The 144,179-nt window shown below is 35.3% G+C and overlaps 1 protein-coding gene across 2 annotated transcripts; it reads left to right on the top strand.

Annotated features, from left to right (window-relative positions):
* Positions 1-72,619: 72,619 nt before the first annotated feature.
* LOC149562475 (NADH dehydrogenase [ubiquinone] 1 alpha subcomplex subunit 8-A-like) lies at positions 72,620-138,857 on the top strand. Of its 2 annotated transcripts, XM_089825957.1 has the most exons (3): positions 72,620-73,011; positions 138,273-138,390; positions 138,591-138,800. In XM_089825957.1, exons 1-3 carry the CDS (start codon positions 72,827-72,829, stop codon positions 138,663-138,665), a joined length of 378 nt encoding a protein of 125 aa, XP_089682083.1. In that variant the 5' UTR covers positions 72,620-72,826; the 3' UTR covers positions 138,666-138,800. The 2 variants fall into 2 exon arrangements, with proteins under 2 accessions (XP_089682083.1, XP_089682084.1); XM_089825958.1 differs by lacking the exon at positions 138,273-138,390 and having other exon boundaries at positions 72,622-73,011; positions 138,591-138,857.
* Positions 138,858-144,179: the final 5,322 nt, after the last annotated feature.

The raw sequence follows: 144,179 nt of genomic DNA, 5'->3' as shown, positions 1-144,179 counted from the left end.
GTAAAACATCTTTCTAGGTCAAAAATTCAAGTTGTTTTCTATTAACCCCCCTTTATTTCCATATAACTTAGGTATTTTCAACCTGAGTAAATATTCCATCTAGGTGGAAACATGTGTTTCATGTCCTTTTATAATCCTTCTCCTAGGGATCCTTTCACATTATTATGACCACCAATATGGGAATGATTAGCTTCTTCCCAATTCATCGTATTATTTTCCATTTGATCTAAATCTTTGCATCGTTTGTTTCATAAACCTCCTAAGTTGTAATGCTTCATTATCATCTCTCTGACTCCCTATCTCTTCATGCCTACTAGATTCTGCTTGCTCATGTTCAAATCTTGGGGTGAATTGTTTACTCTACCCTTTCCCACTCTTTATGTCTTGGGAGTCATCTTGAAGTTCAAAATTACATAGGCCAAGTGAGAAATGTTTTATCTTCCTTAACTTAAGTCTTCCTAACATAGTAATCCTTGGAGCTCCCAATGTAGAAACCTAGGGCTCTGATACCAAATGCAATGTCCTTGCTAGGGAACTTGATATGTCATACAAGCAGGGTTAGAGATCCATAAAGTCCATAATCCACATATGAAAGCATATAAATTACATCATAAGAATTGTATATCTAACCACATAATGTAATCTAACATATCTCTTATCACTATTATAAGCATAAATCTAGTATCTCAGATCATGTAGCTAGGGTGGCATTACATTGTGCACCTCCTAAAAAGTCCATAAGGTCTTAAATTCTAGGTATTGTAAATTTGTATCGTAAACTAATCCTATTGATTTATCTTGAATCAATTCATAATATCCATGTTCCCCCTTCTTAGGTGCCAAAACTATGGGCAATACACAAGGACTTATACTCTTTTTAATTAGGCCACTATCGAACATTTATTGCACTTGTCTAGCCACTTCCTCATTTTATTGAGGTGTCATCTTATAGGTTTCTTTATTTGGAAAGGAAGACCCTGGTATGGAATTAATTTGAATGACAATAGCTTTTTGAGGAGATAATGTGGTATGTGTCATATTAATGAGTATATCATTAAAATTATCCAACAAAGTTCTCACCTCTGTAGAAATATTTGTTTCCTTCTTCTTTCCTTTCTCTTCCCTGGGATTCACCACTAGGGAAAATCCTACCCCATCTCCCTCTTTAAAGATGTTTAGAAACACTTTATCTCCTACTAGTAATACACTAGGACCAATGGGTTTAGGTTCTTATCCATCTATTATAAACTAGATTGTATAGGTGACACCATCCTTTTGAAATGAGTAAGAGATTTTCTCACCGCCATGGATTGCTCTTTTATCATATTTCCATGGCCTACCTAACAATAGGTGGAATGCATCCATGAGAAACACATCACAAAGTATCTTGTCCTTGTACCCACATCTGGTAAACTCTACCTATGTTTTTCCATTCACCAATACATATTGCCATTTATTCAACCCGATCACTTTATATGGGTTACTATGTGGAATCTTACTTAATTTTTGCTTTTTAACTACTTGTTTAGATACAATATTTTCAATTTAACCAAAGTTAAAATCTTCTCTAGTTAGCCTCCTCTTTGACTGGTTCCTTGAGTAATACTATTCTTACCATGAGGTTCTCTCCAATGTCTAAGTCCAATCGAACTTCTAGAGAGTTCCCACTAGCAACATCTTCTTAAAAATAATTGACTCTCCTATCCCCTCCTTGGGATGTTGAAGCCTTATCAGGGCACCTAAAGGCAAGATGTCCTATTTGGTTGCAACTCTAATATTTCATAGTTGAGAAGTAGGATTCTCTCCCTAATCCTTAAAACCTTCCTCCATTGTTGTTAGATTCCCTACCTCTATATCTTCTTCTACTATTGGAGTTCCCACTCTACTCTAGTAGTTTATATTCCCCTTAGGACCTTTTTCCTACACTTCTCCCTCCATAGCCACCTTTGTGACCTCTATTTTCTTTGTCTCTTCCTCTATGGATTTTCGTCTGGTTCTTATTTTTTTCCTCTACCTTATGTTCCAACCAATAGAACATTTTCATTTTGGTGGGACTTAAGAGACTGATATCCTCTTGAATATGCCACTTTAGCCCATATAAATGTCTAGTTACCTTTATGCCTTCATCTTCCACCACACTAGACCTCACACATAACCTTTTAAACTCTATGTATAGGAACTAGTATCAAGGTCTTTCTACCCCAAGTTTTGCATTTTATTGTGCAATTATATTTCATAATCCTATGGCACATATGTTTCACAAACTTTGGAAACCATACCCTTTCATGTGGATATTGCATTCTTGCCTTCTTTCTGTCTCTCTTCTTGAACAAACTTCCACCAAGTTAGGGAAACTCCCCTTAACCTAGACTTAGCTACCCTTACTTTTTGTGCTTCATTGATACCTTCACATTCAAATTTATTCTCAAGTCCTTCAATCCACTTTATCACCAAGTGTCGTTACATATTACTACTAAAGAGGAGTATCCCTTCCAAGGCTTTTCCACCCATAACTTTAATATCTTTAAGGAATGGTTCTTTAGATAGCACTGGATCAAGCTCAAGAACCCCATCCTCCTTTGTAGTTTATTTCTTCTTTTCCTCTTTCTTAGTGACCTTCATAGTCACCTTTTATGTCTTGGTCTTAACTTCTCAATATTACTTTCCAACAAATATAGTTTTTATTTGAGCAACCTATTCTCTTCCTCTTTCTCTTGTACTTTCTTGGCCAACTATGCATTAGTCACCATACTTCTCACCAATTGACTCTCTAGCTAACAGAAAACTTTACACTTACCCAAATCTTTAGGTTCTCATACCACTTTAATAGGGTGGATCTAGGATTCAATGTGTGTATGCCTTTCTTTGCTAGGCCTTCACATTATTTTTTATTTAATTTGGACCATAATCATGCATCTTCAAGTTTCAAGGTGGAAACTTACCCATTTAGACTCAATCCTACAAATTCCCAATCAATTAGGTAAGATCACTTTGCTCTCCAAGCCACACTTTCCACACATCCATAAAACTTACTCAAAGATAATCATGACTCAACCAGGAGTGGATTGACTCTAAGAATGTGTTTTCACACTTCTTTCAACTCAATTTAATAGGTCTTCTAACCCAAAGCTCACTAATTGAAAAGATGGGTAAAATATACTTACTAGGACAAAGCCCCCAATTGGGTCTATATTTTTGGTTTTTGGATCTTAACTCTAAAATTTGCTAAATGACCTTCAAAACCAATGAACATATCAAATAATTATTTTTAACACCTTAATAAATCTATGGGTTTTAGGGCTCCAACCTTTGTGTAATGCCCTACTCCAAAATTGGGCCTAATTTGCTTAAAAAATATAAAGAGTTGAAGTTTATTGCAAACTAGTAAAAAGATGGATTTAATGGATTATTTTGTCCACATAAATTTCTTCGTCTAACCTTATTCATCATTTCTTCATCATTCCTTAATTAGTTCAATCCACTCATCCATTTGATTCAAATTATTATGCCAAAACCTAGTTAGACTCACTATTAGCTTGCCTAGGGCTTGATGTCAAAATTTACCAAAGTGACTTTTCCACAATTTACAACTAGAAAATATATAACATTTCCCTTACTAGAAGTTACCCAATGGCATTAATTCTACATGGTGGAATATGGAGTTAGGGGTTTATTTTACAACCAAACACTCGCTCTACGAGTGACAAGGCACTTTTCAATGAAAATTTTACTTAGAAACTCCAAACTTTGCACAAACAAAAACAATGTGTAGAAAAAAGAAGTTAATCAAATCTACCTAAATGCACCAAAAATAACTTCAAATTAATCCAACCTACTACAGTTACACGTGTTTCAAAGGAACTATACAAGAATTATAGAAAAAGTATCACTTGCTTGTATTGCAAAAATGTAAAAAAATGCATTCCAACCTCCATACAATCATTTTTAGAGTCTTACATAGACCTCCTATTCATATTTCAGCTACTCGTAGGATTACCCAACTATTTTTGTTTGAGATGTAAAAATTTGCAAAATGTTGCATGAGCAACATTTTCAAAATTGCAAAGTTGCAATGCAACTTTTGTTCTAGCTATCAATTATTCTTTCTTTTTGATACAAAATAGAGTATTTTGACACCTCGCACCTTCTCATGATCCACCATTGACTTAACAACCCCAGGTACACCAAATTTCACAATGGGCACCCTAAAGGAAAACTTGACAATATTTTTCCAAAATTGATTCAACTAGACTTGAATGACATCAAACTTGAAACCAAAAACCTAATATATCGGTTCTCAACTACCCTTATTATATTCAAGGACCCATTCAAGGGACTTTGAGAAAAAATTCAAGGATTTCCTTGTCCAAACACTAGGTGTTCCTATACCATAATTTATTTGAGAAATAATTTCAACTTGTAGGTGTAATAGCCACATTAATTGATAAAGTCAATCTTATTATATTTCAATGACTTATTGGCCTCGAGGACCATCAAATTTTATCCAAATATGGGGTGAAGATCTTTGATGGATCTTGATATCTAAAAGTTCTCTTCAATTGGTTTATTGATTTAGAGACATGATTTCTATGCAATGAGATCCTTGATGGTGACACTATTTCACTTGCAAAATTGAAGGTCCTTAGTTTGCTAAGGTTTTGTTCAATAATTGATAATGTGCTCTTAATCTAGTTACCATATGGAACCAACTCGTCATAGTTTAAAGGTTACATTCTATCCTTCTAACTATAAGAAATGTTTACACATAAAGTAACTTTACCTACAACAAGGACAAAACTTTTTGGTGCCAAATTTTATCTAGAATTTAAATCAACTAAGGATACAACCCCAAGTACAAGATCTAGGTCTTGATTTTTAATCCTAAAATTTTAGGAGTGAATTACAAGAAAACTTATTTATGGAGTTGAAAATAATAATCTTTTCAGACTACATGATTTACTTAACCAAGCATAATTGGTATTAAAAAAAAAATTGTCAGCATACATAAGAAGAAGGGGAAGAAACGATAATGCATGAAATTATCTACCTTTCCCTAGTGTACAATAACAACAAGATGTCTCTATAGGCTTAAGTACAACTTAATCTCTAAGTGAGTTAATTATTCCTTGTTTATTATAATTAAAATGAGATGGATTTAAGGGGAAATGATAGAAAAATGCAAATTGAAGGCAAAATAAGAAAAATGACAAGATTCAGGAAATATAGACTAACAAAAAATAAATATAAAAATTAATGACTTGAAGTGGAAACAAAAAAAATTGTACCAACATGCAAATTAAATTTGAAGTGATTTTGCAGTGTACACATCAAATTGGATGTTCCATTCTTGGGAATAGTTTGTAGATTTTTGCTATGCTCCTCGTGATTTTTTTTTTAAACTTTCATAGTTGATCCAAGAAGTCCAATACTTTTTTATTAGTCCTGAAAACTACAATACTTGTTCTTGTATATTAAAAATGGGGAAAAGGTAATGGAAATGGGGTTTCCTTCATCACATCCCTATTTAGGAATCAAACTTGAAAAATAAATTAATTTGCATAAAGAAAATTGAATATAAATATAAATATTAGATCTACCTTGTGAGTAACTTTATGAATGGATATTGAGTTCATACTTATTAATGAATAAATTTATGTGTGTATCGTCATAAAATGGAAGAACCCATTATTTAATACCATTTTATCTCCCACCCTTTAATGACCTCATGGACCATGGATGGATTTGTGCTCAGTCAACTCTTTCTCCTATTTTGTCTCATTTGTTACATTTTCATTTATGTAGTTTATAAGACCTCAAGGTTAGCTTCTTTTGAGCCAAATATTGAATAGGTTGACCTATTCCTTGAGGACTTTAGGTCCAAGGGAAAGTTTAGTTTCAAGGTTGCAAATTTGAAAATTGGGTGACCCCATCAACTTTATTTACTTTTGTGCCCAAAAACTAATATAAAAGGAAGCCTAGGAGCCTCATTTTCACAACACTAGACATCCAGAGAGATCCACTTTAAATCTAAGAATTTCAAGGTATTTATAAGCTTTCAAGCACCTAGATTTTTTATCAAGCATTCAAGAATTTCAAGATTCAAGGATTCTTTGTGAGCATTTCGTCTTTAAGACCTAGTATTTGTCGGCCATCAAGGGATGACATCTGCAATTCATTTTAGCATTCACCATATTCTTCATTGATAAACATTTACATGCATGGCTCCATAATTTTTTTTTTGTAGATCCATTACATATGTAGAGATTTCCTACATCCTTCATTGCAAATTCAAGATTTATAGCACACAAGCATTGCAAGATCATTATTGACAAGGACTTCGTTAAGCAAGGTGAATATTTATATTTTTCTTACTTACTTTCATGTTTTATATCTCAATTTCAATGTTGGTTCCTTAATCTAGGGCTTGACCAAGGCAAGCCCTCATCAAACAAAAACAAAAACCAAGTTTTACTATGTGCAGGAACAAGATATCCAAATTATGGTTATATATCCAAAAAATTCTCGCTAAGACCTTTCCAAAGAAGTTGGGTCAACTTCACTACAATGTCCTAGTAACATGTCGATTTCCCCATAAGGTATCCAAAAAATTTACCACCAAGTTGATCTGTTCTTGAAGGTCTTAGAAAAATAGAGTTTTTTTTTTTTTGTGATCAAAGATTCATAGTCAAAAATTTAACCATAGGTTTAGATCCACTATTTTTGGAGAAAAAGGCATCTTCCCTCACACATCTCAAGGGAAGTCTTATATCATTAATTTCACCTTTTAACATAGACTTATTTTTATATTTTAGTTGGGATAATTGCATATATTTAATGCCTACATCTATCTTACACTTTTCCTTAAATCAATTAGTGCAATTTTGCATTTACATTGCATATCTAAATAAATTTACATTGTGTGAAAGAGGAATTGCTTGCATACTTCCTTGATATAATTTGAGTTTAGTATATGCATCCATTTATCCCTTTGCATTTTTCTAATCTAACTTTTTTTAATATTAAGAGTTATGTTTGGAAGCCCCTCTTTCTCTTCTATTTAATGTTTAATGTGTGGAATTAGTTTGTTAATGAATTTACTTCACATAGTTTACATCATTAAAATTGAACCCCATCACCATATTTTCCACCCTCAAACAATAGGTTTCTTGAAATTTAGTTATTGAACCTTAGACTTTAGGAAGGAATCAAAGATCCCCTCACAAATGCATGGATATATGAATTCAACACCTAGATATTAAATGTAAAAATGTTTGATAAACACTTTCCATGAAGAAATAATGCATGTAAATGGATAAAAGGATCTTCGTTCTTGATTGAGAACTCCTCTATCTAGCCATCATGGGTTAGAAGGTTGATAAAATGGAGATGCATTCATTCAAAATGTATTGGATTCTTAGAGAAATACTAGAGCTTGAATGTTTTCCTTCAAATCTTGAACTTGATTACATGATCAAAAATTTCCTTATTGATATTAATGGATATCAGAATGAGGAGAAATATGTCACTTATATACCTATCACAATGTTTTAGGATTAAAAAATGGAGGAGGTCAATGTGGGATCTAATTTTCCACTAAACAAAAAAATGTGGCCTCAAATTAAATTTGAGGCCAAACATGGGGTAACACAATGTCTTGGGAATTGTGTTCCTAAAAACCTAACACTTATGGCCTTATACCAAGGAGAAAACACCAAAATTGAAATGGGAGATTAAAAGATAAGGTAGATGCCAAATTAAGGGGAGATAGATAGTTGGATCAAGCATAATGGACATGAAAACTCTAAATCACCAAAATGAAGCCTAAGGGTGGGGTCCCACGAGGAGGATTAAGCTTCGATTTCAACGAAGAAGAGGTGATCTCATTGAGAAGAAAATAAATAGCTACCATTATTTAGAGCCTTGATATTTTCGGGTTGCATATTTAAATTCTTCTAAAAAATAAAAATGACACCCAAACAAAAGTTTAGCAAGAAAATCAAATTTATCAATTTTAAAACATTTTATATCTTAAATTCATTACTATTGTAGTTTTATTCATAAGTTATTTATATTTATTGATGTCTATTGTAAAATATTTTATAATGGTTTCTTCATTTAATTGTATTTTGTGGCTTTTTCTTAATAATTTAAAAAATATAAATACAATAATATGTTAAGAATATTTATTACTTTAATTTGAGCTTTCATATTGGGTAGATTGAGCGTTGTTTATATTTTTTTGCTATCAAAATTTTGACTTAAATTTCACACCTATTTGTATTAGAAGCTTCCTTGAGTTTTAAAGCTTAAAAGTTTAAGTGAAGATACATAGAAATTTCAGGTGACCACCATGTTTAAAATATTCATTGCTCCTTAATTCATTTATAAGGCCACATGTGCTAAGACACCTAGTACTATTTTTTTTTATACTAGAAAATCCTTATGAATATGATAGAAAATATTCTTGTGATGCTTTAGTAATGCATATACATTGCAATGAGATAATAAAATAAAATTAAGCAAGTTCACTAGGAACACCACATATCTAATGCTCAATTGAAAAATGTTAGAGTAATAGGGTGTTTTCTTATTAACTCTATCTTACTTAAGCTAAAATTTAGGCATGGAACAATTAATTATTATCAAGCAACCTAGGTTTTAACTTTTAGGGATTTGATGTCCTTTATAAGGACTTATCTCTCTTTGTAAGTAACAAATTTTGATTGAATAGCAATTTATGTTTTTGCTCATCAAGAATGTCTCCTCTCTTTTGGATTTGTGAATTCATGCCTCCATAACTTTACTCCTCTCTTTTTGTGATAGGTGTTTTCATGCAGTGATTCTTGGAAATTGTGGGTTGAGCTTTCCTCAACTTTAACATGGTATCAAAGCTTTAGAGTTTCATGCCCCTATTCTCTTCATTAGAGATTCGGCCTTGGTTTTTAGATCTAGTTTTTATAGAAGATTTTGTATTAGATCCAATGGGAATCTTCATTTTAGGTAACTTTGAGCCCAAACAGACATCGCGGTCGAGCTCAGAGCACTCCAAAATCCCTATTTCCATATAAAATTTGTTCATTTGGACAAAGTTACAATCAGAGGCAAAAAAGTTACATCGAGGTCATACGGCCTATGCATGCATTCCAAGGTGGCAATGTTTAAAAAAATAATTTAGTACTTTACCAAGCACTATTTTTTATTTTGTTTCAAAATAATCAAAGCAAAAAATTCCATATGCTTTGAATGATTAAAAGAGGCGTTGATTTCTAAAGAAAAGAAGGGAAATTTTTATGGACCCTACACCTGCCCTCTATACCTATGTGTACAAGTACCATCCTTGGCCTTCATTTGGCAGTCCTTGTAGGTGCATAATGACTTAGGCCTTGTCACGTTAGCCCCTTTACATATTTTTTCACATGCATGCTTTCCTAAGCTCAAGCTCCATGAGTTTTGATTGGAAGTTCAAAGCTTGGCCCCCACCATTTTTAGGTCCAATTTAGAAATTCTTTGGGAAGATTTTTGGGGAAAACTATTAGGCCCCATCTTTCTCAATGTAGGCTCTTTTTTAGGACATGAAGTCCTACGTGTGTTGACTAATGGTTACTTAGGCCTTTAATGGCATTTCTTTTCAACCCTCTAGCTTTTGGAAGAATTTTTTTTGTGCCTTGGCATTTTATTTGGAGCACAACTCCTTTAGAACGAGTGTTGAACCTCGTGAGTGGTCCCACCTAGCTGACATCAGTAGATCTACACGTAGAGGGTTGGTGACTTTATAACATTTTTTGTGTGATGTCAAATTATTCCACCATGGGTGGCATCTTTTTTTGTGGGCCAATATGGAGGGCAACAGCTACCCAGCCAATTCGTTCAACATGGTTGGGTATGTCACATGGATGCCATATACATACCTTAAAGTATTGCTGACAAAAAAAGTACATTGTACCATTTATAAATTAATTACTAAACAAGGGTGTGAGAAAATGTACTATTTGGAAAATAATAATAGTTTCAAACACAAGACTCCATTAAAAATTTAAACTTCGACGTTTATCTACTTACGTCAATATATTTTCAATGCTTTTAAATATTTGATTTTTTCTTTCTTATTTATTAGTTTATAAAACTTTAAATAATAAACATATTCAAAGTTAAATGTATATTCACAATTTTTCATAAAGTATATGATAAATAATAATATTATATCTCATATTATATATATATATATACATATACACATACACATACACATACACATACACATATACATATATATATATATATCTATACATATATATACATGTATATATATGTATAGATATATGTGTATGTGTATGTGTATGTGTATGTGTATGTGTATATGTATATGTATATATGTATATGTATATGTATATGTATATATGTATAGATATATATATATATATATATATATATATATATATATATATATATATATATGTGTGTGTGTGTGTGTGTGTGTGTGTGTGTGTGTGTGTGTGTGTGTGTATGTGTATGTGTATGTGTATGCGTATGTGTATGTGTATGTGTATATGAATATATGTGTATGTGTATGTGTATGTGTATATGTATATGTATATATGTATATGTATATGTATATGTATATATATATAATTATTTTTATTAAAAATAATTATTTTTTAAAATTAAAATTAAAATTTTTTAAAATTTTTTTTTAACATATAATCTACAATTCAAAATATTTAAATGTATAATCAAAATTAGTGTATTTGTTAAGTATATTATTTTTTTATCAATATAACTAATTTTAAAATTTACATGACATTATTATTTTTTCCAATAATAATTTTTTTAAATTAGTAATTTATACAGTATATATTTGAATATAATAATTATTAAAATAAATTAAAGTTGATAAAATATTCGTATAATTTAAACACATAACATTGTTTAATAAGTTAAATATATAATTTTATATGATATGTTATATTTTTAGTTTCCTAATTAAAAGATGGATTAAAATAAAATATTTTTGAAAAACAATGATAGTATAAAAAAAAATCATTGCATAAAAGTCTAATCTAATAAAAATTCTAGTTTAAAATTGTATAAAAATGAATACTAAATCAATAATGAATCTATTTTATTAAATGATAAATATATAATTTCTTTAAAGGAATTAATTACAAATTGTACAAATTTGATATAAATAATTTATTAATAATGATGTGTATTTTTAAAGAAAACCTAAAGTTCGGAACCTTTCTTGGGGGATTTGAAACACAGGGTTTAGGCTAGTAAGAATGTTGTAGGATAATAGAATGTTGAAAGTCACTCTATATTAATCATCATTTATTTTTGTAAAATCCATTATATATTTCTTGGTAAATAGTGTTTAGATTTAATATGTCATATATTATTAACATTGTAAATGTGCATTAAACTTTTACTATATTTATTTTTGATCAAGTACAATTATTTGAATCAATTACAATTTATTAAATTATCTCCATCATTTGAATGAATCACAAATATTATTATTAAAATTTGATTTAAAAAATACTTCCACTACTTTGTTATTTTACTAACTATTGCAAGATATTAAAAATTAGAATAATTAAAATATTTAATAAATATATCTATATAAAATGTTTAAAGTAAAATTTTTTATATTAAATTATCTCAAAATATCTTTAATAATTTTAAATTTAAATAATTTAATGTATAGTTTACGAAAATTGATGAATATATATTTACCTATCAATTGTTTATTAATTATAGTTTTATAGTCTAATAAATAAGAAACAAAACATTAAATAAAGATAAATTATTTAAAACAATGAAAAACATATTGACTTAAGTGCAAAATGTGCATTAATTCTAAGTATAAAATGTATAAATTTTTAAGAAACTAATGTTATACAGTCATTTGGAAAAAATAACTTTATGTTACGATTTCTTCAATAGTAATTTTTTTTTGAGTGCAAAACAATACAATTTACAACGTACATTTTATGTCAACTATGCTTTATGGGACATGTATATAGGGGCATGCATGGGGCATACCTAGCCATGTCAAACGAACTGGCTGGGTACCCATTGGCAATATGGAGAAGCACACCTTTTTGTGGAGCGCTCTCAAAGTCAATGTAGGCAGGGTACCCCTTTTTGGCTGCACAAAATATTATTTTCAGTTCTAATCGGCTCATGTGCCTACCAAGACCCCTGAGCATGATTTCTTGGAGACCAACAATTTTTTTTTTATACATGTGGTGCCCTTTTAGGGTGCTACACATGGCGCTCACTCTGCCAACCCTTCCTCTTTTATTCCTTGGTTTGTGCCTCTTACACCAATTTAGAAGAAGAGGCACAATTTTATTTGGTGAAGATAATTTTTGGCATATATGTATTTGTAGTCCCAACACCTTTTCAGGTGGATTGTTTGGCAATTTTTCATGGGACAATGAGCATTAATTTGGTCACTAGATATTCCTAGCTTTGGCTTTCTTTTTTTCCAACGTGATGATTCTTTTTTTGGGCACTATTTACCAATGATTGCTTGTTTTCTATCACATGTATATTTTACCCCATGTATATGGCCATAATTTTTTTTTTCGACACTAACCCCATTTTTTTTGGCATGGGTATTTTTTTGACATGTTGGTCTTTTTTCAGCAAGAAGGAGACTTGTTTTGGCATTAGGGTTATTTTTAAGGTATTTTTTTGCCTTAATGGCCATTTGACCATCAAATTTGGGCTTGTCACTTGCCTATGTCAACACCTGCATCATCACTCTCGCTACCCCTTCTAGCTCTATTTGGACTTACCTTCACTTTTTTGCTCATATCTCAAGCATGCAAACTTCACTTTCTGCAAATGAGATAGCACCAGAAAGCTAATTCTGAGTCCATTGTGATGGTATAGGTATTTTTTTAGTTTTGGTAGATTTTTTTGGTGTCCAAGTTAGGTGTTCATTTTTGCATTCTAGGAGACATATCTTGAGCATATGATCTCCAATTTGGGAATTCTTTATATCATTGGAAAGGTGTTTTTGTACTCTTTCTAGTGATGCTTGTTATTTTTCCAGAGTTTTCTTTAGACATATTCTATTCAATTTTTATTTTTTATTTTTGTGTTCTAGTGGATATCTTGGTTGTTTCAGGTCTGGGGATCGATTTCATTGCTTCAAATGATTTGTCGAGGGTTTTACTATTTGTTGTATCAACCTTATGTCTCTTCTAGTCTTTGTAGACATCTATTATATGCATTTTTGCAAACACATTAAGATAAAGTACCATAATCCTTCTATATTTTTGTTTCAATTATTTTCCCTTGTTTTTCCTTCTGATCCAAGTAGTCTCATGTGAGGATACTCATGCAAATTACTCTATTCTTGGGATTCACCATATCTTGTGCCTTATTGTACATGTTCTGTTCTAAATAAATTGTCATGGGGGGTTGATTTTTTTTCTTTGTTTTCCATCTACATTTGTCCAATCAGTGTTCCTTTTGTGACATCAGCCTCATGATATGTCTAAGATTGATCACCTCAGTACACTATTATGTATTTATCTATGTATCTTTACCATGGGTTCTTGACATGTAGTTCTATTGGCCCACTTTCTAGTTTCTTGTCACCTCACCCTTGTCTACATTAAGGGGGATTCCTCTGTTGGTTCTTAAGCTTCCTTGGTTCGATGGAGTGAGCTATGTATTCAATATTTGTTCTTATGTACTAGGCGGATGTAATGGCTGGGTACCTATACATTTCAGTGAGATGGATCATTTACCATATAGACACTATCCTTTTCATTCCTACTTTGGATGCAACCTTCCATGTTCAATTGATCAACTCTTTAGGCTTTGGTGTTTTATGCCATTTGTATCTATGAGTTCAGTTGTTTTCCTTTGTGTAGCTCCTGATTCGAGCAGTGTCTTCTGAGGGCACTCAAGCTAATTATAGTCTTCTCTACCTATTTAGGTTTTATTTTAGTGGAGGTTCTTGAGATCAACATTTAATTTTTACAGAGCTTTGTAGCTTCTATATGATTCAGTGGTGTTCTTCACAATCATCCTTTTGTTTCTATCTCCTGAGATATTCTCTAGTTTGGAGGCTTATCCAGTCCTTCACTAATTATTTCAACATTATTTCCATCACTTCTTGTAGTAGGGTTTTTCCCATATGGTTTTCTCTATTTTTCCTCTTTACAAAGATTTGGTTGTGCTTGCGTACCTCATTAGACCTTGTTGTTGAAACCCAAATTTACTTTCAGTAGTAGTTTCTAGGTTTTTAGCTACTCCCTAAGTTTATCGTAAGGGGGGTGTTATAGCAATAAGGTATTTTCTTATTAACTCTATTTTACTTAAGCTAAACATTAGACAACAAATAATTAATTCTTTTATTAATTATTATCATGCAACCTAGGTTTTACTTTTTAGGGTTTGAGCTCCTTTATAAGGATTAATCTCTCTTTGTAATTAAAACTTTTTGATTGAATAGAAATTCCTACTCTTGCTAACCATGAATGCCCTCTCTCTTTTGGATCTATGAATTCCAACTTGCATAGCTTTGCTCCTCTCTTACTGTGATAGGTTTTTGCATGCAGTGATTCTTGGGAGCTATGGGTTGAGCTTTCCTCAACCTCAAAATAAAACATGTATGAAAAGTTACCAATCAAGCACAAGTCATTGCATTACTTTTTATAAGGCTAAAATATGTTAATTCCAAAGAAAATATTTGTATATCCAAACCACATAAGTTACTCTTTGAAAATTTATTTCAAGAATTTTATGTGGTTTAGATTCAAAGACACTTCCCCTAGAACAATACATCAATCATACTATTGGTATATTCATTTCCATATCTCTTCTAAGAGCTATGTTGTATCAACAATCAATTATTCAAATCATTAAATTCAAAAGGAAAATTTAGGATTTGTTGTCCAATAGTTTCATAAACCTAGTGTATGATCTAGTACATCACCATTTTTTCTTGTTCTCAACAAGGATGCAACTTGGCATTTTTTGATTAAATTTTTAAAATTAAATAAGATTGCCATCAAAAAATTGATATCCACTTCCACACATTAATGATTTTTATGGATAAACTTTAAGGTGCCAAATTCTTCTCAAAAAAAAAATCTAACAATGGGTAATAATTAGGTTATATTTCAGTCCAACAATACATGAAAGACAACTTTAAACACCAAAATGGGTCTTCTTGAGTGTCTTATGTTTCCATTTGGTCTCACTAATACTTGTTCCACTTTCACACAATTGATGCATGAGATCAATAGTAAATTTTGAGAAATTTTTTTTATCATCTACTTGGATGATATTATTGCCTTTTTGAATAGTTTTAAACTCCATCTTTAGCATCTAGAACATGTTCTTTGTATTATTTGATATAATTTTTTTTTTTGCCAACTTTTGTAAGTATTCTTTTAGTTAGAGATCCATATCCTACCTTGGAATTTTTATTAATACATGTGGAATTTAGGTAAATCTAATGAAAGTTAAAGTTCTTTTCAAGTGGTCCACTCCAAAAAATCTCACTAAATTAAGGATTCTTCTTGGTCTCTCCAACTTTCACGACAAGTTCATCCTACCTTACCTAGATGTTGTTGAACCTTTGCACTTGTTGGTAGCGACCAATGCTAGATTTAGATGGGTAGAAATCACTCTCACACTTTTAATATATATTGAAAGAAAACCTATGTTTTACACATATTCTTTCTCTACTAGATATCTCACAACCTTCTAAGGTTGAAATAAATGCTTCACAATATGCACTTGGAGCCATTCTCAAGAAAAAATGGTCATTGTAGGGCCTATTATTTAATTTTTTAATATTACCAAAGGGAACCACTCCACACATAACAAAAAATATACTAATTAGTCCAATCTATCAATTATTTGAGAAATTATAATTTTGGAAAAGAAATAACTGCTCATACTAATTACTTGCCTCTGTAATTTATTCAATTTTAGAACAAATTAAAGAAGCCAATCATAGACAATAGACTTATGTTTACAAAAATTTTACTTGGTCATCAAGTATAACAAGATGTTTAACAATAATGTTGTAGATTATTTAATTTTTCATCCAACACTGATGTAGGATCATCTTGGGTCTTTGAGCAATCTTACATCAACCAAACATATTTCAGGTTTTATGTATGATTATGTTGTTCACAAAGTAGTCATTGTTGTTTTTTTTTTCATGTTATGAGCAGTTGTTATCACATTGAGGACCTTTCTAGATCCTTTTCCTAAGTGCCCAAATTCTCATATTCTATATTTTTAAAGTTCTGTATCATTCTTTGCGGCCTTGTTTTCCTATTGTTTCCATCTTGCTTAGCGTGTTGTTTTAATTGGCATAATTTCCATTGATTATGTGGTAGCTTGTGTAGTTAGGATTCAACTCCTAACACACGTATGGACCTACCTTCAAGTGTGCATCATCTCATATTGTCACTTGCACAGATTTTGGTTTACTCTTCCAAGTATGGACCTATATTGTAATTAATGCCTAACTAGCCAAGTTGTGGCTTAGCTAGCTATAAAAGAGTCTTAGTTAGAGGTAGGAAAGGGAAATATGCTAGGAGAAGAGAATATAGAAGATGCAAGCTAAGGCTTTGAGATTGTATATTTCTTATTTTGTATAAGGCCACAACCTAAAAGGCCTCATAGCTGGGTATGTAGGGGTTTCTTTATATGCAAATTTAAGTAATTACACTTCAAAATATGTTGAATATGGCCTTGTGTTTTTCATGATTTTTATTAATCAATGTGTAGCTTGTGTGTGCATCTCTAAGTAGGGAGTGTTGGATGGTTGAACTTGATTTTATTCCACATGTGGTTCTTCAATTGCCTTACCTCCCTACACCAGGTGGTCTCATAGCTAGGTTTTTTTCTTGAGGATTATCATGGAGAACTTTGTTGAATTTAGTTGTAGGGTGGTAGATCTAAAATTTGACCTATAACTTGTAGAAGGTTATGATCTTGTAGGAACTATTGCCAAGATGGTTTGTGGTAGAGGAAATGTTGATAATGTCATTATGGACATGTTGAAGAAGATTGTAGAAAGACTTAAAGTTATGGAGAAAATATAGAGAAGAGGTGTACATCTTGAAGATGTTAGTGATGATGAAGAGGCAACCCTAAATCCTAACCCTGAACCTAAGGTTGAATAAGATGAGGAAAGGCTTCTGAGATTTTTGTTTAGGGTTAATGCTAGACCTGTTATTGAAGTTGCTTGCTATGATGGATGACTTGAGACTAATGTTGCATTAGATTGGATTATTGAGATAGTTAAAATACTTTGAGTATGAAGGTGCTCCTGATAATAAGAAGGTTACAACAATAGTCACAAAGTTGAAGGGTCATGCTTCACTTTGGTGAGATCATTTGAAAATTGCGAGGTAGAAAAGGGGAAAATAAAATATTAAGACATGGGTGAAGATGATTGGAAAGATGAAGAAAATTTTTCTTCCTACTAGTTATCAAGTTAATTTGTTGAGAAGGATCCAAAATTTAAGACAAAAGGAAATAAGTGTGAAGGAATATATTAAGGAATTATATAGAATGGATATCAAATATGGGAATGTAGATGATGAAGTTGAGAAGGTGGCAAGATTCTTGAATAGTTGAAGGACATCAATTAAAGATGAGATTAATTACGTTAAGATGGATAGTATGGAGGAAACATATCAATATGCTTTAAAGGTTGAAGAAATATTCGCAAATAAACATGATCAATGACAAAGAGGAAGAGGTGGAAAATTTTAGAGAAGTAAAGGTAGAACATATGGAGAAGGTAGTAGATCTTACAATGCAAACCAAGATAAAGGAAAATCATAATAGAAGGAAGAACCCAATGGCAGAAGAGGTAACTACACTAGAGGTAGATATAAAAGTTACACTAGGAATAATAATAGTGAAAAAGAGGAAGAAAGAATTTGGTTTAAAGGTGCTTGTTACAAATGTAGAAAAGAAGGACATAGAGCTTTTGAATTTACTAACTCTAGGAAGAAGATTGGAGGTAACAACTTAAGCACTTTGGCTTATGAGGAAGTTGTTGAAATGCCTAATGAACTTGAAAATGGTGAGAACCTGATGTTAAGGAGAATCTTGTTGAATGAAAAAGTTGATGGAGAACCTATTTTGAGAAGAAGTTTGTTCAAAACTAGATGTAGGATAGCTGGAAAATTCTACAAGCTAATCATTGATAGTGAAGGTTATGATAACCTAGCATCTGGGGAACTGGTTAACAAATTGTAGTTGTAGAGATTGATATGTCCTAAGACTTATCATGTTGCTTTGATCTAAAAGGAGCATAAATTACTTGTAAGTGAGAAATGTCTTGTTAAATTAAAAATTAGGAATTATTATGATGAAGTCTGTCATGTCCCCTTTTCAAATAATTAAAAAATAATAATCTTTGCTAAGGCAGGCAGGCCCAAGAAAGTGAAGTTTCGGAAAAAGGGGGTTAATCTTTGGAAACCGTTGGACTAATAAATGAAAATTATTATTAAAATATGTTTCATTAACCTCTCTTGGACGTGATTTACAGTTATGCCCTCTTTTAAGGGTTTTGGAGGCATTTTGGGTGGATGGGAGAACTTGATTTTTGCTCATTCTTTGTTATTCTTCAGAGGCTGCCAAACCTGTAGAGAAGGAGACCCAAGAACGAGAGTTTGCAGGTTTCCAGGGAGACCCAAGAATGGGAGTTTGCAGGTTTCTAGGAAGGCTAAGGATGGGAGTTTGAAGCCATTCCATGTGCATGCTCATACAGAGTTTGCCTTTGTGCTGAACAGTGTAGATTTGTGAGTTTTTGGGTGTGTTTTTTGCATGAGTTTGGTGTTTTCAATTGAGCATTTCATATCAGTTTTGGTTGCTACTGTATTTCAGAATTTAAACTGTTAAAATAGAACTGAATATATGTATTGGGATGTGATTAAACTTCTGAGATAGTTTATTAGTGTTGTGTGGTGTTTTCGGGCATTTTTGTGTTAATTTCGGGAGCCCGATGAGCATAGTTTTTGTCCTACATTTGAGAACTGTTGTGTAAAGGTTATATGGATCTAGAAATGTCATTTTGTAGGCTGTTATGCTGCTGAAATTTCTGTAAAAATTTCCACTTTCAGATTTATTAATAATTGGTGAAGCTGTGAAGCTTTTGGCACAATTTCTGGCATACCCGATTTGGGGTTTCTTGAGAAATTTGGAGGATCTTTGTGATATTAGTTGTTTGATCTTAAAGATCTGATTAAAGGTTGGAAATATCATGTAAAATCAGAAAAGGGACATTACAGTGGTATCAGAGCCATGATCTTGCCAGCCTGAGGGTTTGTAGAAGTTTTCATGTCAGTTTTGACAACTACCCAGATCTTGCATGTCAGTTTTGACAACTACCCAGATCTTGCATGTCATAATTTATGGTTGCATGTTGCTTCTAATCAGCTGTATGTCAAAATTTATGGTTCCATTCTACTTCTAATCATTTTCATGTTAGTTCTTGGTGAATTTGGTGGTTATAGAAGTTTGCATGTCAGTTTTGACAACTACCCAAATCTTGCATGTCAGTTTTGACAACTACCCAGATCTTGCATGTCAGTTTTGATAACTACCCAAATCTTACATGTCAAAATTTATGGTTGCATTCTACTTCTAATCATTTGCATGTTATTTCTTGGTGAATTTGGTGGTTGCATGTTGCTTCTAATCAACTGCATGTCAAAATTTATGGTTGCATGCAACTAAGTGAAAGAGAAAAAAGATATTTGCAGCGAGAAAAGAATAAATTTTTTTTTTGATCAAACCTCGAATTGAAAGTAAAAGTACAAAATCCAAGGAAGGGAAATGTATGGCTGATCCAGATGAGATGGCAAAGAAATTCTTTCAAGACATCCAAAATACTCAGAAGCAAACAGTGGATAGTTTGGCAGAAACTAGAGAGGCTTTGCGAATATTGACAGAAAAACTACAAGGAGTTGCATCTATTAATGAGAAAGGGAGCACTTCAGAGGAGCCAAGAAATCTGAAATCCACACCATCTAAATCAACCAAAACTATTTTCTTGCCTGCAAATGAGCCACCAGTACCAAATCTAGCCATTAATCCTATGGAAGAGGTTACAGGTAACTTGATTACATTAAGAGCTACTTATAATGGCTTAGATGATGACTTTCATAGTTCGGTTCCTTTTATAGAATATGTGGATATGATGAACACTTTGATGCCCAAGAAAGAGTACAGAAGGGAGCATGACATAAGTGGAAGAGAGCTCAAAAATAAAATAAGCAAGTTTATAGCACCTACTTTTGATGGAACAAATAAAATTTCAGCTAGAGCATGGCTACAAAAATTACAGACCTTCTTCACACTTAACCCCATGAAGGAGAGTGATGTTGTTCAAATTGCAAGTCTACACTTGGAAGATGCAGCCTATGATTGGTGGTATCATGGAATGACTACTCAAGGTCATGATCAGGTAACTACATTTGATGATTTTAGTCAAAGAGTGATAGATAGATTTGACCCCAAGGATGATGATTATGAGGATGTTGTTGTGCATGATGGTGAGATACCTGGTGTAGATGAGCAGACATTGAGCATTCATGACTTTTCTGAGAGAGAGTACCAGGCACAGTTAGATGCTTCGTCACATGAGGTTGAGGCTAGTAGTACTTCACATGATTTATCCCGCCAGCTAAAGGTGAGTGAAGACAGTATTGTCACTACATTATCTCATCATGACAGGTATGTGGAGTTAGTTGGTATTGGTCATATTACTCAAGTGAGGATTTTTCTTGAGTTACCAACTGATTCTAGTTTACAGATATGGACTCGAGATTGTTATATTGGCATTTGGGGTTCAGTTGACTATAAATCTTTAACACTTTTTGGTAGCAGTGATTGTTTGGGTGCTACCATGGATTTGATTAGCAGATTGCACGGTGTTATCTTTTCTTGTGCCAGGAGCTTATCCGATGTTGGTATTAGTTTTTATACATCGGTGTTGGGCTTTGTTCCTATATCCAGTCGACCATACTTGCTGGAATGTGTTGATGATATTTCATATTTGGCAGTGTGTACAGATGAGTCTCAGGATCATATTGGCATTGATGACATCCAGGAGGATGTAGTGGGCAGTTTTGAAGACTTAGTTTCCTTGGGTATAGAGGAGTTGGACAGCAGTGCTAATGTTTTTGATACTCTATATGTTGATATGAGCTTTAGATTTGATTCACAAGGTATGGATTGTAATACTCTAGAGACTAGTGACTTTGAGGATACTCCTTTAGACAGCGCATCAGAGGAGGTTTGTAGGAGATAGTCAAGCCAGTGCCATCATGTGTCTAATCAGTTAAGAGTTAGTGACCGAGACATTGCTATCACTTGCCAGCATTTTGATGCTGCTTGTCAGTTATTAGCAGTTTATGGACGGGGTTCTCCTACTAGTGATGAACAGGAAGGCAGTTATCTTTCCTTGACAGAGATCCACTATTTATGGGAGGCTATTTGGATTTTGAGACAAAATTATATGCAGTTGGTAGCTGATAGAGATTATCTTATGGAGTGGAGCGGTACAACATATGATGCATTGTTGGCCAAGGAAGATGAGGTGAGTGAGCTTACTGAGCAGCTTGAGGTGACTTCTGAGATTCTTGAGAGTACACAGTTGGCTTTCAAGGAGTCACAGTTTCATTTGGCTAAGGTGACCATGGAGTTAGAGCGGCTATAGTCTTTACCTGATTCTATACAGTCACAAGTTATGGTGTTTGGTGATCCGAGGATGTCCATGGCCGAGATTGTCAGAGACAGTGGAGATGGGGATGCATCCATCCTTGATACTAACATTGGCATATCAGGTTCATTCCCACTAGAGTCAGGTTCAGTTGAGTTGGGTTTCATAGCAGATTATTGTATGTCTGACATGGTGGTGGCCTCTAGTACTGATGGCACAGAGACTAGAGATGTATTAAAGGGCATGTGTGATTTTGGTGAGTCGACAGTTGGCATGGTTCCTGCTAGTAAAACTACTCCCTTGGTGATATCTTCAGAGGTAGTAGTCAGTTCCAACATGGTTAATGATCAATTGCAGTTAGTTTCATCTGGATTACAGTCTAAGCCACTAACTGAGATTGGCGCATTCTATCGACATTACACTGTGAGGTACACTCATCAATTTACCTTTGATGACCATGTTGATGAGATTATGATACAGAGATGTACTTTGGTTCCTAGTGCTTATCATCAGTTATGGAATAGTTTGATGCCTTGGGATGAGAGTTGTGATGGGCATGACATGGCAATAGGTCCTGCAGTTGATAGCTTGATAATACATAACTTAGAGCAGGAGTTTTGGAGTGATGCTTCAGCAGGGTATGTACATCAGTTAGCATTTGATCCTTGTGTTGAGGAGTTGATGGCAGGAAGATTTGGTTTGGGTTCCAATTCTTGCTATTTATCTTGTGATGGATTTTCACCATTAGGGGTGCATGGTAGTTATGGTTATGAGATAGTGGTCGGTGATTTGCAAAGTTGTGTTGACTGCAGGAGTTGTACAGTGTGTGGATTCTCCATACTTGGTACAGTTTCATTCGAGAGCATTCACCATTGTTGCAGAGTTGGATTGTGCATTCCGTATAGGCCAGTGGGATGCGTTGATGGTATTTACTATGTTGGTAGTTTGATTTGTCCACTTTGCTTGGGTTCTGATGTTCTAAGAGTTTGTGCCTCATGGGTTTTTAATTGTGGTAGTGGTGATTTCGGAGTTTGGTTGAGCTATAATTATCAGTTTGATTATGGATTCCTCTTGGTCATATTGCAGAGGATATTGCAGGAGCCTGTGTTAATTGGTAGTAGTATAGTTCATGACTACATTTGGGATCCAGGTGGATTGATTGGTTTATTGTTCAACCATTGCTTGAGGACAAGCAATGTTTGGGAGGGGAGGACTTGTCATGTCCCCTTTTCAAATAATTAAAAAATAATAATCTTTGCTAAGGCAGGCAGGCCCAAGAAAGTGAAGTTTCGGAAAAAGGGGGTTAATCTTTGGAAACCGTTGGACTAATAAATGAAAATTATTATTAAAATATGGTTCATTAACCTCTCTTGGAAGTGAGTTACATTTATGCCCTCTTTTAAGGGGTTTGGAGGCATTTTGGGTGGATGGGAGAACTTGATTTTTGCTCATTCTTTGTTATTCTTCAGAGGTTGCCAAACTTGTGGAGAAGGAGACCCAAGAACGGGAGTTTGCAGGTTTCCAGGGAGACCCAAGAACGGGAGTTTGTAGGTTTTCAGGAAGGCTAAGGATGGGATTTTGAAGCCATTCCATGTGCATGCTCATACAGAGTTTTCCTTTGTGCTGAACAGTGTAGATTTGTGGGTTTTTGGGTGTGTTTTTTGCATGAGTTTGGTGTTTTCAGTTGAGCATTTCATATCAATTTTGGTTGCTTCTGTATTTCAGACTTTAAGTTGTTAAAATAGAGCTGAATATATGTATTGGGATGTGATTAAACTTCTGAGATAGTTTATTAGTGTTGTGTGGTGTTTTCGGGCATTTTTGTGTTAATTTCGGGAGCCCGATGAGCATAGTTTTTGTCCTACATTTGAGAACTGTTGTGTAAAGGTTATATGGATCTAGAAATGTAATTTTGTAGGCTTTTATGCTGTTGAAATTTCTGTAAAAATTTCCACTTTCAGATTTATTAATAATTGGTGAAGCTGTGAAGCTTTTGGCACAATTTCTGGCATACCCGATTTGGGGTTTCTTGAGAAATTTGGAGGATCTTTGTGATATTAGTTGTTTGATCTTAAAGATTTAATTAAAGGTTGGAAATATCATGTAAAATCAGAAAAGGGACATTACAAAGTCTTGTGTGATATTATGTCTATGGATTGTTGTCATATTCTTTGGGTAGACCTCGGAAATATGATAGACAAGCTTTGCATGATGGCATATTGAATTAGTATACTATTTGGATAGATGGAAAGAGACAAATATTGTTTTCCTTGGTAGAGAAACCTAAGGAAAATCACTATACCATAGTTAGAGTGTGTCTAGTTGAAGGTAATCAATTTTCTAGAGATACGAAGGAACATAATGTTTGTTTTGCTTTGGTTCCTAGAAATACTAAGAAACAAGATGAGTTAGAGCATGCGCCTAAGATTGAATCCTTATCAAAAAAGTTTAAAGACATTATTTATGATAATGTACCTGATGATTTACCACCTATGAGAAGTATAAGTCATTGTATACATTTGATACCTTGAGCTATTTTGCCTAACAAAGCACCACATAGATTGACACCTAATGAAAAGGATAAATTAAATAGACAAGTGCAAGAGTTTCTTGAGAAGGGTTCGATTAGAGAAAGTTTGAGTCCTTGTGCAGTAATTATTGTGTTAGCACCTAAGAAGAATGTTGAATGGAGAATGTGCACTGAGTCTAGATCTATAAACAAGATAATAGTTAAATATAGATTTTATTTGCCTAGGATGGATGACATAATGGATAGTTTGAGTAGAGAGAAGTATTTTACCAAGGTTGTTTTGAAAAGTGGCTATCATCATATAAGAATTAGAGAAGGGGATGAATGGAAAACTACTTTTAAAACTAATAAAGGTTTGTATGAATGGTTAGTTGTACCTTTTGGTCTTACTAATGCACCAAGTACTTTTATGAAGTTGACATATTGAAAAGATTCTTGGGAAAATTTGTGATTGTATATTTGGATGACATTTTTATATTCCAAAGACTAAGGAAGAACATATTGAACATGTTAGACAAATATTGTAGAGATTGAAAGAGGGGAAATTATTGATTAACCTAAAGAAATGTTCATTTATGAAGGAATAAATTGTGTATCTTGTTTTGTTTATTTCAGTTGATGGTCTGAAGATGGATCCTAAAATGGTGACAGTTATTCTTGATTGGTCTACACCTGAGAATGTTGGAGAGGTAAGATCATTTAGTGGATTGACAAATTTTGATAGGAAGTTCATAAAAAATTTCAATTCTATTTGTAATGCTATGACTAAAACTATGAGAAGAGATAAAAGGGATTTCAAGTGAACACATGGAGCACAAAAGAGTTTTGAAACATTGAAACAAAAGATTGCATAATTGCATACACTTACTTTGCCTAATTTCAGCAAAGTTTTTCAATTTGAATGTGATGCTAGTAGAAGTGCTAATGGAAGTTCCATTGGAGCTATTTTAAGTCAAGAAGGAATACCTACAATTTTTTTAGTGAGAAATTGTATGACGCTAAGTGAAAATATTCAATTTATGATCAATAATTGTATGCTATTTTTCAAGCTTTGAAGAAATGGATACATTATTTGATGTAAGGATTTTGTGTTGTATACTGACCATACAACTTTACAGTATTTGGGAAGTCAAGATAAGTTGAATCAAAGACATCTTAAGTGGGTTGAGTTTTTGTAGAACTTTTTCTTTTCTTTGAAACATAAGAGTGGATAGTCAAACAAGGTTGTTGATGCTTTGAGTTGAAGAAGGAATTTGCTGACAAAAATGAGAATCAAGGTACATTGTTTTAATGATTTGATGTATTTGTATGAAATTGATCTTGATTTTGTAGAACCTTGGTAAGCTTGTAAGAAATAAATGGTTAGGGACAAAGTGAAATGATTATTTCATTCAGGAAGACATGTTGTTTAAGGGAATTCAACTTTGCATACCTAGAAGATCTATGAGAGAAAACATCATAAAATAAAAGCATAGTGGTGGACTTGTTGGACATTTTGGGATTGATAACATATTGAAGTTGACTTCAAATAGGTACTTTTAGCCATAGATATATAAGGATGTGCAAAAGATGGTAAAAAATTGCATAATTTTTCGAACAACAAAAGGATCTTGTCAAAATTTGGGATTATATTCATCATTACCTATACCTAATAAGCCTTGGGAAGATATAAGTATAGATTTTTTTCTTGGTTTTCCTAGAACTTAGAGAGGTAATAATTCTATTTTGGTGGTATTTGATAGATCTTCAAAGATGGCTTATTTATACCTTGTAAGAAGACATATGGTGTTGTACATTTAGCTAAATTATTCTTTAAAGAAGTGGTGAGATTGCATGGATTTCCTAAAACTATTGTTTCAAATAGAGCTACTAAATTCACTTTTTATTTTTGGAGAACACTTTGGAAGAAGGTGAATACAAAGTTGAAGTTTAGTTCTACATTTCACCCACAAAAAGATGGACAATCTAAAATTATGAACAAAAGTTTGGGTAAGCTATTGATATGTTTGGTTGGAGATAAGCCTACTAATTAAGACTTGATTTCTACAAAAACTAAGTTTTCATACAATAATTATGTGAATAGGAGCATGTCATGTCCCCTTTTCAAATAATTAAAAATAATAATCTTTGCTAAGGCAAGCAGGCCCAAAAAGGTGAAGTTTCGGAAAAAAGGGATAATATTTGGAAGCTAATGGACTAATAAATTAAAATTATTAGTAAAATATGTTTTATTAACCCCTCTTAGACGTGAGTTAGGGTTATGCCCTCTTTTAAGGGGTTTGGAGGCATTTTGGGCTCATTCCAGAACTTGATTTTTGCTCATTTTCTTTGTTATTCTTCAGAGGCTGCCAAACCTATGGAGAAGGAGACCCAAGAACGGGAGTTTGCAAGTTTCTAGGAAGGCTAAGGATGGAACTTTGAAGCCATTCCATGTGCATGCTCATGCAGAGTTTGCCTTTGTGCTGAACAGTGCAGATTTGTGAGTTTTCGAGTGTGTTTTTGTAAGAGTTTGGTGTTTCCGGTTGAGTATTTCATATCAGTTTGGGTTTCTGCTGTATATCAGAATTTTAAATGTTAAAATAGAGCTGAATATATTTATTTGGATATGATTATACTTCTATGATAGATTATTAAGTTTTTGTGGTGATTCCGAGCTATTTTGTGCTATTTTGGTGAGCCCGATGAGCATTGTTTTTGTCCTCCGTTTGGAAGCTATTGTGTGCATGTTATACAGATCTGGAAATATCATTTTATAGGCTGTCATGCTACTCAAATTTCTATAAAAATTTCCACTTTCAGATTTATTAATAATAGGTGAAGCTGTGAAGCTTTTGGCACTATTTCTGGCATACCCGATTTGGGGTTTATTGAAAAATTTGGTGGATCTTTGTGATATTGGTTGTTTGATATTGAAAATCTGATTAGAGGCATGAAATATCATATAAAATCAGAAAAGGGACATTTCAGTGGTATCAGAGCCATGATCTTGCCAGCCTGAGGGTTTGTAGAAGTTTGCATGTCAGTTTTGACAACTACCCAGATCTTGCATGTCATAATTTATGTTTGCATGTTGCTTCTAATCAGTTGCATGTCAAAATCTATGGTTGCATGCTACTTCTAATCATTTTCATGTTAGTTCTTGGTGAATTTGGTGGTTGCATGTTGCTTCTAATCAGCTGCATGTCAAAATCTATGGTTGCATGCTACTTCTAATCAATTGCATGTTAGTTCTTGGTGTTTGAAGAAGTTATAACCTATTGAGGTTACACTCTACTTTATCCAAAATGGACAGGTATAGTACAGAGTCTCAGAGGACACGATCTTGGACAATTGATATCCAGAGTCAGAACAGTAGAAAGGATGGTTATTTAGACATTCGAGATAAACTTAGGAAAATAAGCCATGACATGTGTAAACAGTTGGTTGAGCACCACCGTATAATGAATGACATGTTGTTCGACCCAGCTAAGGTGGATAAGTTGACTGGATTTCTATTTGGTAGATTTTCTCACAGGGCAGATGACACAATTACCAAGAACTTGCATGAGGAGTTTGAGAAACTAGCTTATAGCCAGGCTGAGCTCTTAGATTCTACTCCACCACAAGAGGTAGTGAGAAAGGATATTACGCAGATTGATAGTAATGGTCAACTTGATACTCAAATTGAGACAATTGTATACAGGTTGTCAAAGGGTGATGTCACAGGTATTCAGGATGGTATAGTTACAACAGCTAGTGACTACAACGTAGTGGGTTCAGATGATGATTATGAGGATGTTGTTGTGCATGATGGTGAGATACCTGGTAGAGATGAGCAGACATTGAGCATTCATAACTTTGCTGAGAAAGAGTACTAGACATAGTTAGATGCTTCGAAACATGAGGTTGAGGCTGGTAGTACTTCACATGATTTGTCCAGCCAGCTGAAAGTGGACAAAGACAGTATTGTGACTTCATTATCTCATCATGACAGGTATATGGAGTTAGTTGGTATTGGTCATATTACTCAAGTGAGGAGTTTTCTTGAGTTACCAGCTGATTCTAGTTTACAGATATGGACTCGAGATTGTTATATTGGCGTTTGGGATTCAGTTGACTGGAGATCTTTAACACACTTTTTAGTAGCAGTGTTTGTTTGGGTGCTATCATGGATTTGATTAGTAGATTGCAGGGTGTTGTCTTTTCTTGTGCCAGCAGCTTGTCCGATGCTGGTATTAGTTTTTATACACTGGTGTTGGGTTTTGTTCATATATCCAGTTGACCATACTTGCTAGAATGTGTTGACGATCTTTCATATTTGGCAATGTGTACAGATGAGTCCCAGGATCATATTGGCATTGATGACATCCAGGAGGATGCAGTGGGTAGTTTTGAAGACTTAGTTTCCTCAGCAGTTTCTTTTGGTACAGAGGAGTTAGACATCAGTGCTATAGTTTTTGATACTCCATATGTTGATATGAGCTTTAGAGTTGACTCACAGGATATGGATGGTAATACTCTAGAGATTAGTAACTTTGAGGATACTCCTTTAGATAGTGCATCAGAGGAGGTTTGTAGGAGACAGTCTAGCCAGTGCCATCATTTGTCTAATTAGTTGAGAGTTAGTGAGTGAGACATTGCTATTGCTTGCCAGCATTTTGATGCTGCTCGTCAGTTTATAGCAGTTTATGGATGGGGTTCTCCTACTAGTGATGAGCAGGGAGGTAGTTATATTTCCTTGATAGAGGTCCACTCTTTATGGGAGGCTATCTAGATTCTGAGACAGGATTATATGCAGTTGGTAGCTGATAGAGATTATCTTATGGAGTGGGGCAGTACAACATACGATGCATTGTTGGCCAAGGAAGATGAGGTGAGTTAGCTTACTCAACAACTTGAGGTGACTTTTGAGATTCTTGAGAGTACACAGTTGGCTTTCAAGGAGTCACAGTTTCATTTGGCTAAGGTGACCATGGAGTTAAAGCAACTACAATCTTTACCAGATTCTATACAGTCACAACCTATGGTGTTTGGTGATCCGAGGATGTCCATGGTCGAGATTGTCAAAGACAGTGGAGATGGGGATGCATCGATCCTTGATACTAACATTGGCATATCGGGTTTGTCTCCACTAGAGTCAGGTTCAGTTGAGTTGGGTGCTGCAACAGATTGTTGTGGTATGCCTAACATGGTGGTGAGCTCTAGTACTAATGGCACAAAGACTAGAGATGATGTATCAAAGACCATGTGTGATGTTGGTGAGCCGACAGTTGGCATGGTTCCTGCTGGTAATACTACTCCCTTGGCGATGTCTTCAGAGGTAGTAGTCAGTTCCAACTTGGTTAGTGATCAATTGCAGTTAGTTACATCTGGATTGCAGTCTAAGCCACTGACTGAGATTGGCGCATTCTATCGACATTACATTGTGAGGTATGCTCATCAAGTCACCTTTGATGACCATGTTGATGAGATGATGATACAGAGATGTACTTTGGTTCCTAGTGCTTATCATCAGTTATGGGATAGTTTGATGCCTCGAGATGAGAGTTGTGATGGGCATGACATGGCAATAGGTCCTGCAGTTGATAGCTTGATAATACATGACTTAGAGCAGGAGTTTTGGAGTGATGCTTCAACGGGTGTTGTTATTGATTCTACTCCTTTGGCTATGACATCTCTTGACTTAGCTGGTGATCAGTCACAGTGGGTTGTATCACTTGTTCATGGTGAGCTGTTGACTGAGGTTGGTTTTTTTTATCAACATTATATTGTAGGGTATGTACATCAGTTAGCATTTGATCCTTGTGTTGAGGAGTTGATGGCAGACAAACTTGGTTTGGGTTCCATTTCTTGTTGTTTATCTTGTGATGGCTTTTCACCATCAGGGGTGCATGGGAGTTATGGTTATGAGATAGTGGCCGGTGATCTGTAGAGTTGTGTTGACTGCAGGAGTTGTACAGTGTGTGGATTCTCCATACTTGGTATAGTTTCATTCGGGAGCATTCACCATTGTTGCAGATTTGGATTGTACATTTCGTATAGGCTAGTGGGATGCGTTGATGGTATTTACTATGTTGGCAATTTGATTTGTCCACTTTACTTGAGTTTTGATGTTCTAAGAGTTTGTGTCTCATGGGTTTCTGACTATGGAAGTTGTGACTTTGGAGTTTGGTTGAGCAGTAATTGTCAGTTTGATTATGGATTCCTCTTGTTTATATTGCAGAGGATATTGCAGGAGCCTGTGTTAATTGACAATAGTATAGTTCATGACTACATTTGGGATCCAGGTGGATTGATTGGTCTATTGTTCAGCCATTGCTTGAGGACAAGCAATATTTGGAAGGGGAGGACTTGTCATGTCCCCTTTTCAAATAAATAAAAATAATAATCTTTGCTAAGGCAGGCAGGCCCAAAAAGGTGAAGTTTCAAAAAAAAGGGATAATCTTTGGAAGCTAATGGACTAATAAATTAAAATTATTATTAAAATATGTTTTATTAACCCCTCTTGGACGTGAGTTAGGGTTATGCCCTCTTTTAAGGGGTTTGGAGGCATTTTGGGCTCATTCCAAAACTTGAATTTTGCTCATTTTCTTTGTTATTCTTCAGAGGCTGCCAAACCTGTGGAGAAAGAGACCCAAGAACAAGATTTTTCAGGTTTCTAGGAAGGCTAAGTATGAGAGTTTGAATCCATTCCATGTGCATGCTCATGCAGAGTTTGCCTTTGTGCTGAACAGTGCAGATTTGTGAGTTTTCGAGTGTGTTTTTGTAAGAGTTTGGTGTTTCCGGTTGAGTATTTCATATCAGTTTGGTTTGCTGCTGTATATCAGACTTTTAAATGTTAAAATAGAGCTGAATATATGTATTTGGATATTATTATACTTCTATGATAGATTATTAAGTTTTTGTGGTGATTCCGAGCTATTTTGTGCTATTTTGGTGAGCCCGATGAGCATTGTTTTTGTCCTCCGTTTGGAAGCTATTGTGTGCATGTTATACAGATATGGAAATATCATTTTATAGGCTGTTATGCTGCTCACATTTCTGTAAAAATTTCCACTTTCAGATTTATTAATAATAGGTGAAGCTGTGAAGCTTTTGGCACTATTTTTGGCATACCCGATTTGGGGTTTATTGAGAAATTTGGTGGATCTTTGTGATATTGGTTGTTTGATTTTGAAAATCTGATTAGAGGCATGAAATATCATATAAAATCAGAAAAGGGACATTTCAATGGTATCAGAGCCATGAATCCTAAAGGAACTACTAAATTGAGAAATATGAACCTTGAGAAAAAAAAAAGTGTTGAAGTTGAAGAATTTGCAAATTTCATGAAGGCTTTACGATAAGAAGTTAAGATGAAGTTGGAAGACATTAATCTAGAATACAAACAAAGAGAAAATAAAAGGAGACATAATTATTTTGAACTTGGTGATGAGGTAATTATTTACTTGAAGTAAAATATATTTTTAGTTGGTACTTATAGTAAGCTAAAGATGAAAAAGTTTGGTCCTTGTAAGATTTTGAGGAAATTTGATAGTGGAAATGCTTTTGAAGTTGAAATACTGGAAGACATGGATATTTTGCCTATATTCAACATCAAAGATATCTTTGAGTATTTTGAATCAGATGATAAGATGAAAGGTAACTTAGATTATCCTAAGAAGAAAATAGATGGCATTGAGAAGATCTTGAGTAGTCAAATAAGTAAAAGAACAAGAGGAAATGACTACAAGGAATACTTAGTTCAATGGAAGGAAAAACTAGCTGAAGACAATTTGTGCACTATGCAAGCTGAGTTGGATCTCTATGATTCAAGTTAGAATATCACTCGTGCTTGATGTGGACATCGATTATTTATTAACCTCAGGTGTTTGATGTAGGAGAATCTTGGGTCTTTGAGAAATTTTGCACGAACCAAAAATATTTCTAGTTTTATGTATCGGTCTATTGCTTACAAAGTAGTTGTCGTTGCTTTTATTTTCATGTTATGTGCAGTTGTCATCATGTTGAGGACCTATTCTATATCCTTTTCCTAAGTGCATAAATTCTCATATACTATATTTCTTGAGTTCTATACTGTTCTTTGTGACCTTGGTTTCATATTGTTTTTGTCCTACCTAGCGTGTTGTTCTAATTTGCATAATTGCTACTGATTATGTGGCATCGTGCATAGTTAGGATCCCAACTCCCAACACATTTATGGACCTAACTTCAAGTGTCCATTATCTCATATTGTCATTGCATACCAAAAAGTACACACACTTCTATAAAACCTTATTCTTGAGAATGCCCATGAAAGAGAGCATCTTAAGAGGTGACTTATAGCTTCCTATCTATGATATGAAGGAGCTATGAGATGGTGGCTATCAAATTAACCTAGCTTATGCAAATCCTTTCAAGGTTCACCATAGAATGGAAGATTCAAAGAGTAGAGGCAAGAGTGTCAATATCCAAGAATCTCAATGAGAATGCAATGCAAGATGAATGCTAAACTAAGAGATGCAAATAAAAGCTAAACTAATGACATGAGAGTGTTACAAATCCTTCCTACTTAATCTATGTGAGCTATTTTAAAGCATAAAATAAATCTAAGTTATATACATGCAAGACATGATGCAAGAATGAGAATGAAAGAATGCTCCACATGTTCAAAGTTCCAAAATCACCTAGAAATCCTACAACATAATGTTAGTACAAAGCAAAAGGGATATAGAATGAGGAGAGAGCCCTCCTTTATAAATAAAAATGGATGGTTGAAATTAAGAAGCAAGAGAGACTTAATCAAGGGTGGAGGATGCATCCTTATTGATCTATGTGCACAAGCATCTCATCTGATCAAGATCAATGGTGGAGTTCAAAAAGGTGAGAGATGTGTAGAGGAGAATGAAGATTCCACCCACCTTGGAAAGTGTGCACCTCATGTGAGACAAAATTCCTTTTATTTTATTTTTAAAAGAGGAATAATACTTTATGTGTGCACACTTAGGATAAGTGGGACTTGTGAATTTTATTTAATTAAAAGGGAGAAAGTTCTTTCAATTAAATAAAAGACTTGGGATAAGGTGGTCAAACCATAGGTTATAATCAAATAAATGGATTAGTGAGGATTTGATCAAAGATAGGTAATGAAAAATTAACTAAAAATACTAGAAAGGGGGATTATAGTCTAGATGAACATTTTTGGGTAATTAAATTTGCCCCTATTTGACTAATTTGTGATCAATTTGGGAATACATTATGTCAAAGAATGAAGATAACAATCAAGCAACATATAGATAAATTTTTCTTTGAAGAATGAAGCATAGAGAGATAGAAAATCCTAAATGCACGATCTATTAGCAATGAAATTGAGTATTAGGAGAGAGAAATAGACAATAACAGTACCCAAGATGAGTACTAATATGTCAAGAAAAGAAAGCACATAGATCAAGAGAAAATGGAAAGGTCAAGCATATGCTCCTGAGAAATAGATAGCCATAATAATAATAAAATGCAACAATGATGGGATATTCCTGCCCCCTTGCGATTGAAATCAAAATAAGATAGAGGATATGAAGAAATGAGCTAGATTTGATCAAATCAAGATAAAGAAAGGTCCATGATGACATATAAGTGATCAAGATCAATGGATGACCACTAAGTAATGAAGATATGCCCCAGTTTGATGGAATTTAACCAACAAGATAGAGCATCAAAAATAGGTCAAAACTAGAAGAAAGGTGAAATGAAATAGAATAAAATGAATAAGAAGAGTGGAAGAGAGTATAAATGATAAAGAAATGATGATTTCCCCAGCAAGATTTAAAAATTAAGCCTTTAAAGGGTTGGCCAACTACATACAAGAAGGAAGAAATTTAAAATACAATTTTTTTTTGATGAATACTTATATAGGGGGCCCAAAAGGGTAGATAGATGTAATCATAAGACTAACCCTTCACAATGTCAGGACAACAAAGAGGTGAGTAAAATCAAAGAGGAGATGACAAGGTATGACCGAGAAGAAATGAGAGAATATGAATGCAGTTAGCTGACATGCCCATAAAAGATAAATAAAACTCTCTCAACATTCAAATACAAAGCTAAGCTAAAAAATGAACCTTAGAATTCAAATTAGTATTCAAAGGTGCAATTGCAAGGGTTATATAGGTAGGTCCTAGTTTTTATCATCAAACCTTATTAGGGAGATCAAAGGATCATAAAATTGTCACTAGCATAAACTATGAGGATATGAATATGATATATATCATATATATATGTGGGAACCCAACCTATGCATGAAAGACATAAGGGTCAAGATGACGGGGTAGTTAGATTCCCTCGGTTTGATGTAGCAAGGTTATACTTGCATTGAGACACAAAATGTCTATATGGCCATAAGCACACACTTGTAGAATAGTCAAGGATGATACCATAAAGATCCTAAGTGTCAAGTGGGATAGCAAGATGCTCAAGACACCTAAGATCGACAAGGTATATCCATAGGCAGAAAGAAAAAGTAAACATGCCCTATGCCCTGTGCCCTCAGTCCCCTAGTTCATGACATCCTCAAGAGACTATTAGGGAGGGAACACTCAACAAAGAAGTCATCATAGATAGCCCACAAAGAAAAATAAGCCAACAAGTCTCAACCAATTTTTAGTGTTTAAGTGCATGTTAGAAGTCACATGACTATCTCCTTAGGACTCAAGTATGCCAATGAGAAGTATTGCAACATCCTAGACTATAGCTAATGTATCTGATAAGTGTTAAGAAACACTTGATGTCCCACTTATCTTTGAAAGCAAATCAACATTTTCCTCAAAAAATTTCAAATCCTTCCATTCCACCTTATTCCAAAAGTTTTCTACCATCTCATATATCAAAACCTTAAGCTATTTTATCCATTATTCCTACATATTCCACCACCCTTCAAGGTGTGTGTTGATGTTGATCTTTCCCTCTTTTCCACCTGCACCTGTGCAATCCTTTTGATCCTATACTTACCTACTATCCATATTCCTTCTATCGTTCCAAACCATGAACTTTTATTCCCCATATACTTTTCCTATTATCACCTTCCTTCCATCACCATTTCAGAATCTATGAGCATACCTTTCGATGGTCTTGGCTTATCATGACTTATCTTTCAAAAGTGAGCACTATGTAATTTTAAAAAAAATTAACTATTTCTAAAAAATAAAATAAATGAAGAAAAAGGAAAAAAAAGTGTCTAGGTGAAAACTTGGTAAACAAGCAGCTTGGTATAAAAAGTAAAGATAAATAAATCTATCTTGTAGTGAAAACCACTTCTTGTGGTGCCTTGGATAATTACCATGATGAAAACTTGGAAAACATGTATCATACATAGTTCTTCCATCATCCATCTATTCCTTCTTCCCTCTTTGATCTTGACAATGTTGAGTTGTCATTGCGTATTGGCTATCTTATTGATTAACCTCCCTATTGTGCTTGTTCATTCATTCATAGACTTCATATATACATTTACTCTTATTTCTTTATCCTATCACTATCCTATCTCACCTCATAATTTACCCCTTGTTCTTGATCACACAAATAAAAACATGGTTACCATAGGCCTCTTGACTTGTCTACTCTTTTAGACTACATGCTTTCATGCTATCTTGCTTATTGACTTACAATGCTTATCTTATATGTTATCTTTCTTAGTAGCTTCAACTACTTATCCTATATGTTATCTCACTTATCAGCATCCACTGCTTATCCTACATATTATCTTGCTTATTGACTTTAACTGCTTATCCTACATGCTATCACTTTTCTTGGCTTTCTTCACTTATACAAAACATGCTTCAAATGGCTATTTCACCATTTTCCCTAGCTTGCGTACTCTTGAGGAGTTAGTCCTTGAGGATCAATTTCACTTACTTATTTCATTCTTTTTTATTCATATTATCTATCATCTTGCTACTTCATCATACCCTTCACCTTACCTGACACTAGAACAAAATGATGTCATCTTGCTTAAGAGCTAGTAAATCCTGCTAAGAACTGACAACCTGGAAATAGGTACTACTTGAGACCCTTGCACCTATATCTACCAACATTTTACTTTGCACTCATGATCCATTCATCTCATATTTATTTTTTCTTTCCTAGCTTGGAACTGACTCTCATCTAGGTCTAGGGGGGCACAAAGTGTGTAGCTCATAAGGGTTTCCTTGTTGCATTGGTGTTTCTTTGGTAGCTCATTCAACAATATTTTTTAACACTCCCACTTGACATCAAGTTTTTTTCAACACTTACTAAATACTTTAGCTACAATCTAGGATGTCATAATGCTCCTCATTAGTAGACGTAAGTTCTAAAGAGACACTCATGTGACTTTCACAGACACACTTAAACACTAAAATTGGTTGAGACTTGTTGACTTATTTTATTTTTAGTGTTGTCTATGATAATTTTGTTACTAATTTTTCCCTCCCTAATAGTCTCTCAAGGATATAATGAACTAAAAGACTGGGAGCATGGGGCATGTTTTCTTTTTCTTTCTTCATGTGGGTATATCTTGTTGATCTTAGGTGCCTTGAGAATCTTGCTTGTCCCACTTGACACTTAAGATCTTCAAGGTATCATCCTTGACTATTTTTTGCAAGACTGTGCGTATGACCATCTCAACATTTTGTATCTCAATTCGAACATGATCTTGCTATATTAAACCTAGGGAATCTAACTGCACTAATCATCTTGACCTATATGTCTTTGATACATAGGTTGGGTTCCCACACTCCTATCTGATATATATCATATTCATATCATCATAGTTATAGTAGTGATTATTGTATGATCTTCTAATGTCCCTAATAAGGCTTAATGAATAAAACTAGGACCTACCTATATAACCCTTGCAATTGCACCTTTGCATACTAGCTTGCATTCTAGGGTTCATTTTTACCTTATATTTGCATTTGGATGTTGAGAGAGTCCTCTTCATGTTTTATGGACATATCAGCTAACTGCGTTCATCTTCTCTTGCTTCTTCTTGATCATATCTTGTCATCTCCTTTTGACTTTCTCTCACCTCTTTGCTATCCTGTCATCACAAAGGGTTAATCTTATCATCACATTTATCTATTTTTTTGGACCTCTTATATTACATTTTGACTCCTCAAATTTTCACAAAAAATGCACTCTAACTTAAACTCGACGTCCTGGATCCATTTTCAAGATCAAAATCAAAATTAAAATTTGGGTTCACCTTGCTGGTCAAAATTATTCCTTCTTCTATACAATTGGATGACCTTTTGAGGCTTAATCTTTCAATCTTGCTAGGTCCTTCTTCATTTCTTCATCATTTCCACTCTCTTCACTACTCTTCTCATTCATTTCATTTCACCTTTCTTCCCATTTTGATATTGTTGGTGTATTCACTAATTACACTTACTTAAGCTTACTTAGGATAATGCATTGCATAGTATTTTGTGATTGAGACAATTGGGAGTTTGCACCTCAATTAAACACATGGTGTAGGAGAATTCCACTTTGGGTGGTCATAGTTGTTATCTCATTCCACCTTTACTGTACTTATCACATTATCATCCTCATCATTGCACATACTTCATTGCATAATGGAGGATGATCCACCTTTGGTGGACCTGTGATTCCACCTTGTATGGGTGATAGCTTATCTTCTCCTTATCATTGTCTCTTATCACCTCTCCTATATAAGGAGGCCTATTATGTACATTTTAAATCAATCCATTGGATTTCAATCAAGTCCATTATCAATAATAGCATTCTTGCATCTTCATGCAATTGTCTTGCCAATCTCTTTTGGAAGTTATCTTGGTCTTTCATTTGATCCTGGGGGTGTTGTAGAGTCATCTAAAACTCTAACATGGTATCAGAGCTCTCATGGTGTGAAGACTTCTTCTCAAGAAGTGCAATCTTGGCTTGACTTATTGTTGGTGCAACATTGATAATTGGGACATCAAAATTTGGAGGAGATTTCAAGAGTCCTATTTTGTGACCTTCTATTCTAGGTGAAAATTTGGAGCTTGTCGGTGCAAATCTGAGGTTGGCATCATATATAGAAGGTCCAAAAACCCCTAAATTGAATTTTGTTTCATCCAAATTGGACATCTAAGGCCAAATCTACAGCCATTTGATTTTTGAAGGTGCAGCGGCGGTGATTAAGAAAAAATAGTTTTAGAGGCGATTTTCAAACAACGATATCTCCCTCATATGAAATCCTTTTTCTAAGCATTTTTTTTGTTTTGGGGTAGAATTTCATAATCTACACAGTGGTGTAGGTGATTTTGGATCTCTATCTCTGAATTTTTTTGAAAATCACAAATCCCATTTTCTGCAACTTTCAAGGCTTTATCTGGGCACATTCGATAACATTTTCATTTGCAATTTTTTTTGAAAGTGCATGATTTTTCCTCTACTTTCTAGATCTGTAATCAGATTTTAGTGATTTGGAGTGGACATATCACTTTTAGAAATAGGTCTTTTTTGGCTATATTTGCACTTGGTGAATACTTGGATTGCAATTTTCTTAATTGAATCAATAATTTGAAGGAGTTATCAGCTTATTTCAGTCATCATTTGATTTCATTATGGATTTCTAATCAGTTGATGAGTATTGGATTACTTAGAATGATTCTTGGATAGGATCTAGAACCAGCTACAAGTGTTGTAGAAAGAAGGAAATGGTTTGATAGAAGGGATAAAGCACTTGGCTCTCTTAGATATACCATCTCCAATTATTTTCTATATCATATTGCATCTTGCACACATCCTCATGATGCCTGGACAATATTGGAAGGAATCTTTGGTAAACTCGATAGAATAAGAAAATTCAAATTGGAGAATGAGCTTATAGGTCTAAGTCCATGTGATTTTGAAAATATTCAAGACTTTTTCTCTAAGGTCAATTCTATTAGATTTGAGCTTTCTAATTGTGGCATTTCTAAAGATGATGAACAATTGATATTATCTATTCTTTCCAAGCTAGGTCCAAAATACTCAATCTTTGTTTCCACATTCTATGCTACTATGGATGCTCTTGGTAGTGCATACAAAATGCCTTATGTTGATGAATTTGTAGCTCAGCTCACAAGGGAACAAGCAAAGTTAGCACACATAGGTCAATTGAAGCCTTCCAAGTATTAAGCGTTGGTTGCAAATGACTCCTCTCCAAAGGTTCTCAAAGGAAAGGGAAACAAACAACACAAGGGTCCTAAGCAACATGACAAAGGTGATGACTCTCCTTCACAACATAATATTGAATCCAAGTCCTCTTCAAGAGAAGAAACATCTACAAGAAAGAGAGATAAATGTGCTTATTGCAAAAAGTTAGGACATGATGAGCATAAATGCTTCCATAAGAAGATTGATGAGCTCACTCACATTCTTGAAAAGAACAATAACCAGTTGCCCTCATCAGTGTCTTCTCCTTCTTCTCAATATTAGGAAGATGCTACATCTATATCATCATCCAGAGGTAAAGGACAAGCACTCATTGCTTCCACACATCTTGCGCAAGGTAAATGGCTTCTTAATTCAGGTGCATCACATCATATGGCATCTTCTATAGATATGTTTTCTTTTATTGAGCCTTGTAATTCTCCACCTATATTGATGGGTAATAATACATAAATGAAGGTTTGTGGGAAAGGTTTCTATTCCTATGGGAGAGGGTACATTTAATGATGTTCTCTGTGTACCATACTTGACCATTAATATCCTTTCCATTTACCAAATTACTCATGGGGCACAAGGTAATATTGTTGAGTTCACTCCTGATTATGCCTATATTAGGGACATGGAGGCTAGAGATGTCATAGCTATGGGAGTTGTTGATCATACATCACGCTTGTGTTCTTTTGCACATTTTGTTGATAATGATGATGATATTCATGATGTACCTAACCCTTTATCAATGGTGAATAATTAATGTGAGGAGAGCATTGGACACTTGAATCATTTTTTTCTTGAGACAAGTGTTGAAAATCCTACTCCTCAACCTCTTGCTTCTTCAGACATGAGTTCTACTATTTATCAGGATGAACTTTATGCTTCAGATCTTGCAGTGTGGGATGAATTCCTAGATGCTCTTTTAGATGAATCTCATAATGCAAATTTGGTTAATACATCTGAGGGAGTTTCTCTTCGAGATACTTCTTCACCTTCTTTGGAGATTGGATTTCCTAACTCCTCATGTTCTCTTGTTTTTCCACATCTCATAGGTCAACTTGATGGTGTGACAAAATCTTTGAGCTTGGAGACGCCTATTCAGTCTTTAGAAACGTATACATGAAGACCTTCTTCCTCCTTCCTCACTTTTTACATGGAATGGCTTCTTCATCTTTTGATGTATTTATCTATTCCTAAGGAGAGACATGTTTCTTATAGGCATTGGATTATATTTTGCTTGTAGGTACTCTTCATATACATTGGAGCTTCTTCATTATGGGGGGGATATCATGTCTCCTTATTTCCTTCCTATGGGGGGATCATTCTTTGTATATACATGATACATGCAATTTTTGGGGGGTCTTGAGTACTCCATCCATCCATACATCTTAGTTTTCATCGCTCTTTTTGGAGGAGGGTTTTTCCCATGAGGTTTTCTCTCTTTCTCCACTTTATGAGAGATTAAATTTCATCTATTGCTTTGGGTACCTAAAATGGCCTTGTAGCCGGGACCCATCTTTCATTATGAGTTTAAGTGCATTCCCCTAAGTTGCACTTAAGGGGGGTGTTGGTGTAATTAAATATTCACTAATTACACTTCCTTAAGCTTACTTAGGATAATGTATTGCATAGTAGTTTGTGATTGAGACACTTGGGAGTTTTCACCTCAATTAAACACATGGTGTAGGAGAATTCCACTCTAGGTGGTCATAGTTGTTATCTCATTCCACCTTTAGTGTACTTATCACATTATCATCCTCATCATCACACATACTTCATTGCATAATGGAGGATGATCCACCTTTGGTGGACATGTGATTCCACCTTGTGTGGTTGATAGCTTATCTTCTCCTTATCATTATCTCTTATTGCCTCTCATATATAAGGAGGCCTATTATGTACATTTTAAATCAATCCATTGGATGTCAATCAAATCCATTATCAATAATAGTATTCTTGCATCTTCATGCAATTGTCTTGCTAATCTCTTATGGAAGTTATCTTGGTCTTTCATTTGATCCTAGGGGTGTTGTAGAGTCACCTAAAACTCTAACAGATATGATTCTAATGCTTTATTCTTTTTGGTCAAACTTAGTCAAACTAGGACATCTTTGCATTGCTTGGTGGTCACTCTTTAACCTTAATCACTTATCTGTCATTATGAACTATACATTATCTCAATTTGATCACATTTATCTCATTTATACATCTCCTCTATCTCATCTCTATTTTGATCCCAAGGGGGCACGAATACTCTATCATTGCTACAAATTACTTTTTCTACTGGGACTATCTATTTCGTAGGAGCACATGCTTGATATTTCCATTTGCTCTTGATTCATATACTTGCTTTGGCTACTTGGTTTGACATATTAGTGCTTGTATTGAGTATTGATGTTGTCTATTTCTCTCTCCTAATGCTGAGTTTCACTGCTAATGGACTATGCACCTAGGATTTGCTATCTCTTTGTGCATAGTTCTTCAGAGTTAAATCTATCTATCTACTACTTTCTTACCTTCATCATTCTTTGACGTAACGTGTTCCCATATCAATAACACATTAGTCAAAGAGGGGAAAATGTAATCACTAAAAAATGGTCATCTAGACTATAAGTCCCCTTTCTAGCATTTTTGCTTACTTTATACATCTCTTATTCTTGATCAAATCATCAAACAGTTATTTATTTGATTATAACCTACACTTTGACCACTTTATCCTAAGTCACTTAATTAATTAAAATAACATGCTCCCTTTTAATTAAATAAAAATCCCTACTTCCCACTTATCCTAAGTGTGCACACATAAAGCATTATTCCTATTTTAAAAATAAAAGAAACACTTTTTGTCTCATATGAGGTGTTAATTAAAATAACATGCTCCCTTTTAATTAAATAAAAATTCCCACTTCCCACTTATCCTAAGTGTGCACACATAAAGCATTATTTCTATTTTAAAAATAAAAGAAACACTTTTTGTCTCATATGAGGTGCACACTTTCCAAGGTGGGTGGAATCTTCATTCTCCACCACACATCTCTCACCTTTTTGAACTCCAACATTGATCTTGATTAGGTGAGATGCTTGTGCACATGGATCACTCAAGATGCATACTCCACCCTTGATTTAGCCTCTCTTGGATTTTGATCTCATCCATCCTTTTTTATTTAAAAGAGAGGGATCCCTCCTCATTCTCAATCTCTTATTCTTTGTACTAGCATTATGTTGTAGGATTTATAGGTGACTTTGGATGACTTGGAGCATTCTTGCACTTCAATTCACTCACTTACATCTCACATACTTTCATCATGGCTTACTTGCATGTAGCATAGTTTTCCTCACACTTGCATTGTAGCTTATTTGAATATAGTTTAGCTTTCTTTTATGCTCTAGAATAGCTCACTTAGTTTAAGCAGGAAGGATTGTAATGCTCATTCTTGTTAGCTTAGCTTGAGGTGAGAGATGTGCAGAGGAGAATGAAGATTCCACCCACCTTGTGAAGTGTGCACCTCATGTGAGACAAAAAGCCTTTTATTTTATTTTTAAAATAGGAATAATGCTGTATGCATGGACAACTAGGATAAGTGGGACTTGGGGATGAAAGAGGTTGATATGACTAGTTTTTATGGAAAAGTGGATGAAGGTTTGTAAAGGATAAGTGTCTTTTTTGATCTTGAGGTACGATAGGAGAGCTAGGAGGTGAGCTAGATGTGGAAGTAGGAGATCCAAGAGCATAAGGCCCCAATATGGAAGGAAGGTTTGAAGGCTTTAGCTTAGATTAATAAGGACCAAGGATAGATTTAGGAGATGCAAATAGATAGTGAGTAAGGATATCAACTTTTTTAGAGTGAGCAACATGACCGAGGTCATCAATAGACTCATGAGTAGCTTTGATAGAAGAAATATCTTTAGTAGGAGCATTGAAGCTTGAGCATAGTTTTGAAGTGGGTATGGAGAAGTAGAACAAAGGGGAGTCTTTGATCTTGACAAGTTATTTAGATAACATACACATAGTGAATTTTTCTTGATCTTTAATAAGCTCAATTGAAGTAGTGGAAGTGGTATCTTCATCATACTTAGGAGGTGGTTAAGACATAGAATAGGGAAAGGTGACATCTTGAAGGAGATGAAAGGGTGCTTGATCTTGATCTTTCTTAACAATTATAGCTTTAGCCTTTTGAGAGTCCTCTTGACATGGAGAAACTTCTAAGGACAAGGGATAATATGAGGTTTGAATTATAAGCTCTTAAAGAGGTAATGGTAGATTATTTGAAGTGGGCATAGTAGGCATAACATTGCATGAAGGTTGAGGGTCTTTAGTCATAGTAGCATGGAAAAGGTTTGAATCCAAGTGAAGGTTGGCTTGATTTTCTTTTAGAGGTATCCCTTGAGGGTATGCATAGTTAATATGAGAATCATTAGGATATTTGATATATGGAGTCATGTTGGAAAGCTTTTAAGTTTTAGGAAGTTCATACATGTTGGAAGAAGTGGAGGTGTTAAGAAGACCATCACTAGACATAGGGTCATCAATATGGTCTTGCTCAAGACAAGTATCCTCATCACATGAGTTTTTAGTGGTTCACCATCAATAGTCCCATCATCAATAAGGTCTTTGACTTTATGTTTTAACTCTATGAAACCTAAAGTACTATGACCTTTATTTCTATGGTACTCATAATAGTGGTTGGCATTCCACCATGGAGGTTTTATCTTAGGTTCATAACGTCTAGAGTTTGGTAAAGTGATGATCTTGTTTGCAACTAAGGTCTTAAGCACGATATCATATGAATCTCCCAAAGGAGAAAAAGTTTTCTCAAAAGTATGTCTAGGATCATTTTTGCCATTCTCATCTTGGTCAAAGATAGGTCCATCATGAAATCTTAGCATAGGCTTGAAGGAGTTATCACTTGCTTGTTATCTAAAGAGGTCTTTGTATCTAGAAGATGAATATAATTGATGTCTTGGAGTATAATATATAGACCTTGAAGAAGATAATGATCTTAAAGAAGAGGAATCACATGCATGTAAAGGCCTTAAAGAAGATTCATGTGAGTATGTCATTCTTTTTCTTATCCATTTTATAAAATCAAATCGAGAGTGTTAGAGTAATAAATTATTTTCTTATTAATTAAATCATATTGATTTAATTATCAAGTCACTTATTATCTCTAGTTTACTTAAGCTTAAATTTGGGCATATAATATTTAATTTTTTTATTAATTATTATCATGCAACCTAGGTTTTACCTTTTAGGGTTTTGATCTCCTTTACAAGGATTTGTCTCTTTGTAATATTTCATTCAATATAATTATAATTTAGTTTTTACACATCAAGAATGTCTCATCTGTGGATCTAGGAATTCTAGCCTCCATACCTTTTTCTTCTCTTTCTGTGTTAGGTGTTTGCAAGTAGGTGATTCTTTGGAGATGTGAATATGATTTTTCATCAAAATCAACATAGTATCAGAGCTCCATATCTTCATGCCCCTATTCTATTTATGAGAGGTTTGGCTTGGCTTTTAGATCTATGTTTTTTCTTTCAAAGGTTTTAATTTTCAAAGTTTTTTTTGTATTGGATAAGGGTCACCTTTTTTCAGTGCACTTTGAGCCCAAATGGACCTCACAGTTGAGCTCAGAGTGCCCAAAAACCCTTATTTTCATATAAAATTTGTGCAATTTAGACATAGTTGGAATATGAGGCCAAAACAAAATTGCTCCTAGATTGGGCACTTTTTTTATGTGGTGATTTTAAGCTTTTTGACACAGAAATCAAGATTTTTTGGCTAGAAAATTAAGATTTTTTGGCATGGTAATTGGTAACAAAAAAATTCCATATCTATAAATTTTTGTACATAGTAGAATAAGTGTTTTTTTCTTTTCGAGAAGTGCATGAGCATAGGCTATTTCCCTATGAAATAACAAGTTTTGAAATTTTGTAAGTTGCATAGGTTGCAATTATTTTGGTTGTTTGTAGAACATGGCTCATTTTTTGTGACTCCCTGGCTCAATGGATTTCTTAAGGCTGCTGGTCCATGCTTAGTAGGCAAGAATCCCCTTTGAGTTGCCAAGAAATGTTGAAAATTTTTGTCACCATTTATCCCATTACAGATAACCAATTAGAGACATCTTCCATGGGATAAGTTATGTGGTTTTTGAGTACTCAATGATACAATTTCTGCAGTTTTGGTTGAAAATAGTGTGTAGTTTTGGGCATCCTTGGGTCTACAAAAACATAGTGCAGTTTCAGGTGCCTAAAATTGAACAATGTAGTTTCATGCATCATAGAAGCTATATCAAATGAGTTTTCTATCAAATAAACACATTTTTGCTCATTCGACATTTACAGGTCAAAAATTGTGGTGCAGTTTTGTTCCCACTCAGGCTCGCTAGGCAGTTTTGTAGAATGAGCTAGAAAATTGCACTATTTCTATAAGCTATACCAATCTTGGCTATCACTACACACAGAAGATAGAAAGTGGATATAGCGATGGGTGATGTCAAGGCTTATCGCTATAGAGCAGAGCAACCTATAGCAACTGACAAGTTTAATCACTTTCACATCTTCACATGAAGTTGAGGTTAACTCAAGATTAGGTTAGTGAGGTTGCAAAAATGATTCATTCATACCATCGCACATGGTTGGAGATAACATGAGGTTAAGACTACAAAGTGACGAGGGTCCTTCATCACATTGTCACAAGGTTATGAGGCAGTTTAATGTTTATCGCTTCGAAGGAGTGACTTGTCAATAAATACAATTGATTCTAAATCGATATCACTGCATCAAAAAGATTTGATGCTTTAAGTTGTGAAGTTTTAATGAAGGTAGTCAAATGGTTATCATCTTTTTTGTAGCAATCAGTGGAAAGAGACAATAACTAGTCATGACAATATGATCAACAGTTAAGGGTTGTCTTCGCAACTTCGTAGGACAAGATGGCCGATGGGGAAATGAAGTCATGAAGTTTTGATGACATGACAGTTATCAAAACTGTGTTCACAAAATCGTGTGGTTTTAAACATGCTTGTGCTTGGCAGTTGTGAGGAGGCAACACGGTTAAAGACAAGGGCTCACAACATTGCGCAGTTAAAGAAATGTTAAGTCCTAATAGTTGCAAGGGTGTGAAGTAGTCAATTTAGTGGTCATCACAAGGTCACTATAGTTAGTGAATTAAAGTGATAGATAGCTATGAAGTAGCGACAAGGCATAAAATGAAGGTATCATAGTTTTGCATGGCCAAACAGTCAATGAAGAAAATGAGTTACAAATTAGCAAATGAGAGAAAGGTGTACTATCACAAGTCAACAAGGATAAGAAGAATAGGTGAGGTGGAAAAATGCTTAAAAGATATGAGGCCACATGGCAGGTTGGATAGTTGAATACAATTGACTTGATAACATAGCTAACCTAGTGCTGTAGCAAATACAAAATGAAGAAACTCATTGATGGTAAACAATCCCTTGATCACCTGCAACCACCTTTTTTGGTGTTCTCCATGCTTGTAAATGCATATTCCTCCTACCACTGCCTTAGTTATCCATCTACCTAGCCATAGCAGTTATGGTCGTTGTTTCTGTCTCTTCAAAGCTCAATTTGCATGCAAGATCAAATTTTCTACATGAAGCATGCATCTGATCAAATTTCCTTTCTGATTCTCAATTTTTTCTCTTCTGCAACTTGAATTTGGTGGTTAAGTTTAGAGTTTCCATGTAAACATCAGAGTTATGCCTGAACTTTATAAAAGGTAGTTGTAAATATGTTTTAGGGGTTCTTCTCTGTCTGTATTTTGTAGCAGCATTATGTTGTGCAATGTTTGCCTCCCATTAATGAAATAACTCTCTTCCTTACCTCTTTTTTCCGTTCATTATTTTGTGCATGTATCTTGCCTTGTTTTGAATGTTTCTTTCTAGTTTCTAGAGGTCGTATGTTGTGTTCAAACTATTGATGATTGTTGTCCTATGAAGATGTCTTTCCTTTCAACATTGGACTAGTTCCAAACTTGCATGTGAATTCTTTGAAGGTGTATTAAAGTCAAGATCTATGTATTGGAGTGTCACATTGATGTTTTGTGAAATTTTAGGTAGAGTTGTAACCATTTCAATTAGGTGCAACACCCCCCTTTTCCTTTCAGCAATTTACTTTTCAGTTCTCCTTCTCCCTTTTCCTCTCAAGCAGTAGTTAGGTGCATCTTGATTGTAAGGAAGCTAGCCTCCTTCAGAGACTCAATCTCATAGTTCAAGTCCCATATCTTGGAGATTGTTTCCATGTTACATAAGGTTGCCTGAGGGTCATACCTCAAGTAGGGGTGCAAACTTTTGTGTCAATAATTTTTGTCATTCCCGGTGGGATAGTTTTTGATTCATAAGTCCACTAGTAGGCCAATTTGAAGATCTATTCACTAAGAGATTATGTGTTTTTCTCAATGCCATCAACCTTTGGAGGCATTCATCTAACACCATGGTGACTCTACACATCTATTGGTTTCAACAAACCAAGTGTTGGTATGTTTCTCAATCTTTTTGTTTCTTCAAGATGTTTATGAAGGTACTTGTTTGAATGCTTTATCATGGATCCCCATCATAGAGATGCCTCCCACTTTTCCCCATATCATGAAAAGGTTATTCATTAACCCTCCCATCCCCTATATTAGCCAAGCCTAGTTGTGACCAACCTGATTACCCAAACCTCAACTCAAAGATTTTTGAGCTTCAAGACCATTCAAATAGTTTGGGATCTAGGTTTTTTGATATTTCCAAGATTTTCAACCATATCAAAAATCCTTACCCAGATACATATTGTGGGAGCTTTTCCTATGTTATGCTTCTTATGACTTCTTGGCTTAATGAGTTGAATGATGACATGAGGATGTGGGAGAATGATCTTGGAGTTTGCACCATGGTATTGGGGGCATTTGATATTTTGAAGAAGGATCAGGAAACTCTCCTCCATTTGTAGCAAGAGCAGGAGGAAGAATTAAGATAGAGGAAGTTTGAGGAGGCAAAACTCAAGCTTGTTCAAATGCAGAGGGCTGAAGTACAAGGGCTCCAAGGAGAAAATTTACTCACTTCTTGCAGAGCAACTCTTCTATCCTGCAAAATAACACACAAGAGCCAAAGGCCCACTCACAAGAACCATTGCCAAATCTATTTGAAGAAAAGCCACCTAAACAAAAGTTTGCTAGCTTTAGGAGAAGTGAGCCTCCTCAAATTTCTATTCCTTGCTATAATGATCAAGATCCTACAACTCCTAAGCTTGATGTTGAATTGTTGCTAAGGGAAAGGGAGAAAGAGACATGTAACAATGAGGTTGTTCCTATTCTTGAGGAACAAAATTTTGCTCTTGATCCTAGGGTGGAACCTATGGTCTTGTTGCAAGGAGAATAAAAGCTACACCATGTGTTGCAATAGGAGGTTTCCCAAGATATGATGGAGAAAGAAACATTACCTAAGCTGCCCCAAGTACAAGAGGTATGGGTTACTGCTCATGAGCCAACACATTCTCTAGTGGGAGAAATGAGGTTGCAACAACTAGAGGCAAAGCTTTCAAGAAATCTTGAGGTAGAGTTTGCAAGAAGGCTAGAGGTCCAACAACAAGAGCATGAAGCAATTCTTGCAAGGGAGTTGGCTGCACAAAAGGAACGATGTGAGAAGGAACTACAAGAAATGTTGATAAGCATGATGAGTGTTACATCAGAAGCAAAAGTGACACAACCATCCCTCCTTCCTACATCACAAGAGCTTGCATAAGTACAGGAAGTGCAACCCCTTATTTGCAAGGACTCACATGGGCTAGTGGAGAACATACTACTAGCTATACCATTAGAGCTAGCCCCTGCTAACTAAGAGGATTCAAAGGTTATAGAGCACAACAATGTGGATATGGCCGATTGCCTAGACCTAGTGCTATCAAGAGGATGCCCCATCAAACATCTAGCTCTACAAGAGTGCATGTTTCCCTGGGTCATGCTCATTCTAGAGCACAAGCAAGGTTTTCACAAAGAAGAGCAAGCATGTTTTGCTCAAGTTGATAATGTCCCAATGTTGGAAAGCTTCATTTTTTTCAACATTGGGAGGAAGATATCCATGCAGTAGTGTACTTGTCATACTTGCTACTATTTTCAATTTCCCACATGCATGAAAGACAAAATCAACTGGTAAGGAAGGGCGGCTACTTCAACAAACCAATTAATGGGCTTATTTGACTTTCCACATCTGTAAATTTTTGTACATAGTAGATTAGGTGTTTTTTGCTTTTCAAGACTTGCACGAGCATAGGCTATTTCTTTATGAAATAGAAAGTTTTAAAATTTTGCTAGTTCTAGAGGTTGTAGTTTTTTCTAGTTGTTTGCAAAATAGGGTTCATTTTTTGTGACTCCACAGCCCAATAGATTTGTTAAGGCCACTAGTCCATGCTTAGAAGGCAAGCATCCCCTTCGAGTCACTAAGAAATGTTGACATTTTTTGTCACCATTTATACCATCGTAGATAACCAATCAGAGACATCTTCCATGGGATAAGTTATTTGGTTTTTGGGCACTCAATGATGCAATTTCTATAGTTTTGGCTGAAAATAGTGTATAGTTTCAGGCATCCTCAAGTGCACAAAAATAGAGTGCAGTTTCAGGTGTGCGAAACTGAAAAATGCAATTTTGTGTGTCATAGGAGCTATATTGAATGATTTTTCTATTAAATGAACACATTTCTACTCATTCAAGATTCATGAGTCACAAATTGTGGTGCAGTTTTGTTTCTGCTTAGGCTTACTAGGCAATTTTGCAGAACAAGTGAGAAAATTGCCCTATCGCTATAGGCTATAGCAATCCTAGTTATTGTTATGCACATAACGCAGAAAGTGGATATAGCAATAGGTGATGTCAAGGCTTATTGCTATAGGGTAGAGTGATCTATAACAATAGTCAAGTTTAATGGCTTTTACATCTTTGCATGTAGTTGAGGTTAACCTAGGCTTAGGGTGGCAAGGTTGTGAAAATGCTCTATTTGCACCATCACACATGGTTGGAGATAACCTAAGGTTAAGACTGTAAAGCGACAAGGGTCCTTCATCACATTGTTGCAGGGTTATGAGGTAGTTTAATGTTCATTGTTTCAAAGGAGTGCCTTGTCGATAAATGTAGTTGATCTTAAATTGATATCACTCCATCGAAAAGCTTTGATGCTTTAAGTTATGAAGCTGCGATGAAGGCAATTAGACAATTATCGTCATTTCACAATAGTTAGTGGAAAGAGACAACAAGCAGTTGTGACAGTGCGATTAATAGTTAAGGGTTGTCTTTGTAACTTCATGGGGCATGATGGTCAATGGAGAAATGAAGTCACGAAGTTGTGATGGTATGTTAGTTATCAAAATAGTGTTCGCAACATCACATGGTTTTAGACAAGCTTGTGTTTGGTGGTTGCGAGGAGGTGACACGATTAAAGACAAGGGCTTTGCAACATTGCATAGTTAAAGAAATGTTAAGTCTCAATAGTTATGAGGGTGAGAAGCAGTTAGTTCAATGGTCATTGCAAGGTCGCTGCAGATAGTGAATTAAAGTGATAGATAACTATGAAGCAGCGATAAGGCATAAAATGAAGGTGTCACAGTATTGCATGCCCAAACAGTCAATGAAGAAAATGAGTTGTGAAGTAGCGAACAAGAGAAAGGCAGATTGTCATAGGCCAACAAGGAGAAGAAGAACATGTGAGGTGGTATAATGCTTAAAAGATATGAGGCCATGTGGCAGGTTAGATAGTTGAATTCAATTGACTTGATGACATAACTAACCTAGCATTGTAGCGAACACAAAATCAAGCAACTCGTTAATGGAAAATAATCCTTTGATGGCCTCAACCACCTTTTTTGGTGTTCTTCATGCTTGATAAATGCAAATTTCCTTCTACCACCACCTTGGTTATCCATCTACCTAGCCAAGGCAGTTGTGGTCACCGATCCTATCTCTTAAGGGCTTGATTTGCAAATAAGATCAAATTTTATGCATGAAGATGTGCATCTAATTAGATTTCCATTCCAATTCTCATTTCTTGCTCTTCTGCAACTTGAATTCAGTGGTTGATTTTAGAGTTTCAATGTAAACATCAAAGTTATGCTTGAACTTTATAAAAGACAATTGTAGATATGTTTTAGGGGTTCTTCTCTGTCTATATTTTGCAACAACATTATTCTCTGCAATTTTTTCCTCCCATTAATGAAATATCTCTCTTCCTTACCTGTTTTTGCTAGTCGTTATTTTATGCATGTATCTTGCCTTGTTTTGAATGTTTCTTTCTAGTTTCTAAAGGTCGTATGTTGTGTTCAAATTGTTGATGATTGGTGTACTGTGAAGATGCCTTTCCTTTTAGCATTTAACCAGTTCCAAACTTGCATGTGAATTCTTTGAAGGTGGATTAGAGTCAAGATCTACATATTGGAGTGTCTCATTGATGTTTTGTGCAGTTGTGGGTAGAGTTGTAACCATTTCAATTAGGTGCATCACCCCCCTTTTCCTTTCAACAATTTACTTTCCAATTCTCCTTCTCCCTTTTCCTCTCAAGCAATAGTTAGGTGCATCCTGATTGTAAGGAAGTCAATCTCCTCTAGAGACTCAATCTCATGATCAAGTCCCACAACTTGGAGATTGTTTCCATGTTACACAAGGCCACTTGAGGGTCATAGCTTAAGCAGGGGTGCAAACTTTTGTGTCAACAATAATCATAATTTTTTGCTAAAATTTTGGATTTCTTTTGGCACAGAAATTGAGATTTTTTGGTACAAAATTCAAGATTTTTCATCATGAAAATTGAGAATTTTTGGCACAAAAATTGAGGCAACTTGTGCATGTTGGCATTAAAATTGAGCCACATTTGCACAAAAACTAAGACACTTAGGCATAGAAACCAATGTAGTTTGATACATAAACTGAGGCATTTTGGTATGGAAATTGAGTCATGTTGGCATAAAAACTAAGGTGCTTCACCATTGTTTTCCCTTTTGAGTCTTTTTGATGTACTTGTGGTTTTTGGCCATAACTTGCTCGTTCGGACTCCATTGTTTGCAAACAAGATATCACTAGAAAGTTGGTTCCATGACCGTTCCATTGGTGTAGGTAATTTTTAGTTTTTATACTTTTTAATGGCCATTTTTTTTTGTAAATGTTATGGGTTCTATTTTTCACTCTAGGAGACATATCTTGAGCATCTTATCTATGATTTGAAAATTCTTTATATCATTGGAAATTTCTTTCAGAGCTCTTTCTAGTGATGCTGGTTGTTTTTCTAGATTCTATTCTAGACACATTCTATTTAGTTTTTATTTTTTTATTTTTTGCACTATGGTGGATATCTTAGTTGTTTTAGGTTTGGGGATCAATTTTGTTTCTTTAGATGATTCGTCATGTTTGCACTATCTATTGCATCAACATTAATGTCTTTTTTAGTCTATTTAGACATCATTTGTATGCATTTTTGCAAACACACTAAGATAAAGTGTCATATTAGATTTGTATTTTTGTTTCAGTTGTTTTGTATTATTTTTCCTTCTGATTAAAGCAATGTCATCTAAGGACACTCATGGAGATTATTGTGTTCTTAGGATTCACCATATCTTGTACCTTATTGTACATGCACTACTCTAATTAAAGTGCCATGGAGGGTTGATGTTTTGCTTTTGTTTGCCATCTTTCTTTTTCCAGTGAGTTTCCCTTCTGTGACATTAGCCACATGACATATCTAAGATTGATCACTTCAGTACACACATATGTATTCTTATTTGCATCTTGATTGTGGTTCCTTGACATGCAGTTCTTTTGGCCCATTTTTCCATTTTCCTATTACCTTGCCCTTATCTGCATTATGGCCTTCTATTATTTCTCATGCTTTCTTGGTTTAATGGAGTGACCTATGTATTCAATATTTGTTTCTATGTACTAGTCAGATGCAATGGCTGGGTACCTATGCATTTCAATGAGACGAATCATCTACTATATAAACATTCTTTTAATTGTTCCTACTTTGGTTGCAACCTTCCATGTTCAATTGATCAGTTCTTTAGGCTTTAGTGTTTTATGCCATCTGTATCTCCAAGTTTAATTGTTTTCCTTTGCGTACCTCCTGATTTGAGTAGTGTCTTCTAAGAGAACTCATGTAAATTATAGTCTTCTCTACCTAGTCAGACTCTATTTTAGTGGTGGTTCTTCATATCAATAGTTAATTTTGATAGAGCTTTACAACTTATACATGCTTCAGTGGTGTTCTTCATGATCATCTTTTGTTCCTATCTTCTGGTACATTCCCTAGTTTGGAGGCTTCTTCAGTCCTTCAATAGTTCTTTTCAACATTATTTCCATCTCTTTTCTTAGTAGGGGTTTTAGCATGTGGTTTTTTCTATTTATCCTCTTTTTAAAGATTTGGTTGTGCTTGGGTACCTCACCATGCTTTGTTGTCAGGACCCAAATTTACTTTTAGCAGTAGTTTCTAGGTTTTTAGCTACTCCCTGAGTTTATCTTAAGGGGGGATGTTAGAGTAATAACATATTTTATTATTAATCAAATCATATTGATTTAATTATTAAATCACTTATTATCTCTAGTTTACTTAAGCTAAACTTTGGGCATATAATAATTAATTCTTTTATTAATTATTATCATGCAACCTAGGTTTTACCTTTTGGGGTTTTGATCTCCTTTATAATGATTGATCTCTTTCTAATATTTCATTCAATATAATTGCAATTTCTTTTTTTTCACATAAAAAATGTCTCATCTATGGATCTGAGAATTCTAGCCTCCATAGCTTTTGTTTATCTATTTCCATTATAGGTGTTTGCATGCAGGTGATTCTTGGGAGCTATGGGGTTGATCTTTCATCAACTTCAACAAAGAGTATGCTTTTATAATGTCCTTAGTGAGACTAAGGTAAGTGGGGTTGTTGGCCTCTTCTTGTTTGTTGTATTGAGTGTATAGGCATTGTAATTCCCTAGTGAGATCAAGCAACTCAGGATCATCTAGAGGTGGTTGAAAATTGGTAGAAAAATACTCGAAACCCATAGCGGTAGATAGAAAGTCAAGGATGAATGGGACTAGAGGAAGCTAATAATATGACACAAGATAACTTGATGTCCAAACTAGAGAGGTAGAGTGTTCACTTTCCAAAGAGAGGTAGTAATAAAAGAATGACTCTTCAAGCAATTTACAACACTAGCGACTCAAGTCAAGATCTAGGAAAGAATCCAAATAGCCAAGTAGATAGATAAGAAAAAATAAGTAAACAAATTTCCCTATCAAAGAGTGTAGTCAAGAAGTCAAGGTAACCATTTAAGCAAAAAGAAGGTCCTAGTATGTTGACATACACAAAGAAGGTGGAAAAGACCAAAGATGCATTTTAAGCAAGTTCAAGCACTAGAGACATAGCAAAGAAAAGCCAACTAATGAAACTTACCCTAGCAAGAAACACAATAAAAAATGTTTAGACTTGAAGTATTGACTTGGAGGAAAATGTCTTTCAAGTTTTTGGCTTTTTAAGAATTTTATAGTTTTATAATTTTTTTTGGAATTTTCTTGAATAAAAATACACAATAAAAACATGAAAAAAGGAAAAAATTATTAAGGATCAATTTGTTGATGTGTCCCATTTTTTTTGCAAGTGGGGAAGGTTTAAAATATTCAAGCACATCGAACACACAACCAACCTATTCATATTTGTACTAGGATGTACAAGCTCAACTAGGGGATGTCCTCAGTATATGCAAGGTATGTGAGGCCCAAATATGTAGATGAAAGAGAATATTGCCAAATAGTCGAGAGGAAATGGTAACTTGATCCCCACCTTCACTTTCCAAAGGTATACAGTTCTTTGGGGCTTAGCCAAGATCGACAATATTCTACTTCCAAGAGGCTTGTCTTAAGATTCAAGTCACACTATTTATACTCCATCAAAACACTGTAGTTGAGATCATCCCCTAGAGTGACCACTTCTCTAAGCATGCCCCCTAAAAATAAAAACAAGATCTCTTATTTATGTACCACTTGAAATCCTTAACAAGGATGCAATAAGAAACCATAAATAAGAAAACCTTGGGGATTAAAAGGAAAAGGGGTTTATTTTAAGCCCAAATCCAAGTGTGAATGATTGATTTAAAGCCATTTTGTCAATGTTGGGAAGATACACCAAATAAGTTGACCAAAAGAAAGAAATGATTTTACAATGAAAAAGAAGAAAATGATCAATATTTACTAAAAAAATAAGATGGTTTGGAATGAGTGCACCTTGATTTCACGATTTCCATTTCTTTTTTTCCTTTTTTGCTCCTTTGCTCACCAAGTTCCCTTCACAAACTTCAATCAAGTGCATGAAATCATAAAGAAAGATGATAATTCAAAGAAATTGCACTGCATTAGTTTATTCCATCCAAAATGACAACTCATATCATGCATTGAACTTTGTGCAAAAAAAGTGCAAGGTAATACCAAAATATTTTAAAAAAAACTTTTGACCTAGTCAACAAGATTGGGTTTGTATGCCATGATTTTGGCCTAAAAAATAAAGATGCAAAGAAGTGACCTATAGGAAAATAAATGAGATTTTTACAAATGTAATAATTTTAGGGTTATCTCTTAATTTGTGCCCTAGGGATCCATTTTCCCAAAATAGACTACATTTTTCAAATTGAGTTATTAAGCCCTAATATGACATCAAAATTCAAAACACAGAAAAAAAACCATCTTTAGAATTCTCAAAACTTTCTAAAACTATAGAATTTGTCAGAAAATTTGCTGATTTGCAACCAATTTTTTTTTAAATAATGAAAAACAAAGAAAAATTTATAAGTCGCGCAAACTAGCTCAAATTTTTTGCATTTTGGACTAAGACATCTTTGATCCATCACCAAGATGCAAAATAAAATAAAGATCCGAAGCTAAAGCCATTTAGAAGATATGATCGGATATTTTAAAACCATAGGTTATAATTGAATAAATAGATTTTTGAGGATTTGATCGAAGATAAGCTATAGATAAACTAAGCAAAAATGCTAGAAAGGGGGCTTATAGTCTAGATGACTATTTTTGGGTGATTATAGTCACTTGGACAGATTTTGGTTTACTCTTCCAAGTATGGATCTATATTGTAATTAATGCTTGACTAGCCAACTATGGATTAGCTAGCTATAAAATAGATTTGGTTAGAAGTAGGAAGGGGACAAATTCTAGGAGAATAGAAGATAAAAGATGCGAGATAAGGCTTTGAGATTGTATATTTCTAACTTTATTTAAAACCACAACCTAGAAGGCCTCACAACTGAGTATGTTTAGGTTTCTTTATATGCAAAGTTAAATAATTACACATGCAAATATGTTGCATCTCACCTTGTATTTTGTGTGGTTTTCATCAATCTGTGTGTAGCTTGCATGTGCATCTTTGAGTAGGGAGTGTTGGATGATTGAACTTGAGTTTATTCCACATGTCATTCTTTCATCCCATTACCTCCCTATGTCAAACACCATATGTCTTAAACTATTATCCTTAAATTTTATTTGAGGTTTTAGATATGGCCTTTTCCATATGATCAAGATCTCGATTTTAGTATCACTTAGACAAGTCTTTAGAATCTTTCAACTTTAGGGTTAATATACAAATTGGGTAAACTTTGTGTTCCTCAAGATAATCATACTTTGCTCCTAAAGGATGTGCATTAAATAAGAGTCGATGAAACAATAATAGGAGCTAATAATTATTTCTAAGCAAAACACCTATCACATAAAATAGATCAAGGAATGATAATATGATCTATAACAACCATATAATTCTACATTGATTGCATAATAATGAAATGAGATGCAATTAAAATAGATTACTGACGTGCTCTATAAAAATAAATATATGCCCTGATCTTAAAATTAGAGTAACTAATGAAAATAAGAAGTAGGATTTAAATTAATCTCAACTACAATTTAATTAAAGATTTTTAAAAAAGTAGTTGAAATTAAAGCACTTAAGTTTTATTTAAGTGAAAAATCAATTAAAAGATCTAATTAAAGAAAATGGATAAAATATCCTAACTTCTGTACCACATTCTACCATTTATGGTGGCTATTTTGGAAACTAAAAGCACTTCATTATTTTAGTGGTTCTTCTATTTGCCTTAGCAAGATTTTTTTCATTTCTGTAAGAGGTGTGCAACTTTTTGCCATTCTAATCTAGCCAAAAAAATATGGGATTGAGCATTCCTTTTCCTATTCCTTCTTTGTTGGTCCCACTCATGGGTCACTATACTAGGGGGGTGAATAAATATACTCACTATGTACAACTTTTTGTTTCCAATCACTTTCATTACTTCTCTACATGTTAGTGTAGGCTATAATTGAAGTGGTCAAGGTTAAGGAAACACATATCACATAAAACTAACAACACATAACATAGTATTTATATTGTGGAAATCCAACTGGGGTAAAAATGATGATGTGTGAGTTGATCCTCACAAGTTTGCACTCTTATGAAGTGCACCTAATCAAGAGCTTATCCCTCTTAAAAGATTATAATGACACTATGAGGTGCCCCCATGTTAGGGGATTTGAATGAGACTTGTTAAGATCTTGCTTTGTTAGGAGCATCTTAGTTAAAGGACTTTGAAACACATGTTAACGTGTCACTCTATTAAGGGATTTATACAAAAAACATGTTAAGGTTCACCCTTGACGTGATTTATCATAGTATAGAGAAGTAAACAATAGAGAAATGACCTATCAGTTTAGCTATTGAACTTAGCTTGATTTAGATCATTCTTCCACTTGCTTGACTAGTCTTAGAATTAGGCTTTGCCTTCTCTACGTCCCACAAATTTAGTCTCTGGTCGATGGTGTTCTTTACTCTCTTAGCTTGAGTACATGATACTCCTTGCACTATTTTAGGTTTGCTCCCCTTTTCTCAGCATAATCACTACCTTGAAGATGATCTCTCCCTAATCAATCTTCTTCACTTTATGCAGTTCCACTTTAGCTTCACACTTCTGGCTCTCAAGCTATTCACTTGGTAATCTATCCTTCTCCCTTTCAACTTCATTTTCTTTTATACTCATCTTCTTGCTTCACTTGGAACCATTGATCTAAGAAATCAAAATTTGAATTCCCTCCCTATTACATACTTAGCCAACCATTGTAGTGATGTGTCACTCTTGTTAGGTTGTGGCATGTTCATACAAGAATCATAGGTGCTATGTGTTCCTAGTGTCTAGCTTTAATTGGAAATAATTCAAATTTGAATTCTTCTGACTGTGCCATGGCCCTTTCTCCCATCACAATTAAATTCAATGTCAATTGCACTCTTACCTTCTACATGACTAGGTAGTCATGGGTATCTTGATTTGTGCTCATCATGCTAAATCATCTTGCTATTATATCTATTGTTTCTTCAACTTGACTTTCTTGTGCTTGTGTGGATTTAATTTAGCATGATTTTATCTTTCCAGATTTCCCTTAAGTGTTAGGTCGCATGTTGTTGTGCCTTGTCAGTTGTGCCTATCTACTAATCATAATCCCTTCGCTTGTGTTGCCAATAACAACAACACATTTGATGACTAGGTCTACTGATTAGTCTTTAACACTTTGGCCAACAATCTCCCCCTTTGGAATTGATGGAAACACTCTAAGTGTGGGTATTCCTCTTCTTTCCTTCCTCCATTATCTCCCCTTGAAATAGTGCATTTTCACACTTTGACTATCTACGAATCATTTTCTTCCTCTCAACTTCTCCCCCTTTGACAACAATGCCAAAGGTGATCATCTTTCCTTGCCCATTTATTTCTTGAGTTCTCCCCCTATAGAGTAGTCTCTTGTTCTCATCAACCCACTTGGATTTTGTTGTGTTCTTTGGTTATGGGTTGATGTATGCTTGGCTTGGCTCGATTCAACTAGGATAGGGGTAAACCTCTAAATTTTCCATTAGATACTCAAACGTATCTTTCTGAAGAGGCTTGGTGAAAATGTCATCTATTTGCTCCTTGGCTAGTATATACTCCAACCTAACCTCTTTTTCTTGCACTTGTTCCCTCATAAAATGGTGCTTGATGGATATGTGCTTGGTCTTTGAGTGCATGACTAGATTTTTGGATATATTGATAGCACCGATGTTATCACAATTGACAACTAATGGTTCCTCCATTTTCTTTTGAATCCCTTCAAGTAATTGTTAGATCCAAATGACTTGAGTGCAATTCATAGCTACAACAACATATTCTGCTTCATTGATCGATTGTGATATGTAGTCCTACTTTTTTCTAGTCTAGGACACCATTCTTCCTCCAAGGATGAATGCACCTCCAGTTGTGCTCTTCTTGTCATATATGTTCCTTGCCCAATCAACATCTGTAAAGACACTAAGTTCAAAATTATTTTTGCGAGGATAACATAGAACATATTCTTCAGTACCTTTTAGATACTTGAACACTCTTTTCACAACCACCATATGTGATTCCTTTGGGTTGGTCAAGAATCTGGCCACTAACCCAATTGCTTGTACTATGTTCAATCTTCTATGTACCATGTATTGTAGTTCACCAATCATTGACTAGTAAAGTGTCTCATCCACTTTAGGGCTTTCACATTCATTTGATATCTTACAACTAGTTTCCATTGGAGTGCCTACTGGTCTTGCCTCTTTCATGCCAAATATTTTAAGTATTTCTTTGATATACTTCATTTTCCTTATGATGATACCTCCTTTTAGTTAGGACATTTGAAGTCCAATGAAGAACTTGATTTCTCTGATCATAGACATTTGAACTCCTTCTTCTTGGATTTAGAAACATCAACACTTAGATTTCCATCTCCACTAAAGATGATATCATCTACATATATCTCTGTGATCAGTAGGCTTGTTTCTATCTCTTGCTTTGTGTGTAGATTGTAATTATTACTAGTTCTTACAAACCCAATATTTATTAGGTATGAGTATAGCCTCCCATACCATGTTCTTGGTGCCTATTTTAGTCCATACAGGTCATTTCTTAGTCTACAAACTTGGTTCTTTCCTTGTTCATTTTCAAATCCCTCAATTTGCTCGATATAGACTTCCTCTTCTAGAACTCCATTCAAGCTTACAGACTTTACATCTATCTGATATACCTTGAATTTTTTGTATGCAAAAAATGCTAGTAGATCATGACTCATCCAATCTGGCCACTGGTACAAAGGTTTCTCCATAATATATACCTTCTTCTTGTGCATATCCCTTTCAAATAAGTTTAGTCTTATTTCTGACCAGTTCTTCATCTCCATTCAATTTGTCTCGAAACAACCACTTTGTGCCAATGAAATTATTGTCATTTGTTCAGCCTACTAAGGTCCATGTATCATTTTTCACCATATGATCAATTTCTTCTTTCCTGATCTTCCTCCAATCTTCATCCTTTAGATATTACCTTGTAGCCTTAGGTTCCATGTGTGAGAGTAGACATTTTATCTCTCTCGCCCTTCTCTTCTATTACTCCAACATCCTTGTCTCCAAAGATTTGGTTTGGTGAGTGGTGTCTTCTCTCGTACTTAGCTAGCACTAGTTCTCCTTTAGGTGCTTTTGCCCTTTTCTCTTCAGGTCTAGCTTCTTCTCCTCGAACTGACATAACTTCTTGTACATGTTCTACCTCAATTGGTACCCTCTACACTATATCACTTAGCGTATTGTACTCAAATTGTTTGTGATCATCTGGTTACTTTCCACTGTCTTCCTCATTCTTCTCTATGAACTCATCAACCATTACATTTGCATATTCCATAATTTTGTTTATCCAAAGATTTAGACATCAATATGCTCTTCTCTTGGTAGTCTATCCCAAAAAGATACCTTCATTGATCTTAGGCTTAAACTTCCCTTGGTATTCATCTCTCTTGACATAACACTACTTTAGAATATCTTGAAGTAATTGACAGACGCTATGTGATGAAACCATAGTTCATAGGGAATTTTCTTTTTCCCTTTCTTTACTTGTACCTAGTTTAAGGTGTACAATGTTGTGCTTACAACCTCTCTCCAGTAGATATGTGCAACATTGTTTTGAATCATTAATGTTCTGCTATAGTCTATGATTGATTTGTTTCTTCTTTCAATGACAACATTTCGTTGTGATTTTCTAGGAGGTGACATTTGCCTTATGATTCCATACTCCTCATAGTAGTTTTCAAATTCTTGTGAGGTGAACTCACCTCCCCAGTATGATCTCAGGAACTTCAATACACTACTAGTCTCTTTTTCCACCTTTGTCTTGTACACTTTGAACATGTGAAAGACTTTTAACTTGTCTTTCAAATAACTAGTCCACATTATTCTAGAAAAATCATCAACGAACAACATAAAGTATCTATCACCAGATTCACTCTTTGTTCTCATAGGCCCACACAAGTCAATATGAACTAGATCTATCCATGTTTTGACATAAATGACTTGCTAGAAAAACTTGAACTTTCCAACTCTCCTAGTTGACAATCTTTACACATAACATTGTCAAGTTTAGTAATAGGGGGTAAACCCCTTACACAATTCTTCCTTCCTACTTTTCTAGTGCTTTCAAAGTTCACTTGACACAACATCCTATGCCATAAGCAACTATTATCATTTTTATCTACCATGCAAGTGTTACCATAAATATTAAGGTAGAAAAGGTTATCCTTTTTCTCCTATAGCCAACAACTTTCCCATCTTTTCAAATATTTTGCAAGACCTTTTGTTGAACTCAAACGTGTAGCCTTTGCCGATTAGTTGAGCCACACTAAATGGGTTGTATTTTAATTCCACTAGATACACATCTTCACACATAGTGGATTCCTTAAGGTATAATGCCCTTACCTATCACCGTGCATGGTGAGTTGCTTCCAAACTTCACCATTCCTCCATCATAGGTCTTGACCTCGTGGAATTTGCTCCTATCACTCGACATGTGATGTGAGAAATCACTATCTATCTTCTAGTTTTTGTAGATATTGGTACTTTTTATCAGGGCTCTCTCCACTCTTTCTTCTATGGTGGTAAAAAATGACACTCCATCCTCATCATCTTCCTCATTACTAGTTGACTCTTCATCAGTCATACCCTCTTGAGTGATGTAACATCGCTTCTTTTCTTTTTCCTTTGACCACTTTTTACTGGAACCTTTCTAGTTGTTGCTTTCAATCTAGTCATTGGTCTCCTTTCTATTAGGTTCTAGACATCTAACAACATAATGTCCTGCCCTTTTGCAATTAAAGCACTTGAAAGCAAGCTTTCCCTTATCTTTCCCTTTACCTTTGACCATCCTTTTTGCAAATAGAACCTCCAACTCTTCTTGTTTGACTTCTTCAACATACTTGCTCTCCAATTCCTTTTTGAATTTCGATGAGCTTGGTTCTCCTCTTTCTCTCAACATTGTAATTGGTGCAACTAAGGCCTTGAACACAGTTTTGACCTTAGGTGGTTGACTATTGTCAAAGTAACTAAGTTCAAATGCAGTGCACTTTCCTATCAAGGAGTCAAATGACATCTCCATCTTGTATATGGTTCTCAACTTTGTTGGTGTTTTAAAACTACTAAGTAACAAAATGCTTAATAGCAAGATGACACTACTCACACAATCTAAAGACTAGCAAATTATTATTAACAATTGCATGTGCAAAGCATTTGGACCCAACTTCAACAAAACCAAGGGTAGTTTTCTACTCTTCTGGCTCTGCAAAACCAGGGTGGGTATACCCGGGGATGATTCAAGACTGGGAACACTGTATGAGGATTATTTTTAGTTTCCTTCTGATTCTCATCTCAAATCCTCAAATACATACACAATTCTTAATAACTTGATAAACACATCCCATATAACAAATATGGCCAAAAAATCTTCTATAGATCTGCAGGTGTTCTCAGCAAAAGTGGCTAACTGAAGCTAAAATATTCCATACAGACAAGTACTGACTAACTTTTAAGATCTACAGGAAATAAAAGTAAAATTGATTTAATTCTGCATTTTTGACAACCATTTGTGACATATTTCTCTTTCAGTTGGATCAAATTTTGACCAATGCCTAATCCAGTGGGGTTCAGAGTCTATAGCAAATTCTTAGATCTAATTTGTTTCCTTACAACAAATTCTATGAGCAATTATTATCAGAATTTATCATTCAAAACCCTTTCCACTACTACAACAACCTTATCACATTCACCAAAGCTTTTACTTAATCCATTGAATTAACATCAATGATAAACAGATATACAACCTAACTGGATTGCATTCAATTGTGCAAGCCTTTACTTATACAATATCAAGATAACCAAGTAATTAAAAGGAGACAAGATTCAGAAAGAACTGATATGGGGACAACTCATAATTTGTATTCATTTTCCTTGAAAATTGTATACAATTTAAAAAAGACTCAGAATGACCTTCAGAAGAAACACAGATTGTTCTATATTCATGTATTCTCAAGATCTGATAGAGAAAATACACCACTAATTCATTTAGAATAATGAACCAAAGGCAGACTAAGTATCACTTAGACAAATAGAATTTAGACCTTTTCTCTAGCCTTGGAATCTCACTTATATAGTGTGAGATGCAACAAGCTTCAAGCTAAGAGAAAATGACAGGTGTCCTTTACAAGAGGAAGACACAGACATCTGTCAAAAAGAAAATGACTAATAGGAAGTTATGCCAATCACACATTCTCTTGCGGGCTTCTGTCTATCACCTCCTTTTGTTGATTTTTCTCCAACAATGATTCTGTCGTATATGTAACTGCTAAGCTTGTCCCTGACAAAATCTATTCTGATGATTGCATTCTATCCTTGACCCGCGGGTTTTGTCAAGATAACTGATTTGTGAAATTCATCTTTACTTCCCACTCTTTACTGATCATGCCAGGCTTTAGAAATAATAGAAAAATTACTTAGTGTGCAAACCTTGAGTAGGGAGACAATGTGGTTGTCAAATATAACAAAATGGGTAACTTCTAATTCCCAGCCATGTCTGATTTCTTAACCACCTTTTGACCAAAATTTGCCATCCACTAACACAAAAAAAGTGCACGCTAACAAAATGTGAGAATGACCATACCCATGAGTATGAAATCCTCCTCACCTTCCTCAAAAACTATGCACAGGATCCCACACATATCTGTTACCTTGGCATCAAGCTATGATATCTTGAAAATTTGTTTAAAGGATGATGTTACCGTTGAGAGGGCTATTATCTTACCAGGTTCATTCATTATCCTTCTCAAAACCTTGGTTACTTGACTACGACATCTTACCATAGTTTCAAAGAGATGAAACTTTAAGAAAACACTCAAGATTACTAGTTTTCCTCTATCAAAAATCCATATACTTCTACACAGGACAAAACACTTCTTTTCTACAAACTAGTTTGAACTAGTATGCGGGATATTACAATCCCAGGCCCAAGTATTTTTACCTAGTAATCCCTCTGCTATCCACAACCCATGATCTAATGAACTCTTTAGAACCATCCTTTGATTAAACCATACAAGACTGAAATTTTTTCGGAAACTATGGCATGAGAACTTACTTGGAGTTTTTTGCTCTTCGTAACTTTGCAATTTATCTTTGAACCAATCACTTCACACTCGTGCCAGATTTATCTCAATCCTTGTAGTAATTATCTTTATTTAGAAAAGATTTCAAAATCTTTGTTTGTGCAAGGTGAAACTAGGAAAATATTGCCTGTTATACTTTGTTATTAACTTCGCATGCAAAACGTTTCACATCTTATTAATGTGTAGAGTGCCACCACCTTTAGTATTTAAAACTTTGCTGTCAATTCTTAAAAATCATACGATCGTGGGGTATAGAAAAAGACAACTAGGTGTTGCACTCGACAAGTTGGCCCTCTAATCCAATGAAAATTTCCTACGTACACAGCTCTTTCCTTGATGATGCTTCTATTTGGACCCGCTGGCAACTGAGGGCACGTGTCAACACCTCGCTACTTCGTGATACATAAAGAATGAGCACATTGCCATAGCGAAGCAACGATAGCCATTGATTCACTCTCGATCTTGTGGATGATACGTTACTATACTGCTTAGAAAAATAGTGGTGGGCCCTCATTCGCTACCTCGCTATACGTATTGTTTAAGCAACTCTTTATGGTGAGACAGCGATGGCCGTTGATCTGAGATTGAATCAAAGGTGGAGAAACTGCACGAGGTACCTTGAGGAATAGAGGGTCCTACACTCACTATGTCGCCAAGACTAAACATCGTACAACTCTTTATAGCGAGATGGCAAGGATCGTAGATTAAAACTTGATCAGACAATTGAGGTCTCTTGAATACTTTATGAGTAAGGCATGGGTCCCATGCATTGATGATGTAGGAAGTTCTGCATTACTGGCGATCAACAAATCCTTTACTTTAGTCTTAGTCACCATCTACATCACTTGAGGTCCTACTGGATATTCATTTTATGGAGCCTCGCTACTTTGCTAACGGCGATATGGCAAACTTTTCTGATAGCGAGATAGCGAGACAATCAAAAAAATCATCATTTCGGCGCCGATTTCTGATTGTCTCCAATTGGTTCCCTTTTCCTGTTCTGACAGCATTTGCTAGGTGTTTGTGACTAAATGATCAGTTAGAAGACAATTTTCTGACTGCCATATCTTCATCTTTTGGTCCCATTTTGTAACTTCCCGACTCTCGCTACCTCGCTATACATAAAGAGTCACCATGTTTTCATAGCGAGGAAACGACAATGGTTGATCTAATTAGATCGGACGGCTAGGACATTTTGGGAGGAAAAGTAGCTTGGGGCGTGGGATATATAAAGGGAAAAGGAATATTCGCCTAATTCAAACATTTTGCGCCCAAACAATTATGAAAGGAAATAGACGTAGGGTTTTCATAAAACTTTCAAAGGCTTGCAAATGGACAACTTAGCTAGAAACCCACTTATCAATTTATGGAGACAATCTAAAGATTCTATATCCAGGCAAAGGATTTCTAGCATTCAAAAATTCAGACCAACAAACTCTTGGATGGATGACACTCTTATGGCATACTTGGGCAACAAGGTTCTTAACATCTTTCTCACATACTCATCTTCTAATATTACTCCATCACATGCTCTTATGGATAACATGATGTCCTTCACTCTCTTTCCATAGGCTTCAATCTCTTCACCTTCTTGCATTACAAGGTCATCAAACTTTCCTCGTAGGCTTTCAAATTTAGCCCTCATGACATGCTTGTATCCACCATGTATGATCTTCAACTTTTCCCACATTTTGTAGGTTGTCTCAAGTTCCTCCACATCTTTATATCCAGAGTATGACAAGGTGCTCACTAGAGCATCCATTGTGGCAGTGTGTATCTCCTTCTCCTTTAGTTGGTCGGTATTGAGTTGGCCAACTAGTTTGACATAGTTTACCTCTACATGGGTCCAGTAAGCATCTACAAGAGTCTTCAGATGGAAGTGCATATAGGTTAGTGCAGGCTATACTCAATCGGTTAGGGTTACGAAACAACATATCACCTGAAAATAACAATTTATATCATAGTACTTATCTCATGGAAACCCAACTAGGGAAAAAATGAGAGTGTGTGAATCGACCCTCACAAGTTTGTAGTCTTCTAATGTGCATCCAGTCAAGAGCTTATCCCTGTTAAATGATTATAATGACATTGTGAGGTGCCACCCTATTGGTGGATTTAAATGAGACCTATTAAGCTCTTGTTCTATTAGGAGTAGTTTGGTTAAAGGACTTTGAAACACAAGTTGATGTGTCACCTTATTAAGAGATTTATATAAAGAATCTATTAGTGTCCACCCTCAACAACATTTCATGTAGTATAGATAAGTGAACAACAGGGAAATGACCTATCCATTTATCTACTGAACTTAGCTTGATTTAAATCCTTCTTGCACTTGTTTGACCAGTCTTAGAACTATGCTCTGCCTTCTCTGGGCTTTGCAACTTTAGTCTTTGGTCGTTGGTGTGATTTACTCTCTTAGCTTGAGCACATGATAGTCCTTGCACTATTGTAGGTTTACTCTCCTCTTCTCAGCATAATCACTACCTTGAGGATGATCTCTCCCTGATCACGCTTCATCACTTAATGGGATTCGACTTTAGCTTGGCACTTTTGGCTCTCACGATATTCACTTGGAAACCTAACCTTATCCCTTTCAACATCATTTTCTTTTATACTCTATAAGAATCAAAATTTGAATTCCTTCCCTATTATTGATTCAACTACCTATTGCAGTGGTGCATCACTCTTGTTAGGTTGTGGCGTGTCCACACAAGAGTTACATGTGTTATGTGTTCTTGGTGACTAGCTTTAATTGTAAATATTTCAAATTTGAATTCTTTCAACCGTTCCTTGGTCCTTTCTCCCATCACCATCAAATGCGATGTTGATTGCATTCTTACCCTCTATATGACTATGTAGTCATAGGTATCTTGCTTTGTGCTCATCATGTTGAATCATCTTGCTATTTTGTTTACTATTTCTGTCACTTGGCTTTCTTGTTCTTTCATGAAATTCACTTAGCACGCTTTGTCTAAGTAGATTACCTTTGTCATTTCTTCCACTCGGCTTGTCAAATTTCTTGATTTTTCTTAAGTGTTAGGCTCGCATGTTGGTGTGCCTTGCCAATTGTGTTTGTCTATCGGTCATAATCCCTTAACTTGTGTTATGAGCAATGGCAACACCTTTGATGACTAAGTCTATTGGTCTGTCTACTGGTTAGTCTTTAACACTTAGGCCAACACTCTTGTCCTAAAGAGAGAATTTCCATGGATTTGGTTAGTGTTTCTTCATTGTCTTTTCATTGACATTATTACATTTTTGTGTTAATTGATTTATTTAGAAAGATGGCCATCCATGTTACAAGACAAGTTTTAGACATGACTTAGTCCAACTCTTCTTCAACTTTATTTGGATATCTTTGGTTTACATAATAACATTGTTATTGATTGTGAATCACATTTTTGGGTTATTTCTGGTGATCTTAATGGAATATTTTGGGAGTTTTTTTTTTTCTGAATTTCTCTATTACTTTTCATCCTTAGTCAAATGGTTTAATTAGAGTTATGAACTAAACTCTTGTAAAGGGTTTAAGAATTTATCACCATAATTCTCTCACATACTAGAATATGATCCTAACTCACATAGAGCATGTATACAACCAAAAAAATTAGTCATGTACCTGGGTCAGCCATCTTTTGAGGTATGTCTTGGTTTTCACCTCTGGTCCATACATGCTGACCTTACCTTTACATTGTCAAACCACTTTGTATATCTAATTGAGAAAGACAAGGCCTAAACCTTTGTATGAAATTTTTAGAATCTTTTATGCAAAGTAATTTAAATTCTTTTGAAGACTTGAGAAAAGAAAAAATCACTTATGGAATTTAGTCGTACCCCTCATACCCTTTTTAAGTTAGAATATAGTTTGGTTATACTTGGACAAGTGTCATTTCCAAGAGAAAGCACATAGGTAAGGTTAACCCTCTTTGATATTGACTTTCCATTGTTCTTTAAATGTGTCCAACAAGTAGTTTATGACATGATCTTCTACCTTGGTAGGGCATGCATGATGTTGTCACTATTGATATTCTCAAGCATCACCATGAGTTGATACTAGAAATTGAGCCTCCCATCAATCATCCCATAAATGTTGTTCCTAACATTCAACTACCATTTGATTTTGATAGATTTTTTATACAAATACTTGTTATACATGACATGGTTCCACCACTTCCTATAGTGGTGGAAAAAAGGGCCAGCTTGTACCAAGCCCGTTGGATCCCCCACGATCAATTTTCTCAAAATTTTCATTCTATGCTAAGAGAATTAGACTTCGATACTAGTACTATTGAGAGGAATGATGAGGATTCATAGGTTATACGCTTGAGCATGTAGAATTTAAATTATTATTTAATATTTGTTTATTTTTATCCAATGTAAAAATGTTAAAAACTAAAAGTCAAATGTTAGTTTCCTAGTTGCTAGGAAGTTATTAGTCTATGAAATTGTTAGGAAGTTAATATAAGCTAGAAAATTCCTATTATTTTGGTCATTTTCCACTACCCATGAAAATTTGGATGATCTTCCAAATCTTTAATTTTCGCATACATAATTTCTATATAATAATACATTTTGCTCCTTCCAAGGGCATATTAGAGAATGCAAGTTTTATAGTTTATTTTTATTATAAAGATTATTGTCTTTTAGTTTGGTAAAGCTTATGGTATTTTGTTTGCAAATTTGATTTATGATTGCTAGTTTGCTTGCCACTTTCTATACCATAAGCTTTAGCAACCACACCATTTACATCCGTTGGAAAAAGTAGTAATTTATAATAGAACAAAAAATAACAAATTAAAATTAGCAATATGATTATGAAGCTCAAATCTAGGCCCTTACACTATAACTAAAAACAACATATATGCACTTGCATTATAGTGACTACAACATAAAGGCTCATAGAGAACAACAATAATAACATGCGTGCAATTAGAATATAGTGGCTATATTGTTAAAGTGATATAGAATAGATAGACATATAATATGGAATTAAATATGCAAATTAGTATATTACACCAAGGGAATTCAACTTCCTTTCATGCAACACATTCAAAGGTGGAAGGTTCACCAGTGAAGACACCAAGAGAAGTTGACAAAAAATAAACAATTCAAGCGATACAGACATTCAACCAAATTTGACAACTCTCAAACTTATTGTCAAAAAAAAAAAAATCAAAGCTTGCAAGCAACACAATTGATATTGTAAGACTCCTGAATTAAGGGAAGTGTTGATTTTTTAAATACTTTATATTAAACAAGCATTCGACCAAATTTATCACCTCACATTAATATTACTGGCTTAATTTTTTAATCATCCATTTATCTCATTCGAGTCCACTATCAATCGATCCCTCTATTGTTCCATATTTTATAGCTGGCAACAACATACAAAGAAAATATAATAGCATAGGATGTACAAATTAAAGGGGATAGTGACTAGTAACAAACTTTTAGGTATGATCAACGAGACACTTGGCCATGTCTTTTTGTTGAAACAAGGTTTTATATTTGAAAAATAGTAATATATCATGGGTCACATCAAATTGTATGATGGACGATTCAACACGTATTTTGTTCACATGACAATTTTTTTTGAATCCACAAAAGCTTATTAGAGATGATCATAAAATATGTAGGTGGGGACTATTAAAGTCTATGCTTTTAATATACGTGCATAATGTTATATGAAAGGTTGTATATATTAGTAGAGGAAGATGTTGGATACAATTGTTCAATTGTGTGTTGTCTTTGATGTCACACAAATGTCATATCAGTCATCAAATAGTGTCTACCGAACTCAGAAGGTCAGCAAGGCAAAGGACAGTGTCTACCGAGCTCTGAAGGTCAACAAGGCAATAGACAATGTCTACTGAACCCAAAAGGTTAGTAAAGATAGTTTGCAGTGTTTACCGAGTAAACAGTTGGTTACCGAGCTTTCAAGGTAATTATAGAAATTTAGTTCTTACCGAGCTCACTCGGTAATCGAAGAAAATATGACAAAAGTAGTTCTTACCGAGCTCACTTGGTAATCGAAGAAAATGTGATAGAAACAGTTCTTACTGAGTTCACTCGGTCATCAAATGTAATTTGAAAAAGTAGTTCTTACCGAGTAAATTCGGTAGCCAAAGGATTTTAAGGATATTGTAATGTTAACCGAGTCAAGAAAGTTAACTCTAGAAATTCTTAGAAGCAGTATTTATCAAGCAGGGTCGACCAGTAAAGGATTTCATTGTCATATGAAATAACTTTTATTTTTTTAAGAGTAATATTTGTAGCCGACCGATGAATGGATTATTGATAAATGTAACATGTAAATGGGCCGACTTGACAATCTGAATGGTATAAGTAAGAGGTCAAGTTGCGAATTCAAAGTGGTATGATGTGGAGGTATGAGAAGTTAATGTGATATGAAGACTGATTATTGTGAAAGTGAATTTTAAAAATGATCAGAGATCATTAAGGAGCAGCAGAGTCATATTTGATCAAGGAGGATCTAATGATGCTGAATAGAGACCCGTATCCAACAAATTCAGTTGCATTTTGTTCAGGTCAATTCATTGTTGCTTTTTAACCATTGTAGCAGTGATTTCAAATCTCTTAACAGAGTTGGTTTAACAGCCATTTTGTAAATCCTCTAACAAAGTGACAATTCAGTTGAATTGTTCTAAAGACCTCTAGCAAGGCCATTCCTAATAGGGTGATTAAATCCTCTAACAGGGTCACACCTAACAGTGTGTATTGTAACCTTTAACAGGGTTGGCTCCTAACAGGGCTCACTTCAGAAGAGTGAAAAATTGTGGACTAGTTACTCGGTGGTTTTTTCCATGTTGGGTTTTCACGTTAAATCTGATGTCTCTTGTGTTCACTTTATTTTTAGTTACATGCATGAATGCTTGAAAAGAAAGTAATAGTTTAATTTACCAAGTTACAGCATTTGTTTACCAAGTATAAGCAGTAACTAGATCTTTAAGACATCTAAGGGATTTGTGGATTATTTTTTTATGATTATTGGGTAATTGATTCACCCCCCCCTCAGTTACTCTATCTTTAATCTCAATAGAAGAGACCCAATAACTGCCTTGACTAACTTCGTGCATCTAGATCTTCTCAACCATATGTCAAATTATTCATTTTTTCAGTGTACCTCCATAGCTGATTGAAGATCTTAAAACTAAGGTTTCAATGTTTGGGCATTTAGGGATCTCTATGTAGAGTCCGTGGAGTGTGAAGTGGTTGAAATGTGCTATTTTAAAACATTTGCCTAATACCCATTATGTTCAACCCCCAATAGTTCGCAACCAAAAAAATTAGTACTTGTGGTACAAATGAGCCAATCGAGAACTAAGAAAGCTAAAAAATGATAAACTATTAGTACATGTGTGATCGACTATTAGTACACGTGTTATCATTTTTTGAGCCTTTTAAAAGCAGTGATTAGAGGGTAGCTATTACAAAACCCTCATGATCATTAGACCCCCTAATGGTTACTGGGTCTCTTCCCTTAATATAGATTGTGTACAATTCTAATGTAAATCATATTTTGATTGAGGATGATCTATTTGTACAATTCGCGAAGGCACTATTCCAACATTATTCCTTATGATGTGGGAGCTTTGCATTCAACAAGAATTCATCTTAATAGTCTTTAAACACTTTCAAACTTGATAAGGAGACGAAAACCTCAATTGTAGGGAGCGGAATACAACGTACTTTCTAACTAATTAGACCTCAAACGTAGACAATTATGAGAAAACCTACACAAATTATGAGCTTGACAGATGCCGAGTTGGGCTGTCAGGTATGCTCAGTCACAGAACTGAATGTCTGTTTGTAACAGTTGAATCGGAATAGAAGGAGAAGAGCGCGTGGCAAGAAGATGGCAAGTGAGAATATGGTGGAAGCTCCGTTGCCAACATCGGCGGTGCTTATGGCTGCTTCGAAACACATATCCACAAATTGTCGAGCGGAGAACAAGGCGTTTCTTCATTGCAAGAAAACGGACTCTAATCCTGAAAAGTGTTTGTCATACGGGCACGAGGTTACCAGATGTGTCTTTTCTTTGTAAGTACACATGTACAACTCATTTCTTCTACAATAGATCTGCTTGCGCCCTCCTTCACGCTCTATGCTCAATTTTGCAATCGAATCTGTTGGCATTGGTGCTCATTGTAATGAATTATGGTTCTCTAGTGGGATTGATCCGGTAATGGGACTTCAAAGATTTTATTTTGGGTAATTTGGTGAGATTTTTTGTACTTGTGGGTAATGTCGTTCGTTTCCATCAGGGTTTTCTGAGTTTTGAACCGATCATTAACATTTTATCATGTCTTGTGTTTCACCTATCACTCTTCCCTGAAGACTTTTTCGTCTTTTGCTTTAAATTCTATCGCCTTAGTGACTAGTTATTACCTTAAGTATACTCTTTATTTCTGTCATATTTGAGCTGTGCATTTAGTCGTTTTAAGATATTCTTCATGTGGAACCAGTATACAAGTCTTCACAGACGTTAGTTGGGGATTGATTTATCACACAAGACCTGTAAGTGTTTGCAATTAGGAGTTCTACATGTGAACTGGCAATTGTTAGCAGCGGAGATGAACGACTGAAACTCACAACTTTTCCAGTAAAAAAACAACTCAATCACCTATTTATGTTGAAGTACAACAGGATTTCATGAGTATTTTTAACACAAACATCATTTAAGCATTTTAAGTAGAGCTCATGACACTGATTTTAATCCATTGTTTTGGACCGTTCGACCTCTACCCTTTATCCTCATAAATTCTTTTTGAGTGAGCCTTGTGATTTTGATATTTACAAATGACATCTCATTCACACAAGAACAAAAGGTCAAGGTTAGGAATTTCAAAGCATCTTCCTGAAATAGTGGACGTGGAATGCAATTAGTGTCCTCTTGGAGCGCCTTAGATTGCATTTGACTAATGATGGATGTGATCGAATCTGTGATGGATAAGACGGGTAAGAGGTGTGAAAGGATCTATAACTATTTTGAGATGCTTGACCATTGAATATGGCGTGCTGGATTTTAAAATAAAGATTTGAATGGTTAAATAAGTTCAGGGTTTTGACTTTTGTTTTGAAAATCAACTATGGTTTCTAGTTTTCCATTTCCTGTATAATGGAGGCATGTAACAAAGGCAACATATTGATCTTGTAGGCATAGCTCCCACAGTCTGTAAAATGTTAGGGAAGTGTTTTTTATTAGAATTGAATACATTAAGAATTCCATATCACATCATCATGTGAATTTAATAGCTAGTTAATGCCATGCCCTCACCATGATATACGTATCAATGCTCTGAAAAAATCATCTTAGATTTAAGACTTAATGGCTTTCGTAAGAGCTAATATGCTAGCCGAGCAAGGAAGGTCTTCTTATGAACAACAATCACAATAATTGAATTAAGAGACAGCGAACTTGATTAGCTAATCACAGGAGTTAAGGGGACATTACAAGATTTTATTATTGAGCAGTGATCAATATAATGTTTGATAAAGCCGAATCTTTTTTATGCGGAACCTTAGTTGGTGAGTCTAAAATTGAAAATAAATTGAAGTTTGTTCGAAGGTCGACCCCTCAGATGCTATTATCATCTTTGGACAATTAAAATAAATTTATTTGTTTATGAAAGAGGCTGACCTCTTTGGAATAAACATTCCCATATGAAAAGGTGTATGAGTGGATATAAAAGAGAGATGAATGGTGGAGAAGAGGGGGAAATGGAAGGAAATACCATTCTTATTCAGAGCAGTTTTAAAAAAGCAAAAATGTTTTTATGTAGAGCAGTGATCCTTAGGGGAAGCAATGGAGATAATTTGAATGCAATGAGAATAACATGAATTATAGAAGATCTATATGTAGATATGGGGTAGATTGGAAAGCTATAAAGGGACTGATGTCGAAGAAGATCAGCACTTCAGAATAATCTTTAGAAAAGTTAAAGACATATTCATATAATATTAAAATTGACTTTGAGAGTGTGGATTCAAATTACAGAAACTCAATTTAATATTATAAAGTGGGCTAAAAATGACAACGAGAGATAATATGAAAAGCCAGGAAAGGAGTCAAAGAGTCACAGTTGTGAGGATAAAAGGAGAAGAGACTCATTCATTTGGCATGCTTGATTTATGATTCAGATTTCAGTTTCTCTCGTGCGAGAGTTATTTGGAAAGCTTCAGCTTTCAGCTAGTGTGAGGACATAGCCCCTTGTGCTGGCAGACAGTGGACGCAAACCCATTGTCCATGGAGACGTCACTTTAGGTGTCTCGTTTGCGTTTGCAGGTTCTTCTCTTATGGTTCCGATTTGACTGTAAAACTATGTTTAAGATTGGATTTTGAATGTTGGTTATCGTATTGCTGTTGTATAATGCAATTACATGTTTTAAGGAATGTTATAAAAGTTTACTGGTTTTATATTGTTGGTTTGTAACGCGTTTTCATATGCTTGAATCTTGAATATTATTTTGAAAAAGAACGGGTTAATATCTATTGGAGTATCTACTAGTTTCTATTGTTGTTTCGTAATACATCTACCTATGTTTAAGTTTTGAATATATTTTTGAGGAAGGAATCGGGTCAATATTCTTTTGGGATATTTCAGTGGTATCAGAGCTGTGCATCTTGCCATCTTGTGAGGTTATTGATTTTATCAAATTTGGAGAAACCATGAAATATATCTATATGTTGAAGATTAATCCAGGTTGTTTAAATGTGACTGGTTTTCTTAAGGACGAAACGCCTTAAGGAAAATTGAGAGGCTAGACGTAGCCCCAGTATCTCATCTTGTAATTAGTTTGGAGTTGGCATTCATTTGCTGGAGTTAGCATGAAATTATTTTGAGATTTTGGCAGATAGAAGAGTACGGTCAGCTAAGAGGAGATTCTTGAGACAAGCTATTGGCATAGGGCAGTCAACAAGTAGTTGGGGTTTGGAGATGGTAGTAAGGAGGATAATTTGGCCCGCATCCATGTGACAGAAGTCACACTCACGTCTACATTGTGGCCTTGTGTGAGAGTGGGCTGAATTAAGCTGTGACTTACCAAAATGAAGGGTATTACATTTCAGCTACCTTGGGCATTGACTGTAACCATCCGTGACCACCTTACTCAGTCTGCAGGTGAACTTCTACATCACGTGAAACTCCTACAGGATAGAATAGTAGCGGCAACGAATCCATTGTTCATAGGTGTGCAGTGTTTGGATTAAGCCAATAGACAGCTCGAGTATGGCAATGACAGAGGACGGGTTGCGGCAGTAACCGATATGTCTTAACCTTCAATTGCAGTAGTCTCTATTGATGAACTCGTGGCGTTATTCTGGAGGGGAGGTTTTTGGGATTAAGTGGTTGTGACATTGGACATTGGGCAAGCAGAAACAATACAGCTGGGCCTCCACTACAACATCTTCCATTGCTAAAAATGGTGGTATCAGATGTGGCTCGATAATCTTTGTTTGCACATACGTTCTGCAGTGTAGTAGAAGGTGGAGGCTCGGTTATATTACTACGAGAATCACCCTTCAAGAAGTGCAGGTGAAGCTAGGTTTCATAGAGGTATTCGCTGGAACTATAGAGACCACAGAGCATGAACAAGCATAAACCTCGTGTCTAGGTAGCAAGTGCAACATTCATTTCGCATGAGTGACACCACTCAGTTATCCAGACCATCATTGTCCACGATATACCCTAAACGAGGACCCTACATCAATGGCAAGTTATAAACATGGGAGGAAATAATAGTCTGTGATTAATACCAAACCGGTTCATTTTTCATTATTGGCAAAGCGTCTGAGATTAGTAGTGCGAACACATTGACACGTCGTTGACAATTTCAGGAAGACAAAGTTTAGCAATGCACGCCGTTACAAAGAAATCGGGAAATGCTTGTGTGCCTAGCAAACTCTATGTTCAGAAAAGCGAAAATATGCAAGAAGCGTCATCAGTTATTATAACCTCATAATGTATAAAGGAAATATTTGGTATTGGAGTCGTATTTAATAAAGCTTGCCATCAGACATTTATTTTAGTTGCAAAATATTATTGCCGTGGATAGGACAACTTCAAATTTGTAATATCAGATGGTTGCCAGATGAACTTAATTATTTTCCCATGCGTGTCATGGTTAGTAGTTGGGTCTATGAGTAGAAGCTACACATTTGAATGAGCCAAATAAACTATATTTAAAAAAAATCATTTAAGATGAGAGGAATGTTTGATTGGTGGAATAATATTTGGCATTTGACTTCATTATGGTTTGATGGGATTATTATTTTGGCCCCGTCCATTATTTTATCGGTGGTCCTGAGGCAGTGTCGGGTCTGAGCGGTGATTCAATATTTGTTGTGAAAAAAAAAGGATCGTTGAACAGACTTGATAGGAGTTTATTATTCATTATGAATTAGAAAGAAATCACTAGTTCTGTGTGAGTATCGTCAAAGGATGAGGTCATGGGAGTTCTTCTAGTTATCACATATTGGAGTGATGAGTTAGAGTTAGAAAGAAGATTGAAGGCCCAGAAGAACAGGGGTGGTAAGAAAGTTCTTTTGTACGCTAGAAGAGCATATTTAACATCGCAAACTCCAGTTCTGATTGTTAGGTGAAATTTGCAATAGCTTAATTTTTCAGATTTAGTCCATTGATAATCTAAATCTGATTTGCAAACCAAACTGAGAATTGTATTCTTCTACGATGCTAAGTGTTGATTAAATACATGAGGATTGTTTGACGTTATGACCAAATATTACATCCTTCTGAAGTCCAGTAAAAAGATGAAAATTACCATAATAGGTGGACCACTTTTTAGTGGGTAAGTTGCAGAAAGCTTCCTATGGAAACCAGATATGATCTTTAGTAGAAAAGCCTTGTTGAGGATTCTTTGATTCTGCTGACAAAACAGGATGATGTCATGAGTAATAAGATCACAGCTTCACATAATCATGCAGTTAAATCCACTTTGCCACTTGATGATGATGAATTTGATTGGGACGAAGTTGCTTCAAATGGAACGAAGACGCCTGATTATAAGTTTCCCACACATAGTTTTGATAATAAGTTGGTGTTCACTTATGTAATCTAGGAGGCAGCCTTAAAAGTTTTGAGGAAGACGAGGAGTGTGTATCTAGTGAAAGTTCTGATGAAGAGTCTAATTTTGAAGAGACACATTTCATAAGAAAGTGGAAGAAGAAATTAGAAATCAGCTTTTGCTCGAGATTTTACAAGAGCATCCGTCTTGATAATTTGGAAAAAATGGAGTTTGGAAAAAATCAGGAAAGGTACTATGAAGCTACAAGAGTAGTTAGCCCAGAATTTTGAATTTGATATAAGAGCAGAAATACTCAATATTTATAGAGTATAAAAAACTTCCTGCCCGAGTTCAGAGTGACTTATCGTTTAGTGATTACATGGATTTTCATACAGGGCAGCAAAATTAGACTGATATGGCAAAAATGAAGTATTTGGAATTGGTTCAGGATCTCCTTGCGAAAGACTAGTGCAAAAATGTGTATGAAGAATTTCCAGAAGACCAAAATCATCTAATAGAGGGTCTTGAAGAAGAAAAGCAATCAACTACCATTGATTTGAAGCCTTCTTGTCATCATGTAGAAGATGTTACACAGGGTGCAAGTTTCTTTGTTGGTGAGTTGGAGGTTAGCTTTGACAAGCAGGTTGATGAGGACGGTTGCACACGAGGTAATAGCTGGTTGGGGTCTTTGTATGATGAACCTTTGTATACAAATGATAACATGGCAACACTTTGGCCTTTGCATACAAATCAAGAGAACAGGGAAAAGAAGGCCTATGATTTTGAGAGGTGTGATGAACCATATATTTTTGATGCCCATGACATGAATTTAGAGGAACAATCTAAGATGACACTGCAAGATGATGAATCGCTTCAACATGACAATAATGAAATGTATACCTTAAAAAACCAGTTGAAGGTTAGTGAAGACATGGTTGTGGCATCTTTGGTACGTTATGACAACACTCACAAGATGGTTGAAGATCTCTACAGGAAGGCTCAAAGGGAAGTGGAAGGAGATTGGCCTGTTGCTGATTTGTAGATGGTCAAAACAACCCTTGAACTATGAAATTAGATTACTTATGTTTGCTTTCTGACAGAGATTATACTCTTGAGGTGGTTGGCATATTTGTCGATCAGTTGAATAAAGAAAGGAATGAGATTAAGGAGCTCAACAGGGAGCTTAAGTATGCTCGTGAGGCATTGGATGATTCTTAGTTTTCTCTTCAGGAAGCAAAAAATCAGATCAGGATCATGAATCATTTTCGCGAACATGAGGTAAAGAGAGGTAGGAGGTTTTCCAAGAAGTAATTGAGGAACTTGATAGCATTTAGTAGACTTATGACTTGGACAGCTGTCCCAAAAGACCAAGTACCAAAATTTCAGATCACATTCAGCTTATAGACAACCCCATTTTTGAAGTGGATGCTGTTTGGACTTTCGATAATCCCCTTTTTGAGATAAATGAGAGCACTCCTTTTGATTGTTATGAAGAGGATGATCCAGACTTGAGAATTTTGGATCCAGTTATAGTTTCGAGCAAGGAATCTTTGGTCATAGAATTGTGTGGTGAATTGATTTCGTTCACTCGTCCTTTGATCAGTCCAAATATGGTTCCTGATTTCAACCCATATAGGAGTTGTTTGGATTACATACATTAGCCCTTGAATAGATCTTGGTGGAGTGTTGTTGAGAGTTATGTTTCAATCATCGGGAGTGGTTTTTTAGCGCCATTCTTATTCATAGCACCTATGTTCTTGGGAATTCTCCAGATTGACGATGATAGTATGATATTTGTTATGTCCTTGGTGTTGTTTTCAGCTTTTGAACAGCTTGTTGCTTACATGATCTATTTAGGTCGGGTCGTCACCATCTATTGGGTTATACATAGCTCCTGGATACATTTCTACTTCATCATATCAGTTGGTCATGACAACAGAGTTTGGGATCTAGGTGTTGACTGTATGTATCTATGGCTTGTTGAGGATTTTGTTGTAGTTCTACTCAGTTTGAGATTGGATATGATGATAATCAGAGTTGTACAATTTATAGGTGCAGCGATAGTTCATAGATTTATATGGGATCCAGGGATTTGGTTGATGGATGGGTTGTAGAGTGACACCTTGCTTCATAGTGCGGTTGGATTTCTTTTTAGATTGGGCTACAGGGATACCTGCAGATTCATATGGGATCCTGGTACTGATTGCTTGAGGACAAGCAATCTCAAGGAGGGAAGATTTGTAATGTCCCCTTTTAGACATATTCATATAATATTAAAATTGACTTTGAGAGTGTTGATTCAAATTGCAAAAGGTCAATTTAATACTAAAGTGGGCTAAAAATGACAAGGAGAGATAAGACGAAAAGCCAGGAAGGGAGTTCGCCAGGAAGGGAGTCAAAGAGTCATAACTGTGAGGATAAAAGAAGAAGAGCCTCATTCATTTGGCTTGCTTGATTTATGATTCAGATTTCAGTTTCTCTCTTGCGAGAGTTATTCGGAAAGTTTCAACTTTCAGCAAGTGAGGACGTAGCCCCTCATGCTGGCAGACAGTGGACGCAAACCCATTGTCTGTGGAGATGTCACTTCAAGTGTCTCGTATACGCTTACAGGTTCTTCTCTTATGGTTCCAATTTGATTGTAAAATTGTGTTTAAGATTGAATTTTGAATGCTGGTTATTGTATTGTTGTTGTATAATGCAATAACATGTTTTAAGGAATGTTATAAGAGTTTATTGGTTTTATACTGTTGGTTTGTAATGCATTTTCATATGCTTGAATCCTGAATATTATTTTGAAAAAGAACGGTTAATATCTATTGGAGTATCTACTGGTTTCTATTGTTGTTTCATAATACATCAGCCTATGTTTAAGTTCTGAAAATATTTTTGAGGAAGGAATTGGGTCAATATCCTTTTGGGATATTTCAGCATGTAACAAAGGCGACATCTTGATCTTGTAGGCATAGCTCCCATAGTCTGTAAAACGTTAGGGAAGTGTTTTTTATTAGAATTGAATACATTTAGAATTCCATGTCATATCATCATGTCAATTTAATAGCTAGTTAATGCCATGCCCCCACCATGATATAAGTATCAATGCTTCGAAAAGATCATCTTAGATTTAAGACTTAATGGCTTTTGTAAGAGCTAATATGCTAGGCGAGTAAGGAAGGTCTTCTTATGAACAGCAATCACAGCAATTGAATTAAGAGACAGTGAACTTGATTAGCTAATCACAGGAGTTAAGGGGAAATTACAAGATTTTATTATGAAGCAGTGATCAATATAATGTTTGATAAAGCCGAATCTTTTTTGTGCGGAACCTTGGTGAGTCTAAAATTGAAAATAAATTGAAGTTTGTTTGAAGGTCGACCCCTCAGATGCTATTATCATCTTTGGACAATTAAAATAAATTGATTTGTTTATGAAAGAGGCTGACCTCTTTGGAATAGACATTCCCATACGAAAAGTTATATGAGCGGATATAAAAGAGAGATGAATGGTGGAGAAGAGGGGGAAATGGAAGAAAATACCATTCTTATTCAGAGCAGTTTTAAAAAAGCAAAAATGTTTTTATGCAGAGCAGTGATCATTAGGGGAAGCCATGGAGATAATTTGAATACAACGAGAATAACATGAATTATAGAAGATCTATATGCAGATATGGGGCAGATTGGAAAGCTATAAAGGGACTGACATCGAAGAAGATCAGCACTTCAGAATAAGGATCAGAATTAGATCTATCATAAATCAACAAGTAATAGCATTTCTATTTAATGTGGATAAATTATAGGGTAAGTCCAAAAGGGTACATTACAGCTAATAGCTATTATGAATTTATGATGAATGTTTTTGAGAATTATCAATCAAAAATTGCATATTTATGCAATTTTAGAATCACAGCTTTCCAAAATTCTCTTTTTCACTATTGAACAATTGGGGAAAGGGTACGATCATCATACTTGGCTGCGACTCCTAGTGTGTTCTAGAAGGCTACAATTGTGGCTTCACCCTGCTACTAGAATGCAATGAATCTTCCTTTGCCTCTTCCATGTTGTTGTTTCTAATTTTGCCTACTTTTGTTGCAAACACATCCTTCATATCTTGCTTCTAAAAATCAACAATCTGATCCTCTGTAAACAAGGCTCCTCATCTTACATGACCTAGTTATTAAAATAATGTATCCTAAGGTATTTTATTTCTATTTTAATTGTCACTTCTAGATATTGTAAAAATCTTGTATAATAGATTCATTCTATTATTTGTATGTTTCTTTTTAGAAACATCTTGATTGTAAACTCTATAAGAATAATTTGTTCTTTGTTAATGATTTTTTATTTTATTTTAAAAGAGGGGTAAACGCTTTGACATGGAGCTATGAACTAGTGAGGCCACAAACATGGGACCTCATCCCTATGAGATTTGAACCTTGATGGCAAGGATAACAACTCAACAACTTAACCATCACAACATGCCACTATTGGCGTTCTTTGTTAATGATTGAATATTTAACTATTTACCAATTAGCTCTTGTAGTTTGGCTTCAAAGGATGCTTTCCGACATCCATATGTCTTAGGCAGGCCCTTCGCTCCTTTATTGTGACAATGAAGGGGTCCTCAAACTGGCCAAAAAACCAGTCTTACCTCCATTGACATTCACTGTCATTTCATCTATAATCTGGTTGAAGATGGATCCATGGATTTGCAATTTGTTCCTACAATTGACTAGACTGCTGATATTCTCACCAAGTCCCTACTTGTAGAGAAGTATGTCAAATTCAGGGGGCAACTTGGTGTCGTTGATAAATTGACCATTAAGGGAGGGTATTAAAATAATATCTCCTAAGTTATCTTATATCTATTTTAACGACCACTTCTAGATATTGTAAATATCTTATATATAATATTCTTTCTATTATTTGTATGTTTCTTTTTAGAAACATCTTAATTGTAAACTCTATAAGAACCCTAAAAGGTTTGAACTTCTATGAGGTTTTCTAGTTGCTTCTAGAACAGTTTTGGAGGGGAAAGGTTTTAAATGAAAAGAAAGTTGCCTTAGTTTCCTTTTCATTCTATATATTCATGTACTGACTTCTCATTTAGTCATGCTGAAAGTGATATATTATTGTTGTGCTGCCAAAATAATTCTGGAGTTCATACCTTGACTCCTTGAGGACTAAATAGTTCATTTAAATTATTGGTTCAGTGGTGAAAGTCCCACTCTAGCTGGTTGGTTATCATAGTTGTAGATTTTCAGTTAAAGACCTACTCTAGCTGGTTAGTTCTCATAGTTGTAGATTTTCAGTGTGCTTGAAGATTTTAGGTGGATTTTTGGCTTGAAGAGATGAAGTTTCTTACAATTTGTGGTGTTTGGTTTGGAGTGCGGCTTTCAATTTTTTTGCAAGTTTATAGGAGTTTTGGGTTGTTCTCTGAGTGGTGGTGTGAGTTTCCAGATTTTCCAATTAGCTAAAATAAGGCTGAATATTATCAATCTGCATATTTTTCTGTGGATTGTCATGGCATGGTGACTCATTTTAAGTATTCAAATACTGATTTATCAATAGCCAATTGCTCGTCAAGGAGGCCATACCATTTCCCTTGAATTGTGTTTTCAGACAATTAAATTTTGCAGTATCTAAGGTCTGAAACTTGCAATTGGAGGAGTCATTACATCAAGTAATTGCTGGTAAAATTAAATAATCTGATTTGCGTTGATCTGACACTTGCATGTGCACCTTCTTGAGAAGCTTGAATGAGTTTGCTGCTCTATTTAAGGTCTATTTTTATTATCAGAAAATATGGTTTAATGCCTATTCCTCTTTGATATCATTATTGAGCTAATACATGTTTGATGAGTTGAAGGACATTTTGTTACAAATTATATAATGTTTCCTATGATTATGTAATGATGTAGAGGTGATGGCTCAGCACCCTTTTCATCTTGTTCTTTAAATTTAGTCCTCTTCATTTCTATGCAAATGTACTAATGAAGTGGTGAAGGCATTGCCCACACTTCATCTAGTTGCTCTTTTATTTTCTGCACTATTGTATTGGCAAAGTGGTAATGCTTTTAAAAACCCACTTCATCTAGTTGTTGAGAGCACTTGCATATGTTGGTTTATTATCTTGCGTTAAATTTGAAGCTAACAATCTGCAAGTTGCGTCATTAGTTGTAAAATATTGCATCTTATATTTCAAAAAAAAACCTAGGGGTGGTTATTATAGTGATATCAGAGCGAATATTCCTGCCAGCCTATTATAGTAACCTTCAATCAGATTTGAACTATATGTTTTGTTAAAAATTAATGGCTGGTAAATTTTTTAACATGACCGGTGATGTTGGCATGAGCCCTTTGGCTCCATACAAAATGCATTTAACCTAGAGCTATGAACCAATGAGGCCACTAAAGAGGGACCTCATCCCCACACTTAACTTGTTCAAACTCGTGTGCAATTTCCCAATGGAAGCACAAGGCTTGCGGCACAATGACTCAGTAGGGGTTTGAACCTTGGTGGCCGCTTCACAAATGAAGTGTTTAAACCATGACACTATACTTCCAAAGACAATTTTTTTTAATGTGATCGGTGATGTTGGTGTGACACATCCTTTAGTAAGACATGGGCTAGGGGGAAATTGGACCTTGTGACCTCGTTCTTTACAACAAGAAGCTCTCACCAATCGAGCGAGCCCCCCAACTGATTTGAAATTTTTATGAGCAAGAGGGTACAAAGATACTTCTCTAGAGAACAAAGAAAAAATTGTTAGCAACGCGACAAGTTTGAGAGGGAGAGATAGCTTCAAGAATCTTAGGAAAACGTCAGAACTTCCTAGAGACATTGAAATCACAATAGAGAACATGAAGGATATAGGCAAGGAGAAAGCTCATTCTTTGAGAGCAAATACACAGACGTTTATGGGATTTGACACTATGATTGTTTTTGATTAAGAAGGTAGGGATTGGCTGGCCCCTGAAACCTATTACAGTGAGAAGAACCTTAGAACAACAACACAACTAACTGAAAACATATCTAAGGAGGCAAGCCTCCAAAGCCAAGTCCATTTGCTTTTTTAAAGGAACCCAAAACCTTGTAGGGTTTTTAGGACCCCAAACCTTCAAGGATTTTTCCTAAGGATCCTAAACCTTCCAAGTTTGCCAAAACCACGTTGTCTTCCCAACCAAAAACAACTACGATCCAATAGATGCCCATTAAAATTGACAACCAACTCCTCATTGACACTAGACATAAGACCAAAAGTAACAATATCTTCCCAAACAGTAACCACATGCTGCCCTGCAATAGCAGCCCAAAAAGAAAACAAAGCAAAAATTCCCCAACCAAGAGGAATCGAGAACCCTATCATGGTAGAACCCTGCAAGAGATAAACAACCAGAAAATCTGGCTAACCATATTAATGGTTTTAACATGGGACCCAAAATCATCACGGGTTTTTTGGAAAGACCCCAAACCACATTCAGCTCCAACTCCTTGTTGTCAAGAAGCAGAGAAAACCACAAGCATCCATTGATCACCACATTTCAACAACCCATCTCCACCTTGAAAGGAATGGTCATCCCCTCTAAAAGATGAAGGGGAAAGGGTAAAAGATGAAGGCAAAGCCTAATCCAAGAAATAATAGCACCAGAAAGCCCCACCTTAATAGGGACAAGATCCACCTCAGTAGGAGCCAAATAGGAGCAGAGCCATCCAAGAACTGCCTCTAGAAGACTCCAAGTCAAAAATGAAATCAATAGTTGCTCAACAATCACATCGAGCACTACCTCCTTTAGAAAGAAGAAAATGACACCCATAGAGGCATGACATAGCTTGAAGAAAAAGGGCATACCCACCCCAAGAAGAAAGGTACCCCAACAGCCAAACAATAGGATTCCCTCAATTGAAATCCTAGATCTAAAGACCTCTCAAAAGAGTAGAGGAACACCAATCTCAAAAAATGGGCAAGCAACAAGGGGCCCCAAAACCCAACAAAACCATACCAACCCAAGATGAGCGCAAAGGGTATCCACCAAGATAGCCAAAGAGACAAGCCCACCTGATAAAGAGCAACAAGGAACCTAAGCTGACCAAATAAACAACGATTTCTTGAACTTTCCTTCAAGCTAACGAAGAAACAACCACCAACAGTGATGGGCACAAGAGAAGCCTACAAGGGATAGCCTTGAAATGACAATAGAGGGGCCACAAACCGTTGAAATGCAGCAGAAGGGCACACCCTCATAGACCACGTACCTAGCAACCACGACATCAAAGCATTAGCAACACACACACGGTTACAATCCGCAACCCACGACCAAGACCCTAAGCGCCATAGACTCATCTAGGTCGTCATCGTCATCAGAGGCCTCTTCTAATCGCCTCCACAACATTAAACCCTAGCCTCGCACAACTATTTGCTCCCCCTCATCTTATGACACTATGATTGGTATTGTTGGAATGCTAAATTTTTGCAAGATTTACCGTTTCCCAAATAAAAAAATCAATGAAAAGCCTGAAAACTACACTTATGAATCCTAATAAGCCTAAATAGAAGGTTCAATATTCCATCATGTTCACCTCCTGCAAATAAGCATACATATCCACCCCAACCTCCCAAAATCAAAATTAATGTGCTTTTGAAGTACTAAGTTTTAGGGTTGCATAATAGTTTCACAGTTTGCACTTTGCATACTGAAAGTCATTGAAATATATCAGTGCATAGTAAACACATAACCAAACCCATTGTTCTTCTAAATTCTCAACATAATAGTATTGCCTTTTGGAAACACTCAAATTCCCAATATCTCATTTGATAATTTTGTACCACCCAAACCATACACAAATTTTGATATTTTATCATATTGTTTGTTAAACCTGTCTAATGGCCTCTTGCACAAATTAATATTTCATATCTTGATGATCTCAACACCAAATCAATTTGCCCTTATAATTGTCAACACTACAAATAACTCCTATGTGGACTCTCAAATGCCCAGTTGCTCATTTGCTATTTTTACCAAGTCAAATCTAGATGCAAATTATCATGATCGGTTGTTTGTACCATAGTTTGCAAACTCTGCAAGTACTTTTTCAGTTGTCAAGTACTCTATGTTTTTGCTCCTTGAGCTTTTATAAGTTTAGCTCACACACATTTATAGGCACAAAGAAAACATGGATAAAGTCGCTAATGTGAGTAAAACTCTGGTTTCACATTTTTTTTTGTTTTTAAACCATGCATTTTCTTTTTTGAGATGTCAATTTTTAATTTAAAAATTAATTTTTAATTGAATTTTGCAAAAAAAACATGATCTTTAAGAAATTTTAATTTTTAGTACTCTCTAACTTGCCGAGTTTTTGTGGACTCAAAAGTTTGGGCTTGCTGACTACTCTCTGAGTTTGAATCTGCAAACTATGATTTTTGTACAATGTTAAATTTTGTAGGGTGGTCTAGTTTAAGGATCAATATCTCAACTTTGGTTGATTGTAGAAAATAATAGGTTATTTCTTGTGGTTCTCTTTACCTTTATGTGTACCTTTGTTAAGTTATGGAGTCACAAAACAATGATTGATAGTTTTTCAAAGACAAGCAATTGCAGTTTTGGAGGCATTTTCTCAGATTTGGGGAACCAAACTTATATGAAAAAAGTTGAGTTTATATAAATTTGATTCTTAAGTCCCAATTATTGTTGAATAAATTTTTTTGGATAGATAAACGCCCTAGGCCTTGATACATCATAAAGTAAATAGATACATCTGGATAAACAACTTTTAGTCCCATGTTACATTTCTCTGTCTTCCTTCTACGTTGTTCCTTGTCCTTCCATTCTTTTGCCTCCGGTTGCAATCTGTATATAATCTAAGCACTACATCTTGCACTTATGTTAAGGATAAAACTCTAAAAAGTCACCAAACATAAATATAGATTGGGCATAGAAACAAAATGTAGAGTGATAAAAGCATTTTCTTAAACAAAAATAAAATATACATCTAAATCATTAGAAAATACATCTAATAGAGTAAAGTAGTCATTCCTTAGCTAAGAAAACATATCTTAAGCAACGTGATTATCAATTTGTTACACCAAAGAGTGTTTTGTTGGCTTAGTTATAGAAAAATATAATATTAATAAAACTATGTTACTCTTTTGCCATAAAATGGGGGTAAAGAGGCTTCCTGTCAATTATAATGCCCATCGAGTCCAAATTGGAAAATTCCATAACCTCCAAATTCACCTCAAACTCATTTTCCCAAGCTCCAACGCTATCTTCTACCTCGAATCTGTGCGGTATAGGCAATGGGTAAAAGCTAAAGAAAGACCCCTTAATCTCCCCAGTATAGTCAGATGTAAAGTATGGTTGAAATTCAAAAAAATCTAAACCATCTCTAATTCTGATGGAGTCCCTTTATTGAAAATTTTGACTTCTTATTTTTGACCTCCTTCTATACCTATATTAGCTAATTCATCCGCTCTTTGATTGCCTTTCTGATATACTTGATTGATTGTGATCTTGTCAAAGGATTGACATAGTGAGAGGGCTCTAGATAAAATTGAGTCCAGTGTCCAATTCATGAGGGATCCTTTCATTATAGCATTTATTATAATTGCGGAATCTCCTTCAATCTATATATTCTTGCAACGAATAGTTTTACGCAACTCTAGTCCTTCAACTAAAGCCGTTAATTCCACCCAATTATTAGTTTCTAGTCCTATATTTCTTGCTAACTTTGCTATCTCCATGCCTTCTAAGTTATGGATACTACAACCAATGCTTGCTTTTCTTGAATTCCCTCTTGAAGCTTTGTCAAAATTGAGTTTAAACCAACCCTCCTTGGATGGTTGCCATAGGTACTTCTCTTGTTTGATTTTTGAAGTTTCCCATGTTCCTATAAAGGTGGGTAATTTTAGACCTATCCACCTGCCTCTCAGTTTCTCATCCCAATGAGACATTATGGCCTCCTTTTGTATATTTAAAACTTGATTGTTGGCAAGTTCAATGATAAAAGTCTCAATTTTAATTACAAGGTGTTCTACATTCTTCTTAGCTTGAAAAATTCTTTGGTTGCATTCCTTCCATAATTCCCATAGGACTATGGAAGGTGTAGATATCCATAAAGAGCTATAAATACCGTCCTTTTGAAGGAGGGGCCAAGCATGTAGCATATCTATTGTAGTTCTTGGAAATGCTAATACCCACCATGTTGGTTCCCAAAATCGCAGATTGGAATCCTACGAGTCTTGCCAACTCGATGCTAGGATATCCAACTAGTTATGGCCAACTTGATGGGATTAATCGATGCAATCCAAATCCTTTGCGCTTCTAGCTCTGCAAAACCAAGGCGGGTGTATCTAATCCTGAACAAAACACCTAAGCCTAGGATGCTTATAGCCAAATGGTTAAAATGCAAACGTAATGAAAGCTTTCCAAACGACAAGAATTATAGAAAACTTCAAATTTGCAAATTACGAATTAAGAACAATGAATAAATATATGAGTACTTTTAATAAAAATAATCATTGTAGATGATTGCAATAGATGAATATATTAATTCCTCAAAGGAAAGATATGAAATAATTGCCAACGTATGGATTACGAATTATGAAAAATATGAAGACCAATGGCGAAGGGTGATAGAGTCGATATTATAAGTTTAAAACATACAACTTCATAAAATTCTATGCACATCAATTATAAACAATTTAGTAATCAAGATGTGACATATCAAATATATGGACACAATTTTAAAACAGTCTAGAATGTATTTTAACTCGTGTGGTTGGGAGACAACCTGGACAGAGATTTGGAAACAATTAAATATATCTCAATATCTATGATGATCGATTTTAAAATGTTATAATTGATCTTGTCCACTTATCTATCATATAAATTATTTATAAAATTAAAATAATAATTATAAAGGACAAAACTATAGTATTTTAACTCTAAAGCTTCATGCAAATAAAATAAAATAAATATTTCTTACTGATCATGTGGGAAATAAAATTGCAGTTTGACTGCAGAATCAAATAAGAATTTATTCAATAATTCACAATCCACAGGTTTAGTTCTAAAATTCATTTCTTTACCAATGAAAGAATAAAATATATCAAAGTGCATGTGTAGTATGAAATTTGGTGGAACGTATATATGAATTGTCTAAAAAATTGTCCCCTTATTCTTGCATTGACCTATATTTATACATTTTGGAAGGTGTTCATAAAACATTGCACCCCTATATAACAAATAACCACCAATATAAATTTTTAGTATAATCCTGACTAAAACTAACCAAGTGAAAAATCCTGCCTTAGGCAGACAAGCTTTATTCCAACATAATGTTGCAGGGAGGGAGTCCTTTGTGCTCAAGTGGAGAGACCTAAGTAATTTATACCCCCTCCTTCGAGTTGTATTCCTCGCTCTCGCTTCCATCCTACATCAATTTGTCCTTGCCAAAATTGAAATTTACTTTTCTGTTTGATAAGGTTCTTTTTAGATCTTTTGCTTCCTTAGGTGGGAGGTTCATGTCCTTAAAATCCTTCCATTTCCAACCTTTTCTTCCATCCTCAAAGGTCACGTAATCTATAACTCTTTTTCCCCATTTTGCTTCAAGTGTCAACCTTAATTGGGCTAGTTTACCATCCTTTTCCAAAGCACCATATTCTCCCTAATAGTCTTCCCAGAAGAGAGCTTCTCCTCCCATCTCCAAGTTCCATGTTAGTCTACCTTGGATGGAGGATCTACAATCCATAATGAAGTTCCAAATTCTTGATCCTTTAGGCGGTGATTTCTCCTTGAATATGCTGATCAGATCAATATTGCTTAGATATTTCTTTATTAGGATCTTTGCCCACTTGAGGTGTAGATTTTTGTACATTCTCCATAGTAGTTTAGCTCCTAAAGCTTTACCTTGGATTTTGATGTCCCTGATCCCTACACCTCCCTCGTCTTTTGGTCTGCATACCTTGTCCCAAGCTAACAGGGAAGTTTTTTTCTTTTCCCATGTTCCTTGCCAAAAGAAAGTCCTAAGGACTCTATTGATTTCTTGCCTATTTTTTCTAGGGAGATCAATACAAGATAATTGATAAGTGTGCTGAAAGGACAGATTGTATCATCATCGCTCTACTTGCAGAAGAGAGCCATTTTCCTTTCCAATAATCCATTTTTCTTTTGATCTGATCTGTTATTTGATCCCATAATTTTGTTGAACGTGTCCCTTTGTCTAAAGGGAGACCCAGGTATTTACAAGGTAAACTTCCTCTATTGAAATTATAAATTTGGCAAATTTGCTGCTCTATATCAGGATGGGTATTAAAGAAGAAGATTTCCAATGTCTTGGGGTTAATCTCTTGACCTGATGCATTGATATATTGACTTAATATTGTTTTATATTCTTTTGCGTCCTCTATGGTACTTTGTCTGTAAAGCATAGTGTCATTAATCAATTGTTGGTAGGTTGTTAGATCCACTTCACTAGTTATCCTAATTCCTTTAATAGTCTTCTTATACATGGCATTGTTTATTGATCATCCTAACGCTTCTACCATTAAGATGAAAAGAAAAGGGGATATCGGATCCCCTTGTCTAAAAAAGCCTTTGGGTGAACCATTTACTACTATTGATAACTTAGGGGAGGATATGCATTCAAAGATCAAATTCACCCATTGGTTTGTGTCCCAAAGACTTCAAGACATTTCCTCAAAAAGCCCCAATCCACTCTATCATATGCCTTTTTAATATCTAACTTAATTAGCATACTAGGCTCTTTGTCGTTTTGAACGATATGTATGGCCTCTTGGGTAATAATTACTCCATCGAAGATAGATTTGCCTTGTACAAACCTTTTTTGTTCCTTGCTAATTAGATTTGGGAGAAGTTTTTGGATTCTCATTGCCATAGTCTTAGTAAATAATTTATAGAGAATATCGCAAAGAGCTACGTTACGATAATCACCTCCTTGAGAAGTTTTCTCGAATTTCGTACTCCTAAAGCTTCACTTACCTCCATCCCTATGAAGTCCCAACATTTTGGAAGAAACATGCCAGAAACCCATCTGACCTTTTATCTTGATTCATTTACTTGAGGGCTGTACTTACTCCCTCAGAGGTAAATTTCCCCAATAGTGTTTTATTTTGTTCTTTGGATATAAGCTTTGGGATGCATCTTAATGATGCTTTCTTGTGCCCATATGTTTTGGTTACCATTATTATTGAAGATTTCTTCAAAGTACTTTATTGCCTCTTTCGCAATATCATTTGGGTCCTCCAATTTTTCGCCATCCTTATTTTGAATGGAAGTGATTCTATTAGGTATTTTACGTTGTTTTGCACTGTTGTGAAAGAATTTAGTATTTCTATCCCTTGCTTCTAGCTATGTTTCTCTTGATTTTTGTCTCCAAAACAGTTCCTCTTTGGTTATGGTGTCTTGGTTAAGATGGTTAAGTTTCTGTTCCGGAGTGCCAGTAGTCATTATAACGGACGTATAATGATCAGGCTACATTAATTTGCTGTCCTGGAGTGCCGGAGATCATGATACTTGTCATGATAGAGTTCATGACATGTTGATTATTAATTATCTGATTGACTTCATTAAGTTGTCCCGGAGTGCTAGAAATTAGATAACTATCCTACTAGGATATAACATATTCTTTTGGTGGGCATCAAGGATTTGATATTAGTGCACATACCAAAAGAATATAAGTATGGTGAATATCATATGATTGATATTTCTTGTTGAAACATACTTAAGATTATATTGAAAGATAACATCTAAGTTGATGGATATATGTTGATATCCTTAAATATGCTATTCCAGGAATATCATACCGAGATGATATCTCTTCATATACTTGAAAGCATAATGTGTTCTATAACTACCCTCCTTAGGTAGGAGGGAGTTTTAAGTTTGTAGCTTCATTCGGATTGATTCGATTATGAGATACTTTGTTGATGGTAAATTATCATTTAGATAAATATTCTTATATATAATTATATTACATATATTATAATTATTATAACCATACATGTATAATTATATATTATATATATAATATAATATATATTATATATGTATGGTTATTTATATTATTAATATATTAACTAATGATGATTAACCATAGAGACATGTCTCCTCTCATATTTATGAGTCTTCAAATCTGCATTTGGAACACACCAATAACAATGGCAATGTTAGTGCATTTGCAGAAAACGATCCATAAACATTAACGACCCCTTATCATATCGTCGTGATCGATGTTTCACGAATCCATGCTTATGACTTCCCCACTTCATCATTTTACACTTGATTTGTATCTGCTTATCTATGGCATGTGACGGGTCCTTTCGGGAGTGGCCATGTTTTGTCTTCCAATAGTATTCATTTCTTTGCTGCTTACTGGAATTACTTTGTCTGAAACAACGTGAATTCAAGGAAAATTGATGATTGGTTTGTTGGATGTGCAACTGCCTTTGCATAATAACAATTACTTAATTAAATTATTTAGCTGATGATGCAAGCTCACCTCCCGTGGGTCAAAATGTGTTGTTTTTATTTGTTAGGAAGTCACGATGTTTGGATTGAAGAACATGACCATGGAATTTGCTTTACTTGTATTCTCTTTGGACGCAACTATCCTCTCTACAAAATGCACCGTTGACCAAATATCAAAAAATTGAAAACACAATGATTTTTTTTTGAAAATTTCAGCATTTGATCATCATGATCTGCATATTTTGTGATCGAAAACAACAAAAGCTTTGAGAAAAATTCATTGTGTTTTCATGAATCTAAAAAAAAAATGTTTGACTTTTTTTTTTGTCTTTAGTGCATTTTCTCTGGAGATTAGCTAGTGGCCATTCTCTTTGACACACGACGCCACTACGCTTGTACAAGGTGTCTTTCTAAGGCTTTGGAGTGTTAGAAGTGTAGGTGGAGCCGTCTTTCACACTCAAGTGTTAGAAGGGTAGGTGGGAGCTGGCCGCGTTTTGTCTTCCAATAGTATTCATTTGTTTGCCGCTTACTGGAATTACTCTGTTTGAAACAACGTGAATTCAAGGAAAATTGATGATTGGTTTCTTGGATGCGCGACTATCTTCGAATAATAACAATTACTTAATTAAATTATTTAGCTGATGATGCAAGGTCACCACCCGGAGGTCAAAATGTGTTGTTTTTATTTGTTAGGAAGTTGCGATGTCTAGATTGAAGACCACGACTGTGGAATTTGCTTTACCCATATTCTCTTTGACACATGATGACGCTACTCTTGCATAGTGTGTCTTTCTAAGGCTTTGGAGTGTTAGAAGTGTAGGTGGGAGCCGTCTTTCACACTTGAGTGTTAGAAGGGCAGGTGGGAGTTGTTCCTTATCTGTTGTTGCTTTTATCTTACTATCTTTTTAAAACACTATCACCATCAGCGGAAGCTGATTAAGAGATCCATGCCACGTGATAATTCCTCCATCTCTACAACATGAGACTTAATCTAAAGATCATAACATCACACAAATTAGAATCAAGTTGTTGTTGTGATATCTTGTACATTGATTTCCCAGAAAGTACAATTGATGGTGTACTTAAGAGTTTGGTTTCAATTTGTGAAAGCTGCACCAGAAGCCCGCCAAAGCCGCAACCAAATGTCTACAAATTATATTTTCATTTCTTCACTAGTTGAGGCAGAACACACATCTACCGGTCTCAAATCTATAAAGTCTCAGACATCCTATTCTTCTTTAGCTTCACCATTAGGGTTGGGTGCTGCATGTTTGCTGTCTTCAGGATGTTTTCTAGATAAATGTAAAGGAAAATGATTGGCAAAATTGGATCGAGTGAGGCAAAGAGGTACACGAAAGTGTGAGTCACTGAAAGGGTTGTTGTCAGCTCCTTCTATATAAAAATTCTTCCTTGGTATTTTCACATACGCACCATGGTCTCCAACATGTGGAATTTCCCATGTTCAAAAGTTAAATATTACACAAAATACAGTAATAAAATGATTTGATAGCCATATTAGAGATCGGTTATAATTTATAGAGCAATGAATAATCAATTACAAAGGTGCAATACTGCAATAGGCCTTCCAACGATACAAATATCGAGATTGGCTTAATGCCATGTCTTCACACATGATTTCTTTTGCATGTTCCTGAATGTTGCATTCACTTTTTCTCTCTTTTAACATTTGCAAACCTGACTCTGATACCATGTTGATTTTCCGAGGGTTTGCAAATGCACTAAGCACTGCCATAATGTTTGGTATGTATTTTTCAAATGGCAATATATATAATTATATCTCATATATAATTGTATATAGTTTTATCCAACTGAAGCTACCAAACATCAACACCCTATTGTTGTTTTAGGCTGTGTATGGCCTTTGATCTGCTCATCATCTAAATCAACATGCTCTTCAAATTGATATCAAATTTGCTTCTTGTAATCCTTGGTGTCGCACAATTTGCTGCTTGCAATCCTGCTCATTATTTTTGAATAATTTGATTAAGAATATATTCAATGATTCTTTTGTATGGAGACTCCAGCAAATATATTTTATAGGGGAAATATTCAAAGGTAGGGGCTGCGAAAGAATTAAGTATTTAAAATCATTTTTTGAAATAAAAGTAAAGTATGTGTACCTGACATCCAACATATGCATTATGTAATAACTCAACAAAGGCTATAGCATGGTGGGCCCATTATTAATTTCAATATGGCACGGGAAGTCTTTCATAAAAGGAAAAAACATCATCGACAACAGATGAGGAACTGTAAGACATTAAAAGGTCTCGCTGAACTATAGACTATAGTGGTTCTCTGATAATAAGAGAAAACCCTAAATGCTAGTGTGGAAGTTTTAGGGCATCCATATAAGTATACAGAATATGAAAGCACAGTCTCAAAGCCATTTAATGCCTCATGGAATATGATGATTTCAGGAATTGCATAAATAAACATGCTGAAAAAGCCATCAAGGAAATGTAGATACCTAGTGAAAGGCCAAGTTCCACATCTTTACCAATATCCTTCCTCATCCTATGCAACAATGAAGCTTTTGAACAAATTACAAAATATCCTTCAAAGCATATTGATGGGGTAACTTGTGCTAGTAGATAGATTTTTTGAAAAAATCTTTAGAAGTTTCAAACAAATGCAACATGCAGGTGTAAAGAACAAATGCAACATGCAGGTGTAAAGTCACTTTCCACATCTTTTACTGGATTTCCCACATATGAAAAGATTAATAACCCAGAAAACTAGTGCAAAGAGTAAATATCTAAACTATGAATGCAAATGATACAAAATCAAAATAGCATCATAGAGTTAGTCTCCAAGAGAGTAATGCAAATGCTTGAAGCAAAATAGCATTAAGAGGATGCAAAAATAAGAGATACAAATACAAGCTAGGTAGCATGCTTATATAGGCTAGGAAGAGGGAGGAGGTGGCAACACCAACCAATGAGGAGCAACCATCTATTGGACTAAAGATAGCAAAGTATCTTCCCAAGATAGCTAATGGATGCTCACATGTAGGAAGGTGACACCTCACAACCATTCACCTAATAAGACATGCTTTATTAACCTAAGCGAGATTATTAAAAGTGTAGGAAAAACCTATCAAAATAGGAAAAATAAAAAACTACACTAACACCCCCCCATAAGCGAAGCTTAGGTGAATGTAGAAATGGGTCCCGGCAAGTCAAGCCTGATGAGGTACCCATGTACATAAAATTCCCCCAAAAGAGAGAGAAAAGAGACTCCCCAAAGAAGATTAGGACTCCAAGTGAGAGGAAGAGGCCCCCCCAAAAGATGTAGCATCCTGCACCTCCAGCAAAGCTTGCAAATTTTGTCCGGTAGATCCACTTGCATCGAACAAGTTTTCTTCCCTTAGGAAAAAGGACAAGATCCCAAGTGTGGTTCCTCATCAAGGAACTATACTCTTCTTGCATAGCTGTATCCCACTCAAAAATACCAGAAGCCTCATGAAAGGATTGTGGATTTGAGGCAGTAGCAATGAAGATATGTAGAGCATCCTGGAATTGTGAACGAGTCTGCTTGGTGTCTGATGGATCCCCAACCCAATCACCTGTAAACTGCAAGGTCTGTCTAGCCCAAAGTGGACCGGAAGATGGAGAATCTAGAGGAGAATCATCAACCTGTAAATGATGACTAGGAGAGGAAGGAGGTGAGTCCTCTGAATCACTCTCTGCATCAGAAGTGGAGGTAGAAGACTGCTCAAGTGAGTCTGACCCATCATGTATTCCAAGTGACTCCAATGTCAAAGTAGAAGGCAACCCTGTGACCATGCTTTGCTGGTTAAGCTGATGCAAGTAGTGGAAGTTAAGATGGCCAAACCGCTCATGCCATAATCTGCTCACATCATTAAAGTGAGTGAGTGAAACAGTCAAAGGAGGATCAGGAACAAAGTGAGAAAACATATAGAGTCGTGACTGATGATCTGCTCTCCCAACTGCAACTATAGAATCATTGTACAACTCACATATCTCCACTGAACTAGGAGTGAACTCAACCCGCTTGCCTAAACTCGTGTGAGTGATCTGGTGTACCGATTGGAGATTAGTTGACAATGAGGGTACATAAGGAACATCATGGAATGTACCGTCCCCCACATCAACAGACCCTCTCCCACACACCTCAACAAGAGTGTTATCACCCATCAAAATAGAAGGCATAGTACACGGCTCCAAGGATGCAAGTTCTTCCTTAGATGAAGCCATTTGGTGTGAAGTACCCGAATCAAGAACCCAAGTGGATGGTGAGGAAGTGACTGCAAAAAGGGCCTTGCCCTTTCCTTTCCCCTTGCTATTTTCTTTTTCCTTGTTAGACCCTTCATTAGAACTTTGTTTGATAGACTCAGGAACACTGATATTATTCTTCTCAAGAATGTATGTCAAGTGATCAAGTTGTTTCTGCAAACATTTATGTTCATCATGACCAGGTCTTTTACAATAAGCACATTTGACCTTTTCTTTCTTAGGCTTATCGCCCTTGGAAGATGGTGTATCAATAGTTGAAGAAACCGGCGTCTGATCCTTCTTCTCCTCGCTATTCTTTTGTTTCTTGTCCTTACTATTGTTGTTACTACTTTGTCCTTGTTGTTCTTTTGTGCCTTGGTTAGCAGCCAAGGCATGTCACTTAAAGGACTTAAGAATGCTCATCTGGATTAGCTTGTCCTGTTCTCGAGTGAGATTGACAGCAAAATCATCTAAAGATGGCATGGTGAATTGAGTACCAAGTGCACCCTTAGTAGCATAGAAGGTAGAAACAAACACAAAATATTCTGAACTTAGCTTAGAGAGAATACTAAGAATCAGTTGTTCATCTTTCTTTTCAATTCCACATTGTTTTAACTGCAGCCTTAGTGATTTCAATTTGGTAAAGAAATCTTGAATTGTGTTGAAATTGCCTGGACTCAAACTAATTAATTCATTTTCCAACATATGACCCCTCATTGAATCTTGTGTGCCAAATAGTGTCTCTAGCTTTGTCCATACTTCATTTGGTGTATCCAAAGACTCAATGTGAAATAGCAAGTCAGGAGAAACAGACAAACACAATGTTCCATATGCCTCATCACATTTGTTAAACCACTTAGGCTTGTCTTCATCTTTAGTAGGTTCAGTTTCAAGTCCCATAGTTATCCTATTTAATCTAGCTTTCTTTAAGTGAATTATCATGCGTGATTTCCACTCAAAGTAATTGTATGGAGTTAGGATGAGCATATTTGTTTGATCCATGATGAAGGAATGCAAAGAAATGCTAAAAGGAAGAGAATCCAGCCACGACAATGCCCCCCCCCTTTTTACTCAATCAAAGAACCCCCCCCCAAAGAATTATGATTTGACACTTTATTTTAGTGCATTTACAACTACCACTAGAAAGAGATACTTAGTGGTCTTGATTTCAATGCATTACAAACCCTCATGAAGAGCATATGCTAAAAGTGAAACTTGAGCACAATAATCAAGGAAACAAACAACACCACTGTGATCTACTCGAAAAATCATGCACTTTCAAAAAAAGAATCGCCTCGATACGAGGTCGTATGAGAAAGTTATGATCCTCCGAAGTTTCCAAAATGAGAACTGTGCACAGTCACGGCTGAGAATTTGCAATTTCTGAAGAATTCATGCATGAAAATCAAAAAATAACTCCACTAGTGGATAGAGCACAAAAAAATAGCCAAGTTCATAACAAAAATCATCAAAATCGAAGTCCGTATGAGCAAGAACGAGACATTTGAAAACTGCATTCAAATCTGCGGCTGCCAACGGAGAGGGGTATGGCTGTAGCTTTGCATGCTCGATCCTGAAAAATATACAGCTTGCATGCAAAATCTAAAAGATACCCAGATGGTTTTTCGGGGCTGCGAACAAAACCCAGAAAGTGTTTTTCTTGCTGATGAACAGAAGATGTTGCTGTAGTGTAAATCAGACGCCTTTAACAGTAAAAAACGGCTCCAAAAATCAGAAAACGACCCCAGCAACCAAAATTTGACATGCAAATGCAAATGCTGGATCAGCTTCTTAAGTCCATCAATGGCATGCTGGAACCTGCAAAACTGATTAAAAACTCAAAATATGCAAGTTGGTTGTCAGATTTGAGATTGAAACCCCAGAAAAAAACTGTTTTTGTCAAAACTTTTCTGATTCTCAAGATCATCCAAAGATGCAAGAGAAGAGCATACTTCATTTTTCAAAAAACTACAATAAAGTTTATTTGCCCCCCCCGAATCTCTCAAATAAGGAAACTAAAATCTACTCTTGCACATAGAAAAGCTCTGATACCATGTTAGAATCTGAAAAGATTAATAACCCAGAAAACTAGTGCAAAGAGTAAATATCTAAACTATGAATGCAAATGATACAAAATCAAAATAGCATCATAGAGTTAGTCTCCAAGAGAGTAATGCAAATGCTTGAAGCAAAATAGCATTAAGAGGATGCAAAAATAAGAGATACAAATACAAGCCAGGTAGCATGCTTATATAGGCTAGGAAGAGGGAGGAGGTGGCAACACCAACCAATGAGGAGCAACCATCTATTGGACTAAAGATAGCAAAGTATCTTCCCAAGATAGCTAATGGATGCTCACATGTAGGAAGGTGACACCTCACAACCATTCACCTAATAAGACATGCTTTATTAACCTAAGCGAGATTATTAAAAGTGTAGGAAAAACCTATCAAAATAGGAAAAATAAAAAACTACACTAACACTCACAACCCATGCTCAAAATTGTAAGAGCTGGAATCAGGTATATGCATCCTTCAAAGCATAAAAACAGATGTTGTAGTTACAAAAGACATGACATGTAAAGTCTTTGCCAAGTGCCCTAAAAAAATGTCATCCCTTGGATTGTTGCAATTGTTGTTAATTACAAACATTTTGGCAAGCATACATGCGAAAGATGTCAAGGCAAAAAGATTTGAAACAGCTATGGACATCCATCCAAGCATGATGACGGGGAGATATTTTTTGGAAGCTAAAGTTGAAAATGCTCTCGTAGACAGCCATGAAAAATGTGGAAGCGTGTATAACAACACCTTAAAGAGGAGTCAACTCCTGATATATGGTATGCAATTAGTGGATTTGTTGAAGAGATTTTGTAAATTGTAGGCAAATGTATCTAGTAGGTGTTCAAGATATAGAGAAAATGAATCTGTTGAAAATGCTATAGAAACTTTCAAGCAAACACCGGTAGATGTTCATGCCAAGTGTAAAACCACAGGTAAGGTGTGCAAGCAGTTTACTAAATGCCTAAAAGATGTGGACTCATAGACCTTCTCACAAGTGAGGGATATGAAATCTTCTTAGTTTAATTTATTTGTCAAATGTTTCTCAAAAACCAACATCATTGAGAGGTGAGCCATGATTATGAGTTCATTGTTGAAGACCCCAAATGGACTTTTTGTTAATATCCATATCCACAAATGCACGATTACATTTCAGTCTCGTCTTTTAAAAATAAAATTGCAATGCTTACTATTGTATAGCCTGATGGAGCCTTATTTTCGGCAAAATTTTTTTTGGCCTCCATTCAGGATATGAGGTTGGAGACTTGATGAAGTACAGTGGCTTGACAAATATATTCATTACTATCACCGGATGTTTATCATTCGTCCTAATTCAATGGCTCAGTTCTTTACCAATATTCTACTAATAAGCAAAGTGGGCTATCATTAATATGGTTTCAGAGCATCCATTTAACAAGCAAAGGAAGAGATGGTAATGAGCAGCATAGATATAGTAATCTTCTCAAAATATTAGAGGTAACTTAGATCGGATATGTATTTACTAGATAGTGGAGTGGCAGTTTCATTCAACAGAGGTTACACATATTGACCACAAAGTGGAGGAGCAACACTCATGACCAATACCAGACCTTGGACAACAATATCCGGCGAACATACATAACAAAAAGTGAATGTTCTATTGAGTTTGAAGTGGATGGACCTTACAAGGCAATGATTCTACCAGCCTCTAAGGAAGAAGGTGTTTTAATTAAGATGCACTATGCTGTTTTTAATGATGATGGCACCCTAGCTGAACTTAAAGGTTTTGAAATAAAGCGTTTTGATAAATTTCTTCATGGAACAACCTTAGAGGAATGTTATTCAGCAGTAGCTTCTATGGCAGACTGGTGGCTTGACCTTCTTGATAACCAAGGAGTTGATTTTTCGGATGGTGAGTTGCTGGATTTTATATCTGAGTCAAGTACCATAAGCAAATCACTGTTGGACTATGGTGACCAGAAGTCATGCACTATTACTACTGCAAGAAGGCTTGCTGATTTTCTTGGAGATGCGATGGTTAAAGATAAAGGGCTTATGTGTTGATACATTGTTGCACGAGATCCACCGGGTGCTCCTGTAAGTGAGCGTGCTACACCTGTTGAAATTTTTTAAACAAAACCAGAAATAAGGAAAGTATACATAAGAAAATGGTGCAAAACATAATGTGATGTAGCTATTAGGTCTATCGTTGACTGGTCATATTACCGGTAACGCCTAAGCTTTGCTATCCAGAAAATTATTACAAGTCCTTGCCGCCATGCAAAAGATTGCTAATCCTGTCCCAAGGGTAGCACATCTAGACTGGCTACATAAGAAAGTCTGTGATAAGGATGACAAATTTCGCCAACGAAATATTTGAGATATGTTTCGCTTAAAGAACAAATCACTTAATCAGACTACCACGTCCAACCATTTTAAGGATATTGAGTTGGTTGGAGATTTAGAGGATATGGCCAATAAATAGAATATGCCTCATTTGGGTCGTAGGTCTATAGTTCGTAACTTTGAAAGCAAAAAAGGTTCGTCTAGGAATAAAAATTGCAGTCAAGAGCCTGAAAACATTCAGAAGCATCATAAGGTGCTGTCAGATGTGAATGAAAGTGATCTGAGGTATGAATCCATTGATAAGAATGTTGATTACGAAGGCTGGCTTGACTAGAAGAAGCGGAAATAGAAAGAAATCCTTGAGAAGCGAAAAAAGCTAAGTGTAGATGAGATTTTAAGAGACACAGATAATATGTGTGAACAACGTACATATCACTCACAAGCATGTATAATGAAGGCAATAGAAGATTGCAATGATATTTGAGTGCAGTGCACAGTTTCATTTTGTCGTAAGCCTCCAACACTTCAATTGGATAAGAAAGCATATGAAATCTGAGTATTTTACGTGTTTTATGCAATGGTGTTAGGATGAACAGATCCGGGCTAGAGGGTCTACATCATATGTGAATTACAATGGATGGCAGAAGGTTTCAATACCCACAATGGGGTCAAACTTGTTAGAATGCATTGGTGGTACCATCGGTTTTACATACATATGCAAAATAATCAAATGAAAGCTTTGGCCTTCGTATGTTGCAAAACCGCTAAAGTTTTAATATCTACTGATTGATATTTAACATTATTTTTGTTGTAGGTTGCCAAAACAAATACGGTGAGATGAATATGGGAGGCATTAGATGCAGAAATAATGATGACTATGTCTTCATACCTCGGAGGAATTGATTGGATGAGCACCAAGTATGCAGGCTTGCCGTCAATGATCAGATGATTCTCGTGAGATGTTATTTCCTTGTCTGGTTTGCATATTGTTTGGCCTTTAACAAAACGTCAAACAACGGGTGCAGCGTTTGGAGAGGTCCACATAGGTGACGTGTTGGGATATTGCAGATTCTTGGCTACAATTCATTGTTAAAGAATGAAAATTCCATCAAATACTATGAGCCGCAGGACAGATGCGGTTGCCAACTATAATTAGATAACCATTAAGTCATCTTTAATTATTGAGTAGTTTTTATTTATGAAAAGTTGCAATGCTTAAAAAAGGCAACTAACATCTTTTCATGCTCTATAAATATATGTTGAGAGAAATCGAATAGGATCATTCAAGACATATTTAAAAAAGAAGAAGAAGCTCTGCATATTTAAAAGTATAGATATTGTTAAATTTTCTTCAAAGGGAGAGTTTGAAGTTTGAACTAAGTAGGTGGAAATCCAGATTTTTTGAGCATAAATTTTTGACATTGTATGGGATCAAAATGGTGTTGAATAGAGCATCACTAATCAGAGTGTCTTCAATACCAACGCTCCTACGACATAATCTGTAAGATCTTTGTTTGTTTTAGAGTTAAAATATATGTGACTCGTCCTTTGCAATCATTTTACTCTTTATTTGTTTATAATTCATTATTACGATAGGTAAATCAAATTGTTCGTTACTATTTAGGTTTGATAAGTGCAAATATTGTAAGATATTATTATTTTTCTTATTTGTATCTATTTTGTCCACATAAGGGTTAAAAACATCATAGACTGATCTAAATATGTGAAAAGCGTAACAATTTGTGGCATCATAATAACTAAATCATTTACAATTATAATATAACCAATATCATGAAGTTGTATGTGAGAAGTATATTTTTGACTCTATTACCCAATTAAACTCTGGCATTGATCAGCAATTTGCTCATAAATTTCAATTCATATGCTGGCAATACTTTCACCTCTTTCCTTTAAGAGTTTGATCTTATTTGTTTTAGTAATTCGTTTAATTTTCCTTTCAGCAACTCACAATTCTACTAAAGTAATCAAAATTCAAAGAATAATACTCATTAGTTACAATCTAGAAGCTTTCCTTGAATTCTTGCCACTTGAGGAAATTATTTTTTGTGTTATAATTTATTTGCTGCAAATCATCTTAGATCCATGTTTCGCTGTCCAGGATTTGGGTGTATAGGCCTTGGTTTAGTGGAGCCAAAAGTGCAAAGGATTGAAGTCAATTTGATTGATCCTATCAAGTTGACCAAAATCGATTAGATATCCCAGCATCGAGTAGGCAAGGCTTATAGGTTTCTAATCAACGATTTTGATTGCCAACGGATTGGCGACTCTGTTGGGGAAAAAGTCTCAAATAAGCTTTGCATACTTACTCCATCAGACCATTGTAGAGTTTCATTTAAGCACGATTGTGGTAAGTTTTCAGATTGTGTATTTTGTAAGCATTTGACCAAATCCTGAATATACTATTAAGTTTACTTTTAACATTTTTTATTTGCTGTTTTGTAATTTTCAGATTATATAAATTAGTTTTCTTTATCATCTAAGCCTAAATACATAAGATTCTTCCTGAAAATTGAAAGTTCTCATTGTGTCCAAATCTCTGAATCTGAATTTTTTTATAATTCACACAAAAATTTGAGAAGAACTAAAGTCTAAAGTTTTATTATTATTTTCAGAAAATCATTCTCAAGTTATTGTTGGCATTAACTCTGCTGGATAAACACGTAGACATTTATTTCTTTCTTTTAAAAAAGAAAGTGGCGACTCTATTGTGTTTCATTGATATATTTTATTGAAGAGCAATTGTTTGCTTTTGAGGTGTAGGTGGGGAAGAAGATCAGTGAACCCCCGACCTAAAAGACTTAAGCAACTAACTTTTGAGAAACAACCAAGAAAGAAGAAAGTTAAAATTCCAAAGTCAAAAATGTTTTACACAGGACACAGAAATTTTCAGGAAAGGACCAACAAACAACCCGAGATGTGTGAATCAAGTCATAACACTTCTGAAAAGGATGAAGAAAATTGTAGTCCATTTTTTCACATTCCTAGGGTAGATGAAGAGCTAGAATGCGAGATAACTCGTATTGAGGATGACGAAGAGCAAGAACAAATAATGTAATGGGATATGATTATAAAAAAGATGGCTGAAACAACAAATGGTAATAGTGCAATATTGGCTAAAACGCTAAAAATGTAACCAGATGATATTCTTGAAAAAATAGGGATATCAAAGGATCTTATTGCCTCCCCATTTAGAAAAGCATGTAATGAAGATAAATTAGATAGATGGGGGGAAGAAAGGTCCGATCAAATACCAAATGAAGTGAATACATCATTGAAGTACAATCCACCCCATAGAAAGAATCTGGAATCACAATTTGTTACTAGTCATGTTAATCCCTTGTATGAGAACAAAAGGGATAAGAATCAGAATAATAATTTTAATAGACATTTCCACAATAATCAACAGGCTTGGAATAATGGGCAACATACTAGAGGAGTTCCGCAAAATAATGGAAACATTAGACAACCCTATGGTTTGAATCAAAATAATAACAATCAAAACACCCAAGGTCATATAGTGCAAAATCAAGGCACTAGAAATCAAGTAATAAGGCAGCTTATGGCAATCGAAAGATATAGACAACTTGATTTCAATGAGATTAGAGGATATCCAAATCCGATATCAAATGACTTAAGGAATGCTATTCCAAAGTTTTTAGGAAGCGGAACAGAATCTGTTGAGCGACGTGATTAATCTAAAAAATGTGATTGAAGATTTTGAGGAAGACCACGAAGATGTATTCATGAAATTGAGGATGCTGCAGAATGGTATCGAAGTTTGCCAGATGGATCCATTTCTGGATGGTGTGATTTTGCCAATCAGTTTGTTGAACAATTTGGTGATCACAATGACACATCTTTTACAACCCATGAATTAACGAGTATTAAAAAGAATACAAATGAGTCAGTATTAGAATTTAACAAGAGATTCAACAAAGTTCTCAATAGGATCCCGAGGGAGACTAGACTGGTGGATTCATTTTTGATTGATTTCTACTTTAGTGCATTTGATAGTAAAACCCATTATGAGATAAGATCTCAAAAACCTTCGCTGCCACAAGCTTTCAAAGTTGCCATGACAATTGAAAATGATAGGAAAGCAGTAGGCAGAATAAACAAAAGGGATGATCCAAAATTATATTATCCTAAAAACCCTTAGAAGGATGAACTTAAAGAAATAATGAATATGCTAAAAGAAATAAAGGTCAAACAAAATAGAAATGAAAGACCATCATTCCACAGAAATGACAGGGTAAGACTTCAGGACATGCCTTACAATACAAATTGGAAGGATGGGAAACCAAAAAGACCAAATTATGTTAAGGACACCCCCAATCCTTTAAGGAAAGTCAACATTGTTGATGATGGGCCTTGGTGTGATGTATGTAGACTGCCTCATGATCCTAAATATTGCATTGTTGCACAATCTGTCTTTGGGGGAGAAAATCAGAAAAGTGAAGAAAAACCTGTAGTCAACGCCATATCATTAGAACCACCGTGGGGTAGAGATGAAGATGATTCTACAAACGAGGATCAAAATTCTGATTGTTATTATAGGGGTTCTAATCAACGACATTGTAGCAAGTGTTCTTAGATGGGGAAGATGTACCTATTTTACATAGAATGACAGCAGAAGAAAGGAAGGCTTATACTATTGCAGCAGTAGAACATGCTAAACACACTTACCAAAGAAGAAATAAAGACAGTAGTGCTGACTAGGGTAGTCTTGCTGGTATATTTGCAAAAAATCAGCAACAGGTAGAAACATCTAAAAGGTTTGGTAATCAAACTCAAGCCAAGCAAAAGGAAGGTAATTAGTCCTATAAGCTTACGAAGCAGCCAGTTATGCATACTAATGGTAAGCAAATATCTGACTGTCATAGTTTTATGAATCATGCTTTGTCTCAGTTGAAAATTACTGTGCCTGTAATGGAAATGATGAAAATTTCTGATTATAGGGATGAGACTTTGAAGATATTATCTAGCATAGAAGATATTAGTAATAAGAATGATGTGAGAAATAATGAAGAACCACCTATTGTATATCTAGGGACAGCATTGAATAAAAATTCAAATCAAGTGGACCCATTTTATTTAACATTGCTAATAAATAATAAATTAATAAAGAATTGTATGATTGATTCTGGCGCAACTGTTAATATCACGTTTGCTGATGTAATGAAAGAGATAGGTCTCTTTTTGGGAAATGCTATGCTATGGATAATAGATCTGTGCCAGTAGTTGAAATTATTAAAAATGTTGAATTTCGTTTTCCATCATTTCCACATATATCATACAGGACTGACATATTGTAGTTGAGATTTCAGCAAGTTATGGCATGCTGTTATCTAGATAGTGGTCGAATTTGGTTGGTGTTCATGTGCAGCTAGATTTGTCTTATGCTACCATACCTGTAGGGGGCAAGGAAATCAGAATTGAGAGGGAACCCCAATCATATTACCGGGTTGAGGATTATATTCCAAATCCTGAAGTAAACTTTTGCCATTCTGACATGGATAACTTCCAGGTAAGTATAACAAAACCTACTTCTAAAATTGTTAATCCATTTTCAATACATACAAAAGAAGATTGTAATAACATTTGACAAATGTTCTTTGACGATGCTTGTAGTAAAGAAGGAAATGGGGCCGGTATTATATTTGTTTCGCTGTCAGGTAAAATTTTTAAATTTTCTTTCTTATTAAATTTTGAATGTACTAACAATATTGTTGAGTATGAAGCTTTGTTTATTAGTCTTGATATTGCTAAGGCTAATGGAAATAAATTACTCATTGTCTTTGGGGACTCAGATTTGATTGTTTCTCAAATTAGGGATAAGTTTTCAACTAGGAAGCCAAGGCTAAAACAATATCGTAATTATGTATGGGATTTGCTAGAATTTTTTGATGCTTTTTCTATTAAATGGATTGATAGGTCAGCTAACTACCTGGCTGATATAATGGCCAACCTTGCTATTAGGCAAATCGATCTTCCATTTGATGAGGTCATTCAAGTAGAAATGAAAAATAGACCTTCAATACAGATAACGTGCAAAATTGACAAGTTTTTGAAGATGATAGAGATATTATTAGGTTTTTAACTTGTTAGGAGGATTATGAAAATCAATTCATTGATTGGAATGGATGTTGTGGAAGAAGAGGATGGCAAAGAAATGTTATTTGGAAAAAGAAATAGTTCGATTGAAAACGAACAAACGAAAAGGTCTGGTAGCCTTAAAAGGGATTTTCGATGAAAGAGAAAGTGCGAAAAATAGAAAATCCACTAAAATCCAAAATGACATTGAAGAAATAAACTTAGGAAGTGAGAATTCTCCCAAAAAGGTTTATATAGGGAAGAAGTTGTCATCTAAGATAAGGGCTGACCTGATTTCTTTGTTAAGAAAATACAAACATGCCTTTGCTTGGAGTTACGATGAACTTAAAGCTTATAGGGAAGACTTGTTTCAATATGAAATACCTTTAAAACCTGATGTGAAACCTTTTAGACAGAGATAACGTCCAATAAATCCAACCCTAGCCCCAAAAAAGAAAGATGAACTCATTAAGTTAAGAGATGCTAGAATCATTAAACCTATTAGGCACTCTACATGGGTTTCAAATTTAGTCCTAGTAAGCAAAAAGAACGGCGATATTCGACTATGTATAGATTTCAGAAATTTGAACATATCCTCTGTAAAAGATAATTACGCATTACCTAATATGGAGATCTTACTACAAAAGGTAACTGGTAATGAATTATTATCAATGATGGACAGATTCTTGGGTTATAATAAAGTTAAAGTTAAAGAGTCTGAACAGTATAAGACTGCTTTCACAACCCCTTGGGGTACTTACGTTTATGCTAGGATGCCTTTTGGGCTAACAAATGCAGGAGCCACTTTTCAAAGAGCGATGGATGTCGCTTTTGATGGATTAATTGATTTCATCATGGTAGTTTATTAGGATGACCTCACTGCTTATTCGAAAAGAGCAGAAGATCATTGTAAGCATTTGGAGAAGATTTTCATAAGAGCTTTTGAATTTGGAATTTCTTTAAACCCTAAAAATTGTCATTTTGGAGTCACTGAAGGGAAACTATTAGGTCATATTGTCTCTAAGGAGGGGGTAAGAATTGATCCAGAAAGGGTAGCAGCCATCGACAGTATTCAAATGCCTAGAACTACTATGGGAATCCAATCATTCTTTGGGCAAATTAACTTTATGAGAAGATTTGTTTCTAATTTTGCTAAGATCATTAAACCCATCGCTAAGATGCTTAAAAAGGGAGCAAAGATCGCCTGGGACAATGAAGTTGTAGAAGCATTTACCAAAATAAAGAAAGCTATAAAAGAAGCTCCAGTCTTGAAATCTCCTGATTTTAAGAAGCCTTTTCAAATATTCTTGTTTACTTCTTATCATACTATAGCTATTGTCATGTTACAAAAGAATGATGAGGGACATGAGCAACCAATCGCATTTTTTAGCAAAAGTTTACAAGCCGTTGAACTTAACTATGATATAAATGAAAAACAGGCTTATGCTTTTGTTAAAGTAGTTAAATCTTTTCGACCCTATTTAGTTAGAGCTGAAGTCATTGCTTATGTGCCAAATGCTACCATTAAGGATATATTTAGACAATCTGAAACTATTGGGAGACAATGTTGTTGGATAAATCAAATCTAGGAATTTAACATAGATATTCAAATCACAAAATTAGTTAAAGGGCAGGGATTGGCTAAGCTTATGGCGGAATCAAATTTGGAGGCCGTACAGGTAAATCAGATTGATGATGATCATACTAAAGTTAGTATTGAAAGATGCCCTTGGTATACTAATAGAGTTTATTATTTATAGCATACAAAATGTAAAAATGATTTGTGTGATAATCAAAAAAGAACTATCAAATTAAAAGTTGCGAAGTATGTTTTAATTCAGGGAGATTTATATTGGAAAAATCAAGATGGGATTTTACTGTTTTGTTTAGATGTTGCCCAGTTTGCAGTTATTCTCAAAGAGATGCATGAAGGAGTTTGTGGTGGTTATTTTTCAGCTAAGACCACAGTGCATAAGATATTGTGAGTAGGTTATTACTGGCCCCAACTTTTTAAAGATTGTCATGCTTATGTGCAAAAGTTTGAGGCTTGTCAAAAATTCTCTAGTAAGTTGAAGTATGATGGTGCCTTTCCCCTAAGAACATTACAAGCAAAAGAGCCCTTCCAAATGTGGGGGATTGATTTTATAGGAGAAATTAGTGATAAGTCAAGTTGTGGGCATAGTTGGATTTTAGTGGCTACCGATTACTTTACAAAGTGGGTAGAGGCTATACCCACTCGACAAGCTACAAGTAAAGTGGTAATTAAATTTCTTACTGAGAAAATTCTAATTAGATTCGGAGTTCCTCAAAAGATTATAACAGACAACGGTATGTGTTTTAGATATAATGAGTTTGCTGAATTTTGTAAGAAATATGGCATTACAGTATCGTACTACTCGTCTCCGTATCATCCCCAAGGCAATGGATAAGTAGAGTCTAGCAACAAAAACATCTTGAAGATTATCAGAAGAATATTAGACAACAACAAGCGCACTTGGGATTCGAAGCTGAATTTAGCATTATGGGTGGATAGAATCATGGTAAAAAAGTCAACTGGTTTTTCTCCTTTCCACCTAGTTTATGGCGAAGAAGCAAAGCTTTCCTTGAATAATTTATTGCATGTTTACAAATTTGTTACTAAGGAGCAATTAGAAGATATCAGTTTCATGGAAAATAGATTAAATGCACTAATTGAGCTAGATGAGGTAAGAAGGTTAGCACAAGAATTGAACATAAATAAGCAGCAACAGGTTAAATTTCTTCATGACAAGAAAACTTTAAACCAATCTTTTAAGGCAGGTGATTGGGTCCTGAAATGGAACGCTAAAGATCAAGACAAAGGAAAACATGTTAAGTTCGAGGCTTTATGGCTAGGACCATTTATTATTCTTGAAAAGGCCGGGGAATATTAAGTTCGAGGCTTTATGGCTAGGACCATTTATTATTCTTGAAAAGGCCGGGGAATATTCTTTTTTTTTGCAGGATACAGATGGTCACGTGTAGGATTTTCCAGTCCATGGATAGTACCTTAAGCCATTCTTTCAATGAGCATAAAAAGGGACTTCTTTTATCCTTTCCTTATTGTATTCTTATCTTTCTTTTTAGATTTTTATTGTTATTATTTTAAACTGATTTTTCCTTATGTTTTGGTAGGTCTACTCCCCTAGAGATAATTGAGCCTTATTTCTATTTAGAATTTTATTTGTATTATTTTAAACTGATTTTTCCTTATGTTTTGGTAGGTCTACTCCCCTAGAGATAATTGAGGTTCTCACTATGCCCGCAAGGGGCCTATGTCCCTAGCACGAGCCACTGATGGAGCCTTATTTTGGGCAAAATTTTTTTTTAGCCTCCATTGAGGATATGAGGTTGGAGACTTGATGAAGTATTGTGGCTTGACAAATATATTCATTACTATCACCGGATGTTTATCATTTCTCCTAATTCAATGGCTCAGTTCTTTACCAATATTCTACTAATAAGCAAAGTGGGCTATCATTAATATGGTTTTAGAGCATCCATTTAACAAGCAAAGGAAGAGATGGTAATGAGCAGCATAGATACAGTAATCTTCTCAAAATATCAGAAGTAACACAGATTGGAAATGTATTTATTGGACAGTGGAGTGGTAGTTTCATTCAACAAATGTTACACATATTGACCACAAAGTGGAGGAACAACACTAATGATCAATACTAGACCTTGGACAATGATATCCGGCGGACATACACAACAAGAAGTGAATGTTCCATTGAGTTTGAAGTGGATGGAGCTTACAAGGCAATGATTCTACCAGCCTCTAAGGAAGAAGGTGTTTTAATTAAGAGGCGCTATGCTGTTTTTAATGATGATGGCACCCTAGCTGAACTTAAAGGTTTTAAAATAAAGCATCGAGGTGAATTGAAGCTTATAAAAGTCTTTTAGGCTGAAGTGTTTGGTAAATTTCTTCATGGAACAATCTTAGAGGAATGTTATTCATTAGTAGCTTCTGTGGCAGACCGGTGGCTTGACCTTCTTGATAGCCAAGGAGTTGATGTTTCAGATGGTGAGTTGTTGGATTTTATATTTGAGTCAAGTACCATAAGCAAATCACTGGTGGACTACGGTGAGCAGAAGTCGTGCACTGTTACTACTGCAAGAAGGCTTGCTGATTTTCTTGGAGATGCAATGGTTAAAGATAAAGGGCTTATGTGTCAATACATAGTTGCACGAGATCCACAGGGTGCTCCTGTGAGTGAGTGTGCTATACCTGTTGCAATTTTTGAAACATAACTAGAAATAAGGAAAGTATACATAAGAAAATGGTGCAAATAATCATGTGATGCAGCTATTAGGTCTATCATTGACTGGTCATATTACCAGTAATGCCTAAGCTCTACTATCCAGACAGTTATTACAATTCCTGCTGCCACGCAAAAGATTGCTAATCCTGTCTGTTACATCCCAAATTTTTGCCCTAAATTTTTAAATTGAACTTAGCCGTGGATTTAACGAATCAATATCATGTGAAAGTGAGTTAGTTAATTATAGCCGTTGTATCGATTTATTTCTTTTCCTGATCATGTGAAAGTGAGTTAGTTAATTATAGCCGTTGTATCTATTTATTTCTTTTTATGATCATGTGAAAGTGAGTTAGTTAATTATAGCCGTTGTATTGATTTATTTCTTCCTGATCATGTGAAAGTGAGTTAATTAATTATAGTCGTTGAATCGATTTATTTCTTCTTGATCATGTGAAATGAGTTAGTTATTTTGACGTTGATGAAATCTCTAATTGTCACTAGATGATTTTGAATTAACCATTTATAAATCTTGAATTGATGTTTTGGCGAGAATGTTGTTTTTGACTGATTACAAGAAGACTGAAGAAAGGGGAAGCATTGCTAAACGGGATCATCGGAAGGGGATGGTCGAATAGTCCAGTCCTTTGAATCGATAGGTTTGACCTAAGTCCACTCGGGCAAGGATATTAGATTTGATAACATGTTGCAGTATGGAACTTGCATGAGCTATTAAAAAGAACAATATAATAATCAATTTAAAAAAAAACTATAATTCATACCTTTGATGAAATTATTAATGAATTGATTATTTAATTATAATTATTCACACTTAAATATGAACATATGCACATTAAAATAAAGTAACACCAATAAATAATAAGCCATTATCTAATGATGCCACTTTACCTGAATGTACACATGAACATATTAAAAAATGAATAAAAATAATAAAATAATCAAATCGAACTTTTAAATTTCTTAATCTTTTCATCACTTTTCTTTCTCCTTTTAAAAATTTGAATTGTCTTTGCATTCAAAAAGTCTCTTTGTAACCGATGGCAGCTGAAGAGCCAAATGCAAATCTTTTTATAGAGCCTTCTAATCGTGTTTCAATGTCTTTTACCCTTCATCCTCATTAGCAATAGAATATCGTGTATTCTCCGAGAAAAGAAAGCTTGAATATTAAACCCGAATGAAACCATCTATCTGATTTGTTCCATATTGCCTTCACACGCGCATCTGCGGTTTTTTGAGCAAGGAACGAAGCTCACATTTTTTTGACCAGAAGAAATCTACACAAGACAATCACGTAAGAAACTCTCGAGTTTGCTTAGTGATTTATTTTGTGTTCTTTCTTTATTTCCAAGTCAGTCGTGGTTAAACAGAGTATAGTGACTAATATTTGTATATGTCAACCATGTATATAAACTTCTGTGATATTGATCTAGTCAGATGTTCCTTTGAAAGTTAAATTCCTCATTTTGATATCAATTTAGTACTGGCCGAACCCAAGGAAATAATAATCAGATTATCAAATATGGTCTTAGTCTTATATCTATATCATTGATGTCTTCAAATCAAGATAGAGTTTCGATCTTGCATGAACAATTATCTCTGATCAGAATCTATTGTATTCTGAAATGACAATGATATCATGAAATCCGAACACCGAGGAATTCACCAGGCGATGATGCCATTATTGGTGGAGGTGTCAAGCAATGCTATGTATATAAACTCATGAGCACCTGGGAATCACTGGCTTGGAAGCCTAAAAAAGGTGAGGAGGTGTAGAGAGTCTGCATAAAAACGAAAGGAATTAGATCAAGTAAATAACATACTAAAATTCTAATAGCTCATGCATGTTCCAATTACGCAATATGTTGTCAAGTCGAGCGATGGAGATCGGGTTTGTAAACCCATCTTGAAATCCTTGGCTAGGGTAGAAATTAGGCAGATATGCCGAACATGTGATCTTTGTTGATTGTCCAGACACTACAGCTATTCTGGAGAATAACTGTTGGGACATCAACCAACCAGGTTGCTCTGATGGCCGAACTTATGAACATCCCATGCCCGATCCCAAGGTAGGGAGGGGCGTTCTATTAAATTAGAATATGTGGGGATAAGTAATGGTCCACGGTTGGGAGGTTAAGCCTACGTCAATGCTTCTCCTCTCACCATTGCCAAGGCTTGGACAACGAGTTAAAGGAATTCTTTCATTTATATTGTATGTTTCTTTTACTTTTAACCTTCTAAAGATTAGATGGTTATTTTCATTTCAAGATAGAGAAAACATTTACTTTATGTTAATGAGATTTTCAATTGATATAATTAGCCGTTACTTTAATTTCAGTTGAATAACTAGAAATAGTTAAAATGTTAGCAATACTTGATATCTCTTTTGATTCTCGTAAATGTGTAGATTTCGTTTCAGTTATAATTAGATGGTATAAATCAATATAATGCAAAATGAATTCAGTTACTTATGAAATTAGTTAATTAAGATTGTATAATTTGGTTAAGAAAATTCGTATGTTACATTGTCCCAAGGGTAGCACATCCAGACTGGCTACATAAGAAAGTCTGTGATAAGGATGACAAATTTCGCGAATGAAATATTCGAGATATGTTTGGCTTAAAGAACAAATCACTTAATTAGACTCCCATGTCCAACCATTTTAAGGATATTGAGTTGGTTGGAGATTTAGAGGATATGGCCAATAAAGAGAATATGCCTCACTTGGGTCCTAGGCCTACAGTTTGTAACTTTGAAAGAAAAAACGGTTCATCTAGGAATAAAAATTGCAATCAAGAGCCTGAAAACATTCAGAAGCATTGTAAGGTGCTGTCAGATGTGAATGAAAGTGATTTGAGGCATGAATCCATTGATAAGAATGTTGATTACTAAGGTTGGCTTGACCAGAAGAAGCGGAAATAGAAAGAAACCCTTGAGAAGTGAAAAAAGCTAAGAGTAGATGAGATTTTAAGAGACACAGATAATATGTGTGAACAACGTACATAGCACTCACAGGCATGTATAATGAAGGCAATAGAAGATTGCGATGATATTTGAGTGCAGTGCACAGTTTCATTTTGTCGTAAGCCTCCAACACTTCAATTGGATAAGAAAGCATATGAAATCTGAGTATTTTACATGTTCGATTGAATGGTGTTAGGATGAACAGATTCGGGCTAGAGGGTCTACATCATATGTGAATTACGATGGATGGCAGAAGGTTTCAATACCCACGATGGGGTCAAACATTGTTAGAATGCATTGGTGGTACCATCGGTTTTACATACATACGTAGAATAATCAAATGAAAGCTTTGGCCTTCGTATGTTGCAAAAACCGCCAAAGTTTTAATATCTAATGATCGATATTTAACATTATTTTTGTTGCAAGTTACCAAAACAAATACAGTGAGATGAATACGAGAGGTATCAGATGCAAAAATAATGATGACTATGTCTTCATACCCCGGAGGAATCGATTGGATGAGCACCAAGTATGCAGGCTTGCCGTTAATGATCAGATGATTCTCGTGAGATGTTATTTCCTTGTCTGGTTCGCATATTGTTTGCCCTTTAACAAAAACGTCAAACAATGGGTGCAGCGTTTGGAGAGGTCCACACATGTGACGTGTTGGGATATTGCAGATTCTTTGCTACAATTTATTGTTAAGGAATGAAAATTCCATCAAATACTATGAGCCGTAGGACAGATCTGGTTGCCGGTTGTAATTAGATAGCCATTTAGTCATCTTTAATTATTGAGTAGTTTTTATTTATGAAAAGTTGCAATGCTTAAAAAAGGCAACCAACATCTTTTCATGCTCTATAAATATATGTTGAGAGAAATCGAACAGGATCATTCAAGACATATTTAAAAAAAGAAGAAGAAGCTCTGCATATTTAAAAGTATAGATATTGTTCCTTTTTCTTTAATGGGAGAGTTTGAAGTTTGAACTAAGTAGGTGAAAATCCAGATTTTTTGAGCATAAATTTTTGACATTGTATAGGATCAAAGTGGTGTTGAATAGAGCATCACTAATCAAAGTGTCTTCAATACCAACTCTCCTACGACATAATCTATAAGATCTTTGTTTGTTTTAGAGTTAAAATATATGTGACTTCTCCTTTGCGATCATTTTACTCTATTTGTTTATAATTCATTATTACGATAGGCGAATCAAATTGTTCGCTACTATTTAGGTTTGATAAATACAAATATTGTAAGATATTATTTTCCTTATTTGTATCTATTTTGTCCACACAAGGGTTAAAAATGTCATAGACCGATCTAAATATGTGAAAAGCGTTACAATTTGAGGCATCGTAATAACTAAATCATTTACAAATATAATATAACCAGTATCATGAAGTTGTATGTGAGAAGTATATTTTTGACTCTATTACCCAATTAAACTCTGGCACTGATCAGTAATTTGCTTATAAATTTCAATTCATATGCTGGCAATACTTTCACCTTTTTCTTTTAAGAGTTTGATCTTATTTGTTTTAGTAATTCGTTTTAAAATTTTCCTTTCAACAACTCACAATTCTACTAAAGTAATCAAAATTCAAAGAATAATACTCATTAGTTACAATCCAGAAGCTTTCCTTGAATTCTTGCCACTTGAGGAAATTATTTTTGTGTTATAATTTATCCATTGTAAATCATCTTGGATCCAAGTTTTGCCTTATAGGATTCGAGTGTACAGGCCTTGGTTTAGCGGAGCCAAAAGCGCGGAGGATTATTGACTGATCCTGTCAAGCTGGCCAAAATCGATTAGATATCCGAGCATCAAGTAGGCAAGGCTTGTAGGTTTCTAATCAACGATTTCGATTTCCAACATAGCCGATGATAGTGGGTGGGCATGAATTTATGTATAATGACAGAGCTGGGATGCGCTTTTTAGTTTCTTCATCCGTTAGGATTTAGACAACCCATGTGTAGTGGTATTAAACATATTGTTTTTTTGTTAGTTACCTTGATTAGCATGAAAAATCATTTTCTGAAATCAAATATGGTGCTAAGATGTCTAAAATGTTTCTGCTCAAGAGTGACCTTGGATTAAGGGTTTATGGTTTTTGCTTGGTTTTGTAAAAGAAAGTACTTTTGAAATAGAAGTATTGTTTGATAGTTTACTTCAATAAAATGTGATCTCATGAGTTGTGAGGATTGCAACGTATGCACAAGACATATTTGTTAGACATCTTATTAAATTCAATTGGAAGGTTTGACAATGAATTTCACAACCTTTGGCAGTAGGTACAACATATCATTGAATGCAATGAATATTATTTCGAATATGCAAAAAATGGATTTGTAGAAAGGGCATTCAAAACAACCAAACATATGCATGCAGTGGGTGTAAAGTCAATTTTGAGAAATCTTTACCTGAATACTCTTAGGATGCACCAAGCCAAGAGCCGTAAACATTTATAGACATTTGTCAAAGCACTAGGAATGGAGATATTGTAGTTACAACTTTTTGGCAGGCATGCATATGAAATGTAAGTATAGACATGGCATGAACTATTTTGGGGCCACAATGTAGTGAGTGTAGGGGAAACACAAAAGGATTTGTCAAACAAACTTTAGAAACCATGAAGCAAAAGGGTTAGAAGTTTAAAAATCAAAATTGTGCAATTCTTACCAGCGTCCTCCCAGTCTATAGTAAATATGAAAACAAAAGCATGTTACAACTATTTGTCAAGGTATTTGTTTACTGAGTATGGAAATTAAGCATCACAAGTGAATTATTCGATAGAAAAGGCATCGAGGAGACATTGTGTTCTAAGAGTATTAAATTATCTTCTTGATAACCTTGTTTCTTTGATAAATCCCTAAATCCCTAGGGACACAAAATTGTGGGAATTTGGTTTATTCAAAGAGCATTGTAATATGCATATGATGATTGGATTTATTCCAACCTTTCAATGCTCTTCCTTTCTGGGCACCATAAATATATTACGTTTATGATTTATCTATGGCTGCAAGTATTAATATGGACAAATATTTTCATCCACAACATGGTTTGAATTAATAGAGTTCTTACATGGAAGGTAAAAGGTATCCACTTGAGGGAAAAGGGAGTGTTAATTTTTGCTAAGAGAAATACAAAATTGATTATATTTAGATAGAAAGTGAAGGAGATTAAAATGTCATGTTCCCAAATTTGAATGTAAATTAATTAATTAATTGGTCCCAAAATTTAAATAAAATAATAAAGGACCTTTAATTAATTAATATAAACATGGGGCCCAAATTAATAAAGTAATAAAATAAATATTATTCTCCGCTTGTAAATTTCTAGATGCTTCTTGGACGCCTTTATAAGGAGATGGCCGGGCATTGTAATGATCATGGATTTGATTTGATTTCTCTTTGTATTTCTAGAGGTTGGAGGTAGTTCGTGCGCAGTTTTGGAGGTGAAAGACCCTCCCTATTCTGTGATTGCAGTTTCGGTGGTGCAAGGCCACCCTGTTTTGTTGTTGGAGGTATTGTTTGGATCTCACCATGCGCTAGATTTGCTAATCATTGTCATTTGACAACTCCTTGTATCTTCTCAAATCTTGTTTGATGCTAATGTAACATTGAAGTATTGGATTGTAAATAACTCTTTGTGTCACTGGGATTTTGGCAACAACCATTTGGCGCTCATGCTTTCCATTCGCAATACTATTATCATCTTTGCGCATTCATGTATTTGTTGGCTTATTTGGCATCCATCTAGTTTATCTGGAGTGTATTCAACATCAGTGGACTTCAACATTGTCTGTAATCTAAGGTACGTGTAATTCATTGGCATTGCGGATAATAAACTAGTTTCATGCACCACCATCTATCACCATCTGTACAGCCAACGTGTTGCTTCGTACAACATCCTTGATACATGTACGACAATCTATCATTACCGTACGTCGTCATCTTTGCACTATACGCCCTCTAGGGCGTACATCATTTGCCCTATCATATGCCAAAACATCCCCTCACCCCTTACAGATTCACTTCACAGTACATACATCTTCCGTATGCCACCCCTAGTTGTCTCATACGCCCAATGTCGTACATATTCCCTACCCTACCCCATACAGTTTTCCTAGCACACACTGTACAGACCTCATATTGTTACCGTACAACCTCCTAGTTCAGCATATATCATCATTTGTGCACATGATTGAAGATCTCTGTTGTGTGAATTGGCACGGGACATTACAGTAGTATTAGAGCTAGTGATCTTGCCATCTTGTTAGGTATTGAGATTGAATTATGGTGCCGTGTGATGGTTTGGTTGATGCACTGAGAGAGGTAAGAAGAAGCCAAGAAAGGCTCCACCAACAGGTGGATGAAACACTCAACCTCTTGGCGGCACAAGATGGTTGATGACGACTTTCACTTCCAGGGCCGAGCATTAGGAATTGCAAACACCCACTCGCCTTTGTTGAGTCGCTTCAGTGCCTACGAAAGTATCTTCAGTTTATGAGACCAACAAGTAGAGACACCGTACATGGTAGGAAGTTGAAGGCCGCATGGAAGGAAGCTGAAGGTCACATGGTAGGAAGCCGAAGGCCATGCGGGGGAAAGAAAACACTTATAGGAATAAGGTGTCTTACGGGGGTTGAATCCACTTTCAGAAAGTACAGTGAATTCCAACATTATATGCCATAGAAGATAATATTAGAACACCAATTGCACAAGATATATGCCAAACAAGAATAGATGTTGAACATAGATATCCACTAATTATATTTTTAAACAAAGATGACACTCCAGATGTGCCAGAGTTGAAGCAAAGTAATAAAGAGAATCGAACTAGGGTGAGGGTTTAATCCCATCGAAATTGAAATAGCCAAGTAGGGAAGGTCTTCTACTTACGAAATGGGGAACAATAGAAAACTCCAACAGCAATTCGCAATACAAAGAAATAATCCAAATCGTACACTAACAACTTCCTACATGCCAAACACAAATACCCCTTCGGAGGAAACTCGAGGGCTTACAAAAGAATGCCGACACAACAAACACATACGGATAATGAATAAAAATTGGGCCCCTTTATTAACTAAATAATTCCTTGTGATATTATTTAATTTTTAGGACTATTTAATTAATTAACCTAATTAAATTTTTTTCTTAAAAATTAGTCATTACAAATCCTTGCCGCCTAATGATTGCTTGCCCTCAAGCAATCCATCATCAAATGGTTTGCCCATTGTAGCTCGGAGTCCCAAACCAAGTGTGGATAGTTGTAGTTATTAAAGTTTTCATGCAACATCATGATCACATACACACACTTGGATGTAGGCGAGAAAAGGGGCCATGCCCAGAGTCATCAAGATCCCATTAAGACGCCTCGATGATCAGATCCAAAACCTTCATATCATCATGCTTATAAATTTCTTCAGGGATCTCATAGCTTAGGTACAACTTGTAGTTTCCATAAGGATGCCCCTCTCATGAAGAGGTGGCAATCATGTATGCTTCATGCCTAGCCAAAGAGTAAACTCTGTGTTCAACCAACTATAAAGATTGCTCTTGCAAACAGTCCTCAATCGAGTCTGCATCACTTGTGTTGGTGTTTTTCAACTATCAAGCAACAAAATCCTCAATACCAAGACAATAAAATTACAAATAATCTAAGGATCAGCTACTTCCTATAAACAATTATATGTGTTTTATATCTGGACCCAACTTCAAAATCAAATAGATTTTCTACTCTTCACGCTCTACAGAACTAGGGTGGGTATACCCAAGGGATGGAAGATTTTCAATCTAATATCATATACATATTTGGTTCATTCCATGACACTTTACCACAACACACATCCCTTAAAGCAGATTTGGTCACAATTCTTCTTAGGTTTACAGGTACTTCTGGCAATAGTAGCTAGCTAAAACTCAGAGATTAAATGCAAACAAGTGCTGACCAACATTGATATTCTTCAAATAGTATAGTAAAATTGATTTTGAACTTAAGCTTGATGCTTGTTCATGACCTTTCATCTGCAAACTAAATCAATAGATCAGTGCCTCATCCATTGGGACTCAAAGTTCATTCAATTTCTAGATCTAATTGATTGCATTACAATCAATATCATTAGCAATTCTCATTGAAACTCATTCTTACAGACATCCTTCCTATTACCATGGAAATCCTATCAATCTCACTGAAGCATTTACTTAATTCATTGAATTAAAAGCAATAGTGAATTGATATACAATTTGATTTAATTGCATTCAATTGAATAAGCCTTGCTCATACAACATCAACATAACCAAGTAATAAAATGGAGACAAGATTCAACAAGAACAAATATTTTTACAGTTCATATTTGTATTAATTTTCTTTGAAAATTGTATACAATTGAACAAGACTGAGAATGACTCAAGATAAAACATCCAAATCCTGCCAAGTTAAAAGTATTCTCATAAAATTTGCAGAGAAAACATATCATAAAGTATACATCAAGAAAGCTGGACCGAATAAGTTTAGTAAAAGACTAAAATATGCAATAACTTGGACCCTTTCTCTAGCCCTGGAATCTCACTTATATAGTGTGAGATGCAACAAGCTTCAGACATAGAGAATTGACAGCTGTCCTTTAGACAAAAGATATTTACATCTACTGCTGTCACAAAATACAAAATTTTATGCAATAGAAAAGCTTTACATCAAAGTATTCTCTTGGTGGGCCCATTTTTTGTTACATCTTTAAATGCTATGAATTCCATGATTGGCTTTGTGCTATTCTGAATCCTCATAGTATGTAGCCATCAGGTTTGCCAATAATGTGTCCGGTTTTGATGTTTGCAAGTTTATTTCAACTTAGGAATCTCCACTGGCATCATCATGAACTATTAGGATAACAGTTATTTTTGAGTCTTTAGCTGCCACATCATTAGTTTGGTCCTCCGGACTAGCAGTCATAATTGGTTGTTCTGTTTCTATTGTTGAGGGCGATTGTTCTGCTTTGCTTTCTTCTTCTGAGATATCAATTATTTGATCCCCTTCCTGGCCCACACCCTCTTCTTCTGTTGCCACCTATTCTAAAGACAAAAGTTCTTCCTTCCACTTGTTGAAAATTGTATCATCAGGCCAATCAAAATTTAGGATCTCCCGCTGCTTTTTTATTACAAAGCCTCCTATTTGCTCTATTTCAGAAAAATCTTTTCTAATAGTATTATAAAACAATTGTACTTCGACAAATTCTTCATTAGTCATTGCCCATAGTACATGCCCCTTTTCATTTATAACCTTGTTCATTTATGTGGCATAACAACTCATCTAATTCCTTTCACCATTCTTCCTTTTCTTTTATTTTGTCAATCTTTTTAAGTGCACTGGGAAAGAGATCAAACTTTTTTGCTATATACTTAGAAAGACAAATCATGATTCTTTTTTGAACATAAACCTTTTTTCATCAAATTCTGTCAGATCATTAACTATATTAAGAATTTTCTCTATTTGATCACATGACAAATTGATGACAAAGATACACATAGAAGTAACATCATTATCCCTTTCCTTCTATTTCTGCACTATGGGCTTCAATGTATCTTCATCTCTCCTTATTTCATCCCACATCTCTAGGATTCTTGCCAACTGATCATAGAAAGCTAGCCAGTCAATCTTGTCTACTAAGTACAAAATTGTTTTCCTGAGTTTTTCTTCATATTGATTATTTAATTCAGCATGCATTTCCCATAGTTTATTTTTTTCTTCTTTAAATTCTTCTGCAGTGCAGAACTCAAGTCTCTGTGGGGTATCAGGCAATTCAACAATTGGGGTAGATTTGAATGGCTCAATTGGGGGGCGAGGATATACAATCTTGGTCTGCTGGGCTCTCCCACTTTCCTCTTTCTGAGCTATTTATTCATCTGGGATATCTGATTCTCCACAGTTGTATCCTTTTTCCTCTTTCCTCATATGCCTTAAGTATTTCTTCAAACTTGGCCTCTAGGAGTCTACTCTTTTCTTTCCCAGCTACCACACTCCCAAGAGATAGCATTTCTTGAGCCATTTTAGTGACCTCTTCAGTATCAACTTCATCTACTCTGTACACTATGAGTGTACCAGTATGCTCAACACTTGAAATCTCTTGAATTCTGGTCTTATTTCTCTTTTCAATGGACCAGATCACCAAAGCTTGATGATCATTGCTGAATTTCACCCCTCTATGTGCTTGTAATATTTCTTCAGTTTTATACTGCACATTTTTCTCCTTTCTAATGGAATAAGGAATCATAGCATTAGCTATGTCCCATTCCGGTAGAACCAAAACTCCTGATTCTCTAACCAACTTTCTCCCGGCCTCAGGTGTTAGATGGGCAAAGTCCTCCAAAAATTTGGCTTTTACCTCTTCCTCAATTTCAGAGTCCAATTTGTTTGGTTGCTCTATTTTTATTGTTTTACACTTTTCCTCAAACTTGCCTATATTTGTCCTCCACAAAAATTGCACGAAGGCCCTAGATTTAACAAAATTTTCATCATCTATAAACTTTTGAGATGCTTGTGCAATGATGGGATCTATCTCCTTACCTCTATAATCAACAATAGCGAGGTCAAAGGATGGCATAGGAGGCTTCTCAGGCACTCCCCTTTCTATATCAGTGGTAGTGACAATGATGTCTCCCTCCCTTCCAATTTGTCTTAGTTGCTCTCTCAGAGATGCTTCATCATCTACTCTGAGTGGGGTCTGGGATGGTGAATACTCTCCTGCTTGAGAGGAGGGTCCCTGTTCTAACCTTTGTCTCTTAGGGGCACTTGTGTTAGATTGACTCTCTGATCTAGGCCTTTTGTAAGGGGGAATCTGTTGTACATTGTGAACTACAACATATCCAGCCTTTCTTTGTAGTGTATATTGGCCTAAGTCACAACCATTCTGCTATTTATTCTTCTCTCTACCTCAACAGATTTATTTGGATATGCTTTAACTAAGATACCCTTCTTCTCATTCAAAGTTTGCATTATCACAGCAAAATTGTTCATCAGGGCGTTCATCTTGGCTCCCCATTATTTCTTATCTACCCCGGGGTTATAATTTGGGCTCAAAAGAATTGATAAATTCTAAATGGTGAAAGCTACCAATTTTTCTTTTTTGACCTCTTGTTCCTGTAATGAAGATACATTTCTAATGATATCTTTCGGGAAATACACAGTTTGTACAAGAACCTTAGCTTTAGTTCTCTCCCTAAGGAGGTCATAAAATCCCTCTGGATCAATGTATCTAGCATGGGATTGGGCCATTTGATATTTGTCCAGAAATAGGCTCAAATTTCTCCATCCTTTTTTAACAAAAACAAAATCATGTATAATAGTAACAACAGGGAAGAATGAGCCTTTACCTTTTCCCAATATATCCCTTTCCTCAATTGACCCAATCTACCATAGTAATTGTGCAATTCCTATCTTCAAAGGCACATGAAAAGGTAATACATGGGGTTTTCCCAAAAAGCCATAAACTTTGATTACAGTGGAAATAGGGTATGGGATTATATCCCCCCAATTATGACTAACCAACAGCCCCTTGGCATAGTCCTTGGGTCTTATCAATTCTAATAAAGGCTGTGGAATTCTTGGACTATCCCCTTTCAAAAGCAATCTAAGCCTTGAAGCAAAGTATCTATGAAATCTGACATAACTAGCATCTATGACTTCCCAAGTCATATCAGTGCTCCATAATTGCACTGGGAGCTTCTCTCCATCTCTCTCTAGTTCCAATTTCATTTCTTTGGAGAAGAAAGTAACTCTTTTATACAGACATATGTACATCAAAAAAGAATACCAGCAGAAAGGCCTGTTTACCTTACCTTGAGCTATCCCAATTAAACCATTATGAATTTCCTCAACTAGATAGGTGGCAAAATCAAGAATTGTGCTCAATCCAAACTGAAGGGTCTGAGCTATGATGAGGACAATGGAGCCTTGAATATATTCTTGCTCGTCCATTCCAAATATATTGCAGAGAGAAAAATACAAAGCTTGGGCCCTAGGATTAAAGTATTTTTTCATCAAAGGCTCTGGGGTGTTTGGTGTAACCAGAGGAAGTGACCCAATTTTAACAATATGTTGCTGCAATGGTCATGCCTTCAAGTATACCTTTTGTGCATCATACCTTGCTTGAAATTCTTCCATATCAATTTTCTCATGGACAACCTTGTTGGGGTTGAGCTTAAATACTTCATTGATTAGGGCGGGTGAAACCCTAAAGAGGTTATCTCTTGCATGATTTTTTACAATTCTAGTCATGGGGTCGTATTTCTTGTCCATGTCAATTAACAAATCACTATCAAAGAATACCCCAGGAACAACCAATTTGCCAATGTCAAATTCCCATACATTGCTCAACGGGGTGTCCAAATTGCATTTGGCAAACCATTTTTTGAACAATTCCAAATCCCCCACTGAAACTTGTGCATCTCTTACCCAATTGGCCCTGTCATAGAAACCCTCACCTACAACCAACCTAGAGTTTTTAGGGATGAGTTCTCTACCTTTTGTTAATTCATTTACAGATAGAGGCATTTGTTCAAGAAAATTGTTGCGAACAGATCTTTTTAGGTAATCTGTCTGGCCATAAAATTCCTTTCAGGGAGGCATCTTTAATTCAGCTTAGCACAATTATAATTTTTTAACTTTTCAAGATTTACAGACGACTTACCCGCTGATTTCTGCTTCCTTTTCTTTGTGAATTGCTTTTCAGATCGTTGAAAACCTCGTTGAATCTCGTGCCCTAGCTTTGGAAACCCTTGCGCTCTAAAAAATTTGCAATTGTGTGGCTTAGTAATGGTGAATTTACTAGTTATACCGCAGCATTAAGGTTGCATGAAGTAGCCCTGGATAGCTGTAATTTCTCTAACAGTCACTTTTGTGTTGTGCCTCAAATTTGAATTTCATCCGTCGATCACATAGCATTTGATGGCCTTATTTGAAAATAAAAAGCTGCTTTAAAGTTTTGAAGTCCTTGCCACGTGTCAAGCAGGCGCTTCCTCGCTTTGCTTAAAGCTTGAGCATTTTCTTAATGCGGTGAAGTGCTGATTGTCGATCTTCTAAAGATTGACGATCACGAAAAATCACTGTACTTTGCAAGTAAACCTCTTAAGAATGCGGCCCCATAGGCACACTCATCTCCAACCTAGTAGATACACGTCACAATTTACCATTTACTATGCTCCATTTCACGACCCCTTTCCACCTTGGCGTGACTCAACAACTCTTCTTTACAACAGGTCCCACCTTGCCACATGGCGGAATGGCGCTTCCCCGCTTTGCTTAAAATTTAGTTAAGTTGATAATGCGAGTAAGCGCTGCCCGTTGATCTTACCAAGATCAACAGTGTTACAAAATCGTGCGTTTGTAAAACCCAGTCATCTAGACTAACCAATAGAATGTTTCCCCCTTGTGCCAACGTGTTTGACAACTGCCACAACACAGATTGCGTTTTTGCTTTTTAAAAAAGTGAATCCATGACATCATGATATGCCACATGTCCTGTTGGCGCTTGTCCGCATTATTTAAATGTCGAGCACTTTCTTATAGCGGTAATGCGCTATTCGTTGTACAACTTGTGTCTTTTGAACTGCGTGAGATACTCTTTGTGATGTCATTAGGGACAGGTGTCACCAAGGTGCTTGCCCGCTTTGGTTAGAATCCTCGCATCTTAAAACGGTAATGCGCCCGCCGTTGATCTTCCCAAGATCAATGGCTTAATGATATGTCAGTAAAAAGCAACCTCAACATTTGGCTTAACCAATAATATTGCAAGAAAATGGAACGTGCACTGACAGGTATTGACAACTCTAAAAAGGATTTGATGAAGTATTGACAAGCTCTAATGAGTTTTATTCTTTGTGGTGTAGTCAAGACCCGTTGTCAACAAGCGCTACATGACACGTAGGTGCTTGCCTGCTTCATTTAAAAACCATGCATCTTCACATTGCCGGCATTCGCTCATTGTCGATCTTGATGAGATCGACGGTCAACTAAAACAAACCATCATAGTTAAGATTCTTCATAAAATGCTTAAGAAAGATGACTGCAGTTAGAGCAAGCTTAATATAAAAGGTTTATTTAGCGAAAAATAATAAAGTATTCTTTGCGAAAAAGAAAACTTGGGATAAGTGTGTCCTGCTCAATTTAAAATTTGGAAATTATATTTAAAATACTTTGAGGGTTAGGGCACACAAACGAGGGTTTATAAGATTTTAGGAAATCCAACTAGGGTTTTAACAATTAATAAATTTTTTCAAATAACAACAATAGGGTTTTTCATTGTGAGGAATAAAATATCATTAAGGGTGAAAAACTAGGCCAACAACTTGGAAGTTGAACAACTATCAGTAGAGCTTGCTTATTTAAAAGGTCATTGGTAGAACCCATATTTTTAACTAGTTGATTGTCAGGTGTTGGTTTGATGATATTTGTGCAAATATCTTCCTCTAGAATACTTTCCTTCATCTTGGACTTGGGTACCAAATAGATTTTTTCTGTGATAAATGATGTCACCAACTACCTTGTATCTGTCATCCTGCACTTGACCATCTAACAGTTGGCATGCAAAAGCATTCATGGAGTATTCGACCAACAGATGTGCCTTCTAATTGAGTGGAGACCATATGGCATCGTTGGGTGTCATAGTATGATCCAAGTCCAAACTCTCAATTCTCCCAATAAGCTGGTAGAATCATTAGTTCTGATACCACTGTAATGTTCCAGTGTTGCTTCACTGCCTACAAGAGTACCTTCAGTTTATGAGACCAACAAGTAGAGACACCATACACGGTAGGAAGCCGAAGGCCACACGGAAAGAAGCTGAAGGCCGCATGAAAGGAAGCCGAAGGCCGCATGTTAGGAAAGAAAACAATTATAGGAATAAAGGAGGTGGCATAGGGGGGTTGAATTCGCTATCTGGAAAGTATAGTGAATTTCAACGTTATATGCTAGATAAGATAATATTAGAACACCAATTGCACAAGATATATGTCAAACAAGAATAGATGTTGAACATAGATATTTGCCAATTATATTCATAGACAAAGATGGTCGCTCCAGATGTGCTAGACCTGAAGCAAAGTAATACTGAGAATCGGATAGGGTGGGGGTTTAATCCCACCGAAACTGAAATAGCCAAGTAGGGAAGGTCTTCCACTTTTGAAATGACGAACAATACAAAACTCCGACAGGAATTCGCAGTGCAAAGAAATAATCCAAATTGCATACTAACAACTTCCTACATGCCACACATTAATACCCCTTCGGAGAAAACTCCAGAGGGTTTACAAAAGAATGCCGAGACGACAAACACCTACGGATAATTAATAAAAAATGGACCTCTTTATTAATTAAATCAATTCATTAATTAAGTCCTTGTGATATTATTTAATTTTTAGGATCATTTAATTAATTAACCTAACTAAAATATTTTATAAAAAATTTGGGACATTATATAAAAATATGAGACACAAAGGTTAATTAGTTTCACTTAGAGTGAGACATGTAAATAAGTTAGTTGAATATGATTGTATAAATATATGTGAGTGAAAATGAAAGATTAATTATCCGAGGGAAATTTTACATGAAAGGGGAAGCGGTAATGTGAATATGTGATCACAAGAATATTCTCAGGAAAAGAGATTGTGAAGGCAAATGATAAATATGAAAATTAAATATGTTGTTAATATATAAAATCTCCATGAAGGCCAAATAAATCATTTTCGGATGCAACTCAAAAATGTCTTCTGTAGAGAGTACTCCTTCAAGTTGACCTAATAAAGTGACTTTTAATCATGATTTATAACGTGATAATCCCCTATGGGTATTATTCATGGAAATAAAATTGAAGAATAGTGAGATGATAAAATATGTGATTAAGTACCTCATAGAAAAATGGCTAAATAAGTTTTTAGTAAATGTTGTGACGTTTTGAAATGCTCCCTTAATTATATATAAGGGAAATCAGGACCAGAGAGATAAGAAGAACAATCATAATTGCAATATATCATTGTAAAGAAACTTTAGTACATATTTATCTCTTTCCTTATAATATTCATTGGAGAAAATTATTTCTCAAAGTGTTCTAACCTATCATATTGGCTCAAGTAGCTAACATTATTTGATATTTTCCTGTATGTCGTGATTTTCTTATTTATGCTAATTTGGGTGTATACTCCACGATGGTTGGAGAAACTTATAATAACTTCGTATGATCTGCCTGCTTGATTCTCTCAATGAGAGATTAAACTCTTATAGACTAGTCATAATGATTAGGGTAAACCACTGACGCATATGGATTAAAATATTTGACAGATTCATACAAGTTGTGAATTTAAAAAGTGTTTGGCAGAATTATACAAAACCATTGAAGAAATATGTGATTGAATCTGTTGCTCAATAGAGGAAAGGCATTGATTAAGATTTCATTCTAAATTAATTAAACTATTATTTAATTCTTTTTTCAGTTATAGAAATAGGAGTAGGAAGTAGTCTTTGTGTACAATATTCTATTTCAAATATTCATGCCAATTTAGAGTAGAGGACAATTAAATTGAAGAATGTACAGTCATAATCTGATTAATCATTATAAAGGTGTACCTGCCTTGGTCTAGCAGAGCCAAAAGTGTAGGAGAGCTTGATTATTTCAATCAATCTTGTTCGTTGGCCAAGTTAGTTGTGAAACTTGATCATAGACCAGTTGAGTTTTGTTCCACTACAACATGCAAAATCAAATGCCCAATGTTTTGAGATGAAAAAATCAACTACTCAATCCTCTCTTGATTAAGGTCATCTCTCATGCTACGCTTGCAAAGTAAGAGCATGGAATGACTTCAAGGTTCCTTCTATTGTGGACAGCCGTTTAGTGAAATAATGTGATATGCTGGTAACCACATACGGGACTTGCACCATTTGTTCAAAGGATTTTATCTCCACATTTCTCAAGATTTGGCTTCACAATGTGCAAAAATATAACATCTGATTTTCCAAATTCCACTTCAGCTCAAACTTAAAATTCTACTTCTACTTCTATCTATGAATGCAAGGAATCACAGATGGACTTGGACTCTACTAGATGTAGCTTAATCAGCGACTCCACCCTAGTGCAAGCTTCTAAGAAATACACAAATGGTTTTCACATCAATGTCTCCTCTTGAATCCCATCAAATGGATGCAAACTAAAGATTGAATATTGATTGAAGTAAAGTGCTTTCAATCATCAACTCACCACACAAGGAGCACTTACAATCAACAAGAGGCTGGTGGCCCAGAATTGTCGAATCAATCAAGTAAATATCCACAATCTCTTTCATTCCACTAACTATTTCAACATAAAATAAATCCTAATCTAAGTGGGCTCGTTAATGGGTGTTTGAGAGTTGATTCTTTGTCTCATCAGATACCTCGTGTAAAGTGGAGCCGCCTGAACCAGGATGGACAAAAATAATTTTGATGGGGCCTCCAAGGGAAACCTGGGTCCCTTGGGAGTTTGTGTAGTTGCCAGGTTGGAAGATGGAGTATTTTGGCATTCTGTGCAAAGAGGGTGGGGGATGGCATGATTAATCAAGCTTAGTGTCTTGCTGTTATCGAAGTGGTTTTGTTGGGCGTGAAATTGGGCATACAAATGCTGTGTCTCGAGGGGGATTCTCAGATTGGAGTGAACAACATTGCTGAAGGGAATTTGGAGACATGGTATCTAGACAAATATATCAAACAAATCAGAACCTTGCTTAGTGAAGTGGATGAAATCAAAACCACCCATGTGCCAAGAGAAGCTAACTCCCTAGTTGACAAACTTTCTAATGTGGGGGTGGCAAGATCTTTGCTAGAAAATTTTGAAATAATAGAAGATTTCTATAATATCCCACCTTCGGATTTGGACATGTGATCAATCTAAGTTTGATATTGGTAATCATTTAAGTAATTTGGGGGGTGGAGTTCAGTGCAATTGGCATGTATGAGGAGGCTTCAATATGCGGGGCAATTGTGATAGAGCGTAGGGAGTCGAGCCTTCAAGAGGCTTTGTGGCAGTCTTTTTATTGAAACCACTGTTCATTTGGCAGCATCAAGATAGAGCTTTTCCATTGAGTGGCTTGCAGTGATTTGGTATAGCTGAAAGGAGGACAACTTTTCATTGTAAACCATGGGCCAAATTCCTTCTTTTGTTAGGCCAATCTCTATCAAACGACTCTGAAATGTCGTCAAGTTGGATCAGAGGATTTTTGGGAAGCATTATTTCTGGTTTTTGGAACACAATTGGAGACTATGTTCCAATTTGGATATATCTTCACTATTTTTGGCACTGGGCCTGATGGTGGCTGAGTCGAAAGAGGAGGTTTGGTGGGTGGTTAGGGATTGCATGGAACCCAAATGGGTTGGAGGCGTTGAAGGAATTATCAATAGGGATGAGCTAGGAATTGGGATTCATATGTTTGATGGCCCCTGATGCCTCATTGGGGGTGGACTTGGATAATTGCAACCCCTCATTATTTGGTGCTCTGCCGATCCTGCTGAAGTACATTTTCCTTTTGCCCATTCGGGTTGGTGTAAGTTGCTGGGTTTTTTGGATACCCATGGTCAATCTCGTCTAGGGCACTTGGAGAAGACGAGTCATAGGAGGAAAGTAACCCCTATGAAGTTAACTGCTCCCGTTGATGATAGCGATCATCCCCTGGTTTGATGTCAACTTCTTAGGAAGCGTTGTGGTGGTGTTGGTATGGTTGATGTCATGGGGGTGGTGGGTGATTGGTTCCTCTTTGGCGTGGATGTTTTGTTCTTGTAGGATCAAGGTGCTACTTCGGAGGGCATTGGTGCTTATAGTGGTGGGGTGGCTATGTGTGGGGGTGCCATGGATGAGTTCCCAAACTTCACTCCAGAGCAAGCGACTGGCTGGTTTAGATAAGTGCGTGGTGATTGTGGTCAATTTTGGCATGATTGTTTGTAATCTTTTTTTTGTAAATTGACCCAAGCAATGTAATCAGTGTATTTGGTGGGCTTGGGTAGGTCGATTTCTAGGGGCTTCTGGGTGTTGATGAAGATAGCTACATAGTGGCATTTCTAGGGGCTTCTGGGTGTTGATGAAGATAGCTACATAGTGGCATTTCCTTTATGTAATATTTTCTCTATTAATACAAAAACTTTATTACCGGTGAAAAATATTCCTAATCTAAGTGAGAGATGTAGATAACCATATAATACTCCAAAATGATCATATATATCCACCATGAAGACCAAAAATAAATAAAGAACAATTTTGGTAGCACTTCGGCAACAATTCTCCAACATAATCCCTCTTACTCTAGGCTAAAACTAATGTGTTACAAATGAGGAGTTCTTGGCCTTTTATAGTATTCCCCAATAGGAGTGGCCAAGATTGATTTGAAATCAAAGACCATGATTAATCCACATAAGCCCTAATGAGGGTTTCTATAACTACCTACTACAAATATTAGATGCCCACCCAATTACAATTAGGCACTATCATGTCGACCAATAGAAAAGTTACATATCTTTTCAAGTGCCAATGAGAAAATTTCAAATTTATAACAATTGGATAAGGATAAACGACACATGGACCAATGAGAAGAGAACCCATTTCCTTGGGAAATCTGTTCCTTATCCTCATCCTCTTTCACATTCAATGTATCTAGAGATAATCTCATCAAATGGACTCCATGTGACACTTGACATGTTTTTATTGATTGAGGATATGACTGCCACCTCAACGCACTCATCCTGCAAGGCAAGCAACCACTTGTAAATAATTGCAAAATATTAAATGATAATTTCAGTAAGACTTAGAAAATTATTACAAACTTGATACAACCTAGAAATTTTTATCATAATGAGTAATAACCACTTGTAAATTATCAATGTTCGAGGCTCATTGTTCTAAGATTGGGTTGCTACTCCAAGGCTTGAGATGGGATGATGCTTCCTACGTAGCCTTGAGATGAGATGATAATTTAGATGTATGAAAAACAGCCCAGCCTTGAGATAAGACACAAATTTCATGGTAAGGAAAAGGAGGCTCAGCCCTGAAATAAGACGCAACAAATAAAGTAGAGGTAAGGAAAGAAGGCTCAACTCCAAGATGAGACGAAAATTACATGGGTAAAAAATCAAGTCCCAGCTCATAGATGAGACACAAATAGCATGGGTAGAAAATCATGTCCCAACTCAAAGATGAGACAAAAATTACATGGGTAGAATATCAAGTCTCATCTCCTAAAAAGTTTATACTTAGCCAAATTTCAGCTCTTCTTTTAACGCCACTCTCTATTTTGTTCCATCTCCTAGACTTGGCCAAACTTAGCCAAACTACTCCCACTTCGATGCTTCAACAATTTTCCTTAGTTTTCCCAAATTTTACATTTAGTCAAATATTGCCATTTTTGCTCAATTTTCCCCTTTTAACACTCGGAGGCTTCCTACATTCTGCCAAACTCACTCCAACACAGCCTACCAGCAAAAAGAAGGGGTCACCATTTGCAATGGGGCAATGGTGTGAAAACCTCACAACAGGACCTTGGCATAGTCTGAGGGTTTTACAATCTGTTGATTTGGGAACCAACAAATATGATGTCTCAATGGTTGGTAAGGTGTAACCAAAATATGCCAAACAATATTTTGGGTAATCAGAATGTCTCAATGAGTAATCAAACAAACAATGCAGGAAGCATTTCTCCAATCAGCAAATTAACAAAGAAAGGCAGCCTATAGCAGCAGGCCCAAACACTTTTTCAAGGCCCTTACATTTAGAAAGAAGCCTTGCAGATTGTTAATAAGAGTCTCTACCTTTGGTGGATGAGTCAAGGCATGTCTACGTGGAGTCTGACCCTTCCTGAGCTACGGAAGAACAATTGGACTTTTCACGAGTTTATGGATCAAAAGAAGAGGAGTGGAGGAAGAGCTGATTACAAAGGATCAGCAGTTCAAAAAGACCTAATATATGATTTGGGTAAGGTCATGCTTGATTGCTTTGATGGGAGTGACAGCTGTTCAGCTAGAGCTTGGGTGCATACGTTAGATAATTATTTAGCTCTAGAATCCATGGTTGAAGATGAGGCAATTAAGTTTACCACTTTACATTTGGATGAAGTTGCACAAGAGTGGTGGTATCAGGGACTCACTAATTTGGGTCATAGAGAAATCACCACCTATGATGAGTTTACTACCAAACTCATTTACAGATTTGTTAAGGAGGACCCTAAGGTGCTTTTTAGGAGCTTGCATAGTTGAAGAAGCATGGTACAGTGGATGCATACATGGCAGAGTTTGAGACGCTTAGTGTTATTGTTTTAGGGGTTACAGAGAGGAAATTGATGGTGTTGTTTAGTGAGAGACTTATGGAGCCACTTAAGGGGCAAAATAAGGAATTTGATCCTGCATCCTTGCAATAAGCAATGGAGAATGTAAGGAGTATGGAGTTTGCTGCCCCAAGAAACAAGTTCTCATAAAAAAATGTCCAACATGAAAAGTGTAAAAAACATTATAATAGAGAAATTGTTCAGCCCATAGAGTCCTCTTCAAAGAGGATGTTAGATGAATATAGAAGAGACTTAAGGAAGAAAAATCTTCATTACACATGCAAGGAACCATGGACCCTGATCGTTAAGTGTGTGGACAGGGGAAAGAACCGTAAATTGGAGTCATATTCAATTGATAAATCAGAATCAGAAATCTTAGAACAACAGAGTGAAACAAAGGATAGTGAGGAAGAAAAGTTAGAAGAAGAGTCTGGTGGGGATAAGAAAGGTGAAGGTGTCCTTGCTAAACTCGCTATTTTTAAAAGGACTGATATGCTAAAAGTTGAGGCATATTGAAAGCGCAGCCCATTGTAGCACTCACTGATACTGGTACAACACATAATTCCATCCATGAGAAGATAGTAGCACAAAGAGGGCTAGAAACTACAAGGCTTAATGGCTTAAGAGTTATGACAGCAAATGGTCACAGTATGACTTGCATGGGGATGATTCCTCTTGTGAATCACTAGAAAGTCAATGATGATTTCTACGTGGGGAAAACTTGAGGCTTAGAGGTTGTTCTTGCTATGTACTGGCCTTGATCTCTTGGCAAGGTCACCTTGAAGCTCAATGATATGGAGCTGAAACTTCATTGAGGTCATAAGAAGGTTGCGTTAAGCGGAATGACACAAGAAGGAACCTATAATGCTATATGCCAAATGATGCAAGGTATATCTAATCATGTGTTTGTCACCAAGCCACAACAAGAAGGTAATGATAGATTTCAGATTTTGGATAATCCTTTGTTTGACACGGATACAGACTTTGCATTTCACAATCCTTCTTTTGAGTTGCATCATGATGGTTTAGAGGAAGAACATGTTCTTCATGAAAGTTTTTTTCCTATGATGAGCCAATATGGTTGTGACCAATTTGGAATGAAGAATGATATTTTGAATTTAGCACAAGGAGGTGAACACTTTGGTGGCTTAGAGTTTGATAGACCTTGGGGTGTTGGAACATTGTTTGGGCCCATAATTGCTTGTATGGGATGATTGAAATCAAAGATGATGGGAGACACATAGTATGGGAGGTCATAGATCCTAGAGGGGAAAGAAATGTTCCGGGAGTGCACCCTAGCTGGACCCATGGTTGGACTGGACCAGGACCGGTATTTAGTGTGAACTGGACCGGTTTGGGGCTTGGGACCAGAGAACCCAATATCTTAGATATAAACCAATAATTTGTAAAGAAACCAAAGTTTTTGATTGGACACTAGCAAATAATCATTTGTTAACAAATACTGAATCCATTATTGAATTGTCGAGACTAATAAAACCCAAGATACAATGACAGTTCTAGGTGATCCACCAAAGCCTGAGCAGTCCTCTCTTATAGGGTTCTAGTCGAGGGATCAATCTAGATATAGTAATTCCATTTTCTGCTTGGTGGTATACTCAAAGGTATTCTCTGCCCCTTTCAAAAGATTTTTACTCTGAACTTGGGCATTGCCCATTTCTTATAGAAGTGAAATTTTAGGATGGAAGTTTTGAATAGCTACTCCTGGGGGGAACTTCATTTCAGCACCCAGGGCTTCCAAGGGACTGATCTGCAGTGGCAGTTTGACACTTCTTTGTTGTTCACAGACTTGAAAGGAATTATATATCCAGCTTAAGTGTGTGACTAGATCGACAACATATGTTCTTGTTGCATAAGATTTCTGGATTCAACTGTGTGAAATAGTGTTTTCGTCAAGGTTTATAAATTACACATCATCTTTTCTATTCAGCTGTTCTCTAGTTTTTAAATGTGGATCATGGAGTGTGATCCAAAACTATTTTGTACAGTTGAATCTAGAAATCTTATGCAACAAATATCATCGATTGTGAAAATTTGATGAATTAATTTCTTTTCAACATTTTAGCTTTGTTTTTCCTTTTCATTGACTCAGATAATTATTAGATATATTGTATCTTGGTAAGTAACGATTCATACCAGAAGGAATGACATTACTATGATCCATACAAGAAAATAACTCAATTGACAAACCTATAAAACAATAAGACTAATAGTATCCAAAACAATGTAATTCTGCCAACAGCATTAACATCTCTCCTTACCCACAATGATATGGATAAGGTAACTAGCAGAAGGACAACAACAGTGTTGGGTAGCTAAGGCTGGGCCGTGTGAATCATCTGGGATATGGGTATCAGAAGATATTGAATTTATTAGTCCCTGCCTTATATAAGGCAGGGAACTAATGTTCCCATTTGCCCTCCAACCTCTAGGATATTAATTTTTTCAGGACAGAATTCTATTGTTGTTTGAAACAAAGGTTTTGGATCAAATATTATTTTATTCATTTATCATAATCTAATTTTCTAATTGTGATTGGCTCGGGAGGAATTTCCTGGACAAAAATGGTATTTTTGCAATTGAAAAAATGGAAAAAATGCCATCTTGATAAGTACAAAATTAAAGGTTGTCAAGATGCATTTATTGGAGGAATAATCGAACTCAGACAAACTACTAATTGCCGCTTTTTTAAAATAAAAAATCTTCTTCAACCTTCTGGGAGTTTCTTTTTTTTGTACTATCCAGAAATGGGAAGGAAACAAATTAAATGGCTGAATACCCCTCTTAGCTGTAACAAAAGCAACTCTCAAATACAATTCAATGCTCCGTGTGGTAAATTAGAATAAATTATAGAATGTAATTAATTTAGCAACCAGTAAATTGGTTATCAAAATACTGTCACATCCATTATCAGCGTCTGAAGAAGCCTATGCCAAAAATAATATTTCTTAGTTGCTATAATTATATTTTATAAGAAAAAATAACTGTGTCAGTTAATAAAGAGATATATAGGATGCAATATTATTATTATTATAATATTGTAACTTGGATATACAATGACATTACAGTTATATTTATTATAGTTAATAATATGCATAATTTATAGATAAATATTTATTTAATTGATTGTAATGTTTGATAATCTTTGATTTCAATATTTTATAATTTACTTATTGTTTTAGAAATTAATTTTCAGATTTGATATGTATTATATGATGTTTTGATTTTAATATTTTTTACTTCTTCATTCTTATTCTATTTTAAATTTTAGAACTAATTAGTATGACAAAAAATTTAATTTCAATTTTAACTTGATTATCAATATCTATATGTATAAATTATTTGACTTTAGTCTGCATTAAAAATTCTATAATAAATATTTTATAAATTTATTTTTGTTATTAAATATTGTAATCTGTCTTATTTAGCCGCCCTCTCCAAAAGGCAGGGACTCCAGCTCACCAAGAGCTCTTGTTATCTAAAAGAGCAATTGGCTTAGATTGGAGTTATTTAATATGGTTGAAGAAAAATAGGACTGACAGAATTGTAAGTAGATCCAGCCAGATTTGGTAACCATGCTTGGCAAGATCACGATGAAATCATAGTTTTGCGATATGGATAATTGTGCTAGGAATTAGTGCATAGCTTGTATGTTATTTTGTTTTGAGAGATTTATTCATGATAGTAAACTGGATCATTATTTGAACTTAGGATTCATCCTAATGTAGATGGCTGTTGTCTGGCAGGATGAGAGAGCTTCATGGAAAATGTCCGAAAGAGATGGATTCATACTCAGGATGTATGAACTATTATGGCAATGAATTTGAATTGTGCAGAAGAGAGCAAAAACATTTTGAATGTGCCTGCCCTTTGAATGAATAATTAAACTTTTGTATACAAGAATAGGAAATATTTTCTTTCAAGCAGATGAAACCATGCACAAAGCAATTCGTGAATTGCTAATCATTTTTCTGTCCAAAACAATTTTCTTTAATTGACCAACATTTTGATAATTCTGATATCTTGTTTCAAATAGATTGATTGGGCTTGTGAATGCTAATCATTTTTCCATCCAAAACAATTGTCTTTAATTGACCAACATTTTGATATTTTTTTTCAAATAGGTTGATTGAGCTAGTGAATACAAAGTGTATTTATGGATATATTATATTAGGCCACATTGCTTGAGCTTGTTTCACATTTGTGGGCCTAGGAACATTAGTTGCGATATTTTAGGGACAGAATCGGATCGTCCATAGTTCTTTAAAAGTACAGACAGTTATTAAATTCAATAATTCATGGTAAGACAAAATGGTTGCCTGGCTAATAGTTTCGTAGAAGAGTAAATGATCTGTAAGAGTACATAAGTAATCAATTGTGATAAATAGGTGCGATAAACATATACAATAAATTATGTAAATTTAATTATAAAACACTTGTTAACATAATGATTGGTGACTTCACTTGACCAATGCCTATAACTCAATGTAGAATTTTTAAATTTCCAATATATGATATGAAAAATCAAACTTCTGAACGTTGTACGTGAAAGTTTAAAAGCGAGCTGTGCATTATATTCAAGGTATGCATTAGGTTTGTAATTTCTCTTAATATGCTTGAAGCGGTTGATATTGCAATGGTTGAAGCATGTACACCAGCTTTTTTGTTTTGTTTTGGTAATTAATGACGTAACGTAATTGGGGTAAGTAATATATTTTCTATTTAAATTTGATGATATATAATATGAGTTTTTACCAATTTTCATCTGCATTCTTCGATAGAGGCTATATAAGGTTTTTTCTTGTTTCCCACACTTCTCAGCTTTTAGGTGCATGGGTGATTTAGGGTAAAGTGGCCTTTTAAATTTCAGCATTCAAATTCAAATTTGGAGATGATTCAATCCATCCAATTATTGTGTTGACCTCGTGTGAAATGTTTCATTTGTGATCGTCGGAGTTGTACTTAAAAATGGATGACCTTTTTGAGACATAAAAACACGTTCATTAAGTTGCAATGGTTACATCGATAATTAGATATGTTGTGTGTTATATATCATTGGACAATGGTAAAAAAGTCTGGAGAATTTGAAATTGCTTTTGTTAAGAATAATTAGTTTGAAGATAGTTTTGATGTAAGAGAAAGTAAAAGAAAAATTTGGATATGAAAAATTATGATTGACATTGGGAAAGTTATGTGAAATGTTGGTGCAATACAAAATATTTACACCCCATTTAAAATAGCCTTTTATTTATATTTGAAACTGTCTTTGTAATGTATGCCATGTTTTCAAAACTTGCAACTCAAGGGTACACAAAATTATGAGGTGCTAAGATTAGTTTTGAAAATTTGAGAGAAATTATTAGTTGTGTGATGTGAGGAAGATATGTGTGATATCTTCATACCTTGATTTGTTAGAGAGATTTGTTGCAATTGGGATTCCTCTTTTTTCATTATACCCGTGTACGAGTTATTTTGTATTTTTGAGTATCTCTCTCAAGAGATCACCAGTTAAATGAGGTCATTTAACGAGTTGACTTTGGACATGGTTGTGAACGTTAGGTCTTACCTCCCTATTTTGCCGACGTTAGTTGTTTCTTTTTGTAGTGTTAGTCATTGAGATTTGTGTATGGTTATATCCCATGCCATTGTGGGTGGCATTTGCCTTCAATTACCTAGTGATATTGGAACTATCGGTACAATTTTGGGGTCATTTTGGTTCCATGGTGGCCTTTGGTAATTTTTGATCCTTGCTACAACATACATTGGAACATAAAGTGGTTTGAAACTAGGGTTATAAACAATGTCAAGTACTTCGTAAAGGTATCCATTTACAAGCCTTGCTTATGTCCATATGTTTGTTATTAGCATGATGCTATGATCTTTGCAAGTAGTACGTACTTTTCAAGATGTCCATCACCGATTGCGTTGTCTACTATGCTTCAAGTACTTGTGGCAATACTTATCACAACTAGAATGTTTAACAATTTCAACATCCTTCTATTGTTCATCTTGACTCAGTCATTGTTAGCAAATAGGTGCATTGATTTGTCAAATTCTTTTGTTTTGTTTGATATAACATGTTTTTCTGTACGAGTCATCAAGAACTGCCAATCTTTTTGTTGTGGCTTTGCTTTTTATATATTATGTAATACATGATGAGATTGTGCATGTGTTATATTTTCACCATGTCAAAATTTTGTTTGGAAGGTGACAATTATTGTGAATTGCTCCCACAATGTCTTGGGGTGTGCATGCTTTGTGTAGATAGGCTTGTCCATCATGGGTGGTAACTATGTAACGCCACCTACCAAGATTACAAAAGACACCATTGAAGCATAGGTGTTGATTTTGTGGAAGTGTTTGACGTAGTCTATTGTCCTCTTTTAATGGAAACTTTGACCTATGAAGCTCATTTCATCAATAAGATCGTATTTGATATCCTTTAATTTCTTTTAGAATATTGTCAATGCTTGTTGCAATGGTTGCATTTCTTTAATAGGAATCCTAAGCACTAAATGTATAGTTGATTCACGCATGTTGAATGCAACAACTCTTGTGGGAGCTGGTGTGAGAAGTTGGCTTTTTGGTTGCAATATCTTTACTATTGAGTGCATTTCTTATGCATGATATTAAGTAGGATTTTCTTGTACCGACTATTCCTCGAATTATCATGTAAAGTGGTTTGGCAGATGGGCACTTGTGGTTTGTAATTACCTAGATGTCAAAGTTGGACAGAATATGGTCTCATCTTGACCACACCTTATTTTCATTAATGAATTATATTGCTGTTTCAAATAAGTGTTTGGGGTACCATAATCTGATCCCATTTGTGGTTGGTATCAAACTCATGCCTGCCAAGCATATCAAGTTCATTTAGGGTGATATTATTTGAGGACACCATTTGTGAAAACAATTCTCATTCGTTCATCTCTATCATGTCCCTCATGTTTGCGTAGTTATTGTTCTTTTCTTCTGAGATTGTGATGAAGGGTGCTCCCTTTAATACCATAAAAACATAATAGAAACAAAGAAACAATAGCAATCTACGAGAACAAAATATGGACTTCTTATTATCACTACAAATGTGGAATTATAGAAATCAGAATTACAATATGCTAACCCAAATGGGCATCTTCATTACAATAATCTACAAGACAAAGCTGCAAACTATCACCCAGAGCTGTCTTAGACAATTTCGAAACTTCCTTAGTTCTAGACGTTCAAATTTAATACCTAGGGCTGACGAATCCTAACAATACATATAGAGTCAGTCAAATACAACTTTGACATTTATTTTAGAAAGTTTGGGTAGCCCAACTTTGGAAGGCCATAACTCTTGAACTGTTGGTTTGATTGGCTATTATAACCACTTTCTAGAAACTTCAACTTCTGATCTACAAGCTTGGAGTGGCGCAAGTACTAATTCATTGAGTTTTCGGGCCTCATCCAGGGCCTCTAAGGCCTTCAAAATTGAGCTTGAAGTTTTCATACCAAAATTACACCAAAAATCTACAATAACTTCACAAATACATATAATCTAGCCATGAAACTCCATAGACAAGTTGATATATCTAAAATGCACCTTCACCTCTAAAACTAGAATATTTTGAGCTCGTATGACTGACTTACTAAGTAGCAAGCCTATGTAGACAACTCTGCATTAAGACAACCCTTATTGAAACAACTGAAAGGAAATATTGTTGGGTGATGCAATATTGCTCTTACACCCAGGATGCTCCTGCATTAGACACTTGTGGTAATTTGAGAAGTGACCTTGTCACGTCTCAAGTATTAAGAGGAAAATCAAGACGGTTAACCTCCTCCTTTGCTAGCCATGATGAATCTTCTACTGGTTTCCCTTTCCATTTGACCAGGTATTCTTTATGAGTTTTGTTCCTTGTACTTTTTCCAACACAACTGTCCAATATCTCCTCAATCTCTTTTGTAGCTAAACTAGTTGCTGAAATACTCCACTGCACTTTTGCAACTTCATCCCCATCACCTCCTTCATGGTACTCTATCAAATCTGAAATATTAAATACTGGTGAAATATTCAATTCAGTAGGCAACTCCACTTCATAGGCATTTCCAAAATCATGCCTTTTCACTACCTTGCGTGGTCCAAACTTCTTCATTTTCAACTTATATGTATCCACTGGAAAGCACTCCTTTTGCAAATGAACTACAACTTCATCTCCAATCTAAAACTTCTTATACCTCTTTTTCATGTTTGCCTTAGCCTTATACTATGTTTCATCTTTATAATGTGCTTCCTCACCTCCTCATGGATATTCTTCAAATGTTCAACAAATTTTTCTGCTTTAGCACTACTTATCTCTCATTTATTCAATTGCCTCAATTTAGAAACATTTATGAGACAATGCCCATATACAATCTGGAATGGTGATTTACCAGTACTCCTATTGACAAAATTATTATATGCAAATTCTGCCTGTGATAAAATCATATCCCATCCTTTTGGTTTATCTTTAGCCAGGCATCTCAACAAGTTTCCCAAACTTCGATTCACAACTTCTGTCTGTCTGTCCATTCACAACATCGATTCATGACTTAATCTCCAATTTGAAACTTCTTATACATTTTTTTAACGTTTTCCTTAGCCTTATACTGTGTATTCATCTTTATAATGTGCTTCCTCACCTCCTCATGGATATTCTTCAAATGTTCAAAAAATTCCTCTACTTCAACACTACTTATCTCTCCTTTATCCAACTGCCTCAATTCATAAGCATTTATGAGACAACTCTCATAGACAATCTGGAATGGTGATTTACTAGTACTCCTGTAGACAAAATTATTAGATGCAAATTTTATCCGTGGTAAAATCATATCCCATCCTTTTGGTTTATCTCCAACCAAGCATCTCAACAAGTTTCTCAAACATTGATTCATAACTTCTGTCTGTCCATTAGTCTTTGGATGATGTGATGAACTAAACTTCAAATCTATCTTCAATGTCTTCCATAATGTATGCCAAAAATACCTAGCAAATTTGGTATCTTGATATGAAACTATATTCTTTGACAAACCATGTAGTCTCACCACCACTTCTTGGAAAAACAACTTTGCCACATGAACAACATCGCCAGTCTTCTTACAGGGAATGAAATGTGCCATCTTTGAAAACCTATCAACCACCACAAAAGTATAATCATGCCCTCGTTGAATCCCTGGTAATCCAAGAATGAAGTCCATGTTGACATCCTCCCATAACTTCTCTAGCACATGTAATGAATGATACAACCTCGTATTCTGCTTCACTCCTTTTTCCATCTGACATACTTTGCAACTCTATACAAACTTCTTTACATCTT

The sequence above is a fragment of the Cupressus sempervirens genome, chromosome 4 (assembly GCF_028749045.1).
Source record: "Cupressus sempervirens isolate cs-2001-9-10 chromosome 4, ASM2874904v1, whole genome shotgun sequence".
NCBI classification, from domain to species: domain Eukaryota; kingdom Viridiplantae; phylum Streptophyta; class Pinopsida; order Cupressales; family Cupressaceae; genus Cupressus; species Cupressus sempervirens.
This window is presented reverse-complemented; position numbering and strand designations above follow the sequence as displayed.

Excerpts from the sequence above, each read along its gene's own strand:
- LOC149562475 (XM_089825957.1), top strand. The coding sequence starts at position 72,827 with ATGGCAAGTGAGAATATGGTGGAAGCTCCGTTGCCAACATCGGCGGTG. Across the intron at positions 73,012-138,272 it reads ACCAGATGTGTCTTTTCTTT|CCGCCCTCTCCAAAAGGCAG; the intron begins GTAAGTACACAT and ends TGTCTTATTTAG. Across the intron at positions 138,391-138,590 it reads AAAATAGGACTGACAGAATT|GATGAGAGAGCTTCATGGAA; the intron begins GTAAGTAGATCC and ends GTTGTCTGGCAG.